The 144,179-nt window shown below is 36.9% G+C and overlaps 1 protein-coding gene across 4 annotated transcripts; it reads right to left on the minus strand.

Annotated features, from left to right (window-relative positions):
- Positions 1 to 57,618: 57,618 nt before the first annotated feature.
- On the minus strand, positions 57,619 to 112,599 carry LOC126838129 (protein tiptop-like). Of its 4 annotated transcripts, XM_050572280.1 has the most exons (5): positions 112,216 to 112,599; positions 111,991 to 112,146; positions 81,440 to 81,645; positions 63,945 to 64,134; positions 57,619 to 61,427 (listed from the first exon to the last, which is right to left on the minus strand). In XM_050572280.1, exon 5 carries the CDS (start codon positions 61,403 to 61,405, stop codon positions 58,355 to 58,357), a length of 3,051 nt encoding a protein of 1,016 aa, XP_050428237.1. In that variant the 5' UTR covers positions 61,406 to 61,427; positions 63,945 to 64,134; positions 81,440 to 81,645; positions 111,991 to 112,146; positions 112,216 to 112,599; the 3' UTR covers positions 57,619 to 58,354. The 4 variants fall into 4 exon arrangements, with proteins under 4 accessions (XP_050428237.1, XP_050428236.1, XP_050428238.1 ...); XM_050572279.1 differs by lacking the exon at positions 81,440 to 81,645; XM_050572281.1 differs by lacking the exons at positions 111,991 to 112,146; positions 112,216 to 112,599 and adding an exon at positions 101,667 to 102,180.
- Positions 112,600 to 144,179: the final 31,580 nt, after the last annotated feature.

Below are 144,179 nucleotides of genomic sequence, written 5' to 3' on the forward strand. Positions count from 1 at the left end.
AAAACTTGATTAGTTTAATATTATATCTAGCGCCGAATCGAAGCTGTACAAGCGGTTTCATATTATATTGACTGTACATGCGGTTAGCGGTAAAATTGGTTGACAATATGACAACTTTTTGGGGGGAAATCAAAATTTAACGAATTGTGTGATCTTTAGTTCAATACTTCTATAGCTTCTTAAAGAACAGCAGCAGCAGCAGCAGCTGTTGATAACCATAAATCAATCCAAAAACCCGTTACGGTTTAATTACTTGAGATGTCCATGAGAACCAGGTCCAACATTTTAGACTTATGCAAATATTTTTAATGCGTGTACATCAGTTGGCGTATACTTTGATAACAATTTTTATTATATACTTGCTCACATATGCAATTATATTATATTATATTTGAACCGAGAATTGTTAACGGTTTACCGGGTGTCACATCGGTATTATTGCTGAGGAATGCTCGAACTCGACTTATTTAATACATCCACTTCAGCGAAAAAAAACGTACAAATATATATTATCATTAATTATATCACATATACGTCGAGTAGTTTTAGTGATTTTTATAATTCCCGCGTGTGCATGGTAATGATGTATACCGAGAAAAGATTTCTCCAGTCAGATTAATAATTAACCCATCAATCTTGGACAATAATTTATTTCGTTTGACGACAGCGTCTTGTACACGGTTTTTATTAAAAATAAAAATACCGTACAACCACACACCGCCTTCGAGGGTTGCGTTAATAAACTTGTATTTTAGTTTATTTTTATATCCGATGCTGCAACGTTTGCTTTTTTCAATTCGTCAATTAACACACACACACTTCACAAACGTCATCGAATTATTTATTAGCTCGGCAAGTGGTAAAACAGAAAATAAAGAGAAGCGCCAGTAGTGTAAATCATACAGTGCGTTAAACAGAACATTTTAAAACGAACCGTGTTTTAAACCATTTCAAACGGTCAGTCTACTATGCCAATAATTGTCGAGCTGTTCGTATGATATCTTGTATTAAAAGCTAATTAAAAAAAAAAACGATAAATTTAAATCAGTCAGTCTACGATTCCTTAAGTCGTTGCTGGTAGAACAAAAGCAAGTGAGGTGAATAAAAAGATTGGCCTATCTATAGAAAACAATTTTTTAATAAAAACACATATACAAACAAATAATTGTCATAAAAAAATATATCTATAAAGATTAAAATAAGCTCGTTATGTTTAAATAACTAAATATCAATAGATCAGATTTTAAAAATTAACCGTCAGGCACATAATTACAAACAAATAAATATGTATATATATATATATATATATACAAGTATAGTTTAAATGAATGATAGCCACAGTTATGCAAAGGTTAATCATAGACCAAAATATTGTACGCCGTAATAAATAAAAATTATTTTCCTTATTATATAATATTATTTTAACCTATCGTTTATGTAAATTACTTTGTATTTATATTTACTCGTTGACGAAATACATTATTAATATTGAATAGAATGCGAACACACGTCTTATGAATAGTTCAACTATATTATATAACTTGTCCATTTGAATGATATATATATATATATATATATATTTATGTAATAATTTATGCGTATTATTATATAAATAATAGGCGCCTTTCGCAGATTTTATTTGTCAGATTTTATCGTGTGCGCTACTTAAAATATGTTGTCCTTTCTTCTTAATTCTCACGTGACACCTTACTGCGGCCATCAAGCGTTAAAAACCTCGTCAATAAACTGGCGTGCATAATCTAATCATATGGCCTTGCGTTTGGTGTCAACCAGTATAATATACACAAATTATTATTATAATGTAGTTAGACTTATGTTGACATTGATCGTTGTTTTGCATACCAACAGCTTTGTGTCATCCGGCGTCTGGCGGGGTTGGTATAACATCTTCGCAGAATCTGTCCCACCCGTCGACAGTAATTGGTCGACTCCATTACTGTAGTATTCGTGATGCCTTTTTTCTTGGTTTTTTACATTACAATATACAATAAAAAAATATATAATATACATATACCTACGAGACATACTGACCAGCAATATGGTCAGTGTTGTTGGTGATCTGAAAACAAAACCCAGCATAGGATACATAAAGTATAATATATACATTTTAATTTCTTGATTTTTAAAAGAATTAAGCGAGTATGGTAATCGAAATGAAAATAAAATCTATGTTGGTCACTTTGAGAGCTTGTTGGGAATAGGAGGGAAAATGTTACACATCAATAGCGAGAAGATAGATCTCTGTCTTAGTTTTATTGTAAGACAACGTACAGGTAGATAGGATTTTATACCAATGCGGCATATAATGATTTGCATTTGAAAAAATCCCGCGCGTTACATCTTATAAACGCTTAATTTTCAATTTTCTCTTTAGAAAAACAATAAGAAACTAAGTTAAAAGGATTGCCATTAGAAACTCTAAGGAACTGGGCCACATTTAATGACTGGTCAAGCTAGTGTGCGATAAAGAGGTTTAAGGTAGCAGACAGCTTGAATTCGGACGTTATGCGTTTTTAGGCTTTTAGGACATGAAGATTGGGACTCTTGGCGAAGGACAGATTGTAAAGCCGAGATCACAACGAACGGCTCCGTTAGTATGAGTAAACCTCGAATGGATTGAATATAAATAAAACCGTTTGGCGTTTTAGTGTCCATTGAATTCCGCTTGGTTTTTTGAAGAAAAAAAATTTACATGATTAAATATTATGTGTAACTGGATTCCGGAATGACTGCATTTAAGACTGCTGCAGTGTCTTACGCCGGTTTGGACGCGCCACAGACAAAATATACAACAATATAGTACGATAAATGTACACATAAACGTCAGAGGGTCTGGCGTTATTTATCTTCTTTCATTCTTTTTGTCTTCTCCAAAAAACATAATAATATTATTATCGGTGTGTGTGTGCGCGCAGAGTTGGCATTAGCGCGCCGGCACCGTGATCGTAAATCGAACTACGTCGTTCGAGGCGGATATATATAAAGTTTAAACAAAAAAAAAAAACACACACACACAACCGGTTGGTCAATCGTAATAGATCTGAACAACAATTTCCGTCGGTGTCGACTCCCATTCTCGGCCACGGATCCGTGTACAGACAGCCACAATAATAAACTACATAGACACGCTATGCATCCTGTATATTGATCCTCTAGAACATTAACTAGCCCTCGGGGCTTATTAAAAACAGTAATGATCAATCGTATTGAAATATTCTTACAGCAGTGCGTTACCACGGAGAAGGTTAGAGAGACATTTAGTCAACAAAATGCTCATATTTCCTCCACCTTTATACATCATTCGAGAGATACACATCAGCCTATATGAGCCGTTTGTCTTTTATTCAGAGTAAAAGAAAGAAAACGTCAACATTTTAACTTGATCGTATAATATTTAGAGGTCACTGAAAGCTGTATTGTCTTTTCCATTTGATTGACACGTGTGATGTCTTATTTTCTTTTAACTATATCTTTTTCAACTATTTTGTGACTACAATATTCGATGGGGGGGGGGGGCTCGTTGGAAAGACGATGAAGAAAACTTCAAAAGAGAATATATCATTGAGATTATTTGATTAAATTGAACTCGAGTTGATCGAAATGTAAAAGACAAAAAAGCTTCGAAAGACCCCTCTAAATATTATCAGATCAAGTTAAAAAGAATTTTCACTTACTCTATATTGAATTAAAGACAAAAAAACAAGTCCACATCCTTATGCTGTACCGTGGAAAACTCGCTGCTATACTCTGGCGGGTCAATAGAGAACTTATACATATTATATTCTAGTGTGTCATTGTCACATACGGCTGACTGTCAATTATTATTGTGGCCAGACGTTGATGCGAGGAGTCAGTCCGATATTCGGTCCGGAAAGAAGATTTTCTATATATTATATAAATATATATATTTTTTGCTTGTTAGTGCGACCGACGTGTGATGGGTCCGAGCAGTCACGACGAGGGACGAGAGCTACTTAAATACGGTTAGACCTCGCCTTATACATTCCGAGTCTTTACAATCCGAGCTTACTGTCAGGGATATATATATATATATTATTATTTGTAAAGGGACACGCGTACTCGGCCCTGACGTCAACGTACATCTCTCTCTCTCTCTCTCTATCTTTACCGTCCGCGTCTCGGTTGTCATAAAAACGACTCCGAATCATGAAAATTATATATTATGTGCCATACAGAACTGTCAGGATTTAGGACCGATCGTTACTGTTTATTACTTTGACGGACTGCTATTGTTTTTATCGTCTGAGAAACCTGTAGGTCCATTTCGTATCTGTATGACTTAAGGTATCGTATTTGTCTAGAAAAAGTTGAATATCCGTTTACCGTTTCCCGTACAAGGGTTTATTTGAATCGCCAGCTAGAAGGACGAGACGTGCCAGATTTCTCTCAAGTCTGATCTCGTGACAAAGCGTCCCGTGTCATCCGGGCTGTTAAGCTAATAGCTTTGATATTTTGTTATCCAGCACCACCTTATTGGTCTCTGTAAGTCCAGCACTTCCTACGTCTGCTGGAGTATTTCCTATGCTGTAAGGGATTCATTGAATAGGAATCATTAATTTGTCCTTCTAACCCATTCAGGGATTTCAGGGTGTTCTCTCTGTGAACGAGTTCTATACATTAAACACTAAGCGGTCATTTAACAAGATTCAACTGAGAGTCCTAGGTCAACACATACTGTACGGTATAAGCCAGACGATGGAGTTGACAACGTGCCGACGTCGTTAAGCGTTGTGCAATGCGCTTAAATACACAGACGGTATACGGGACGAGTATTGTTCTTAGAGAGAGAGTGAGAGAGAGAGAGACAGAGAGAGACAGCTCCCGTCCTTCGGTAGTCGCGCCGAGACACAACGACCGAGTTCAGGTGAGGAGGCGTTTGAAATCATAAAATATAATATAAAATAAAAACCGAAGAGGATGCGGCGTCGGCGGTCAATCTTTAACTCGAGATCTGTTGTGTGTACATATTATACTGCTGCAACCATCGGTTGTCAAACGGCTTGAACGAGTGCCAAGTATAAGTATAATATGTACACATGCATTGTGCGATATTTAAATATTGGATGCGGGAAAGGACTCAGCTCCGGCTGCGCTACCAGTGGCGATTGGTGGGTAGCGATAAAGACCTCATGGTCAAGATTGGTATGAGAACTCGCTTGACTCGTGCAACCGCGATTGACTGCCACATCGGTTCCAACTACTGTCTTACTACACACATACACACACACACATCATTGCATGTCAACCGATCCGGTATCCTCTATTTGGTCATACTGGGTGTACCTAGGACTTAATATTTGAACAACACGCAATCAACGTATATCCAACGACGTCTGAGTATCTTGTTATTAATACCTATAGTGCTTGAACTACCTATGCTTACAATCTGCGCCTAAATCTTCAATATTGTCGTTAAAAATTACATCTGCAGCCAACATATAAAAACGGACGTCACTCTAGGGAAATACACATGAGCACTAACCACAGGAAATCGCAGCACCTTCGACGACTGTCGGAGTCTCGGCACTGTGTTAGAGTGAAAGATGCAACACTAGATAAACCGACAAACGCCTACTTGATCCGCGCTCAAGTGTACCGATTATTATATTGACTAATGCGTTACAATGAGAAGTCTTTGGGGAACAATAAACTACATCAGTCACTATAATACATATGGTAAAATCATAGCTGTACTGGTGTCATTCGTACCGAGACAATCGAATGCATTAAATCGTCAAATGTAAAAGTATATACCTATATACGGCTAATACGATTTGCATTGATTTATCTTCATTTATCTTAAAGTGTATTCGATTGGCGTCTCCTACTCTGATGGTTCGTTACCGCTGGCCACATTATTCTTGTCAGCCTCGATTGTCGCGTTATAGTCTCAAATAATGTCTTTTGGCTTTTGCTGACTACAATAAAGACTGTTGCTTTAAGAATATCTTAATAGATTAGTAACACGCATTATATTTGTAAACAGGGCTTTAAAACGTTACCAAGCCAAAAGTTACCTTATTTGTAATAACTACAAGAAAGGGCGCCCGCGAGTGAAAATTCAGGGGGGGCGCCTATGATTTTGCAATAGATTTTACAAATTTAAGATATTGGGTGTACATATTTTTAACTTGCAGAGAAGCTAGGGGGGAGTTGCCCCTGCCCTTCCCTGTGGGCGCTCTTGACTACAAGAAATGTTGATTAAAATGATAAATAATATGATATACTAGTACTGTCCTAAACAAAATTCAACTGGAGTACAATTTGGCATGGACTATCTTATATAAAAAATACACAGACGGAAATTAATAATATTATAGAATATATATTAATAAAAAAGCGTACATGTGGATTAACATTGAGCGTAGGTTGTGTATTCAATCATCTATACAATCTATACTCAATGGTATTAAGTAGAGGTCCCTTTTACACGTGTATTCGGTTACACGTGAAACCCGTGTAGTTAACATACACGTGTAATTATAAATACACGTGTATTCAAAAAGAAATTATTTTTGTTATTAATTTTAGTTTTACGTTTAATATCACGTCTATTTAATTATACAAACTCAAACACAAGCATAATTGTGTAAATACGTTAACTCAAACTAAAATTTTTAACAAAATAATTTTTTTTAAATACACGTGTATGTTAATTACACGGGGTTCGTGTACACGTGTATTTAAATTACACGTTTAAAATCACAGGCACTAGTATTAAGTCATTATTTTTGGACTTGAAATTCTCCATTTTCGACATTTTTAAAAAAATTTAACGGGAGGCCTAACCTAACCTAACTTTTCTACTGGAACACCCTGCATTTCTCCTTGGAACAGTTAAATATGCGAGAGGCTGGTTTATCCACACCCTTATGGGGTAGGTTAGGTCTAATAGGTTGTTTTTAAATATCTTCTTCTTCTCACTTACACTTGACACGATCTCCCTCGTCGTCCTCGCATACATCTCTTTTTCGGTCTTCTGAGGTTGTAACAACGTCTTGTTTTAATTTTTTAAGGTAAGGAAAACCATCAATCACCCAAATTATGTGGTGCGTTTGTCAATATCCGTCGAACTGCGGACATTCACCATGACGTATGCTCATATATGCACACTATACAGTACATCACGGTCGATTACACTAATGTTATGCAGAAAAGTCTGGGTTTGCACACACGCGCATAACAATGGGACGTGTACATAACGAGAAGGGAGAAAGGTAAACTAGAAAAGAATAGTAATAAATATAAAAAAGAAAAAAAAAGCGTTTTTGATTTGTTGGTCACGACGGTATGTATGTGTGCATTCTATATCAGATATGTACGGGCAACAAGTAGCTTCACGCTATACGTCGGATAACCGCATTGTCCCGGACAGCGCGTGTATGTGTGTGTGTAATGTAATGAGAACCAACCGCCATTAACCGTAACAATACAACTGGCGGCGATCAAGTGCACAATACACAACACACATACACACAACATTAGAAACAGTGGCTGCGGCATAAGGAGCAGCACCGGGAGCAGAATAGGGAAACCTAACCTAGCGCGCGCGCGCGACTCTTCTCGGTCCGCGGCCAAACGACAGCAGCCATCGTCGCAGCCCGCGACCTTTCACCTCTTTTCAAACGTCACTTCCACGTTCTACATTTCTTATACTTCTCTTATGGCCGCGCCATAATAATAATATACATACCTACATTGCAGTGTACACACACACACACGGGTATTTCGCATTGTTCGTCGTGCGCGCCTTTTTTTATTTATTATAATAATATTTTAACCCAACGTCCACTGCCCTGCCGCCGCGTCATCTCTCCGGTCGTGTGTGCAGAGATACGCTGTTGCTGCTACCGGTGCCGGCTCGAGAACGGCAGCGACCGACCCAGGTCTACGGTATTAAAAAATAATAGTAATAATGCCTCTTCTTTACGACGATAATATAATAAGACACGGCAATATGTACTTGTGCTGCCGCGCGGTAGTGGCAGGCTATTGGTCGGGCGGTCGTCACGACCAATCGGTCCTATCCGGAGCGACCGCGGCCGCCGCTTCTTCTCGCCAACCACGACCGCAGAGATAATATTACAATATGATAATAATTACTATTGTCACCGCCGTTTAATGATAATAACGTAATCCCGACGTTCGTTATACGGTATTCGCCTTGTACACGAGAAGAAGAGCTACACTCTCTTAAGGATAACAATATAATAATCATTGTTCTATCGTGCGGCTGCTTCTCGGCCGCGATAACCATCGACTCTTTTCTTCAGCTCGTTTCTCGGCCGCTTCCATTATCTCTAGCCGAGCCCACACGTTAAAGCAGCACGGTCGTTGGTCGTCCCCTCAGCTCCGCCCTGAACTCCACTTGGAACATCGCTTCTACGACCTATGTTAAGCAAAGAAGATGCGATTAGAAGACGGATTCCAACGTCTTGGCTGACGAAAGTTTACCTCCAACCGATACGTCTTATCGGCTCTCAAAAACTAGTTCTAATTATTCATGTTAACACATGTAAATTGTTCACATAATAATATATTCGAAAATAATAACAATAGCCTGAAAAAACCGTAAAGCCATGAAATGCAAGACTTTATTTGAAAGTGTCATCTTAACTATAAAATCATTACTTTATTGCACCGTTGAAAAGGTTAACTCAAACAGTGCGACTTGTAAGCTTGATTTTTTTTTTAGTTTTAGTATTATCTGATTTTACTGTCTGTACTTTGGGTCTAGTACCGACCAATTACTTCACAGTTTTTATTTTCCATAAAGATTTGTTTACAAAAATCTTCATAACTTTTTTGTCGCAATGGTGCTTTTTTTATCCGGTTAAGGAAAAACTCAGACGGTAAGACCATATGTGCAATATGCATTAACCGTGCAATTGCCATTTAATTACGATTAGACTGGCACAAGCAATTTATATGTAATATGGGATTGTTGAATCTATTAGGTATTAAACCAATTGGTCGAGCTAAGACATTTTTGTGGATCCAATACAGTGGTACAAGTGTAAGATTCTACTGGCACTAGTTTATATTGGATACGGGCGTTTATAGTGACTTTCACTGCATTGTGTTAGCTTAGGCACCCTGCAAGTGTGTTTCGCCCCAAAGTCTTTTGCAGCTGGGACGCCCGTCAGCAATGAGATGTTATAGTAATCATAATAATAATAATTTTTGAAAAAAATTGCATACGTCGAAAATAATGAACTTAAAGCCGAAAAGTCGGCAAGCAGACAATACTATAATAATAAAGAATACATACATGTACCTACACGCATATACTGTGTGCTGGAAAATACAATAGGTAATACTACGGTATTGTGTTATTATAATAAAAATATGTCGGCACCGTGTAATTCCGATAATACACGGGGGTCTGATAAGTATAATATTTTTTCGAAGATTACAAAAACTCGGTCGTTCAGTCAAACAGACAGCTCTCGGTACGGGTCTCCCGCCGCCGTTTAATAATTTGTCAACGGGTTTTCGAAATGAGACTTGGCCGAGTACTTTTTTTCTCTTTCTTCCTGTAATATTCGTCTTTGTCATCATTGCCGCGCGTATATGTGCGTGTTGTAGAAGTTGAAGCGGAGAGGTTAAAGGGGGAGAAGGGAGGAGAAGTCGAGAGAGAAATTCAGTCAGGTGGAGGTGACGGCATAAAAAAAACCGTTGAAGTTTTGCGGCTCAGCCTATCAGTTATTACCATGTCTCTACACCTCCGGTAGGTAGGTAGGAGGGTGGGTGAGTACGTCAAAGGACCCGTGGATTACCGGAAGCGGTTTCTTATTCTTCCCGTCGGGTGAAAAATGGAAATGTATTAAACGTGTGACAAAACCCTGTAATGAGACAGACAATTCGGCCGCCGTCGTCGAAGAAATCCGTCATTACCGCCAACGCGCTATCGTTCATATTGTTTTGTACGATAATAATAAATACAATATTTCATTCGTTTTATTTCCCCCGCAATAACGTCGATGAGAACTTTTTTCGATAGTCGAATTGAAACGCAATGCATATACACACACACACACACACACAAACCATACGGGAGAAAAACGTTGTGCCGTTATATATGTACTTGTATATACTTAGGTCGACCAAGACGCGGCGTGACTTAAAGCGTCCAGGGTGACAGTATACAAACCCATCATCACAATATATATATATATATATATATATATATATATATATGTATATAATATATAGATTTTAATATGTAACGGGGAACAAAGGCGATAAACTGTTATATTTTTCTCATGCCCAATCAAATTGTGCAACAATGCCAACGGGCCCCACGTCTTCGCCCTCGTCCAAAGATATGAAGACGCGTCGCAAAACCAACTTAGTGTAAAGTGTACACTATATGCGAGATAGTAATACGGTTATAAACAATAGCTTAGCCTATTTCAATTCTGAATCCGGAACGGTTCGAGGAGACATTGTGTTTACTCTCGTGACAATAACATATTGTCAGGGGAACAATCGATAGAATTGACGATTTTTATAAAAACCACAGCAGCCGAGGGGGGGGGGGGGTAAATGCCAGTTATTTTTCTAGAAGTAATTAATACAAACAGCGCGTCATAGGGTGAAACCACTTTGCAGCACGAAAATCGAAACGTTCCGACGTTTTCAAACTTTAGACAAATCTTGTTCAATCGGTACAAGTTGTTTGTTTACAGGAAAATATATTTCATTGGTAAATAACATGTTTTACATGCATCGAAAAGCTTTTCTACCTACAATACTTGGTAAACCTATAATTTGATTGGAAAGGCAAAGTATAGCTCCAATTACAAGATTTCGCAGCTTGCCACCCATGATTCGTTCCTGGCTACTATATAGTTGGACAAACGATAACAAGAGCGCACTTTCTGGAGTTTTGTCTCCTTTTTTTTCAACGCCAAGACCTAACTACTTTAGCTAAGACGTATCTTGAGAAATATGTAATGATATAATAGAATTTATTAGCCATATTATTATTTACTATGCGTGTACAATATACATACATACAAAAAAGATAATAATTTTCACCGTATTATGGTACGGTGTTTACTGACTTATGACTGTTTGAAAGACTTGACTAGGTCGAAGGCATCTACCTCTAATATCATCCGAAACACTTGCTTCCTTAACGTCAAGACAATAAACAATGTTTTCAAAAGCGATTCGAAAAGCAGATTGAGCACGATCGCGGTGTACTTTGATCCGGTTAAACGTGTTTAATGACCACTCGGCCGTTAATGAATATCTCCATGGTGTGCAATATTGTGTGTATAAACCTTATTTATTTATTTGTACCTATGCAGCCTATCGTCTGAACGCGCCTGGCAAATTTATATAGTTTACATAATACAATGTGTATATGTATGTACATTAATACCGACGGGCTTTGTGAATAATATGGTAACTTTTTTTTAAATGTATCACAAACGCATTTCTCAAATTTATGGTCTATCTTGTCAAGCGTTAGAGTATATTATTATTGGCATACATTATGAACCTGGCATTATAATATTATTATAATGCATATAATAATAATAATAGTGACACGGTCGGCGGATAAATCAAACTGTCGTTTGGCGTACCATCGCCGTTTTTTGGTTATTGATAAAAAAAATTGTATTTCTCCGTTTGGCGCATTTTTCTGCGTACATTGACGATTGGTTATAGGCTACTATTTATTATTATATGTGTAATATTTTTTCATCCACTCCACGGGCTCGGCGACCTCAATTAAGTCGCGTTTCGGTGTTTACGACCCGGTCGTTAATATAATTCCCAACATTGTCGCACGCACTCATAAAGCAACCGTTGCTCTCGTACTGGACACAATAAATAAATAATGTGGATCAATCGGAAATGATTATTGCCATACACTATATACATAATAGTGTACAACACGAACGACCTCACTATAACCCCGTTGTGTTTTTTTGCCGATCGACTTGTGTTCGCCAATATAAACGTCGGATTTTGCAGCAGTGTTCTATGACTATAACAGTAATATATTGATATTTTGCAAGGTTCCAAAAGTTGGTCGGCTCGAACGACACAAAAATATTAAAAAATAATCATTATAAACATACATCCTATCGCTATTATAAGACCAACTCTCACGTAAATGGTTGCATGCTTAGACGACGACCGGAGAACCAGGAGATAAATAATATATTATACGGCACGATGGAGAAGAGAGAAGAGAGACTATTGGACTAACATTGGAATGGAAACCAGGCGGAAGAAGACCAAATGGAAGATTCAGGAATAGATCGATTGACGTGATCGAAGAAGATCTAAAAACCATAGGAGTCAAGACTGGAGAGAGACAATTCAAGATAGAGACAGGTGGTGGAGTGTAGTCATACCAACAGAAGATCATCATATCCTACCGACTGCGCCATGTTATGTCATTAGACGTGATAGGTGGCCACAGTATAGTTACAGTATATCACGGCTGTTAGTTAACTTAATTAAAGTAACGCAATTGCACACACCTTTGTAAAAATTTGTTTTACCCGCCAATAACACAAATACAAGTATACCGTGCCATAATATATTCTTATGAGGAAAATACATTTATTTATTTTAAACATATTTCGGCAACTTCAATTACTATTTTCTTTGTTGAATACTTATCATACGACATTATAGATAATGATTTATTGCATTATAATAATAATTTTATTCGGTAGTTTTGTCCTTGAATCGAAAGAGCTAGCCGTCTAATAGGTATAATAATATATTATTACTGTATAAACTACAATAATATAAAATATTGTAAACCCGGTACTATTGGATTATAGCTCTGGAAGTTATTATTTCTTTTTGTCCAATACTAAAATCTATAATAATAATAGTAATAATAATAATATATGCATATATTTTGTTGTCCGTCGTCGTTGATTTTTTACCATTTAAGTACCATGTCTTAAAATTTCAAACCGCGCGACACGACGACGACAACGGATGTGTATATTTTTTTAATGCTATTTTATATACCTATACATAATATTATTATATTTATAAACTACTACAGCGCTTCGTCGTGTCGTGTATATAATATAATAATATATGTACACGGTAGGATAATAATAATTATTACTTTACATTTTTTTTCCACCCAGAATAAACGGCTCTGCTATTCGTTATGTTAGTTTGTGTGTGTATGTGTGTGTGTGTGTGTGTGATGCCGAAGTCATATTTCAGGTGCTTCCAGTTAATTGGAAACCGTCAGCGCGGAGACAAGACAGAATCATAAAGATACCAGCTCTACTCCTCTTTCTTGGCCGCGCCAGGTTGTCACATCCGTTGATGATTTATCAGACTTTTTGGAATTCCGTGGCCCAACCTCGGCGGCCATATAATATAATATTACCTTCTTACGGTCGTCTTCGCTTGTACTTCTTCTACGGCTACTACACAGACAGCTAGGCAGCACTACAACAGATATCTTCTACTCTCTCGGTAAATATAGTGGAACTATAAATTATTCTTTACCCCCGGCCAGTCCGTCGCACATATCCTCGATGGTCATATAACAACCGCTTTTGACGGATTCGGAATCGTACTGGCTATATTATATTATTATTATATATATATATTATGCTGTGCGCTAGAAGTCCCGGATTGTTCGATTATAAACAGTGATAAAATACGCTCACACAGACACACACACACACAAGTCGGTAATAATATAATAATAAAAAATAATAATAATAATGACTAAGAAAACGATATAACGCCGAACAATTAATTGTGAATCCGAGTGATTTACTACGACGGGTCGTTGCCCCTCTAAGGTACATAATATGATCTACACACGCCCAAGACAATAATTCCCCAACAACGCAACGACTTCGGTCATCTTGTTTTCAAACGTCTTAACACGGTAATTATTTTATCGCTCCACTATACCCTATGTCTGTGTAGCACGTTAGAGTAACAAATGAAAACAGACGAACTTGCGCTTGTACGCCACAGTGAAGCACAAACAGAAGGACTAAAATCGGTCTTCGCTGTTATAAGCTGTTGGTACTCTATATGGCAAAATAAGTTTTTACCTCTTGACTTAAAATAGTATAGGTTTTTTTTTTCAACAACAACAAAATGCCATCACTGGCATCTCATCACCACCGCAGAGTAGATTAAATCAACTTGATCTTTTACCGGACCACCTACCAAAGAGCAAACTGAAAACCGCATCATAAACTTCAATATTATGTTTGTGTTTTGTCGGCTACTATGTTTGTATCTTGCGCTGTCTTTTTAATCTTGCAGAAGTTACAATACTTTTGTGCTCAAAACGCATAAAATGATACACATAAATATAAATATAAACTTCTTGACCAAGTCGACGAAGGTTTTTGTTTTAATAGCTCTGACTAGTTGTAATAATGAGTTTATCGTATAGGGTAAGCTTAAAAATGTCGTCAAAAGTTTCTTTTATGTTCACTGCTGTTAACTGATTTATTACAAATTAAAATCGTTCATTCGAAACCTTTGGCTTACACCCAATTAAACTGTTATCGCCTAATCACCTTACAACCAAGCCCATAGTCTTATTTCTAAATTAAGGATCTAAAAACTCAGTTACATTTAAGTGTTTGAATAATTTTTTTATAACTAACAATACATTTTTGGAATAATGGACTTTTACAAGCTTAGTTTGTTTTCCAGAGAACTTACCTTGTGGCTTGTATTATCTTATTATTATTATTATTACTACTTTGTTCTAACTGGTATTCGTGATTAGCTAATTTAGATTGACGGGCGCCCAAATTGGCATGTTATTTAAAAAAAGTACAAACAATATCGGATTTCCAACGGAATTCAGGCAGATCCAGCAATATTTGGACAGACTTCAAAATCCATTAGACGTATCTAATAACTCATGTCAATCGTTCGTTAGGCGAGTTGTTTGCAAAGCAGACATTATTTTTAATAATGTTCGGATGACAGATTAAGTCACTCGAGCGCAGTGTAGATGCATTTATACTTTAGGACGCTTTTACAGTAAAGAAAAACATGTAATAATCTAAAAATTTAGAAAACAAAAAATAAATATGAACGTGTAAAGTACGCATGTACAAGATGATTTAGGACGTGCTAATGGACTATATCAAATGTGTCTCTAAATTTCAAAATGATAATTCTGTATTTTGTTTTCTTCTGAAGGTTTAGCAGCCTTATAAAGTCTGTAATACACGATTTGAACACAACTTCCATTAACAATTCAAATGCAACAGTGCGACATTCGTATGAATCATTATAGACGGTATAGAAGACTGACTGTCAAATATAGATATGTTCTTTTAAACGTGACGTTACACAATCGGTTTAGAAAACATAATATTTTTTACTAGTTCGTGGTAACCATGGCCTCGTTAAACAGCAACTCATTCTATATGGTGATAGCTAGTGCGTTCTGTAAGAAAACAAAAGCTTGGTGCATTATCAATTTCAGTATCAGTTTCATGCTTACGGTTAGATACTTCATGCAACTTTACTCCAATCGGTCAGCCATTATTTTAGTACCCAGCCAAAAATGACCAGTGAATATACTTATAATGTGATAACTTGATTATAATAAACACAATCTAAACCTAGTACAGTGAATGAATCGGCACAGTATAAATCAGTACAGTATGAAGTAAAGAAAGGAAGATAAAGATAATTATTAAATCTGAAAGTGATTTCATATTTTCATCACAATCAAACGCTTCGATGGATAGTAAAAAACCAGTAAAGTGAAGTAAAAATCTAGTCCATTAAAACCCTTAACAGTAAATCCGAGCACACTCTTAACCATTACCATTAGCAGAGATTAGGGGGAGGGGAGCTTGGGATTCTATAAACCATACAATTTAAAATTAGTGCTACATTTATTTATTTTGGTTTCAATAAATCTTTCGATAAAAAAACTAAAACTACAAAAAAAATCAGGTTTGGTAAACTTGTCTAAAGTCTATTTTTTTCTGCAAATTTATCGACTGGATATTATTTCAAGAATTTATTTTTCAACCGAACATCAAAATTGTGACAAGTCTTCATAAAATTGAACACATATGATCATTATTATTATAACTGCGTTTACTGAAAACATACCCGAATAGTTTGTGGCGGGCGATAAAAACGTCAGATTTCCGTATAAATAGAGTTATGCAAGTTTACATATAGTTTAACAAACATTGTACACTGCACACCGCTGCTGCTGCTGCTGCTGTCCGGTTGTCGCTATTTACAATAAATTATCGTTACGAATTACAATACACGCGAACGGGCTGTGTTTTAAATCACAATAGGTTTTTTAAGCGACATACCTCTCTACTTCACATGGGAACGTGAACATAAAAAATAAAAAAACCGTATATTATCTCAATCAGATAACAATTTCACAGCAGATTAGTATAATAGTGATGTAGTCGTATTTCAGGTTCGTTACGTCGACCATTCACCGGCAAATATTCCGGTCATTAATTTGAATTTGCCGTCGTCTTTGGGACAGAAGTGTAAGTGATGCCGAGCACCTATCCGGTGCCTTGTAACTGATACCCCGGTACACACACATAATATTATTATATACAGCCGAATCAATCTAAGTACACCAATGGGTTGTGCGAACAATGCAATCAACCGGCCGGCGGCGTCGTCCGCATATACAATACCTACATATGATATTGTTGTGTTAAAATGATATTTTTTCCCCTTACTTTTTTTTTTTAAACAAATTTTTCCTTTTTTATTTCACATATTATTCGCGACATGTGTTAAAAGCGTATTGACACGAGCAATTCAATGGCGGACCACCATTAATAATACCGGTGACGAAAAATAATATCGCCAAACGCTCTCTAGCTAGGCATTGTTATTAATGTATAGGCCGAAGTGTTGCATTTCTGAATAATATTATGTTTAAGGCGACTCGTCTACCACCGCTTGTACATTTTACTTGCTTGATTTTTTACAAATCGAGTAAGTATGGTAATTGAGCTTGTAGTGATTGGATAAAAAACAAAATTCTACACACTAGGTAATAGTTATTTGTCTTGGCTTTAATATAAGATAATATACAAATGTAAACGGATTCCTTATCTTTCTTGTTAACGAATTCCTTAAAGATGTGTTACATCTTTTAAACGGTTAATTTTCAAATTTCTTTTAAACTATAAATGATAGAGAGTTGACTCTAAGCTCAAACAATCCACGAAATACAAAAATACCGCGTGCAAACCGCCTCGGTAATTTCGAAGATTATAATAAGGCACTTTTGCTTGTATAGGTATGATAATATAGATAAGAAGATAATATTATACAGAAAAGCGAACCGCCAAGAGTGACATCTTCCGTCCCACGAAACGACGTGAAGTTTATTGTGTCGCCACTTAGCCAAGTACATCACGCCTACTTACACTGACACTATAATATATCCTTGGGTGGGTCGATACATGATATATATATATATATATTTATTTGCATCGATAATAGCTTTTCACTGATTGCCGTTTGAAAGCCTCAAATCACCAAAAAAGCGCCAATATATATATATTTGTATGTATATAATAAGTAATCGGTGTGTGTTTTACGAACGACGTTTGAGGTTGAAATTTAAATTTATAATTTTCGGACGTCGGTGTTTATTACAAATTGCGTCACGTGCAAAACCTGCGAGACATGACCATCAAATTATAAAAGATGTTGGCAAAAAACGATTCGACCTCAATCGGTCCAGAACTTGATTATAATTAATATGCTGCTCGAATTGGAAATCTTATATCCGCTCTGCCGGTCACTAGACGATATTTTAATAGAAACAGGAGATACATATAATATGGAAGACTCAGCAAAACCGACGGTACGCGCCAAAAAGGCCGCCACAAAGGTAGGTGCGTGACCATCACAAAGGAGCGACGGGGAACAGCGCGAGTGGGAATAAATTTATAGGCTAATTATTTAGCAGAAAACGTTGGAAATATAATAATAATAATAATATATATTTCGTACGGCGTCAGATACTAAAAGGACAAACGGGTCATCGCAAGAGGCGGCGGAGAAAGAGAGAGGAGAGAGCAGCGGAGTAAGAGAGGGTCTCGCGGATAAGGGTCGTTGTATACGCTATAGAGTTGGTGGCTAATTACAAAAGAAGGCCGGACAGCAGTTTCGTAAATCATGAACATCACCCTTTGCCCGACCACCCTGCACTCCCCCCCCCCCGGGGGCGTCTGCCGGTGCCAAAAAACCGTGCCATAAACCCGGTTATCTTGCAGGCGCATATTGCGGCGTCCCATGCTTGTGCCCGTCCTCTTCCCTGTGAAATAATCCCTTTCGAACCCGTCAATAGTGTGTATTATATAATATATATATTATTATGCATACATACTATGTATATCTGCTTGCCGGCGTTGGTGTTGTTATTGGCGGTGGTCGGGCGGGCGGGCGGGCGGCATTTTTAATCGCGCATATATCTTTATGATAATTACCCAAAGGCCGGTGCCGTTGTTATACTGGCCGGCCGGCGGAGAGCTTTCCAGCAAGGTGATATACGGTTTCATAAATATTTTTTAATCACTTTTTATGAAAGTCGGCGCACCCGGGCAGAGAGCCTGCGAATGAGTCTGCAACGCCGGTTCTGCCGACCTCCGGCCAAATCGAGTTTTCCAACTTTACATCCCTTCCGCCCATCCTTTTTGTGCGGGCTGGTGGGACGGTTTTGTATATATATTTTTTTTTTTTTTTAAACCCGATAGTTTTAACGGTTTAATTATTATTACAAAAAACAATTCTACGTCGCTATTAACGTTATACGTCGTATTATAATATAAATCCCACATAAAATACTCCATCTACTCCACTGAAAAACATTGAATCATGGATAATGTTCTTGCGGTTTATTGTAGTACATATAACTCTTATATAATTTATCTGTTATCACTTATCGATTGTCTCTAATCTTTTATCACTCGTCTCTTAGCGTAGGTGACATGAAATTGCTTGTACCCAGTCGAATAACATATCCATGTTAATAATGAAAGCCGAACGCTGTTTAGAACAGTCGACAACACAAACATATCTACGAGCCTAGATCATGGGTATAATATAGCATAGAGTAATAATTTAAAGAGATGAACTAACATAATATAATAGCTTGTACGCGATAGTGAAGTAAACAGAAGGACTAAACCCAGTATGGCCACACAAAAGAAAAAAAAAGTCTTCTTTGTTGAGCGGTTGGATTTCTATAAATGATAAAATAAATCTAAAAATATTTTTTTTTTTTCAAAATAATATTATCATCGGTACTGTTGAACAAGCTCGCAAAATTATATTATTGAAATATTATTTTTGTATACTTTCAAAATAGAATTTCACATAGTCATATATACAAGTTATTTTATGGATATTAAAATTAATAAACGATTTAATATGTAATGAAATCTAGATATTTCAATAGTGTGTAATACTTCTGAAATGGATTTACTAAAAATTGTATTTTGTCTGAAATATTTTTTCCGCGTGTGGTCTTTTTGCATTAGAGTTTCTTACAACAATAATTATAGCAACAGCTTGAACACAATATAGTACATGCAGAAAATTGTAGATATTAACTAGATACTTAGATACTAACAGTAAGATAATTTTGAATAGAATCCGACACTGTGTGCCTGTGAACCACTTGTTATTAGGAACCAATTTAACGGTAGCCGTTATCATTGATGTGTTATTACAACAGTAGGTATATTGAACGGTAATTTTTGTTTTCTTCTAACCGAGTAGACTGACTTTGGTCTTTCTGTTTGCGTCACATTTGAACCACTTAAGCCACCCGCTGATGTATAGCGGTGATGGAAAATGTATCAGCTGCGCCTACGCTTTCTTTTTTTTTTTATTTGTAAATGACAGCTAAGGACACCGTATTAACACCGTACTACACGAGGAGAACGCCTGACACAGTATAATATAATATAGGTATCGCATCAATAAATAAAATAATATACCTACCTAATAAATTATGATAATAATAATAATTATGATTGCGGTTAGAACGCGTTAGCGATATCCGTTTTCCATTACACAATACCAACAATATAATAATAATTAACACCGCGGACTTGAGGTTGAGGTCGAGCTTACAGCAGCTGGCGGAAGAGCGGTTAAAAAAAATTCTTGAGATCCTTGAAAGACATTGGCGACGGTCGCTGTGCTTTGTAGGCCACCGACGGGACAGAATTCTCTGTGGGTACCTTACCTATGTGAAATATTATGGCGTCGATTGATTTAAAACCTTGTTCATTATGTAAATCATACAAGTCGGATGCCGGTGTATAGCTCAGTTCAAACGACAGACGTTCTACAACAAATGCCGCGCAGTTTGACGTTTCTATTTTGATTACGGCTGCTCGGCGTTTCCAAATAAGACATTTACAAGGTCTTTTGACGATATGTACCTACCTATATTTTATTCGAACGGCATTCAAAGACAGTGTTGTAAATCATAATTGTTGATCAATGTCGCCGCGCAAACAAACGACAACTGGATCGCCAACGTACAAAAATAAAAAATGCCATATTTTTTACTTACTCTTTTACAGATTTTTTCCAAGAGCCTACACTCAGAAATTGTACGACTAGGCCTATCACAACTTCTTAAGTAGTTACACACCTTTACTCTGGTATGGACACCGCACACGGTACACTTAAGTGCTTACACCTTGTTTACCAGCAACTCTTGGCAATAAGCGTTTTATAAGTAGTGCATTTTATAGACCTGGGAGACTAAATCTGTCAAAAGAAACGCGCCATTAATAGCTGCGGTTGTAATATATTATTCTTACCTGATCAAATATAGAGTACACCGAATTAAATATAACCGGTACAGCAATAACGCTATTTGTTTTATGCTATATTTATCATGTGTATAATGTTATATTGTTGCAATAGGTATAGGTTAAAACTCTTTCATCCGTGTGCACTACGCGTGGTGAACTCCTCTAACGCTCTACTATAATATGACATGTTATTAGAATATATATGTATGTATTTACCGGGTATTTTATAATATATGCACAGATGTACATTGCACATATGCACATATCATATAAGCACGTGGCACACCAACACACGTGGTACATCGTGTCGTTCACCGTCCATTGGCCGAGCCAGTGGTTTTTTTTTATACCTATATTTTTTATTTTTAGTGTATTGTATTCGGTTTTTTTTCTTTTTCTATTTGTTCTTATAGACTACCGTCGTCGAGGCGTACGCGAGTGTGCACCAGGTGTCTCACAAGAAACCTATCAATACAAATGGACAAAATGGACCGCCTGCTTGCAGGTGCGCACAAAGAACGTTGGTCGAGGCCGCCATGGTCTGCGAGTGATTGATTGAACGGTGATATCGGCGTGTCAGATGAGCCGGCCAATGATTTGCTGCCAACATATTGTATTGTACCATGTATAATACATAATAAATATTTCCCATACAGGCGAGTATGTGTGTACTGTGTGTACGGACCGTGTCGAATCCATAATAGGTTCCGCTTGCTTCAGTACACAGTTGTACACAGTTGTACACTATATTATATTGTTTAAACACTTCTCTTTCGCTCTTCCTCACTCATTGAACTTGGGGCGTTTACGTCCATTAGACGAGGTCAACGACAAATAGAACATGTCACGTTATAATATACATGTGTTCGGATTTACTAAAAAAAACAGCCCTCCTTCTCAAATAACTCATTAGAGGTAAAAAAACGCACACAATTTGATTTTTAAAACTAGCACACTCACGTGATCCCTAATCTCTCCCCCCCCCCCCAAATAATAAAATCGTTATACGGATATATACATGATATAAACGTCATAAATTTGTACAAATGTGTGTATTACATATAATCGTAAAATAATCGCAAATCATTACAATAGACTGTTTCGTGTGTACCTTTTACACGTACAAAGAATTCGATTCAGCAACCATACATACCTATACCTATATATTTCATTGGCCATTGTAGACCAAACATACAAGCCACATAATATGTATTCAAAAATCGATATATGTCCCAATTAAAAACCTTAACGACAGTGGCTTACATTAATATTTACACTTGATTCGTTTGAACGTTTAATGTGGAAATTAATTTAACTTGTTAGAAACAGTTGACGGAACTGTGTACTCACATTTAACCTACTTATCTATCCAAGTCGTTTTGAGTTTTATATGACCACAACGAAGTATGATTGTAAACTAATAAATTATAATGAAGAACCGCTAACGACGTGCGGCAGGCTGCTCAAAAAACTAACTACTGATAATGACTAATGACTACTATGTGTGTACTAACAAGTGTACGCTGAAGTTCTCGTTTTAAATTAATGATCCGTCAATAATTATACCTATATACCAAAACCATTTTATAAATAAAGCGTCTTTTTTAAATACAGGGTGTAAATTTTACTATAGAACGCATTCTGAAATTAACCGAAAAACATTTTAGTGATTGAATATTTTCTTATCAATTATACATTTACATTAATTAAGTCAACCGTTACCTGTGTATTGAATGTACAAAAAAAAAATAGATACCGCTGTATTAACAGTTTGAAAGTACTTATATTTTAATAAATCTTAAATACTTTTAAAAAGTATTCTCGACAAGAGGGCAAGTAATAGACATTAATTTTAATGGTCATCTATAAATATTGCTTTGAAACAATTGTTTTATTTTGTTAATTTTTTTGAAAATCAGTTGATACCCCAAGTATTTAATTACATAATTAGTTTTAAATTAAATTATAATTTAGCTGTTCTCTCAACTCCCTCTCCTTTGTTACTCCAATTCTGATAAATAAGTTTCTCATTTCCAATAAACAACTATTAATATGTTAATATCGCTTAAGTTTCAAAAGTTAGTATAAAAGTAATTAGCTTGGGAGGCTGATATTTTACCTGAGGAATTATATTCTAAAACATAATTTTGTAAAAATATAATATATAATATTATATTATATTTACAAAATACAAAAAACCATTAGGTATATTTAGGAAGACAATTTTTATTCATAGATAATGGTTCTAATAAGAATTTACACAACACTATATAAAACATCACCGCCCCCTCCCCCCCCCCTGAGATGAACTCTCAAATACGCCACTGTAATAAATACAAAACGATGACTTGTTTACATATTATATTGTGTATGATATTTTTAAGCTCGTATAAGATCTTTTATTATATGTATATATTTTTTTTTGCGTTTAATATTATTCAAACGAGCCATGCGAGGTGCACCGTCATCGTGGAGATGTGCGCTGTCGCCATCGATGAAGAAGACGGACGACATAAATCACATTAAGGCGAGTCTGCCCATTCGACTTGTGCGATGGTTATAAAAAAAAAAAACACTTGAAATTCTCGACGACGAGACAATATCTCAACCGCTTTGTGCGAAACGTGTTTATGGTCGGCAAATGCGTATAATATATTTAAATGTGTTCGTATGAAACCGAATTAAAAAAAAAAAATTAACAATAACGATCGAACAGCAAAAAGCAATCAGCAGGCCAACAGCTGAACCGAATTTTTTAAAAAAAAAATTGTTGTCAAAGGCTTGGTCGAGCAAAGATTATTTGCCAACTGTAAGATTGTTGATAATATTATTAATTATGATAACAGCTATTACTATAGTAATATTAAGCAAAGCGTTTTACCGTTTAAATTAGAATTATTTCAAAAGTACCAACACTCAGACAGTGGCAGGTGAACGTCTATGATGTTAATGTGAATAGCGTTAAAAGTATATTATAATAATAAATTATGCAATTATTCACACTTAATTCAATAGTTAACTCGAATAAAAAATGTACATTATACTTATAAATGAGAGACTTCACTCGATTATTGGGCCTTGAGATGTCGCCTGTAAGATTTTTGAGGCGACATTCGTTGCAATTATTTTAATATCATTCCAACAGCGATTTGTAGCGACTTCCCACAACTAAATTAATTACAAGGATATAGTATAATATTAACACATATTAGTAGGTATAAGTTATAACAAAACAAAAACAAAACTACCCGTTAAATACTCAAGAATTATAAACATGACATCGACATTATTACAACCAATAATTAGAATAGTAACTCAAACGAACATTAAAATTTGCCTTTTTTTAAAACCAAGAATTAAGCTAAGTAATAAATATACCTATATTGAAAACAGGATTGTCATAATCTCTTGAGGTTTTATCATATTTTGACTTGATATTATAATATATGTTTGTGTTCTAAGACCATCAACCGAATACAATCTCTGTGAAGCTATGTTTAGGTTAGAAAATTAGTTGACTTGTGCTAAAAAATGTATTTTTCATATTAAGGTTGATGATATAATATCGCAATTGATAATTAATACAAATATTTTCAAATATCTGTTGACTTAAACTAGAAATTTACTACGTTCAAAGTGTAACTTCTCCCCTTTTTGGGGGTTTTCCATGTAATATAGAACCATTTTAGATCTACTTTTGGCATAGTTCTCAGACCTTAAACCGTAAAACTTCACTTTAAAATCGAAATAAAGAAAAAGTTGCTACCCCTTCTGGGGTAAAGGGACTATAATATTTTTTTAGTTTGTCTATGTTTACTGATAGTAGTATGATTAAAGAAAATTCCATAACAATTTTGAACTAATTCTACCATTTTTGAAAAAGATATAGCTGTTTTAGTTTTATATTAAGATTTCGCTAAAAATAGTCAATATTCCTTAAATAAAGGGTAGGTACAATTTCCTCTAAAACCATCTTAAATGTGTTTTATCTTACAGATTTTATTAGAACCCAGACACAGATAAACAAATTTAGATATAAGGTGAAAAATTAGCATATACTATTTGGAAAAAAATATTTTATGCGAATTATCTTTATTTTCAGATTATAAATTTGTGTAACATAATATTTTATGACAACACACAAGTTACAAAGTATATGCGAACAAATGTGCAGCTGTATTAATACCCTATTAACTTCTTTGTAATACACAAATTCGGTTATTTCTGTAATTACCGCTTGTGATAACCTTGAACGCCGTAGTTACCAAATTACTGGTAGGTTACCATTAAACCAGTAATATGTTTTAATATTGAATATACCAAATTAAAATTTAAAAAAAAACCCTTCCCGCCCCAGTATTTTTTATACGCATATTATAGATATTATAATCATAATACCTACGTATAAATAATGCTACGGGACATAATAATCGTAAAATATTCTCAATTATTTTTTCTTTTTATGAACTGGCAGTTGGTGTTATTGCAATCGTAAAAGTCAACCAATACGAACCATAAGCACACAGCTGCTGCGCATTTTATTGGTCCGTCCGAATAAAATGAATACAACTACAGCAAAGAGCAGCTGATATAAACACTAAAATAGTCTCGACAGCAACTCGTCAATTACCTGAGACACGACAAACTGATTCAGTGGCTACCGACCTTCATTAAACAATTAAAAAAAAAAAAAATACATAAAACCGCTTCAACTTTTCTTAATGTTGTAGTCTAAAGTGTAATCACCACGGCAAGACTTGGGCGATAAACGCAGTCTTCGATGATGCAATTATTTTGAGGAATTATTTTTTTTTATAGCGCCTATACAATTTTGAAAAATTATTAGCTATACAAAAATGTTAAATAGGCTCATTTAACAGTTTTCTTAGCGGTTTTCTCAAAACATTAATTTTTGACTCGTGTCACTTTTTAGACACATGTTAGAGTGTAGGCCGGTAATGAGACAATTCCAAATTGATGACACAACAGGCATATTATCAAAAGGCGTTCACGTTTCCTCAAGATTTTCACATAGAGTCCTTGGCACGTTTAATAACAGCTAGGTACAATTTTGTATTAAGCACAACTAGCTTAATGATGCTAATATCCGCCAGTTCAATACAGTACATTTTGTTTGTGATAATGGTAATGGTGAAAAAGGGTGTACAGTGAACACACTATGAAACCGTTCGGCGAGAGACTTGAATGCAGAGACCCGTTCGATAAACAAGTTCACTAGATACAAAAATATCTATAAAGAGATAACTTGAGCCGGTGTGGGCTTAGTTCCTCACTCCTCAGGCCTGCACAACATCAAATTTCATAGTTAATTTGCTTTTGTACCGATTTAACATAACTAACAACACAATTCTTTTTAACCGAAACAAATAAAATTGCATTGAACGTGTACATGGTGGTTCTTTTAAAGGGAAAATACACTCATTTTCTCTTAAAAAATAATAAATTTTGTTGTTCTTGTTTTTTTGAAGACACTGTAAAAAACATGAACAAAAATCTTTTCAAAAAGTTACACTCCAAAAATTGCCAATATTTTAAGAGAGAATAAGTGTCTTACCGTTAATGAATCACCGTGTATATATGATATGAATTCTATACATTGTGTTTATGTGTGTTCAACTCTCAGGAAACGGAGACTTATTAGCTCCTGGAACCTAGTTCCGGATCGTCGATTCTCAAATACACAATATCATAAATATTTTGTTATACTCAACTACCCTACTATGATATTGCGGTCAATGCGCTTCTTGTACATGTATATCTAATAGTGTATGCACCTATTATAATATTATGTGTGTTTGTACCGCTCGAACGTGTTACACGACATTAGACATACTTATGTGTATATGTGTATACATATATTATAATATAATATATAATAACGTCAGCATATTATATATAAATATATATCTATGTATGTGTGTGTGAGAGATTTTTGTTCGCCTGACCGGGAAAAATCGACGACGATCCGACGGTTGTCTGTAAAAGGACATATCGTTCTACCGCGGTAATCAATTATTATTACCAACGTGTGTATGCGGACAAACACGCATATGTACACTTGAAGTACAGACCGACTTGAGATTATATTGAAAATAGGTACACCAATCGCACAATAATAATAATTCAAGGCGCGATCGACGTCCGATGTGTGTACAGCTTGTGGTGTAGGCCATTGAAGACACCGAGAACAGGTACCCAGCTCTCTCTCAAACGCACATCAGATAAAAGTAAGTACGGCTCGTGGGTGAAGTGTAAAGTATGAGCGGCCGTCCGACGCGTCCGCGTTACAATATGTACGGCTAAATATAAGAAGAGTAATAAAATATATATTATACGCATAATAGTATAAATAATAATAATATAATGGTAGGCTGTAGGCTAGAATCAAAACTCACACGGTCCCAAAAAAAAAAATTAGTTGGCAACACTGCCTTCGAGGGTGTTTTCGACCCTGAATCCAAATGTATTATCAGCTATTTTTGGAAACATATTGAGTTTTTCGGTTCAAACTACTTAAACATATTGTAGTACCTGTAGATTTTTTTGTTGTTTAGGAAAACCCTCTTCCAGTTTTTTGCGTTTTCTGGAAAATGTGATATTTGATTATTGTGAGTCATTCTAGCCATTATAACAATATATAGATATGGCGCGAGAGATAAGTCCGCAGCTGCTGTTTTCGGGCATTAAACGCGTTAAAGTCGTTTCGTTTTATTATTTTATATTGTGGTATTTTTACGACGCTTCGTTTTCTATCCAATTTACTCTAAGGTGGCATTGATTTGCATAAACACTCACACACAACGTAGTGACTATATCGGCGTAACGGTTTCGGCATATTTTATTTGTGCATAAAATAAAATTTCTCATACTTTATTAGTCCAGTGTTTTGGGAAAAGATAACTAAAATATTTTCTAGATAAAATAGCTAATAGTTTATTTTAAAAATGTATTAAATCAACAAATATTATAATGTCAAATTAAATTTACAAGTTACGAACACATCTATGTTAATTTTTTTTTTAATGTGGTTATAACAGTTATTCTCATACAACACAACATACAAAAACAAAATAAGCAAAATATATGAAATACCATAAACAATACTACAAATACAATAATAACAATTTCTATCTAGACAAATAGCCTCGGATAACCATTTTACTTACTTAGACAAGAAAATAAAATGGTTTAATATTTTTTTATCTAGACACAAGATAATAGTTTTAAAAAAATGTATGTAAATAATTCCCAACACTATTTTAATTACCCTCGGTTTTGGACAGCTTTCACGGGGAGACCATAAAGATGTTATAAAACATATTTTGAATATTAATCATAATCATTTTTTATTCGTCCGTATAATAGAAACGTTGAATACAAACTTGCTAACATACAAATAAAGACATGCAAGTACCTTATAGAGTACAATGCGTACCCATGTCCATGTCGATTCATTTTGCAAAATTGATCAATTTTATTCACAGACAACCAACTGTCCAAGTTTAATTTACCTATCACGTCGTACAATATTATATTATAAACATCTTAGTGTATGATGGAAAAACTAATATGTAAAGAAACTTGCTCGGGACTGCCAATGTTTCTATCGATTTTAACACCTAGAAGCTGTCAGGACGATAAGTAAGCTATTACTTATTGAAGTACCAAGTCAATACGAAATTGAATTAAGTAACACGAACATTGTTCGACGTGTATCTGTCTGGTTAGTAAAAATAAAACAATTACCTAAATCATCGACAAGAATAATTAAATTACATTTAGAACATCTGTGGCACCGAAACCACCATAGGTACATTATTATATAGGTCCTATAGAATACAATGACCCATTCGATAACACGGTTTAAGTAATATTAAATAAATAGTCTTAATAGTCGTTTACTCTTAAATAATTGATTGACATATTTTAAATCGATTTTCGTCAAATGTTGCCTATCCTTTCCGTTCTCGCCTGTTTATGTGCTCCGTAACTCTTCTTGTGGCGGTTCTCGGATAATTTCTTTCCTTTTTTTTTTTCATACCGATTAAAACAAACAACAATTAATGTCAATTAAAAAACAATCGTACCGGGCGCTTCTTTGGCGGTAAGCGCTGCAGATAATTATTATTGTATTGTGCCCAAGCCCTCGCCTGAACCCTATGGTATTTTTTTTTTTTTTTTTTTAATTCCACTTATCGACGCTGTCATTATTGTTTTCTTATTATTATCACCGTGTGAAGTTTAGAGCTGGAAAAGACATGGCACCGCAACTGCACACGTCTGCTGGTCCATTGTTTTTTTATTTATTTATTTATCCATTCGCCCCGTGAGCCCTAGCTTAGTTAAACGCGAAATTATTCACATGCGTAGCATTAAAAAAAAAAAAAGTCCCTAAGTAGACGACGGGGAAATGTCGTATTATGAGCAAAAACGTACACAGCCGAATGGTATGGCGACGAAACCGAGTGCAATATTTATGAGTCGGTCGGATAGAGGTGACGGGCACGTATATAATATGTACATACACACACAAACACGGCTTCCTTTCTTTTCTTTTCCAAAGATACACAAAGCTTCACACACACTCACACATGTATATATGCTTTATATAAAAAGAAAACAAAAAATTATACGCGCTTTCGAACGTCCCGATGAAAATTTAACAAACTCTCAGCTGCGCTATCCGCATTGCAAGCACAGCATCTAAATAATCGTCTAGATTTTCTATTCGAATAAGAACTTGCACAACTCTGCCTATCGGACCTTCTCAGGAAGACTGTAGACTGCGTTGACAATCGCTTATCAGTATCACTTCATTTCTTCTTCTTCATCGGTCCGTCTGTCAATCATTGACCATTGCTGTCGCCCCCAAGTCTCTCCAAGTCGCATACTGATCCAATCTTCTCATGTGTTTGGCAACTACATCAATCCACATAAATCACCCTTCAGATGTCGTCGCTTGTCTCGTAGGGTAGGTATGTTTTTGAGTAAAACACTGAGACGCGTGCAGGCCTTTGACCATTAATTAACCTCAAGCATAACCCGAGTTATAGTTCCCTGGCTGCAAAAGTGGTTACAGTAAATAAAAGTACTACAATTTACCATGTCTACAGAATTTTACCCAAATTGACTGATCTCGTATAAAATTGTTGTGTGAATTTACTTTGCTATGGTAATTGGCATTTGAGTTGGCACTTGGCCTTTAACTATACGTTACCTTTTGTATAGCATATTCAATTGTGACCGCCAAGGTCGGTGAAGTCTACTAGTCTTCATGGCTATACTATGACCTTTGGTTTGCGCACAACTGCAGTCCAGCATAGATTAACATCATCAGCATGATCGTTGCATCTGTCCCGGCATGTCACAAAGGCCACACAGCCTTAGCGATCCCTGTGTATACAACGTCACCGTGTACCCAAATAATGGATGGCCAAGTCGGCGAAAGGTCGCCGTTCCGTTAATGTTCTTTTAAACCAAATGCCCCACGTATATAAATTATAAACGTACAGGCAGGTAGGCATATGTGTCGCAGTATAATAATATCACGTGTATTAGTCGTATGCGGTTTTGCTCTCAAGTTGATCCATTTTATACTTATGTGTGTGTGTGTAGTTCTCTTACCTCTCACTCTCTCTCTCTCTTTCTCATGGGTTCAATCCATATTTTTTTGTTCACAAACACTCACACACACACACACACACAAACGGAGAGCGATAACATTACTCTCCATTGTGAACTGACAAGCAGCAACCGGTAACGGCGTTTGATTTATTAAAATAATTTTATGACTCCTCTCTCTCTCTTTCTCTCACTTTCTCTCTCTGTGTGTAGAGCCGTTTTATATTCGATGGTTGCTAAATTCTCGATTCTTTTTTACCCGCGGGAGAGGGTGAGAACTCTAAAGGGAGCGAACATCATAAATTCTGCTCGGGCCGTACACGCGAAACCCCGGAGACGAATAGCCGTCCGGCTTTATTTCATTTAATGTATTTTTACTATACAATATAGCAAACTTATATTTTTAATGTCTCTCTCCTATAGTACAGGATCGGATAGGAAAAACGGCCGTCCACATGTTCCTGACCAAGACCCGTGTCTCTGCTGTCTCGGTAGGTTAGGCTACAGGTCTATTGCAATCATTTTTATCCACAAAAAATGGTCTATACCGCCAAATGTGGTAGTTTACTTTTTTGAAAACCTATTGCTAAATCGGCATAACCTCAATTCCTGGTGTTGAGATTTAGCTAGGCAAGTTGCTTAAAATTAAAATAACAAGCATCGGATAACATGTATATTCATTGTTTTGGGAATATCTTGGTGGTCATTACTGTTTAATCTTAACTTTAATAGGCGTACAAAGCTAGTACACAGAAGTGGACACAAAGCTCGACAAACATTAGATATTTCTAAGCACATTAGATTGGATCAAATACCTATCCGAGATGTGGGCGTATCGACCGGTAAAATATTATATTATTCAAATGCATTGGAATTTTATGCTTGCTATGTTTTTTTGGAACGCACCCACGTGTAAGCAGCAAAGTGGTCAGTGACGGCGGGGCCATCACTCGAAGAAATGCTATAAAAATATGAGTTACGTCGAAAATATTCTGGGTTTTTCTTGTATAGCCACGTGAAGTAACTCATAAATTATAGTATTAAATTGCTTATATTTTAATAACTTGGTAAAAAAAATATTTTAACTGCACCGTTCATTCATTTTTTTTTTACCAGAGCTGTGTCCTTGTAAATTGCGACTAAAATACGGCGGCCGATAAATAATTAGACATTCTGATTTCATCAACCTGAGAATAGCTATTGCGCCGAGAAGAAACGCGTTCTTGCCCGTCTCGGACTTAAAAGGAACAATCATTGGTTTGGAACTTAAGTTAGGTAAGCGTTTGAGGTTCGAGGCTCTTTGTCAAGGGGCAAAGTATAGGCAATAAACGAGAAAAAACATATTTCACAGAATGATGAACAGATAAAATTGGTGTATTTAGTTTATTATGGTGTCATTTTTACAAGTTATAGAAATTGTAGGTATTATTAATGACTCAGCATAGTTATGAATGACATGAAGAATTTTAATAATTTGTTTCTTGTCTGGAAGATGGAGACTTCTTTAGGGCGTATATTCTGTTAGTACAATGCGCCTATTTTTCGGATTGTGTTTGGATAATTATTATTATTGTTATTGCCGGCTGGAGACGACCGGAGATAAAGTTGACCGTCGTCGGGCGAAAAGCCAAATCGGCAAAAGGGGTGAACCCAAGTGGATACGGAATGTTATGTATTGGTCGTTGTGAAGTGGACGTGACGCGCCCCGAAATTTGCAAATTCATATTTTCGACAACGCCAATTCATTTTGACAGCGCAACCCTTGTCCTCCTAAATCAACTTGCGATATTCGGGTCTTCTATACACCGATCATAACCATAACAATAAAATGCAATACCGCACACCGCAAGTCGTACACAGCTAATCAGAAACACCGAGCTTCAAATACTGAAAGGGCGCACTCGACCTACGATATTATCATAATACAATCCCTTGTATAAAATATATTATAACCGTGTGCCTCCAATATAGACTATTATAATGTACACCGCTGAAAATATAATCATTAAAAATCGCCCACCGGTCGCCTGTACTTGGCAAACAATAATAATAATTACTATACACGGCGTATCGTCTTAACGATATTGATATTAGATAGTAGATCCATATATTTGACTTAAAGGGAAAAGTGTTTTGACTGGGCGCATGCGTTGATATCGAGCAAGAGTTCTAGCTTTTAGTGTGCACATTTTAAAAACCAGCACAGTGTGAGCCAGTGCATTAAGAACTTAACAATGTGGAGACATGGCAAATGACCAGCACAGTACAAACCAGGGAGTCGCAATCAAATAGAATGAAGTAACTGAAAAGTCAAGGTGCAGTGTGACCAGATTAACGAAATTACATTTCTCTAGTATTTATTTAACATATGGTACTGCACAGATGAACGAACACACAAACACACATTAGGTATGTACCTATAAGGACGGAATGCCCGTGTTCGATCAGGACACATATTATGGTCTTGCGCTCATCTAAAGATTCGAAAAGCACATAATGATAAAATAAATTAAAACCTTCTCAGTTCCGCACCGAAGCTAAAATAATATTATGTCGAGCAAAATATGTGCCGAGCAAGGCGTTTGTTTATGGGCGGGCGTGCTGACGGTTGGTGTGTTAAATCAAGAACTAAATTTATGGCCATTTGCTACTGCGCACGCATATTATAATGTTTTTTACACTTGAGTACCTGATTTTAAATACAATTGCGTTTCTGTATAAGGTAAATAAGATTATACAAATTTGTAGCGTTTGAAACCCGAACACCAGACGGAACTTATTTGATATTCTATCAGCTATATAATAATAATGGTAGAATACTTTTACTGCGATTTCAAAAATACAGTAATTACTAATTACACTTTAACCGTACTACATTTCTAGTTTATTACCTATGTATGATGAATCAACTGTCAAGTTTTATTTGCCAATAATTATAATTTAAAATCTTCTCTTTATACTTTTGTTTTAAACATTTAACTCATTTTGAATATAAGTCTGAAGCTTACACTTGACAGTCAGTATATAATATGGAAATAAATTCAAAGCTTAAATGTATACCTTGTTCCCAGCTTTTCAAAACCAACTAACCGAAGAAGAAGTTGATAGCTGATTCATACGTGGATATGTGTAGAGCGAATACAAATGTTGTGATGGATGGAGATTAGTGGAGGGGGATGTTTCTAACGGCTTTTTTATGTAATAATATAAGTATTAACTTGACAAGAGGAATAGTTAGCGAATAAGGCAAAAAAAGGCAACAGAGTTCCTAGTGATAGTAAGTAGTATCTGATTCTTCTCAGATCAATTGACAATCTCCTTATCATATCAAGGTACAATAAATCTAAGGAAACTTGTTCGAATGGTTTCGATTTCGGGTGCAAATACTTTTTAGATGTCTATTTTCACAATAGACTTTAAATATGCGCGTGGTGTGGGAAATATCTTTCCTTTGGATAAGATAAAAGATATTGTACGAATTCCAATACTACAATATTATCACCTATATATATATATATACATTTCATCGTGCGAATAGTCACGAAAAGTAGTGTATTTTATTTTTATAATAATATTATTATGATGAATAACGAGACGGTTTCTTGGCACCTAAAGCTATATAGTACCGCACAAAAGGTGACGGCGCGGTATCAGTTTGGTCAGTGCGTTTTATTGGCGGCGGCGGAGGAGGAGGGGGGGGGTGGAAATGGATATTATACAAAAGAGAAAAAATGATAAAATATAAAAAAAAAGGGTCGGTGGACCATGTCCGGCCGAGGCGGCTTTGGTCCAAGAAACGGTCACGCGGATTACATACATATAATAATAATAATAATAATAATATAATGTACGTAAAAGCTAAAAAGTCTACAAAATGTGCCCGGGAGTAAATCATGAATAATCAGTAAATCTTATTAGGTCGACATAACGGCGGCGGTGGTCGTTCCTCGGGGGTCCGCTGTATGTGTCCACCGCCGTCGCTATTGTTATTCAACCGTTTTTGGGGGCTTCACGATTTATGGACGCAGATAACGGGTCCAAAACAGAATCCTTACATTACATCATTATGATAAATGTCGTTTTGCCAGCCAGCCGTGAGCCGGCCTTTCGGGGTGAATGTGTGTGTGTGTGTGTGTGTAGTCCGCCTTTCCCTAATTAAAAACTGCCGCCACCGTTAACTTTGCATATAATAATAATATATCCTTTGCGCCCAAACGCGGTGGTAGTAGCAGCGACCACGTCTCGTCCTCCGACTCTCCTTGTGTGTATGTATATGTATCCATATGTGGTGCCTTTGCTTTATGTATAAGTACACACACACAAACACAATACACTCGGATGTCCCTTTCGCGGATTCTATTGCTTGACCGCGTTCGTTTTAAATTTTAACCTGTGTAAGCCGTTTACCGTGTGCTCCTCCGGCCGCCACCGTGGACCGTACATATTATTATTGTTATACGCGTGCAGCCATTAACTCGAGTTTTATGACGTTGGATTTAATTAGAGCGTTTTTATGTCGCAAACTTAAAACGGCACACAAACGGCGGACGGACACGAAAAAACACCCGGAAAGTAATAAAAAAAAAAAAAACCTGATATTTTACCCTCGCGTATACGCTGCTTGGTTTCACTTGGTTACCCCCACTCCCCTCCCCAACTACCCTTCGAGATTTATTGTCGAGCAGATCTTGCTAGGTCACACCTACCCTCGGGCCGAGCCAAAGTATTACCATCGTCCGCCCTGACGATAACCGACAAAGAGAGCATATTTTCCAGTCTTAATAGAAAATTACTCTGTACAATATTAATAATTGATTCTCGCGTTTACCACTCTAGTTCTACTAATTTTTATACTTAACTTAAAAAACGGAGCTTTTCTTAGGGGGGGGGGGAGTTCGCAGACCTATAGGAATTATAATAACTAAAAGTGATAAAATCACTTTGGAACAAACGCTTAAGAATTTAGTTTGTCAAAGTATATTGATAGTACCTAAAAAATATTCCATAAAAAATAATAATTATAAAAATACAATACCTATCAGCTACGCGACGAAGCTAAACACAAATATATTTATGTAATAAAAATATTAAAAACACCTTACGCCAAATACTTTAACGGTGTATAACCACAAGTTTTGCTCAGATCAAAGTACACATTTGATGCTTTTTGAATTTTCTAAAAAATTTATATTTTATTTGGTATGACGTGCCAAACTTTTACACGCACTTGGTTAAATTTATTTATTTATGTAAACAGACAACTGAATCATGGTAAAACAAACACAATTCAGGAGTGCTATCTAGTACAATCATGTTGTACGAACCTGACAAATATCAATGTTAAAACTTTTACTTCTATACTTAAGTCTTAACAATTAAATAGCAAAAACGACAGTGTAAAACAGAGCAGTAGTTAAACACACTTTACACATCATCATGAATTTTGTTTAAATTTATGATTCACCTACCGAATAGTATGTATTATTATGGTACTATGGTAAATAACGGCGACCATGTCAACACTAAGACTGATTTCAATAGAATAGATAAATAAAAAATATAATTGATAATAAAAAGATCTGATATTGTCACTTGTACTATAATCCATACTCTCGGTGTGCGACTGAATATATTTATTCTTATAATTATTATACACACAAATATTCATACATATTACAATGTGTTCTTTACCAACATGATAGTAGTATGAAGTGCGGTATTCGTAATTCATATACCTATTAAATAATCACAGGACCTGGGTATAAATAACATGTGTCAATATTGTACTCAAGCTCAAGTCATGATATACAATTTTTAAAAATCCAAGAAGGGACTATGGTAACGCGAAAAATATAAGAATGTTTTCTTAACTTGTTGTGTTGTGAGAGTGTTGCGACTGGAAGCGGGGCTGGGGCAGGAAAAGGGGGTTGTGAACAGAACCGACATATTATTTACAAAGTTCAAGTACAATATCGGTCCCAACGGTGCGGCGGCACGTTGTTTTCTTTTTTGGCGACTACGACCAGCATAGGGACACCCTCCCAACCTTGGGGTAGGTGACATATACACTGTGTGTGTGTGTGTGTGTGTGTACATACGACGACACGAATAAAGCATATTATTGCCGGGGAGGAGGTGGCGGGGGCATCTCGAGAAAGGGTGGTTTCGCCTCGGGCGGCGCCGGTGCTGCGGTTCACCGCCTTAACTAATGATTCGACCATTAACCGACGCTTGTTGCTCGCCGCACGCCGTTTACCTTTCATCAGTCACACAATCAACTATATCATGACACGCCGACATGTATTTTATATATCTATACACAGAAGCAGCAAACGCCTCTGCGACCCCTTTTGTATTTAATAATATACACACTCGTGTGTAACACCTCTTCATAGGCAAACACAAGCACACTTATACTTATTTGCGTGTGTACATTCCTCGGCCCCCACGTGGATACAAAAAAAAAAACAGGCCAAAGACGAAAGTGTTTTTTATATAGGGCATTTTTTTTCTCAGCGTTTCAAAGGCTGAATGTTTAAAAAGCGCCCGTCGAAGTTTAGGTACCGGTTAAGTTCAACTACTATGCTTGGGATACTTAAGAAAACATTAGAACTTAAAGTCAGTGCTTTTCAACACAAGACATTTTAGTGAGAGAATCCCAAGCCCGTGTACCTATGTGTGCATTTAATCCACAACTATTCGGTAGATATTATTTATGAAATAATTGTGTCATCACACGAGTTTTACATTATAATAATCATAATATAATATTATGTACACATTCGGTGCGACCAATTATTGTGTACAATCGGTTACAATCATACAATTATTAGCCGGGATTATTACATATTAATTATTGTAATTGTTTTCGACGGGACATTTTTTTCCAACGTTACTTAAAAAAAAAATATATAATCTCTGACGAACAAACACACACACACACACACCTATATAGAATGTATTTTATACCCGTTGTACAAATAAAGGTCTTGGGTGTACTATATATTTTTTTTTTTATTTTCACGTGCGTCGGAAATGATTTATTCGATGCCTGTTGCCGCCGATGTGTAATACACAACTACTGTTATTTCAACCGGTTGAGCCGAAAAATCAAAACCGGTCCGAGCATATAATATTATAATATACCCCACGTGTGTGTGTGTGTATTTTTCGCACATATAAACTCATTAAAACGCATTTCGGATCGTGACTCGAGACTTTTTCCCACATTTTCCCGAGACGCGAGCGCCCTGTACTTAAAAAAAAACCGGAAGTCACGGGGGACCGCCAAAGGAAAAAAACCAATAAGAAACGGTATGATATTGTTATACAGCACAAAGGCTTGGATCGGTCGACCAGTGTCCGAATTGCGGTTGTCCGTCAAAGGTCGACGATAAATTATTATTACGATATATTATGCTCTGACAATGGCCGTTTCTGTTCTATTTCTTCTTCTTCTCCTTCTCCACGTGTCTATTTAAACTTATTAAAACGCGTGCATTACACTATTGCGCGGCAGTAACCGCCGAGCCGTGTGTATACTGCAGCTATGCCGCAATAATGATCTATTCGTGATTAGTTCCCCTGCCTGCTCCTCCGCCGGCACTTAGAACTCGGCAGAGATTAATACCGTCGATATGGCATAAACGAATAACACGGGTATACTATTATACACACATACTTTCACGACTTATCTCCACGTTGATTAGCCACGCGGAAAATCTGTACACGTTAATAAAAAAATATATAATAATATATGGAAACATTTGTTTGATCTCGGACCGATGTGGTCGACATAATAATGTATGATTAAATATAGTGGTAAAAACAAAAATAGAAAAATCATTAATTGGTATTTAAAAAAAAAATGTACAAAAAACCTAATGATCATAATATTACATAAAAATAGACCTACTGCACCAATTTTGTCTTATAAAAATGCTAATAAAACCATTTATTTAAACGATCTCTATATTTTAAGACATAGTTGTGGGTACGTTTAGGTTTATCGAGTCGCTGTGATTGTCTAAAAATGCAACCTGCAAATTTGCCACACTGACAAAAGTCCATAGCGTAAGACTCTATACTTGTATTTTTTAATTTCTATTTTTTTGACACTCGTTCAGAGATAGTTATTACTGTTTTCACTCGGCCATCACAACGTTGTCGATAAAAACATTGAAACAACAAGTTCGGGGATAGCAATAAATATGAGAGTAATAAAATAAAGAAAATCAAGTATAAAACACATATTATAGCGTGAGAAAACATTTACTTTAAACGGCGATAAAATCTTGCTCGTAAAACCATTTTGTGCATTTTTCGATTTTTCTAATTCTCAACACAGATTTTTTTCTGTTTAAAATAGCGGCGAGAACCGCTCAATTGTATACACATAAAAAATTACTCTGTTCTCTCGTTCGTTTTTTGGAATTTTTTTCACCCAAAGGATTAATCGTTAAATTTGTTTATATTGTAACCAAAAAAAAAAACGTTTTAAAAAAGTATTTAGTGTTTTTTTTTTTTTTTTTAATTTAGCTGTAGTTTTTTTTTTATAACGCCAATTAAAGCTTTTATGTTTGCAGTTACTATTTATGGACTACGTCAGGTTGTACACGGGTTGTTCGTTGAAAAATCATCCTGGTTGTAGTATACTTACGAGCACAAAAATACTTTTTTTTAAATTTATAAAAAAAAAAACCAACTGCTGTGTAATGACAATGTACAATATAGTGTGATAATCGTCACTATATATTTTTAATAGTAGTAAAATAAATCATTTTGAAAAAAAAAATACTCCAGTTTTGGTTATTTTGTATTTGTTTTAGTCACTAGGACGTGGTGTTTTTTACCTATTTTATTTTTTCAAGAAATATTTTCTTCTTTAATAGCTGCAAGAGCTGATGAAAAAAATACGGTATTTTTTCTGAACAAAAATATTTTTAACAATACACTGTTACACTGTGTGCTCTACTCGTGGAGAACAAGCCACTGATCATCTATCCGACGGTTAATTAATATGTAGATAACATTATTATTAACTACAGCAGTTTTGCACGAGTCCGCCGTCTTATCACAATAATTATTATTACCGACCTATCCACCTTGGTGGACAATTGGCAAGGAAACTAGACTTAAGAGACAGTCGGGTCACTTTGAAGACCGTCGCGGTCACCGAGTATTTCTGATGTTTCTTTTGTGGTTACCTCTACGCTCCTTAGGGATTCGTTTGCGGCGTTTAAACAGGACCGCCGCCGATTCCTTTGATTTGATTGTAAATAGTGGGCCCTTTGGGGAAACTAATAATCTCACCTCTTCCCTGAGTGAGAGTCAGCACTCGGTAGAACACACGAATTGACGGGTTGCGATGCCTTTTCAAACCGACACTTACATTAATAGTGTAACTGTTATATGTATAAGGGTAAGACGGTATGAGTACTAAGAGCATACAATATAATATGTACAGGTAGAGGTGTACTTGGGCGTCGCGATACCGAAACTATACGTTTATGGGCACGCCGACCTAAACGACCGACCGCGATAAGCTTTGCTTTTTGTAAAACGGCTCAGCGAGAAGCTGTTATCAGATTGTCTTGGCTTGCTATATAACCGTAATGGTGATGTTGATAACACGCCAACACGATACAGCGGATAAACTTGTTTGTCACATCTTTTTAACGAAAAAAAAAATAAATCCCTCTGGCCGTATAATTACAGTAAAGAATATTTTATTCACAGTCAAAAATTCGGTTATAAAATATATGGCAAGGGAACATTATCTCAATCGCGTGTATTCTCAAGCGTTATCTTCCATAAAGTACCCGTCCATTTTAATATTTTGCCACTTTTGTGAACTATACCTATTATTTTACATGACAACTATATTATATAATTGACAAAATGTGTACATATCAATAGTCGTTCTGGAAGTAATTTGAACGGAAAGGTTTAACATTGGTTTAGCATTAGTTTCGAAATAAAATCATCAATAAATAAAATAATATGTTTTTGATTTTGATAAAATTCCACTGACTGTGTAAACGATGGTAAAGTTAAAAAATATGTGACGGCATTTGCGCATTATTTTAGAAAAACTCGGGTTTTTTCAAAATAATTTTTAACAAACGTAAGGTACGTCAAGGGAATAACTTATTTACAGTTATAAACAGCCTAACGCGGGTTTTTTACCTACTCGAAATTTACACGATCAATAAATCTACACTATTTGAATTCGTCTTTTTTACCTTAAACATGAATATATATAATTGTTTGGTAAGAGGATATCACAGGTGCAATTTGACTTTATAAAAACACGGGTATAAGCTTCATGCACACAACAACGTACCACATAGTTTACATGAAAATGACTTATTATATGCTTCTCGAAAAGTGTTATTTGATTCCATATTTTTTGAATACGCACGTAATATATTTTGTATAGAAACAAACACAAATTTTAGCTGAAATTCTTGAGTACCTAAACAAAAAAACCCCAAAAAAGCTGAATCAATTAATCTCTTTAATCAAAATAATTGTGGTCTATATACAGTATGTACCTATTACACAAAAAAGCGTTGGCTTTAGGTAAATCAGAAATTGCCTATAGCTCATCTTAAAAAAAATAACATTCAAGGTTTTTGTTAAATAATATAATATTATACAATTACACAACTTTTCGGTTACATTAGATAGGATCTATAATGGATCAATAGTTGGTTGATTAATCTGTGCAGGGACTTCGCGATAAGTGAGATCCATTGTCTTAGGGCCCTAACTAGAATGTTCTCTGCAAGTAAAATATATTGTAATTTGAACATATACCCTATGGATTAAAGTACCTATATTTACAATAATTTTTTGTAGGTCAATATATTATTATCGTGTATGTTAGATACAAACTTCTAGAGATGATATCGATATTGATTTACCTAGGCCACAAACAAAGGTCACCTCTTTTATTGCAGCGCACCAAGACGGTCCGGTATTGTTCCATTTCAAGCACTAGCTTTTACAATATTATTACTCAAGCTGCGTACAGATTAATAGTATTATTATTATTATATTTTGTAAGTAATTCGACACAACTGCTAACCGTGGTGCGCTGGACATCCTTACAGTATATGTATGTATGTATATACCTACACAAACCGGACACCCTTGTACCGCACCTATATCAAAGCCTACAAGGGTCGGGTGCTATAGTATTGGGAAGGGCAAGTCCCCCTGTCCGTACACCACGGCGGCGGTATTAAGCTCATTGTAGTCACGGTTATGATTTAAAGGGATTTATGCCGACCGGGCTGCATGGCCGTAATGAAATAACTTTAAGATAATAATTATTGCACGACGGCCCCGTTTCGGTAGATTTCGATTTTGATTTACTACTATTGTGTTTTTTAGGCAATATTATTATAACGACGACGTTTGCCGTTTTATTAAAACCCGGCACCGTGTATACACATGCATATGTCATGATTTATAAGCGCACATTAAATCAATGCGGCAATAACCGTATTTATGGGTTTTATTCCACGCATATTGCTGCTGTGGCCATCCTCCCAAAACAATAATAACATAATAACAAAACGGTATTAAATAAATATATACAAACATGCATGTATATAGGTATATTACAGTCACCCGTTGGGAAGTAATTAAAATTTTAGAATAACGCCTGGCCAAGTTTCAGCGCACAAGCACCGTCAACGCTATTGAATTTCTTGCTATTTGAAACGGTAAACTGCCACAAAAACCAAAAATATGGCAGTTTACTCGATCAAGGTTTTATCAATATAATGAATATTCATGTTTTATACATATATTTTATTGATATTCGAAGGAAACGCACGTACGTAGTAAAATTATAGCTTAAGTGATTAATGGGCGGCAATCATTGGCCGGGAAATTGCAGAATGTTACAACAATAACGGATAATAAGAGTTTAATAATATTCGGTCATAGCTAGGACAGCCATCTATTATAATAATATGTATAATATAGATTTTATTATTTTATGTTGTGTAATGTATTGTATTTTAAAACGCCGAAATACCGTATATGGTATTTAATATTATGATAAACGATTATCGCCGGAAAGTCACAAGAGTTTTGTATAGTCCGGTGCCGGCGAAATACGGCCCTATTATCATTCTATATATTATTATTATTACATCCGTATATATAAATATATGTAATAAATATGGATATTATTGTAAATATTATAATTTTATCGATCCGATTCATAAAAAAAAAACCGAAATTTTGAAATCTTCGAAACCGAATTTTATAAAAAATAAACCAACGTTCGACCAAATTAACTTCTCGGCTTTTTTTTTTTTTTGATATACGACCTAGTGGATGATGGTTTTTTTATTATAATATTGTCAACTGTAATCGCGCGCGAGAAAAAAATATATAAATAATATACATAAATAAAACGATATTACAAAAATAAAAATCATGAATTATCGGTGAAAGAGTCGGGTAGGTATGTGCCTGTATATTATATTATTCTTATTAGGTATATTATATTATGTGTATTATTGTTGTTTTGTTATACCCGCGTGATGGCTGCGGGAGAGATGGACCTTGTCAGTCCGAAGACGTTAAATCATCGCCGGCGGTGTTGGTGAGAAGAAGAAGAAGAAGAAGCGCAAACCGAGAGAAGAAGAATAACTTGAACCAATGGCCAATGCACACACATGTACGATAAATTATTATTATTACAGGACAGATAAAGAGAACGGTTCGTCTGCCCCGGAAAAGTTCATTAAACGGGCGAACATAATAAAAACCAAAAACGATTTTCTCATGTAAATGTTTGTCACACACACACGGCCGGACGCCGGGTGCCCAATAACTTACACACACGGTTGACAAGGCCGAAGCGGTTTCCTCCTACCGCTGTGTATAGGTAATAATATGACATACGGAAGTTTTATTATGATTTTTTTATATACATATGCACCTATCCAGTCTCGGTGTGGTGTTTATTATATTATTATACCTAATAATAATACTTATATATATATACTTGGGGACTCGGACCGGCCGCCGCAGTACGGTTTGTGTGTATGTGTATAAATCGTACCTATACCTATAAAATGTATTAAAAAACGACCGGATTATTGTCTGGACAGCGGTCGCCTTTCCCCGCCGACCAACCCTCCCCCCCAAATTCTCACCCGTTGAACACTTAACCGGCCAGTCCGGTAGTGCTCACGCATAATACGATCTGACGATACTGTATTATATTATTATAGCTGCTGTATCGAACCGATTATAGTTTTCGTCACTCATTTTCATTATGCTTGTCCACTTTTAATTATTATAAAATAATGTCTCCTTGTTTTGGTTTTTTTTTCCAAAACGTTTAAATATTAAAATTACACCCGTCCCGGATAGCGAATCCGCCTAGCAAGTTGACTGGCTTGAGTATAATATTATTCAACATCTTTTAAAAGCTCAAAGCTCTCATGATATGCTAGTCGACTAGCTAGAAACCATCTCACGATGGCAGTCAGTTGGTCCTTAGAGACTTATTAATTAGCTACATGATGATGATTTTCATCAAAGCTATAGTACAACATAAAATATACAAAGGGTGCTGCATTAAGGATAAGACACAAAATAATTTTTTCTTTTTACAAACAATTTAGTCTGTATTATTTTACGAATTTAGACATTATCATTGATCTTTTCATTATTTCCATTGATCTTTTTCACTCAAGTTTAGCCAGGTAAAACATTTGTATGAGTTTTCCTATATTTTGTGTATTATACAAGTAGGTACTGTTTTAAACTTTAACAACATTAAAAGTGATTATCCAAAACCGGTTGTCAACAAGTCAAAATGTTTAGAAAATTATTTTATTTTCAACGAGTTAATTAAATATTATATACGTCCCCATTTAAGTTTCAAAAGTCGCTAGACCTCTGGAAAAAAAAATACTAAAAATAGTAAATATTATTAAGTGATTTTTTAATATTTGTAAAATAACAAAAACAATTTTTAAAAGAAAAAACTATAAAATTGCAATTATTTTAGTAGAGAAGTAGTGTCTTGTCCTTAACAAATCATCCTGTATATAATATAAATATTTTTAAAAAACGACGTTCATAATATATTATATATACAATTATAAGTGTGGTATGTGTGCAAAGAGGTTCGCGACCCATGCACGTGTCGAATTTGTCACAACCATATACAAAGTTTATTGTTTACAAGAAGTACACAAGCATAATGTTATTTTCGATAAGTCTTTGATTTATATTGATATTAAAACAATTAAAATATTTCACTGTTTTCCTGTATTTATCTATATTATTTAGTGACATTTTATGTAGAAATTAATAAAATTCAAAAATTAACCGAGAGTACTTAATTTGTTTAAAATATGTCCTAGTCGATAAATAAAATTTTTGCAAAATTACTTATCGAGACTGGCACTTGATATTTTACGAGGAAATGATGAAGTAAGATCTGATAAAGTTCTTAAGAAAAAAAACACTTTTATAAAAGAAATTGTGGTTACTTTTAATAAATAAAGTAATGCTTTTATAAAATACAAGTATTTCTTTTTTTTTAATAATTAATTAATTTTAAGTACTTATATTTTATGTATTAAATAGAGTACATAATAGTTATTTGGTATTAAAATCTTCATTTAATTTACAAGGTCATACACATCAAATTCTGACAGAAGTTAAATTCAATAAAAATGTGTTAATAGATAAGGGTAATAATAGTTTACTTATCGCATAACATATAAATGTTTAAGTAATTTAGATATTTTTTCAATATAAAGTAATACTAAATAATAAATGGTATGAGATATTTACTGTTAAATAACCTAGTTTGTATTTAAAAAAATGTAAATCGATACAATTTTGAAAACTATAAACAGTCAACTCAGAAATAAAACATCAATGATTTATAATATTCAGTAAGCAACACATTTTCTGGGCACAAACAGCTATAGTACTCAAAATAACTCGGTAACCAAACACTATGTAAATGTGCATATAAGACATCAAGCTAGCTATTGATAGTCTACTTTTTAAATTCTATGTAATACATTTGTTAATATGTAATACTCAAAAATATAATAGCCATTTGTCTACGACTAACACAATTTAGTAAAACGAAAAAAGTCATGTGCATTTTATTTTGATATATTTAGAAAACTACTTTTTTTTTTAATTTTAATTGCAGAAAAAAAAAGATTATTCATATCTACTCACGGAACAAACAACAAATATTTATATTTTTAAATATAGATGTAGTTTTTTTTTTTTTGCTGTCTGAGTTAATTATATTAAATTATTTAAGACATTCCAATAAAAAATATATATATGTACATATACATATTATAAGACATATTACAAACACCTAATATTGTGTACCTAATATGTCAGTAACAAAACGGCACATTTTTACATTAACGATTATTTGTTAAGTAATGTACTACAAAATATGAAGCGTGTGGGTTTTGAAAATAGATGTATGGTTCTGCATACTTTTCGCTGTTTACATACAACACACATATATACACATTTATACATACATACATAAATGTTAAATGTTACACATTCGTATGATAATTAGTAAAAAAATTTAATAGAAACTTACTTTTGTGCTTCATCTATCTAGTCATGTTGATGAATTGCATAAAATCGTTTACTTATAACTTCATTTAAGGTTAAGTTAGGTTAGGTTAGAAATCATCTTCGTTACATAATAATGATTTTTAAGGAAAAAAACATTTCCTTCTAATGAATGTTTTACAATTGAATGTTAAATATTTATTATACCACTTTTAGGGCAAATTATATACATGTAGATTACACATTACTATACTAGGGGATTTAGTACAGTCCATATACAGTCTTAGTAGAGACAAAAATAGGCACTAAGGCACTTGTACTGTATTTTTTTCTTTTAACGGGTTTCATTTGAAAATGATTTAGCTTGTCTAATATAAAAGATGATTTTGCGGGAAAAGCAGGAAAATAAGTACAAAAAATACATAAAATGTAACAGGTCCGTATTAATGTCAGCTTTCCTATGTACTATTAATACAAACGTGTTATGTAACACTAGGCGATCCAGTGAGGTATTTTTTAAGTCGGCCCATTCTAAAACTATAATTTATATATTTTGAACATACAGTATACCTACCTTAATTTCGGTAAATACCGCTAATACCGCGGTTATTATTATCGTTATACATTTTTGGACATAACTGTTATTCCATAAACATTACATGAAAGTATAAATTTAATTTACTCGAATCAAAAAAAAAAAAGGCTTTGTGATTTCCGACTTGTGTGTCGATTAATTTTTATTCCTCTTTCACCGTTAAAACCTTATAGTATTTTTTTTTTAATTCCAACGCGTTTTTTTTTTAATATTATACCGACAATACGTTTAAAGCCAAAGAGATAAATTCCAGTGACGAGTGTTGGCTTATAACTAACCAACACACAAAGACCCATTTAGAATAGCCACGGGCTGGCGGGTTGAAAGCCCATAAAGAGCAGCCGGCGATAGTGACGTCATTAAGTGTTGTATAACTTTTGCAAAAGCCGGCACCGGCTGACGGCGGTATAACAGGCGCCCCGTTGACGTCTTGTTCAAACACGGCCAATTGACTACCCCTTATCCCCACCCCCACCCTTTCACAGCCCTTTCGCCGGTTATACCAGACCTGTCGGTCAAAAATCTCTTACCGCCAACATCCAATACCTGTGTACGACCCGAATGTGTAAGTAAAAGATAATAATAACATATTATTATCTCACATAATCGCTCTCGTCCCCGACTTAAGTTGATCGTCATCAACCTAAACTGAAAAAAAAAAATTAAAAAATATGTTGAAAAACGCAAACAAAATAAAAGCCCAAACAAAAGCGGTGTTTGCCCGGATGAGTCAAAGTAAACGCATGTGCAAATCTGAGACGGCAGGAGACTTCTCCCAGTCACACACGATTAGATTGTCTTCAAGCGATCTTCCAGACTGAACCGATAAGAAACGTTTCTGTTGGCACGTGTACATACGTTTTAGTCAAGGTTTTAGTTTTTAACCGACTTCAAAAAAAGGAGGAGCTTTTTTCTTCGGTTTTATTTTAGTAACGGTTTAATTAATTTGCAAGAAATTGACCGACGACAATTTAAATTATTGTTTTAAGTCGGCATTTATATTGTAAAGCAAGAATTTCTTTGGCCCTATGATTTTTTTCATTGGGATTTTACATACATTATACATTATTTATCCCAACAATTATACGGACGAATTAAATTTAGCCCTATATGATAATAGGTACGTTATTGTTGACAAGACAAATTTAGAATTGATTTTTAAGTAGGCCGAAGCGCCTGTATCTACAAGTGTTCCGTGAAATTAAATACGCCGTCGAAAAGGCTTATGCCTATTTTGAATTGTGTACCTATTTGGTTTTAGATAGCATGTGCGTCAGATAGATGCGTAACACTTACCAGTCCAATAACATATCTACATCAGTTATATTAAGTAAGTATATATTTGCTTGCTTGTACGGTGTATAATGTTGTGTGCCCGTGTTAAAAACATTTTATAAGCTCATTGTTATAACCTGTTTTTATATAAAAGTAAATGTTTACAGTTCGCCTCACATATGCACAGCGTTTATAATTACTGAGAACCTAGTGTTGTGTAAGAATTGTGCTTGCTAAACTGAAGAAAAAAAACATCAGAACGTCACTGTCGACTATTAAGCTCAATTAACTTGAATACGGTTTTAATTGATTTAATGGAAAAATAAAGGGCATCCTATTAAATAAACAACAAAATATGATCAATAGTGCCATGTAGTATATATATAATATATCAAATGAGTTATTCTATAAAAACGAGTAACCAACCAAAAAACTATTAGGTATCCGACATTTTATTTTTTTTGTTCCTTTGAGTTTTCTACAACACTGATGGAATAACTTATACAAAATAGTTAACATATTATAAAATAGGCCAAGGAAGAAACCTCATGGCTACACCTAAAACGCAGAATTTACAATTAGTTACATTTTAATTTAAAATAATTTGCTTAATTTAACAAAACTATAGTAGTAATTGACTAGTACAAGTAATGGTAGAATATTTACAAGTATACTTTTTCTAAATACCTGGACTGATATGCATTTATTTTGAAATTAACGGCATAAAGGCTCAACTACAGTACTACTTATTTCTAAAATGTTAACAAGAATAATAAATGAACTTTACCAAAACATAATAAATGTATACACAACACGATACAAACCATTGTGATAATGACAGTTCAACATTTAATAGACAATATACCATAGAAAATAAAATAAAATTAGTTATAAATCTGAACATTGGCTTTTTACAGCTGATAGACTTGTATTAAAGAAATCTAGTTTGGACGAGTTACCTTGTTAAAAAAGAATTCTATCTAAAAGATGTTTTTGACCATAATATTAGTGTGATGGGGTCCATTATAAAAAGTCAGGCATGGGTTGGGAATTATTATACTACAGTTATATTGTTTTCATATTTTGAAATATACATCATTTATGTGTCTTGTATTTTTTATTTGGGTACCCAGTGTGCCTATCGTGTCGTGCACAGAGATAGGGTTTGTTGTGACATTATAACCCTGTAACTAGTAAGACGTACAGGGTACATATTGTTTGTTGGCCCGAAAGTCTTGAGAAATTCGTCGACGTATTTAGTCACACGAAAAAGAGCACGAGAAAGAACTTACATAAATAATAATATTTTAATTCCAAAATCTCTGTTATAATAATATGCTTACTTACTGGTGTGTGTGTGTGTGATCAACGATGGGCAAGGTGCTGTGCTGCGGCGGTAAGGGTAAAGCAGGGTAATAATATAATAATAATATTGTTGCTGAAAGGAGGAGAAACCGGGAACGACTTGAGACGTTGTCGTGACGTTTGTTTTTCGACCTGTCAAAAACCGCTGCCGGGTGATGCGAGCCTAATTCCTCGGTGGAAACCGGCGGAAAGTGGATGTGAAGAAAGAAAGAAAAAATAGTCTTATATACATATATACTTAGAAAAAGGGGCGAAAAACCAACTCATTCCGTTTTCCAGACGGCGAACGAGCACAATTTCCGGCATACAAAGCGCTTAGAAGAAACTTATTCATTACCAAAGTGAACACAGAGCAACGTTGTTTTGTTGGACGTCACTTACAAGATTAAAACATAATTTACTGTGTAATGATGGCTTTTCCGTTTTGTAATGTAAATGTGTTTTCGCTTATTAAATTATGCGATTGCGGCGCGCACAGCAGCGTTGGAAAAAGGGAGCAAAAAATAAATAAATAAAAAGCTTAAAAAATTTGTCTTCGCCCAAAACTCTGTATATTATGTTATAATACGCCGCTTCTTCTTATTTATAATACCCGTCGTCCGTCTCTTATCTCGCGCATACACCGAGATATCTTTAACTTTCCCCGGCGTCTTGTTTATATTTACTATTTTATTATTTTTTTTTTTTCCCCCATCAAGAACTGGTTTAAATCAGTGGACTTTGAGTGATTTAAAACTGCCCGTGTCTGACACACGGCCGCCGTCGCGCTGATTAACATCTTTTCATTCCGCAGTCGGCGCTCCCGCAGTCTGCTCCACGGACCGTGTCCTTAATTAAAGTAAAAGTTTAGTACGCATTACGAAACAAAAAAAAATAAATTTAAATTAAATAACAATAAATAAATAACTATAAAAAAAAGCAACAAAAAATCCCTCTAAAAAAAAAAAAGAAGGAAATTAACGATTACTAAACAACAAATGTACCTACAAACGTTTGGTCGCGTCGTCACGGTCTTATGCATTATAAAAAATACTTGTGTACTTGAAACAAGTTTTTTGACACATACGTGAAATATACAAGTATTTCAGTCAAACCGATGTATAATAATTATTACAGATTTATTAGGTTTACCTACTATAATATAGCTGCTATATATAGGTTCAGTGAGATACTTAAAGTTCAGTTTTTATAGCCGTTTAGCCCAAAGGTAGGTGTCCACTGGAAACGATGGAACTAATGTTACAACAGTGTTTAGATTCTATTTTCTTTTTTCTAACAACCTATACACGGCATCAGACATGTGTAAATGATAATTCTATTTATAAAAAGTCCAAATATTTAAATTATTATTATAAAATTAAATATAAACGACATATATTATGCTAGATTGAACACTATTGTTATTACCCGAATTATTGCACGAAATCTTTAATATTTTTACTCGTCCAAGACGCAATTGGGGGGGGGGCTTAAGGGGTATTAGCGTCCCCAATTTTGAAATAAGCACCCTCTAATATTTTTCGTGTTTATGTATTAATACCTCTGCTTATGAAAATGTTTAATATAAAAAAAAGGCAAAAACATTTTGCAGAGCAGTTGTCAACGGTGTTTTTTATTCAGTATTGTTTATCAATTTCAGAGGGCTGTCCTGTCACACTTCCCGTTGGTTCTTCTGCATCTTGTGAACTTACGTTTTATGCTTCAAGACAAATAAAGGCTTGACAATGGGTCAGGACAGAATTGTCACAGATTCGTCAATATTATATAAAGAAAAAGATAAAGCAAATTTAATTAACATAAACAAAGTTATAGACACATTTGCAGAGCGCACAACTCTTATAGAAAATACCTGTAAATTTTTTTATTGTACTATTTTTTTTTTTGTTATAAAATTTAAATGTCAATAAACTTAAGTATTAAATTTAAAATTGTCATACAACATCTTTGCTCAAAAACCCATTGACCTCATTAATAAATTTAAATACCCGGAAAATGCAGTTTAAACACTAGCACTCTCAATTAACACAATATTAAAGTTTGCCCTATACATTTTCAGGGTAAATAAAATGTAAATAATTTAGTAGCCCACGGGTAAACCATAATTTTACCAAATTATCTTAAATATATTATTTTTAGCCGCCTAGCTACAATTTCAATATGATAAAAACGTCAGACTGATATAACGTTTTAGTATTATAGAAGTCTGTGATTTTATGCAAAACAATGTTTTTAGCTGTGTTTTGACGTTTGAGTAGAGTTTTCTCGCGTTGGGACGGCGTGCCTAATTTTAATATGTTGGACAGAAGGTATTATTGTTTTTATTGTCCGGTGTTTACAGTGTCAGTTTTGATAAGCAGTTTTTTTTTGGGGGGGGGGTGAACAATAGTTCTTGACCGTAACCGATCGTGGACTTCCGGTCGACGGTTTCTTAAGTGAACCGATTTTTTACGGTTTTCATAAGGTCTTGGCTTCATACAACAATATTGCGTGACAATAAAAAACAAAAAAAACAGTAATGGTTTTTTGTTTTCGTTCAAAAACATCAAATAGTTGGTTGTGCTCGGCGATTTGAGAAAAAATAAATTTTGTTTTTACATACAAATATCATATACCTACCTACATATTATATATTATAATAAATTATGTTCAATAAGTAAACAAAGATTGGAAGCATTCAATAGTTTTGCGTGAAGTCGTATCATGTGTATGGTAAATTGTTTTCGTTACCGCACGTTAAAGCTGTTGTACAAATATGTATTCTCTCAGACTAACGTCGAAATAATTTTGGATAAAAACTTTATTCGAAAACCAAAAAGTCTTTAAATGCGCATTTCAACATATTCGGTTTGGGTTTCCAACGAGGACGAGTCAATGTCCTCTTATAAAACGTTTTACATTGTACAGCTTAATATACTATATGTTTATTTAAATTCATAGATCAGACAGATCTAGATGTATAGATTAGATCCATAAATTTAATGCCGGTTTCCATTGACAAAAACGTGTAGACTTTCTTGGTTTTTAATTTGTGGAGAATTAGTGAAAATATATCTTTTATTAATGAGCAATTAATTCAAAAAGTATGAATACAAATTAAAGGATGAAAATTTTTTGTTTTTACGATATACAACTTTTTAAGTTCTGTAGTGAATGAAATTTATGAGATGGAAGTTCTGAAACTCTTCACTGCACTTCTACATGCCAAAGTATGAACTAATAAGGCCCTAAATAACAAAATCCGTTTATAGGTTTGAGAGATATGTTTGCCTAAACATTTTTTTTTTAAGTTCTTTCTGACGAGTTTAGAACCATTTTTATCGCTTCTTTGTGTTTAGGAGAAAATTGAAAATTAAGCACTTATAAGATGTAACACACAGACTTTTTTTCAAATAATTTCATCGCATTGGTAAGAAATCCTATTGACGACAAGCTCTTAAAGCTATATCAACATAGCATTTTTTTTTCATTTCAATTACCATACATTTCATACTATTGCCTACTTGATTTTTTAAAAACCAAGAAAGAAAAAAAAATGTTTAATGCTCAAACACAATTAAACAGATTATCAGACTGCACAAATAGAGTATTTTATGTAATATCTGCAATCATATAGTTTAAACTATGAATATACATATCTGTGCCTTTTTTAGTGTATACCAGATACCTAATGATTTTTTTTTTTTTTTTTACTAAGACGTTCCAAATGTTTGTTTTTTAATAGACCTTGTGTATAGACGTACACACACGACTGTAACGACAATAGTAAACAGAAAATCCGGCCACGACAGCCAAAGGAGTGTAAATTATTCGAATTGCACATATATAACGCTGCTCGCGCGGAGGACCTTGGATCTGTTCCTGCGCGAGAGAGGTGGATACGGACGGAGGTGTATAAATAATCGAGAGACAAAGAACAAGAGGGGCGGCCGAGGAGAGAGAAAGAGAATCAAATAAATTAACCACGAGATCCGACCAGAGACGTTTTATAGGCGGAGTGAGCCGGTGCCGGTTCCGATCAGATAGGACGGCAGAAATTTGGCACGTCCGGCACAAAACTATACCCCTGTCGCATCCCCATCCCTTAATCCTGTACGCTACTGTTGTGCTGTGTTACATCCCTTATAAGCACACCCCCTCCCCCCCACACACACACACCATCTCGTCCGTGTCGGTCATTCCAAAAACGTCGTCTTGGAAAACGCTGCGGCCGCTTCTACGCTGTCTGTGTGTGTATACTCACAACGTGCAGGGGGGGGGGTGGTGGTTTAAGAGTTACAACGACAAGATTTGTCGAAGAAAACGGACAAACGGATTTACGCGGGTCGCCCGCTTGACGGCAGGACAGTGTTTGTTTGTTTTTTTTTTTTTTTTGGCCCAGAGTGAAGAACCGTATAAATAAATGTATATCCTTGAGACGCCTACCGGTTAGGGCAGAGACGGAGGGAACGATGCGGATTTTGGCTGATATGCAATTTGCCAGCGGTAGTTGATAGCGGACCTATCCTCGTTTTGTTTTCTTTATTGTGGCGACGGTCTCTCTCTCCTCTACGGCAGTGCCGGGGGACTCGGCTGCAGCCTTTGCCCGCCCCTTGTAAATCCCATCGGCAAAGACGTTGTGGGCCCCCGCATTAAACCTCCTTAACGGCGTGGCAATCGTGCGTTTCTAATCAAAAACGTTTGTAACCGCACCGGTGGTGGTATCGGTGCCATAAAAAAAAAAAGCAAAAAAAAAACAATGACGGCCTGGTAAAGAACATTTTTGTTCTTTTCTTAAAGATTTATCTCGCGAAAAAATAGCTAGCTTTTGGATAAAAAAAATAAGCTCTCCCAAAGACCAGCGTCAACCTCTATTAATATTCATATATATATATATAGTTCTATATTCTGTGCATTAGCCAAGTAACTAAAATGCCCATAACGTACAAGCGAAACCGGAAACGATGCGCTTGATCGAACATCAGAAATCACTAAAACTCTAAAGCAAACTTTACAATATGTTGTGACCAATCTGATTATAGGCATACCATATCAACAAGGGAGTTGCACGTTTTTTTCTCCTTTTTCTTATAATAGCGTGACACACTAATAGGTCAGAAATTCTCGCAACACGCGACATCTTACGTTATGTCACACGAACAAAATATTTTTCCAGATGCTTTCTAGTCGTTCGAATTTAAGTACAGTAATAATGTTCACGCAGGCTCCTCCAATAGGCAATATAATCGAGATCAGGACCAGATGGTTAGGTTGTTATTCTATGCTGTACAAGTAGGTACTTGCACTGTTTACCTATAACAAATTGTCTCAAACGGCTAACGGGTGATTGTGGAAAACAAGCAAGCACAAATAAAAAAAAAAAGAAGTAATGGCCATAATCAGGAGACCTTATCGGTAAGTTAACGACAATAATTTAAATAGCTCGCCGAGGTATTAAAATACCAACAATCTTGCGGATTTGATTTGTACTAAATAAGAACGTGGTGGTCTCTATACAAGGCCTATAATTCCAAAAAGAAACCACCTGTAGGGTGTGTATAATATTGGGATTTAAAACGCAGTGACTGGCGTTTTTTTTTTATAATATTATAATGACAAACGGACGTGTTGTACAAATTAAACGAGTAAATACCAATTTTTAATATGCTCGTGTGAGGTCCAAAACGTTTCAATCGACTTACAAGTGCAGTATACACATTCCGCCAGCGCGCGATAAACGTGCGGTGAATACCTTATTAACGGCTCAATGAAATTATCGTCTGATAATGATATTATTCCCGTGGTCTTGGAACGAATATTAGAGTTGCAGTTAATAAGTATATAATATGGTGCAATTGAAAAGGAGAAATGGGTCGACAGAAATTGAGAGAAGCCGCAAACCACCATCTGAGTATCGATCAAAATGTTAGCTTTTGAGTTTCAAGTGTTTTAAAGGTGACTAAAAATCGTCCAGAAAAGAGCAGGGGGTTAGCAGAGTATGGCATAGGCCAAGAGTAAGTTCTAAGCTAAGTAAGTACGATTATTTTCTTAAAACTGGTAACTTGGAATAGCCATTCGCTTAGATTTGCGTTAATCGTCGTTAATATAATATTTAAAAAAAAAAAACATAATATAGAATAATTTATAATTTAAACCATCACCACCAACGTCACTGTATATACAGACAACATTTGACTATAATAATAATAATTATGTGCAGTACGTGTCTGATAATGAATAATGATTTGTTTAGCCTTTACTGTATTATTATAGTATTGCGTTGTTGGGATTATTATACTATTATTTTGCGACGGGTCAAAAATATAGTTCAAGGTTAACAGTTATAACAATATGGGGACGACAACAGTAGTGTAATAGTATGCGACCAATTACAATGAGCTCTGTTGGATAACTTTAGCCGTTTCTGAAGCACTTAGACTTGGTAGCGCACTATTATCTGGACTGGGACAGTGAATTTTTTTTTAACGATCATCGTTAACCCAATTGTTGTACGAGCACAACATAATTTATTTTATCAACAATAATATTATTATTCACTGATAACACTGCTAATCACTGTTGTACACCGTATTGCATACCAATACAGTTAGACCATAACACGGTTAGGTAAACCGGTGCGGGATACTCATAATAATATAAAAACTGTACTTGTGTGGCATTGCCACACAAAACAGGAAGGATTTCAACGCAGGATAGTTTTAATATAAAGAAGAAGAAAAAAAAACAGCGCATCGATTTCGAATTGAAAATTTTCTTTTATTATTTGTTAAAATAATTAAAACAAATATTGCCTACATCGTTATAAATAAATAAATAAGTACATTTATATTACATGACACGACATTTGTGTGTATTTTCCTATTTAAAAAATAATAATATTCAATAAAGTATTTACAACAAATTTAAGGAATTTTTTTTTTTTAATTTTTTTTTTTTGCTTCAATGACGTCGATAAAAACTAAAAATAAAAACAAATAAAAAAAATATACATAGTAATAGTAACACACGTTGTAAACAAAATCATAATAATAGTATCACTATTATCGTTATTATAATTATTAAATTATTATTCATGGATTGATTACACGTTTTATATAATAAACATTTTTATTCGTATACATAAATAGGACATTTTTGTTTTCGTTATACATTTAATTAACGCAATATTGTTTTTTTTTTTTAGTTATACCATTTCAATGTAATTATATAATATTATAAATAAAAAAGATGTTAAACAAAAACAAATACTATCATATTTTAATGATGATAACTATGGCGAAATTAATTGGGCGGTAGCAAAATACCTAGCCGTATACTTTTTTACTAACGTTTGTATGTTTTACACTAAATGTATTATGATCAATGAACGTTATTTGATTTGATGATTTTCGAAAAGAAAACAGACAGAAAATCACGTGCGCGGTTGTATGGGAAGTATATATTTTATATTATTAAAAAAATGCTTTAAAAAAAAAAACATTCCCCTTAAATTAAATAACCAACAAAACAAAAATAAAGTTAATTATTTTTCAAATGGTAACTATTACGCTTACTGGCTGGTTTAAAAACTACTTCTACAAAAAAAAAAAAAGTTGAATCTTGAGGGGAGGTAAACGTATACATACATGTGTTGAGCTTCGACTTACCGGATAAGTACTATATATATACGTCGAATACGAAAAATGAAAAAACCAATCCGTTTTACATCTTCAAATAATAATAATAATATTTGTATTATTATTATTTCTAATATTATATATAATCAAATTTTACACATCCATAGGAACACGACGTACTGAATATATTTTTTTTTTTTCAAAGAACAAATAGTGTTTTTTTATTTTTCTTAAATATATTATCGAATAGCTTAAAAATTGGAATGGTTTTTTTATGTCGCAAGACGAATAACAAAAAATACATACATATTTATATTATATAATAATTAATTAATATATATAAGTATACATTATCTAAAAGAGGGAGGGAGGGAATAAAAATAATGATGATGCGCATTATTATTGTTTAAAATATTATCTTTAAAAACTATCGTTGTCGATTAAAAATAATTAACTCTACTATATTATATATAATAAATCTTAAGCGTTAATCGTTATACATAAGTTGACGTAAACAGCCTTTTTAATTAAAAAAAAAAAAAATTAAGGTTAACACCCGAATTTTTTTTTTTACAACATATTTTCTTCAACATCCGTTTAAAAAACTAGTATAATAATAGTTTATAAGGTATACAGAACGTAATATTTTATGTAAATGTATATATATAGATAATATTATAATATCTCGAATATTATTTTTATAGATGAGCAGAAATTAATGTACGAACAACAACAATAATAAAAAATTTTGTGTAAAAAAAAAACAATCGTACATATTATTTTAAAAAATGTTTATAATAATCATATTGTATTTTTCATCACTAGCGCATTAATTATATTATGTTGTATTGAACAATTTGTATACGTTTGTCGTTATTATTATTATTGGTTATTTAAATTATTTAAATATAATTGAACGATTAATTTCGTAACACTAATTGCGTATACATGCGTATGTGTGATTGTAGAATATTAACCGAAAATTCGCGCGGTTTCCTCTTCGTATAATGTGTAGGTTCATTTAACATATTATATATTGTGTATATAGATATATATATATATATGTATACTCTATAGTTTTAGACGATAAATGTTTTTTAAATTTTTGTTTAAAAGTCACTCCGGGCTCCATCGGATCTTATAATAAAATTGTATTTCTTTAAATAATAGTATATATATATATTCTTGTCTGAGGGTCCGAAGTTAAAGAAACCTTTGTGTCCGGTTCGGTTAAAGCTGGGCGGCAATTGTGTGAGATATAGATATAGATAAGGTACGACAAAAATTAGGTTGGGGGGATATATAATTAGTAAATATAATAATAATTAATTAAAATAATAATAATAATAATAATATAATATAATATTATTGAGAAACGATGACTAGACGTATTTACTCGACAGCTGTTTGGCCAGTTCGGTGTATTTGAGGAATTTGGAATGAGGACTCTCGTCGTAACTGTTGTTGAGGGCCGCCTTGTCCGGGCTTTTGGCGCCGGACGATGCCAGTCCGGACGACGACGCCGGCGAACCGTTGTTGTTGATGTTGTTGTTGTTGTTGTGATGGTTGTTGTTGTTGTGGTGGTGATGGTGGTTGGGCGATTTGTGCGCGGACGACGACGGCGACGGCGCCGACGATGACGACCCGCCGCCACCGGACTGTTGTTGTCCACCGGACGACGAACCGTTACCGGCGTGCGGTTGTTTCAACATGATCGGTTCGGGCGTGATGCCTTCTTTGACGAAGTGTACTTTGGACAAATGGTGCCTGTACGCGCCTTTTGAGATAAACGGAGTGTCGCAGAACGCGCACTTCATTATCGAGTCGGCGGTCATGACGGCGTCGTTGCACGCCCAGCTAAACGCGAGGATGGCCCCGGGTGCAGTTCCGCCGGCGCCAGACGCCGGTGGTGACATCGACTGCCCTGGTCCGCCACCGTTAGTGGCCGAAGCGTTGGAAGACGATCGGCTGCTGGGCCGGTGATGGTGTTGATGGTGATTTTCCGTCTTGTCGCACAGTTTCTGGAGCGCGGCCAACGGATGACTGCTGGTTTTGCCGCCACCGCCGCCCTCGCCGGAACCACCGCCGTTGGCTGCCGCCGAAGGGCCGTTAGTCAAGCTTTCGAACATCGACGATAGCGCGCCCAGGCTGGACGAGCTTCCCGATTGTTTGGGCCTGTCCGACTTGTCGCTGCCAGCGGGGCTGGCCGGACTTTTGATTCCGGTGGGGGTAGGCCCCCTACTCGATCCTCCGCCATTCACATCTTCGCCTGCCGCTTCGGCCGACTCCCGGCTGACTCTGGCGTCCGACGGGCTCTTGACGACGTCGTCGTCGTCGTCCACGTACTCTTTTTTCACCTCGAACTCGTCGTCGGCAGCCTCGCTCTTCACGTCGGCGGCCGTGTCGCTCTTGGCCGCCGTCGACTTGGCGGACGGCGAGTGCCGGTCGGCCGCCGATTTGGGCGTGACGGATCGCATGCGCTGGTAGTCGGACGACGGGTCGTACGATGATTTCCTGTCCGGCGTGGTCGAATCGCTGCGCATGGCAGCCAACTCGGGCGACATGGAACTGGACTCGCTGCCGCTGCGTTCGTGACGGCCGCCGCCCATCGACTGGTAGCTTCTCAACAGGTTCATGGCTTGCGCGTCCATTATCGGTTTGGTGGCGTCCACGCTCTCGTCGATGCCCAATCGTTTCAGTATGCTTTCGCCAATGGACGTGCCGGAGGCCGACGTGCCGTAACGCAGTCGCGAGTCGAAGCTCTTCTCGATGAGTTTCTCGATGGCGTTCAGAACGGACGGCGAAGACGTGCCGCCGCCCGATTTGGTGGACAAGTCGGCTATCGGACCGGACCCATGAGATCTGTCCTCTTTCTTTGGTCTCTTTTCGCCGCCGCCCCTGGACAACAGTTCCGGGGACAGCGCGGCGTTTTGCGACATCAACGCCGTCTTGAGTAGATTTTTTTGGTCCGGCGTCATAGTGACGCACACCCGCAAGTGTTCCATGAACCCGGCCACGTCCACCTTTTCGCCGCACTTCTCGCATATGATACGGCCCAACCTGTGATTGCTGTCGGTGGCCGCCGATTTGAATCCGCCGGTGGTCGCATAACCGCCGCCGCCGTCTCCGTTCTTGACTTCGTGTTGGGCCCGTTCGAGTTCCAATAGTTTGCGCACCGGCAACGACTTCTTGCGTTTCTCCCGGGTCTGCCGGCGCCTGTTGCTGCCCTCCGTGATCGACCGCATCATGTGCTCTTTGTAATGCGAGTTCTTCACCATGTGCACGCTGAGCTCCTTGAGCGAATTGAACGCCTGGTCGCACACTTTACAGGTCAACACGGCGCTCACGTGATTGGCCGACGAACCGGCCGAACCGGTCAGCGACGAACTGGCGGCGGCCGCCGCGGCCGAAGTGTTCCCGCCGCCCGAAGACGACTTGTTCTCATCGGCAGACTTCCACGATATGATCTGCTCCTGCGAGATGATGTTCGTATAATGTTGAGTCTGTTGCATGTGTGTGGTCATTTCTTGCAACGACCTAAAACTCTGGCCGCACCACATGCACTTGAGTATCTGTCTGGTTTGTTCGGCGCCCTTGCCCAGCCAAACGTCTTGGCCGCGGACGAGTTTCCTCGGCAACGGCATGGTCTCCTTCATCAGCATGTTGAGATCGTTTTTGTGCGAGGACGACGAAGACGAGGACACGGGCACCGGCGGCGGCGGGGGTGGCGGTTGCAGGCCTTGCGACGCAGCGGCGGCGGCGGTCCCGTGTTTTGTCTCGGCCATGTGCGCCGACATGGCTTGCAACGTGGGAAAGCTCATCTTACACCACACGCACTTAAGCACGTCTTTGGTCTGGTCCGCGCCCTTGTTGAGCCAGTGCGACTGCCACGCGCTGTGCCGACCCGAGCTGGGCGCCAACACGGTCCGCGCGGGCTCGTCCTGGAGCTTGCTCAGCTCGCACATCTTCTCCAGCGCCTTGGTCGCGTCGCTGGTGGCCGCCGACGGGAACGCGCCGCCGTAAGACAGTTTGGTGCCGTGTTTGCCGCCGTTCCACATGTGCACGGCCGGAGATTCGTTGGGCGGCGTCATCATGTCGGCCCTGGACATGGGCCGCGCGACCGGCGTCGTGTACTGCGCCCATGGACGGCTCATCCTGGCGTAAATGTCGTTGTTGGACGTCGACGAGTCGAGACGCATTTTTTTATTTCTGGTGGTCAGGTCGATGGGCGTGTCGTCGTTACCGCCAGCGTCGCCACTGAGGTTCATGGCCGACGACGGCGGAGACACCGGACTGGCGGGCCTCTTGGTGCTGAAATCCAGCGCGTCGGCGGCGGCGAAACCGGGTGGCGAACGGCCCGGCGATACAGTGGCCAACAGGGGCACTTCGTACGGCGGCAGACTCGATTCGCTCCTGGGAGATCCCCTGCTCATTTTTGATGGACTGTTCGTTTCTCTGTAAGCAAAAAAAAAAAACCAAAATGCTTAAGTATATACAATTTTTTCAAAAAATCGGTCAATTTTTTTATTTTTATTAAGGAAACCCCCCAAAAAAGGGAGGGGGGATTACACTTTGACCATATTCAATTGCTATATTTTCATTATATTATATTGTTAATTAAATATACATGGGTAATAAATGGCAACAAACCATTATAGACAATCAACCCCGGCCGGAGGGTGGACATCCCTAATACTAAAAATACATATTTTCTAACACATTATTGTCCTTTCAACGCTTTCGCCGGTAGTCGTATTTCTAGACCTGTGACCTCCCCCGTGTTCCTCCAACATGCCCCTGTAGGTACCGGTTTTGTTTTTTGCCAATATTTTTTTTCGCCAGACTTTTGTCGTTTGATCGACCGTTAATGGATTCGTCGAGTCCTTGATTTAATACAGAGGCGATTATCATAAAAAAATAATAATAATATCGTATCGTGGACGGTAATTTTTTTTTTGTATATTCTCTTCATTAATTAATTACACAGTTTGTGTTTATTTAAAAATTTTTTTGTTACACAAACACTGCGTGCCATCTGCCAACTACACCGTTTTTTTTTTTTTTATAGTGTCGACCGCCGTCGTCACAGCCGCACGTTACATTTATATATATATATAGGATTTTTTTTCGGTTTAATTAATGGAAACAATTAGCATAACCCGACGTGGAGTTGGCGACACGGTTTCGATCGGCAAATGATTAGCAGCAGCACTCACACACAAGAGAGCGTCGGCCATTTTTGTTGGCCCGGTGCCTATATACGTAGACACAGCAGCAGATGTATAATATATATATATTAATAAGGGAGAGCGAGTCCTGCTGTTTTTTCGGGCAACTCCGGGAGAAGATCAGGGGGGGGGGTGGTCGGGATGATTTTCTCAAGTCTCCGGAACTGGATCCTCTCCGTCGGCGCAATAATTTCCGGCTAACAAGACAGATTAATGAACGATATTTCATATTGGCAAGACTTTTGCGCGCAAAAACAACAAACTCCGGCCACATTAAAACCAATTTATGGCGCGCAGCAGCGTTTCTTCGTTGGAATAATAATAATAATAATAATTGTAATATAATGCCGTCACGAATGCGAGTTGACAAGGTGTGTGTCTTTTTCAGAACCCCCCGCCACCGCCGCCACCTTGGCAGGCAAAAAGGGGGAAACGACTCGAGAGGCGGCAGCAGCAGCAAAGCGCCCGAGGAGAGATATATAATATTTTAAAAATTATCGAATCCAAGTAGTGCACAAAGTTGACGTTCCCAGCGGGGAGGAGGTCATAACGGTTTTTTCGGCATCTCTCCCTCGCAGCAGCAGCAGCGCCACTAACTTCCTTTGGCTCGGCGTAGGCGAAACAAACGGGGAAAAAAAATAAGAAGAAGAAATTATCCTCCTATACATATACACGGGACGGAGAGGGGCGGTACCCGGGGGCCATTATCGTAAATCAGTCGAAGAGTTGCCCGCCCGACCCGGGGGGGGGAGAGAGACTAAATGAAAATTCAAATGAACGACAGTAGCTGTGGCAAAACCGACCTCATCTCCAGTAGTGAACACCACATTACCGCTAGGCGACGACACTGTCTTGCCTGTCTGTGTGAAGTAGAAATTAGACCTACACAATATGTTGTAACAATACAACTGAGAAATGATAGATACAAAACAGATATTTTCAATAATTGGGAAAGACATTAATAATTGTTGTTTCTATGCTGCGTAATTTTTTCTATTCGATTTTTGGTTTTCGTCACTACCGAGAAATAATATTTTTTTTAATTTTGTACTGCCGACGTTTAATATTTTTTAATTACCACTAATACTGTGGTTACCCTGAACGGATAGGACAGATAGATAACACACGCTCTAAACCGGATTGATCGACGACAGACGCAAACCGTCTCTTGCCGGCAACGGTATATAAATGTCAAGGTCTCAAACAGCTTACACAAATCGTGTAAAATATAGAACGCGTTGGCAACATAAATCTTAACGTTATATAATTGTGTAGGTATGTTAATAATACTATATTATCTTCGACCGAAATTAAAAATTACAATAATAAAATATAGGACGCCGCCATTAGTGAACGTTAATGAAACGATAATTTAATTTAAAAAAAATATATATATAAATAGATAATATAATTAACATAACACACTATGAAGGTTTCGACAAACCATTAAGTTATTAATATAGTTGAACTGTTCAATTTAGTTGTACTATTCTTCTTTGTTATGTTACTTATATTGAGCTTGATTTTTACTGTGTTAGCATTTTCACTATCTTTAACATAAAGTTGGCGACCCTACTATTTTGACTTCATTAAAATTAATTTATAGCTGTATGCAAAATCAAACTATATTATTATCTATTACATGTAGACATTAAACATAATAAATGAATAACCACACATTCTAGGACACGCTATATTATACTCTACTAAAGTATACTAGATGATTTTATTAAGGAACACTCACCTTAAGGGTAAGTTGGCCGCGTCTTGGTCCGCGTCCGTGCTGGACGGGATTGGAGATCTGGGCGGCGAACCGGAAGAGCCGCCGGATACGCCTTCTTCTTCTTCTTCTTCCTCGTCCTCGTCGTCTTCCGGACAACCGCCGTCGTCCTCTTGGTAACCCGCGGGCGGTTCTTCGCCTTCACCTCCTTCCCCTGCGATAACACAAAACCGACAACAAACATTAGTATAGGTGCATAATAATAATAATTACTGTACTACTACACGTGTAAATCTTGCAGCAGCCAACACATACTATAACTTAGAAGTTTACACGGTAAAAGCACACACGGACGTGTACAAAATAGTCGAGGGGAGGGGAGGGGGGGCCCGTGTCAGCGTAGCCCATGGCCGTGTTAAGATCGGTCTAATTTGAAATAATGGGTTACGCCGTCAAGTCGTGACGTTTAGATTAACTATGCGTCGTCAAATTGCCACCGAACGACGGGTCGTTTGTACTTATTATTTGCCGGGGCTGTCAATGATTTTAAGAGCGAACGAGTGTGTCAGAGCAACCAACACAGAGAGAGAGAGAGAGATAGATAAGAACCTCTCTTCCTCCTTAAACACATTTATTTTGTATCCACGGACGAAGCTATACCAACTAAACTAACGCCAATATACATTGTACACTGGTGTGAATGTACAACACACACATTTATATATATATATATATATATATACGGTTTTTAACTGCTAGTTACTGCGCTGCGAACGAGTCTCTATATTGTCGTTCGGACGAAACAAAAAAGGGACTAAAAAGACGCGAAAAGGAAGGGAGGAGAAGGGGGACGAAGACGTCGACGACCGAGTTTGTTATGTTATCTCACCAGACGCGCGTAAGTCTTTTTTATCAAAACGAGCGTTTTAAAAATACAAAAATAAAACGTCGTCGTCAATGCCAAAAAGACGAAGAAGAAGGAGAGAACAAAACGTTTGAAGAAGAGATCCGGTGGTGGAATTCATTATATTATAATATTATTTGTGTGTGTGTGTGTGTGCGAGTACAAGAGTATATTTAGTAAGGCCCTTGTCTTAAGAGCACCACAGCGTGGAGACGACAGACAATGGGGGTCGCGAATTTTCCGGACCGACAAACCCTCAAGATCCCGGGCCGTAGATAGCGTGGGCGCGCACGTTGTAAAAACAATAAAAATAAAAAAAAACCGTGGAGAGCCGGCCAAAAGAAGCGAGGGGGGGGGGGTGCGTCTCTCGAACCTGTCTCCGAAGTCGTCACGACCCAAAGCCTATTGTCTTAACGCCTCGCAGATCGGTCGGCCGATAATAAAAACGCCAAAGAGCACAGCAGCAAATGGGTTTACATTTATGAAAACTTAAAAACAACCACCACCACCACCACCACCACCACCGACGGCTGCTTCCCCGCCGGCACGACCCGTTGCTTGTGTGAAGTTTTTACAAAGTTTTGAGTGTGTTTTGAACATCAGCTGCAATTACCAACGTGGCACATAGTGTAACGTGTACCTACACAGCAATAGTTTGTGTGTGTGTGTGAGGAATGTTGAAAATAACAAATGTACAAAAGAACATTGCGCTCATATGTGTTTAATTGGTCTGATTTATCGTCTATTGTGTTGCCAAGTACACGGCCATACGATAATAGTGTACGGTAATTGCCGATAATGCTTTGGGGTCGTGATGGTCACAAGCTTCTTTTAATTGTTTTCCTTCTACCGTCTAGCGCCAACGTTACACCGCGCTAAGTAACACCGACTTAGCAGCTATCGGAGGATATTAGCTTGTCCGTTTTATTCACAGATATATTTACGTATGATAAACTAGATTGCTAGATCAGCTTAGCTTTTAATTGTTCTAAGCAGTGATAACAGTTATAAGCACCTGATAAGGTTCTAATTCCCACAGAGATGACAGGGTAACTTCAATTATCCCTATTGGCGGCGTGTACACTTGGCAATAAAACATATCTGTGGTTTTATTTGTAAAATTATCAGACCTAGTTCGTTGGTTGTGTTGGTCTTTCTCTCTCTCTCTGTCCATCAAGATAGTTGCCAAGGAGAATGCGATGCTATGTCTGTGATGTACATAAAAACAGTTACAATATGATGTTGTTTGGAGGTTTAAATTGGGCGACACGCCGTCACACGGCCCAAAGCAAACAAACAGACTGGTAAATTAATTGTCAACGTTTGGGTGGTAACCGCACACCAATTAACGTGATGTCATTAAACATTAAGTTACCGCCGGCGGTGCCTGCATAACGCCGTTTCCCCTTTGCCCGAGTCACCCGGCTCCCCCCTTACGGCATAGCCCCTCGCCCATACTCACACAACCGCTTGTGTTTAATACACACGTTTGTCGGCCAACCCATCACAGCACAGCCGACCCTTTACCGTCGTCGACAATCCGTCAACGGCGGGGCAAATTAATTCCGCTAATAATCGCGCTATAACAATATTATAAGAGGGCTGTAACACAAACACACACACACACACAGTCCACAGAGGTGGTATATTTAAGACAGTAGCGCACGAGAACACACTGTGAGTCAATTAGCGGGTATAAAGTATAATAGTCCTATACCAGAGACTATATATATGCATGTAAACAAAAACCATGACGTCATGAGTCATGTACTGAATCGGTGCGCTAGCTCTGGTTTTTTAACCTTTGTCATTTTTAAGCTGTGAATTTTCTTGATTTTTTTTTTGAAATTACAACACGGTTGGTCTGATATTATTATAGTGTGTGTGTGTAACTAACGACGACGACGCTGACCGGCGGATAAAGGTATGACAGGACAGGGTCTAGGAGGCGCGTCGCAAATCTTACATACTATTATATTTATGGCCGACCGGTGGCCGATTGATTAATAACGTCCGTGATCTACACCCGTAAATCATTATGTGTGTGTGTGTGTGATATATATATATATAAATATGTTACATTATTCGACGGACGATTGAAACACGGCGTATATAATATAGCTTAAAGATAATAAATGATGATGGGTGCGTTCGGATCAACAGGGGCGCGCATATTGTGCAATTCCACGATCTGCCCGGCCATTGTCTGCCAACGTGTATCGAGAGGTGTCGATGATTTATGGAAGCGGGGGCGTGGAGGACCCGGGACCAAGGAACTGGTTGACAAAAGAACGGAATAAGGTATATATTATTATTATATAGGGATTTTTTTTTGCCACTATTGACGCGCACCAACAAGCTTGTGGAATTCGGTCGGCTCTTTGTCAATCAGACACCGAACACACGGTGGTGGTGGTGGTGGTGGTGGTAATAACACGTGATATTATACATTTAAAAAAAGAAACCGGGACGCGCAAAATAATTTATCTCCGGTCGACGTGGTCGGTTATATTATAATATATTACCTACCTTATATACAACGACGACGGTCCGTCATTAGGACATAATATTACTTTTGGCCGTTTCAAGTCAAAGGCTGACCGCGAAAACGGATCACGGCCATCTGACAATACAAATAGATAATAGCAGCTATATAGGTATGTAAGAAAAAAAATGGCAGCAAAGATCGGACGCGGTGGCGATAAATCGATTAAATCTGCATCTCGAGAACAAAAACAATAAGTGCACGGTTTGTGAATATAATAATAATATAAACCTCTGCTATGCGCACCTCATTACCTATGCAAACGCCGCACAGCAAGTACAACACACATTGTCCAGGCAAAGTGAACGTGTATTATATATACATATATACATATAATATAGGCCGGTTAGGTACACACACACACACACATAGTAGTGTTATAATGTATCCTTTCACGACCACGCCCCAATGGACGGACCGATTCCGGCCAATCGGCTATCGTTGTGCACGTATAGGTGTACAGGTATTGTGTGTGTACATTGACAGTGAAAAAACCCGTCCAGAGCTGCTACTGCTACCTTAGCCGACTGGTATAAAATATCATATCTACACAAGCGCTGTCTTCGGAGGAGATGCGCTAAAGTCAACACAAGACGGCTCGTCAAATATTCCATAAGCGTCCGCGTAGAATACAAGAAGAAACAGCCCGGTTGGCGTTAAAATAACAAGAGCGACATAATGATATGTGTTTCCTGTGGCGCAATTCCTATATGCCGGACATAATGAAATTACCGGATGTAGGTTTTTTTTTGCTCGTTGAGCGTTTTCTTCGAGAAAATCATGTCAAATGTGTGACCACACACACGCTGGTCGACCGGTGTAATTCAATTATTATACAACAACCGTTGGACGTTAATTATTGAACGCGCGTCGTACAGTAAAAAAAAACCGTAGATATTAAAAACAATCAATACTTTTATTATCTATGGAAAACCCCAAGACTGAAAACGAAATCTGTGTGACCACCACGGGTTCAACGAGATAAAATGTCATAAAAACGGCCAATTAGATAGTTTATTTTTAAAAATATCAATATTATTATTATTATCATCATCATCAGAGATTCGTCTTGTTATTTTTACATATACCTACCTAATATTAAAAATATGAAAAGCCTGCGGGTCCGGATCGTCGCGGCCAGCAACTGTGTTGTTTTAAGATTTAACGTATTGGAGTTTTTGATTGAATTTCGCAACGTCGGTTTCTATTTCGGGTCGACCTCGGCGACGGCGGCATCCGCGAAATATACATAAATATAGATATTATTTTTTTTTTTTTTCATTATTATTATTCGCCAGAATAGCGCGGTACCGTTTGATTTATCGCCACGATATGCTGCGACGGTTTACTCTGTATATAAATTTACCGACTTACAGACAGATCAAAAAGTGTGTGTAACGTGTATGTCTCGAAAAACTTGGGAACCGATCAAATCGCGTTTTGTGAGTTCAACTCTGCTCTAGTTGTGCGCGTCGGTGTCTCTGCGCTCAGTCATTGACCGCACGTGTTTAATTCAATTCACACTTAATTATAATAATATATATATATTCATATATTGTAGCCGGTATTGGTAAGGGGCACAACAATATGTGTGTTTTTATAATAAGATTCTACCAAAGACAACAGTTGATAAACCTTTCTTCGTGGATGAATTCTAATGTATCGAGGGTAGGTGGTGAGGGGGTTGGTCGGGCACGAGGGGCATTATTACTACAACGCATTTTCGCACCGGTGGTTGATGGAGACTGACGAATTACACACACACACATAACCAGGGGGGTGGGGGGGAGCCGGGGGAGAAAAAAATTCCGTAATTTATGTGCTTTCTGTCGGGTTGACATCAAAAGATTGTACACTATACTGTGTACGTGGGGTGAACGTTATTTGTGTAATTAATAATGTTAATGGCCGTTTTTGGGGGTTGACGGACTGCCGCTATAGTGCCCGCACGTTGATCGGCAGCCGCCGTTGCCGTCGAAAATATCCTCTGACTGATTTATGTCTTTTTGGAACGGAACAAAAAAAAAAAAAAAATTACATCCATATAATATCATATAAATAAACGGCCCCCCTCCCTACCTCGCCACCCTGTCCATCCCCCGACGACGACGTTCGACGGGCAAAAGCTGAGGCAATAAAAGATCAGCTGTCAACCCCACTTCCTCCCCCTTGTCGGTGCGGCCAGATCCGTGCAAAATCCATCGCGGCGCGTGTATATACACATTAAGCATTATACATTATTATTATTATAAAGCGTGATAATACATAGATATATATGGATAAAAATATATTATGTTATATATATGGGGATGGATACACGACCAACCGATGCACATGGCGGTCGAAAAAAATCGTTAGATGTAATAAATCTTTACCGTTGTTGTTCGATGTTCGGTCTCCTCCTGTAGTACATATGGCCTCTAGCTCGACACTGTCGTTCTACATTTTTCCCCTGACTCCCGTGCCTAATTCTCGGCCAATATGATAGATTTATATATTGTATAGAATATTTTTCATATTTGTACATGGCGACACGACCACGACGCGATTTAGGATGGTACAAAATATTTTCTCTCTAATATTTTACAAAAAGAAAAAAAGCACTCCACAAGCGTCTGTTGCAGTGTTGAGAATTATCATACCATACGATATTATTACCATATATATAACTAAATCGTCCACCCGTTATCTTATCTATGATAATTGCGTTTGGTTATCTTTTCCCTCAACACCGGAGAGACTCTGGAGACGGAGAATCCTTGGCGTGGACCGCCGTTGTGTTAGGTATTATTATAATTACCGAAGAAATAAATAAGAAATGTATTTTTATTATGGTTATAAAAAACACACACACATAGTATCACCGCAGTGCCACCGGAACGCGCCATTATATACACATTACACACACACACAAAAACGACATCTGCCTCTCTTTTTTTTAATTAACCGACGTCGATCGCGGTCGCTTCTATAAATCAAGAAGTTGACACGCGCACACACACATACACATACTGGGATACACGTGGGATTGAGTTTTTCATTTATTCCATTTCACATGTACACGGATAAAAATTCTAAACGTTTTTTTCTAAACAGTTTCGACGGTTGTAGTAGGTAGGTACACCTATTAATTTCTATAATATCTCAAAAAATGAACACGGGCCAATTACTACACTTTTTAACGATGGTCAAACAATTTCAAACCGGATACAGCTTTTACCGACCTTTTCTTTTTTGTTACAGAACACTGGGTTAATCTAATATCGTTTGAAATGGCCCACGATTTACCTTCATCGCGTCTATCTTCTCTATAATAATATTATCTTCCATTTCTGGACTTAAAATTTTTGTCAACCATGCTGTCCGCCGCCGGTCGACTGTGCTTGTATGTTGACAGATTTAAAACTAATGCTAAATTAGGAGACGACGCTTTGGGGTTTATATTAGAAGCTTTTTATTTAAAACAAAATATCTGATCCCCGATTTTCTAAAAACTGTTGTACAATAATAATTACCATTGGCCGAGTAGTAACCGTAGTCGCACAACGCCGGGCACATTTGAAAATATTTACCTTACACTGAAAAGGCCGCAAAGGGTAGGTTTAACCGGGTTGAAATATTATATTTAAAAACGCGTCACCGTCGTCACACTCACACATTTGGAAAACTAATAATCATCAACGGCGATGCGATTATAGGTATAATAATATTATATATACCTAACACATGTTTGCCGAATTATCATTATCATTATTATAAATGGAAGCGTACATACACACATACACATACAATAGCTGTCGACATTTATCATCGTGCAGATGTTTTCCTCTGTCGTCGACACACACACACACTCACTCACATACATTAACTCTGGCTATAGCTGTTTACCGCCGACCAATGTTGTTGGATCACAATATAGACGTGTACACGGCAAAAGTTTTCAAAACGAAACCACAAAAATGGGTTATGAAATATGTGCATAGAAAAAATAATAATAGTTGTAACATATTTAAGTAAGTGTAATGTGTATTATATAGTTTTATACGCTTTAATTTCTAAATATTTCGGTATGATTTGTTTTTGTAAATTGCAATATTAAGTACTACCAGTAATGCTTAGAGCTTTCGGAGACAAACCATTTCTTTTTAATGTACTTAACGTTAAAACTGATATTTTTATGAAATAATTAATAATATATTTATATATGGACGGGTTTGGTGAGAAAGGATTCGAGTCAAATTATACATTTTTTAGCCGACAAAAAAACTTAATTATTTATGCTAAGAAGTAAACATATTATGAAAAGTAATTTTTATAATTTATACTTAGACTTCTTCACTTATAAAATTACATTTTTGAACAAACAAATGTAAACAGGCGATTAAAAAAAAAAGCGATGAAAAAAAATTATCCAGTTTCTAATAAAAAAAGTTATATATTATACCGTTTTGTCAGTTTTTTTTATACCAATAGGTTAGGTATAATAACAACGTTATTCGAGTGGGGCTTGAGATTGTACTAAAAAAAAACCTAAAACATAAAATTATCGCAACATTTATTTTTATTTCAATAAATTAATGTAGGTATTTTGAAAAGCAGTAATTTTAAGTTTTAATGTTTATTAGTGTATGACTAACGTCATTTTAATAATTATGTAGCAAACAACATCATCGGACAGGACAACAGTGTTTTATATTAAATGTACAAACTATTGACGACAATGTTTTTGTCTTAATACTGTAGGTACTACTCGAAAGAAGTGTGTTCACTGCGTACACAATGTTATCATATTGTTAAAATATTATTATAAACACAAGCAGCAGACAGCGGTCGCGTGCCTCGGACCCCGCAAACAACCTCCTTCTCTCCTCTCGATTTCTGTATACCAAAATAATAATAACAACAATATTATTATAACCTCGGCAGCCCGCTTAACCCGACCCTCGGGGTAGTGTATTATACACACACACACAACGGCGGTCGGGAGCGGACTGTTGTCGGCTAATTTGTCAAGAAACCCCTAAACGCCGGCTCAGCCGCCACCACAACAAAACAAACACGGCGACATGATCATCTTGATGATGATGATGATGATGATGATGAGCTACCCCCCGAAATCTCGTTAACGCTTTATTTTACAACGTTGTCTCTCCGCTCTCGTGTAAATATTATCATACACAAATATAAATAGGTAGAGGTAGAGGTATAGGTATACCTGCGTTAATTTTTTTTTATAATAAAAAAAAACTACTCGGCGTGCACTTTGGCCACGACCCCGCTGCGCGAACACGTTCTCCGTTAGGTAGGAGAGGGATGGGAAAAGTAAAAAAAAAAATAAAAGTAAATGAAAAACGCTTCGGGAAAACTCGGTGCACTTGTTTTCGCACACAGAGGGTGGTCGACGGACGCTGTCGATCAACCGCCGCCGCCCCCGGGGGGTAGACGGACCGAAATTACCGTACATCAGTCTCTGTACAGCTGTACGGTTGGTTTATTATCTCACCTCGACGGCCACAACAGCGAGTGGTAATTACGGGAGGTTTTTTATGAAGGGGGGAGGGGATTATTTCATTCGCTCACAAATATATCCCCCCCCCCCCGTGGAACGTATCGTGATGACGTCGTAGATTAGATAATATACTGTGCAGCAGCTCAACGACTAGTGATATCAACAAGCACATTTTTTACCAGAATATTGTGGTGTCAAATAAAATTCAGCGTGGCTCAATTCTGAAACATTCATTGCTCATAAAGAATTGTTGTTTTTTTTTTGTCTATCGGGACGATGGTTTTGGTGTATTTATATTTTTTAGCAAATGTATTGCTTTAATTAGAGATGGCATCGTCTGGTTGTATCTAGCACACCGCGGAGACACTGATAGATTAAGACAAAAGCATAATAATGAATCTGCATGGACGCTACTATTTGAAAAAGTTCTATTCGCACAAACAGATCAATATAATACGATATTGTGTGAATCTAGTGTGATTCAATGTAATGTATACATTATTATACTCCCTCCCTCTCTCCCTGTAATCGCCGCAATTCTCAATGCCAGCAGCGGCATAGAAACCGGGTCGAGTACATTGTATACATATAATATTATAATAGTATGCGAATATAAACGTAATGATTGATGAGCTCTAGCAAAATAATAATTATTATTTACTACTGGCGGAGTGATGACTTTTTTACGAGCCGACCGGCCGCCGATTATTATTGGGCGCGTTTTCGGTTTTGGCACATAATATTGTCATCTTGAGTGTATTATGTTCAAGGTTTGCCGCCTGAAGCGGTAATAAAGCAACCGAAAATCATAAATTGCCATCGCTGCATACCTCATCGACCGATGCCAACAACAACCGACGACGTACGATATTTAAATATAATATAATATACATTATAAAAAAAACTTTAAGGAAAAACCCGGACACACACACTCACTCACACGCTAACCATCTGTCCGTCTCGCGTGTGGCTTAATCGTTTAAGGATAAACCCGAAGACGGCAGAGACGCCAGAAAGAGAGGGAGGGGTGCTTCCCACGTGGCTTATGCACTCACTACGTGCCGCCACTCTCACCTAGTGTTGGGAAAAGGCCATTTTAGTCACTTTGTCAAAGCAAACATATTATTATACGATTCTGTGATTTTATGGGGGTTATTTAATTTTTTTAAATACAGTGACTTAGGTCCATGGCGTCACGTGACTGAAAATGAAATCAGTGTGACCACCACAGATTCGAGCATAACATTTCATAATAACATCATAGATCAGGTTAAAAAGAAATTATATCTAATCTGCCACAGTAATAATAAAGTCAGTTACCATTTAAATCTCGTTCGATTGACAAGGAATTTTTTTACAACAATATTGGTCTAAAATATCTGCACAATATTGTTCATGCACTGATATCGTCGCGACTGATTAGGGAGTCTATTTTTAAAAAACATTTTGAAACATTTCTTTTGTTTTCCGCCGAGTGAGCTATCCGTTCTCATAGATACTGTGATAATAATAATACACATATAGTTCAACCGATTTCTGTGTTATAGAAAATAAAAATAAAACCTAATAAACGCGAAGGAATATCAACGTTTTCCGTTTTGAAAAAAAGGTTTTAACTTGGTGTGACTGACAGCTATCTGTATATATATATATATATGTGCTGCTGTTTATCTGGTACGGTAAATATAATATATATATATATATATATATATATATGTGTGTGTGAGTGTCCGGTCGTCTTGGCGGAGTTACACAACGCAGTTGACAGGGTTGTTTTATATTTTCTCCGCTGCTGTTTCTTACCGTCATCCCTCTCCTCTCCCACATCCCCACTCGTATATGTAATAGGAGTTGTAAGTGACGTTGAAGCCTCAGCGTGGCGGCAACGACGACCTGTTCACGTCACCGACAGATCACCCGGCGGCAGAAAACGTCGTCGTCGTCGTTGTTGAGGAAATTGCTTGTGGACGTCGTCCTCCGGAAAATTGGAAAAACCAGGATTGCCCGTTGGCCGAACACACAGACACACACACTATGAGTGACAGTCTTGTCATGTGGCTGGCTTTCTTCTCTCTACTTTCTATCTTCTTCTTGCTATTTTTTTTCCCCTTTTCCGCATACTAGAGGCTGTCTCCGCTCTACCACACTCTGCAAGGGCAAACGGACAGCTGTCCGTTTCTCGGACGTAAACACAAAAGAATATCATGCCCCCCCTCTCCCCCCCTTGTATAGTATATACACGGCAAAACGGTCCTTGGTCTTTAGGCCCGAGGGAAGCGGGTAGGGGGCACGGTAAAAATCTATAAACCACCGCACATCGGGGTTGATCGATGACGAATAATAATGTCGGCCGACGGGGTGTGTGTAACACCGCGTTGTGTATGTTCACTGCGATTCATATGGGCGGCGACAAAACGTATACATATACACACGCAAGTACGCAGAGCTTTGGCGATATGATTGAGTCGGAGGCGAGACGGCCGGAAGAGGGGAAGGGGCAAAAAGCCGCGGGGATACTTAAGCGGGAGGGGTGGTGTTGATGTACGGCATGCAATCAGCGTTACAGATGGACGTCGGCCGCGTTTATTTACCGCGATGCTCGGCCTTCAATCAACGTCCGCAGTCATAATATCTTCTCGCGCCAAACCGCCTTCCCCTTCTCTCGTTGGCCGGCCCGAGACTTATGGGACCCCATCAAACAGTGACGGGCCCTCGGCTTTTTCGCCAAAAACCTTAAGGGCTGATACGACCCCCCCCCCCGCCGCCGCCAACAGTTGTGCTTAGACGTGTATCACACACACGCACACAAGTCGAGTTGCTGCGTGCTAAGACGGACAAAATAAAAACAATATATTTTCTCGGGCCTTTTTTTTTGGTTGTTTCTCAGCTAGTGTCGTTTTATTTTAACGAGCTCGTATACACTCTAATCTCGTCCGCTTGTCACCTCTCGGCGGCGGTATAGGTCGTGTCAATATGTATGTGCATGTACATATTATATATTGCAGCAGCCTTTGGAGAGCTATTGTTTGTAGCTGGCGTGTGTGTGTGTATTCTTCGGACACACGACACGTCACAAACCGTCTGCCGAGACGTTATTGGGTTTGTTCTTTTGGAAATCGAGACCCAGCGGCGGCGAAGACGCTCATTGAATATGCAACGGCCGTGATCCGCATACATACCCTTTGCGCGAAATGACAACGCCACAGCGACAGGCCATACCCTTCACACGTCCACCACCCTCGCCTTTAAAATATCCTCTGGTGGTGTGTCCGTGACGTCTCCGAGAGTGAGGATTTCTTCCGACAACAACATTGGTGTTATAATATATAATACAAAGGCCACGGGACACTGTGTATAGTAAGACCTTAGCACGGCTTTAGTCCACTTTTCCACAATTCGGCGAGTCGACGACGGTTTTGCCGAGTTTTATTATTATTACTATTACTATACATGCAATCTATATGTAACGACGACCGGGGTAAGATCGGACAAACGAGCAAACCGTGTCTACTTGTTATGCATGAGCCCGTGCGTATAGTGGTGCCGTGCAAACGTCCCCTCGCCGTAACAACCATTGCATTTAAACACCTCATTGCCGAGCCTCGTGGGTGTGTTTGTCCCGGACAAAAATTATTGCACCCCCGTAAATAGTAATGACAATTTTCTTCTTCTTTCTCGCCCCCGGGCGTATATAAAAACAGCAAAGGGGCGCATACACCTAAGGGTCGGGGCCGGCAGTGTTTTACTTACAGTTACCGACGGCGGCGGCGGCTGGCTATTCATCAAAAGTCAACCACCCAGGGTTGGTTGACCACCACCACCACCGGCCCAGAGCTGCTGCTGCTGCCAGTGACATACAACGAGCCCGGCCGTTTTTGACGAGAGACCCGGCCGGAGAGACGTGCCGCCGTCGCCACGTCCGCGCCAGATTAATTAAGATCCGCCGGCAGCTTTGTTCGTGCGGTCGCCGGCAGACGTGGCCGAGTGTAAAATATGATTGACGGCTGCGCGGCCGAACGATAAGTAGGCAACGCGCGAGGGGAGGGGGGTAAAAGTTAGGACAAGGCTAAGGGGGGGGGGAGGTTGATTGATATTCCTGCGGGCAAACGCGCGACGGTCTTTCGAAGAACCGAAGACGGGGGAGGGGGGTGGGAATAAAGGGTTGACGACGATTGTGTACCCCGAGTGGAGTTGCACTGCACCGCCGTCGTGGAGGAGGACGTCCAGCCTTTGATGTCAAATCCAGAACCACCGACTTCCTTTCGTTCGCCTTTTGCCCGTTTCTCGATTATTATTATTATTATTATTATTATTATGCTCGCCGCCGTTTTAAATGCGTTACAGAAAACAAACAAAAATCATATACCGCTCGCGGCCGCCGCCGATTTATAGTAAAAATATAATAACATAATGTTCGTACTTGTACATTATTACCTTAGCAAAATAACGCGTCAGCCTCGAGGTCTGAGTATGTTCTTCTCGTACCACACACACACACACATTCGATTAGCATTAATAACATTAACGTGTACAACGGAGGAGACTTCTCTTTTGATCTTTTCGAAGGAAATCCGTCGACTGACAAGCGCACGCATAACAAAGCGCGTGTACGGTTGTTTTCTCTATCAGCCTTTTTCTTATTGTTCCCGATTTTGACTTAACCGATATACACATACACGGCAATTGTAATTATTATTATACGTTAATAGCAGTGTTGAAACGCGGTGCGGGTGTTGCCCGACCTTTGACATGTCTCGAAAACCGATTCGATTGCGAGCGCTGAAAATGTATTTTCTTAAGAAAACTAAAACCCCGACTTGGGTTTAGCGTACAAGCATTTAGATGGCGTTTTGTTTACTCGACTGACGCTCTGACTAAATGCCTCTGTTAAAAGCCTCGTCGAGAGTAGATCTAATGAGAAAAATCGACACCGCATAGCGGACGGTAACTCCTTCTTATTCTTATTCTTCTGTTGTTGTTTCCGGCTTAACTGACACACCTTTGTGTGCTGTGGTGCAGTAGACCGTGTTCTTTTCTTATTGATATTCTGAGATCGCACACACCGGCAAAAGTACTTACACGAATAGACGCAATTATCATTTTTGTAACGCGATTAAGTGCATAAACATAGCTTAATCGCTTCGTGCAAAAAGGCCGCCCTTAGTCCGTGAAAACTTGAAAGTTTTGGTAAAACGAAAACAGATTTTTGATAGTAGGTAAAATTAAATTCCAAAAGACAATTTTTAGTCTTTATATTAGTATTTAAGGGAGGATTTAGACCCTTTTTACAAAAATCAACTATTATATGTAATTAATACCTACTTAACGTTTTTTTAGTGCATGGCTATAAAAAATAATAAAAACCAAATGTCATGTATTATTTTAATTGTTAAACAACAAATATTACCTTCTTATTGTCAACCATTATTTTTTTTTTTTTAAACAATATAAGAATAATTAACTAGCATATTTTTTTTTGATAATATTATTATTGTCAACAGTTGCACGAAGCGATTCAATCAACTGTTACAGTATAGTAATAATTAATATTACCTATTTTATTATTATTGTGAACTCTCCGATTTCGTTATACTTTTTTAGAATAATATATACATTTTATTTTTTAAATAATATAATAAACGAGAAACGACGCGCATAATATAATATTTTAATAGGTTTTCCATAAAAAAATTCAGCCATCGGCGCATACTGGACACAAGATATACACCAAATGTATACATATATACATATATTATACAATCTCTCTGGGGCAGTGTCTTGTTGTCTGATATGTCAGTCTTATGTCAGTCCGACGTCGACGGCGGCGTTATAATAACACGCGTCTTGGATCAGTGTCAGTCAAGTGTGTCAAGTGAATGACGGAACACACGGGCCCCGGGGCGGCAAGGTGCTATTTGTCAGTTGTAAAAAAAAAAAAACCGTAAGCCCTAAGACAAAAAAAAAAAAAAAAGAACTCTCCAAATAAAATACCCGAATCCTGACGTCTACAACACCACACAGTAACAGACAAACTAACATACATAATATAAAGTTGAGATGTGAATTGTTTTCTTTTTTCCTTTGACCTTATTATTATGTTTGACTGCTAAATATAATATTTCTACTTAACAAGCGAGATATACTCGGCCCCCAAACATGTTTTCATCAAACAACAAGTAATTGAACGGTTTAATTAAAGTGCAATAATCGTATCATGCGCAAGTCGACATTAATCTCGAAATCATGTTCTTGTTATTATTATTCCCGTTGTATTTTTTCAGTAAGCGCCTCCTTTTGCGCATATTACTACAATTATACTTAACGACTGCAGCAACAACGGTGGCGGTAATACGTTAAGTTTTTTTTTTTTTATATATTATTCTTCCAATATCGTGTGCCAGCAGAGCAACCATCGCGCCACCACGTTTCTCGTCATGCAATGTGCATAATTTATACACACGGTATTATATTATACAAAATAAACTGGCTGGCGACGATTGCAGCAGTGTGCGGCGGCCGAGAGAGCCGTTAAGTGATTTATGTACGACAACCGGTATTGTCAGTCAGTAGAGTTATTGCTTGAATTCAAATGTCAACGGTGCGCGTGTGTGTGTGTGTTGCGGTTGTCACGGGTTTTTTATATACGTATGTGTGTCTTTTTTTAATTCCTACATGCGACGATTCACATTGCTAGAACAACGATAATAATATGGCGTCGACCGTGCACATATAGCTGTTGCTGTATTGGTAAACGCGCGAGGAAACGACACTGGCGACGGGTAAAAAAAAAATAAAAAATAATAATACTTATCCACCATCACAAGTCACTCGGCCCAGTTTTGTGAAAATTTGAATTTTGTCCGTACAACTCTTGTGCGGGGGAGGAATATAAATTCCGAGAAGAAGAAGGAAAAAATAATATCACAATATATTACAACATAAGCGACCGATAATGGCCGGTTTTTTCGGCCGTAATTTACTCTCCGCTCGTCTCCTAAATTCCGAACCGTTGTTGTAATTTCATTCTATCTCTTCTTCCCTTTTACCTTCGGCAATCGTAAAAACTCCACCGGGCCCTTCCCCCGCGGTGCACAGCAACAGTTCTTATCGACCGACTGATTTATATTATTATATATACACCGTACGAGGAACTGCGCGCCTAGGTCGTTCAAGGGCGGCGAGGAGACCCTCTGGACGCGCGGAGGAGCTGATTCACGAGACGGATCGACACACCGAGAGAGAGCGTGGGGGGTGGAGGGTATAGGATATTTATTTAATACATCTGTTCGTCTTGACATAATGTCCCTCTATATATCGTTCACGTATAGTCGCGGTGCCCTCTCCTCCCATATATCGACTTGTGCCGTTTTCCTCCCCCACCCCCGGGTCGGACCATAACCATTCACGGTTTTATGTGCAACACACGACGTGCACGGCACACGGCCGGGGGTGTGTGCGAGGGTGCAAGTCCAAAAGTTTTCGCCCATCCAAGGTAGGTGGTATATATAGCGAAGCTCTAATGGTACCCGAGGCCATTCCGGATGAGATATACGACCGTTGCCCGCCACCGTCACCGCTGCGCGCCAAGCAGTTTGGCCAGCCGTGAATGACAAACTCAACCATAACTCTTTGGCACGGCCCTCCCCTTGGCCGGCTCTCGCTCTCTCCCTCTCTGTCACTTCCCCTTGGCACAAAAACAGCGGCCGCTTCAATTAAGCGCGACTCTTATCGACGGCGTACTTTTAAAATTTATTATTATTACTATTATAGCCCAAATCCCGCACCCCACCCCACCCCTCCCCCCACTTCTCCTTCTCCACCGACGGACGAATTCTCGGCCAGTTTTCGCCCCAAACAAAACGCATTTGGACTAATCGATTTCTCATGGTCGGAAGTAGTAGTTCATTCCGGAAAGTTTGACGGGTCGCGTGACAACAACATTTTCCTACGTGTGTATGTGTGTGTGCGAAGGGGCGAGAAAGGGGAGGTATATATATATATAACATAATTAGGGGCACCCGGGCCTTTTGTCAACGTCGTTCAAACTCTCTCGAAGGCGGTCCGACGGACGACGGTTTTGAATTAATTGCGTTTTATATAATGTGACGTGTAAAGGACGACGGAAAGTGACTAAATGCCGGCACAACACAGAAAACGGGTATAGGTATACAATATGTACGCGTATTATACATGTATATATATATAGCTGCGGCTGCCGCGGCGAATAACAAACGAGACCCCATCAATTAGCCGACCGAAAGTTCGTCATTATATATCGGACGGACCGGTGGATATAGGGGTGGGGGAGAGAGAAGGGTAAAGGGGTAAAGGGGTCGGTCAAAATATATATACACACACTCGAGCGTATATTCCCGTTAAAGGTAAGAGGCAAAAGGCTGATGAATTGTCCTAATGACCGGGATACCGTGTGTCCTGTATGTATGTGTGTATGTATGTATATACATAGGTATAAAGCGCCGACCTCCAAGGCGGCGGCGGCGGCCATTTGTTTGCAACGGCTGGCGGCTAATATGCGGCGAGTATATACGCGGCGCACTTACTATACAACGTAGGTAGGTACAGCACGCGTGCAGATGGACTTTTGACACGTCCTGCCCGGGACCCGTAATGAACGACCGGCTTGGGGATTGCCCCGTTTTGAGTTTTCAAAACTCAATTCGTCTTTTACGGGTCGATACGTCCGGTCCCCGTCCGTTAGCCTTTACTGTTCGACACATATATGTATACATATAATATAGTTACTCACCTGCAACACAAAAAAAAAAACAAAAGACATTAGTATTAGATACAAAGGCTATTATATATTTATATATAAATATCCCTGACGTCAACGAGTCGTATGTCAATATTTATAAAGTCTTGTAACAATTATTGTTATCTCTTTTGCGCGGCACACAGAAGAGAGAGGACGACACATGTCGTGCGCACGAAGAGTCATTAAAAGGCTGATGGGCAGGGAAGTGAGGAGGGTAGGAAACAAATAAATATAATATAGAAAAAAAAAATGTTACACAAGAAGAAAACTCGACACAGTGAATTGGATGGACGACGACGACGCCGTTGCCGCCGACAATGGGCCATCACGCAGATGGGATGAACGAAGGAGGGATGCGTGACAAAGAGAGAACCGGGTGAATTATATGGCAGCGGCCCACCCTCAGGGACCATATCTCACCCGTTATAGCCGTCACAGGACAATCCCGGCCGCCGCCTACTCAAGGTCTTTGCGCGTGTATATACATATATATACACCCAAGACTTTTGACTGATTTATGTCAAACCGGCCGGCCGTAGCCACGAGGACGAAGCGGTGTAACGGAGAAACAGGCACGGCTATATACGGGGACGTGGATCAGATTTATGGGCCACGCGGATCTCCTCCGCCGCCTGTAGCTTTTCGATTATTGCCATCGTCCCCCATCCCCTATCTACCCGCCGTCCACCCTCCTCGGGCCACTATTTCACCGTGTACATATATATATAACACACCAAATGGTCGATTTTCCTGGGGAAACGCGGGAGTTATTTTATGTCGACACGCGGAGATGCACATTAGGCGGCGGTGGTGGTGGTGGCGAAGGGGTGAAAAAACCTATAAAAACGCAAACCGAAGAGGGAAAAAATGTTAATTTGTTACTACTACGGTATAGCATATAGTGTAGCTGTTGTAGTAGAGTATAGTCGAGTAGTAGTAACACCGGTAAAGTATAGAGGCCGGCCCAACGTATTTTTGTTTTACTGCCCTCGGATATCTTAAACCTGAATTAAGCGTTTAAATTCATTACAGGTACATAACGAACCGTGTAAATTAGGTACATCAAAATCGTCCAAAAAGAGAGCGACCTATAGAAAGTTGGGTCGGATCCAACAGAAGCTTCGGTTCACTTTGGATGAAACCTTGTTCGCGGTGCCGGGGTGTTTATTGAAACACGAATAAAAAAAAAAACGTTTCTTCAAATATCGAAGCATATTCGTCAGAGGACATAAAGAAAAACCGACTGGAAAAAAAGTTTTTTATTCTCCCCTCCATAAAAGCTTCGCGCCAGAGAGTTCATATCAAAAGCAATTGCCATATTTTCACACAAAGCGTCCGGGGCTTTTCTCATTGATTTCTTTTCTTTCCGGTTATTCCTTTTTATACACACACACAAGTACAAACATAGTGACAGACGGAAACTGCTTTCTGCGCTTGTGTGCGTGCGTGGAGCGGCGCGCTTTACACGAGTTTATATAGCCACGAGTGACGTTATTTGTCAGTTGTCAGTCAAACCCTGTACTGTACCCAGGAAATGACAACACGGGGGCGCAGGAAGCGATATAATCAATATCGGAGACAAACCGCCTTGTGTCTTAAGACCGCATCATCCCGTCGTCGTCGCACACCCCCCGTGTCGTCGCGTCTACCCTCCCCACCTCCCACCGTCCGGCTCTCTGACCATTTACCACCGCCGCCGTTTTGTGTAATCTCTCCCCCCCTTCCCGTCATCTTGTGTGTCGTTTGGTTTTTCTCTTTCTTTTTACACAGCAACGGCCAAACGCAACTATTACAAACGAACAATAGCAACGGTAACGACAATAATAATAATAAAAAAAAAAAAACCCTGTAAGACCGTGATAGTAGTGTGTGTGTCTTTGGATAGGTGGACTCGGTGGCGGGTGTGTGCGTGTAATAGGACCATTTGGATTCCGGATCCGACGTGGCAGTTTTCTTAGGCAATTACCGAAAGGCCGTTTTCAAGTCGACCTTTGTGTGTAATATGCGTTGGTATTATTGTCGTATATATATATATATTCTAGCGGCAAACCGATCGGGGGGCCCGAATTAGTTTAATGGCAGTCGTCGTTTCCGAATTAACGCCACACCGGCTATACATACATAAATATACACAGCTGCCCCTCCCCCTCCCCCACTCAGTTTCCATTAAGTTTTATTGATATTGCGTTTTTCGGGCAACGGCATTTTTACGAGTAGGATGGAGCTGGCAGTCCATATACAGGGATCTTCGGTTTCTCCGGTGGAGGGGGTAGGGATGGGCGCAGACGACCGCCGCACGGCGACAAACATTATTAAGAAACGACGAGTTATTGAATGGAAAAGCTGTAAAACGCCTCCTTTGCCGAACATTGCCCGCGTTTTTCCAAAGTCGGTCCCAGCCCTTTCCCGGACCGGCACGAACCGAACGCGCTTGTGAATTTTAAATCCCCCTCCCCCTCTCTGCCCCCTCACCTCGGTGGAAGCCCGTGGAACGTGCAGAGTTTGTGTTAGTGACCTTTAAGCGACGTTTTCGAAAAAAAAGTAAAAACAAATTAAACACCTTCGGCAACGACCTAATTTGTTTTTATTTTCTATACAATATAATACGTCCAACCTCTGTGTTTCTTGGAACAATAAAAAAAAAATACATACATACAAACCGATATTATTATGTAAATGGCGCTTTATTTTTCAAAACGTAATAAACAACAGCACACGACCGATTAACAACAACGTTCGACGCTTTTGCATACATTTTTTAATAATAATTTATAAAATGCCCGCCGTCGTCCTCTTAATGTGTGTATACAAGTTGTTTTCGGACTTGACCGAACAGCTTGCCATAAAGCATATACGATAATGTAATGGGCCGTGGGCCAAGCAGTAAGTAAACCAAACCAAACCAAAGCCTAAAGGATTACACAACATACTTAAGATATACATACACACACACACACACACTGACAAAGACTAGAGCGACAGCGGTTGTGGAATTATGATGGACACCGACTTCGGGTTCCTACATATTATCAAGTATAAAAAATCAAGTAACGCACATTGATTGGCATCGTAGCCGTCGGATATTATATTAGGTACTATATATTTTTTTTTTATTGGAGAAATCCGTCGAACGGACGAAATATAAACACACACACGACAAGACGCATTAAATAAGGTATCGACGTTGGCCGGAATAAAAGCAAAATCCACTTAACGTGTACAAAAAGAGAGAGACGTGGGCGCGTCAACGTTAGTTAGGTGACAATATTTATTATATATTTACCCATTTAAACCGAATAAACGAGTTTCTTACCCGGGAGGGAAGGAGAGAGAGATTGATGGATAGGCAGCAAAAGCAGGCAGGCGTACCACACGGGTTCTGGTCGTACATATAACTGGTTTCCATGTTTATCACATAATACAAACAACCGTCGCACTGGTATAGCTGAGCCGCGGTTGTGTTTTAAATAATAATATTGTGAAATCTTTAATGAGCAAAGACCGAGGCGCCGCAGCCCAGAGAGAGCCGCCTCAAAGGAAATTCTCGGCCGGGTTAGTCATCACAATATCGTTATTGTCATAACAATAATAATTATTATACTTAGCATTTTTTTAAATTATTATCAAGCAGCGTATGCCACCCGGTCAGAAATAAAAATAAATAAAAAGTGTGCTCTGTGTAACATTATTCCATTATATATTTATATATATATATATTGTGACGTAACGTCGGTCGCCGATATGTGTTGTCTCCCTGATCGATGGATGGGCTGCCGTCGGGCCGGAGACAAATTAAATTTAATTGACATATTGATGGAGTACGGGTTCGGAGTAGTAACGACGGTCAATTGATTGATCCCGGGGATACCCGAACACAGGCGTCGCCCCCGGGTCGTGTGCTCTGCAAGCCTTCGGGACGTCCGTATAAGATAAAAACTTTTATAAAAAAAAAACAAAACAAATCGAATCGAAATTGTATTTTTTCGAGAAGATAAAACTCCTCGACCGGCAAAAAACCGGTTAACGCACCACACGTTGTTAATATTGTTTGTTGAGCCTGGTCGCCGTTTAAATTTCATCTAGTCGCACATATTTTATGTAAAATCGAATTACAACAGTTATTAATATTTGCCAGCCTTCTTACGGTTTATTATTTTTCTTTCTCCACCTCCCCTCTGGGGCCCGCCGGTCGATAAAGCGCGAATTTTCTCATATACCGCGAAGCGTGTGGAAATGAAAACTGAGCCAATATAGGTACTGCACACACACACATATCTACACTCACCCGCTTGTATATATATATATTATATTTTTATACGATGGTATTTCCCGAGTATGCACGTTTTCCAGTCATAAGTCAAAAGGCTTCTCGCCGGCCAGGCGATATGTAGAGGAAAGGGGCGGGGGCGCACGAAGATGGAAGCATCAGTCAAACGTCTTGGGTCTCTTGACGGCTGTCGATATATATATATATATAAACATGAACGTGTAATGTGTGAACGGGCGACGGCGAGGGGCGGTGAATGTGTGTATAATGTTCACTGCGTTCGTGCTACTATTTCATATACACCTTACCTCGAACCGAGAAATAATAATATCTCGGGCAAAAGGGACCAAGGGCCGGGAGCAGGAGGGATGGGGGAGGGGTGGTTTCATCCCCGTCAGAAACGCCACGGCGTCATATCTCTCCCGGGCTCGCTCGCGCCGTTTAGATTTATAGCGTTAATATTTATTTTGGACGCGTTGTGTAACCGCTATGCCTACACTCCCCGGTAGTGGGTCCGGGGTAAGGGGGAGTGTCGGTCGGTTACAACAAATTTGGCGTGTTGGCAACGGAACAAGTTATCAAAGACCCGCTCACTGATATACACCGGCGGCGGCGGCGGCGGTCGGACCGTTATCTATCAAAAAGTTCACAACGACTAGACGCCGGAAGATTTGATTTGTGAGCGCGTCCGGCGGTGTTGCCCCTTTTTTAAGTACAGTCGGTGGGGGGGGGGGGTAAATTACCAGACCGGTAGTCGTTTTTCGGTCATATACAAGCTCGGATCCTTATAAATTCACCCAATGACGTCCGTCGCGCGCGCGCTCGAGGGAAATCAAAGACTATTTTAAAAAATACCAACACCTGTCCATCTCGAGTGCCGTACATATTGTGCCTGTGTTATACATAGGTATATGAGGTGGTTTATAATTGATCGGACCGCCGTCGTTTATCGGATGCATTTTATCCGCGCAAATATTACATTATAATACACAACAACATAGTATAGTGAATTACTGGCGGATATGCGTCGAGCGCCCGGCTAATTTTTACACACACCGGCAGGAAGTCATAAATTCGCTGTAGAAGCATATATATATATATATATATATTATATATGTACATTATGGTTTGTGTGTGCGTACAAAGTTCTTTTCGGTATCGCCGAGGTTATATGCAAATGGGAATACGCCGAGGGGCGGTAGAGCCAGTGTATATGTATATATACATATATATACCGTTTGTACGGTTGGCCGAGTGATATATTGTTGACGTGTGTCAACCGGTGATGTATTGGACCCGTCACATAAACAACGGATAGTGTGCTGGGCTGGCAAAGGGATGGAAAGAAACGTCGGACGGACGGACGTCGTCTCTCGCACCTCTTCTTCCTTTTGGCCGACCCCGCCCCCCCCCCGTGCCCGTGCTCCCGTACACACACATATATATGTATATATATATATAACGTAAATAAAACTTTAGTTGTGCCGGCAAATCCCACAGGCGTGCGGACGGTAGAGCCGGGAGAGCGGCGGCGAGGAGAGTAGCCAGTCAGCCTCCTCTGGAAATACCTAGGTGCCGGGGAAAAACAAAACATTGCATGAACTCGTGGCCGCTTGATCTGCCACCCCTTACCCTTGTATAGTACACAGTAGTGTACCTCCAACCTGGACAGCAGCGAGGGTCCAATGATTTACGTTTTTTTGCCACACGTCTACGGATCCGCCATTCTCTTCTTGCCGATCCCCCTGTCCATCTCCTATCCGTTATCGTCGCTCCAGAGTACAGCCGAAAAGCTCCCGGGTCCGATAAAAATGTATACTTATCTCTTCCCCTCCCCCGCAGCAGCACCGTGCGACACTTTAAGCCGGACACGCGTGTCAAACGGCAGAAGAAAAAAATTATACATAAACCGCATTTTCGTTAATATTATTATTATTACGGCCAATCCGACCGGTTTAAAAATTATATTTAAAAAGAAGTCGACAGTTTCCGTCTTGTTTTATTAGTGAAATAGAAGAAAAAAACCAACAACGGATCAATCACTATATCGTATTTCAGAAACCGGACCGAGGCCGAAGGAAGTGTAACCGGTTTGGCCTATGTATGGTGGAAGTGGGGGGGGGGGGGTGACCGCGCCGACACCGCGTGATGGACAAGATACTTTATTTACAACTCATGCAAACATTTTAAGTATGTCGTACTCGGCACGGGTATAAATATTAAATATACATAGTTTAAACGTTCGTCGTGCGCAAGCTAATACATCCTGTTATTTTTTAAACGACCGTACAATAATATTATGTTAAATCCGGCGTCGGGGACAAGGTTTGATAAAAAACTATCAGGCTACAAAATGAGTAATAATATGCATAAAAGGATGTATGACTGACAACGGCGGCACTCGTTTTATACACCCATAATTATTATTACAATATTACAAACGTTTTCTAATGCGAAAAAAAACCTTTCAAACGCACATATATACAGTCGGTTGACAAACTTTCAATAAAAAAACAGTAATTTCGGAGTTATCTTCTTTCACAGCTACCCTCCACCGTCCGATACCGACCAATGTGTAGGTATATATACACATAACAAACGCGTAACCCGGTGCAGATGAACACATGTAACCCGTACACGCGCTCCTCCTTTTTTTACATGCAGAGCTATTGTGTGAATATAAATGATGATATTATTAGGTATTATCATTTTTGTTGGTCGATTCGTGCGCGGTGTTTACTACTACTACTACTACTACTACTACTACTACTACTACTACTATTAATGCTGGCATGTTCGTTTTCACCGACATTAATTACATACAATAATAACTAGACCAAATGATAAATAATAGCGGGCGACCGTGTCTATCTATTTATACACACACACATGAAATAACGACGATGGCGTAAGTATATAACCTGCGGACTCGTGTGAGTGGTGCACCAAACAAAGGGACCCGGCCGGGATTAGTTGTTGTCCGACAGGATGATGTCTGGAACGTGTCAGCTGATAATGGCACCCATCAATCACTCCTCGCCCGTTGCGCCCTTTGCCGTTCCACCTATTCCACCGCGTATATACACCGACGTTGCATGCATACCGTGACCGTATTTCAATCACTCGGTGACTCAGGCTCATCAATGTCTCTCTCTTTCTACCCTCCCCTCCGACCATCCCTCTCGACAACCCCTCCCTTCGCCGTATTTCCATCGCAACACATTACACACACACACACACATCCGGCGGCCTCGACTAACCACGGTAATCGATTCCTCCTCCTCCTCCATGTCGGCAAGACCACTCGGTAAAACATTTATATAATATATAAACTCCTCTGCCCATGTGTGTGTGTGTGTGTATTGTTCGCCATTAATAACTTTTTGGGTTTACACACTTTCCGTGTGATCCTTCTTTTCCCGGACATGCGATTGCTATATTTTAAATGGTCCGCATTCTTCCGCATTAATTCCCCAACCTCCAAACCCGGCATGATTATTATTAACCCCGCGTTCCGGCCGAATCGCATTCATTCCCTTTTGTTTTATGCCACTAGTGTGTACAAATCGGACGTAGTAATATGTACGTTATTTCAGACAACTCCTCGCAGGCTAATACTTGCCGAAAAACACACATTAAGCGACGGTGTACACATATACAATAATATAGCTTAAAAGTATACGAGAGTACGAGCGCCGAACGAGATAAAGGCAATAAGCCAATTACGGCCTCGGGGGGGGGGGGGGGGGGGGCGCGCGCTGACGGTTTTTCTTCGCCGTAAGTATAAGTACAAAGGTTATACTTACACTCAAATCAATTACTCAAATCCATAACGAGACGCCCGTAACGATGAACGCGCGTTCCTGATCAAAGAATATGCTCGCAGGCCTGTCGACTTTCGAGTTCAGTGTGTGTGTGTGTTATTCTTGCACGGTTCACCCCCTACCCTCATCCCTTCTCGATAGCACCCCCTCTCCCCCCTCATCCTCGTCCAATCAAAAGCTCTCGAAGCGAAACGTACACATATCGCGTACACGTCGTCGTCGTCGTTTAGTACAAGAAGCCAAGCCCCGAAGGAAGGTAATTTATTTGCCAAAAACGCGTTTTTGTTAAAACATCAAAAAACCATTTCGTCCAAAACCCGTCCGTATATGTATACACTCGGTACAGCTTATATATATATATATAATATTATGATATGTGTAGCTATGCTTGTGTACGCGTTATGTGTGCTGTCAAATTAACGAGCGGTTGTCAGAGAAAATGATTTACAAAAAAATAAAAATCAACGGCAAAATACAGGTGATTTCGATTTTCAAAGTCACTCGTCACGTTGACCTTATACAGCATAAACAAACGATGTATATATATAATACAGGATTATTCATTAAATGTAAAACGCTCATTAATATCTTATGATTAATGAATAATTGCAAATTTGTAGTTTTACTTTATTGACACTTTTTAGTTTATTTATTTGCTTTTACAACATTTTAAAATTATCAAATATTTACACCTTTTTGTGGTATTTTCTAGAGCTCTATCGACGACTAACTATAACTTTTTCATCATCAATTAAGAATATTTGTTTTAATTTTAACTTGTCGGTTACCAGTTTTGGATAATCACTCAAGTTAAAAATTTAGGACGGGGGAAATATATTGTGCAGCAAAATGATAACTGTTTGTGTCTCCGAAAAGAACAACTAAGAAAATTGCAATCGTCTTATCCTTAATGAATCACCCTGCGTATGTAATGTAACGGACGAGCGGTGACAAGACATTTTTGACTCATCGCCCACTCGGTGAATCACACGTCGTTTTAATTTAAATTATTAACAGTTCAAGATTTGTGTGTGCGGGTTTTCAACGTTTTTCCCCGGTTTTTTCCACATACATAAATTATATTATACACATATGATACACAAGTCGGGTCGGATGCATTGGCGGAGATCAGTGTATTCAGGTTAGAATCGGTGCTTTTCAAAATCTTAAATTTATTTAACCCTATACCGCTATGTTGTCAGACCCCGTCCTGGGGCTCAGAAACTTGCGGTGAGGGCCAGGGGGGGATCAAGGAGGAGGGGGGACGAGTATTAGTGCAAATCAAAAGCCGACGACGACGGGATGATGACACGACAGACTTTGATGTAAGGCCAAAAAAAAAAACAGAAATGTATACGATGAAGTAATTTCGACAGAGCCAGCGTTGTCGGTTGACGACTAATCTAGTCACGTGGAAGGGGTTGGGGGGGAGGGGGCAATAAAAACTCCAAAAATAAATATCGACCAAAAATCGTCGAGTAACGCTTAAATCCGGCCACGGCCAGCCAGCCAGCCAGTACAATGAGAGGGGAGATGACAAAAGGCGAGAGGTACAGCTCTAATGTACATGCTAATCGCGGACAAACAACATAATATTTTTATTATATATATAGGTATACATGTAGATGTGATTTATTGCGTTCATAAAGACACTGGACCCGGATTAACGTCTCGGGCGCACACGCGCGACCGCGTTTTAGTCCTTAGCTCGAAGCTCGTCCACAAAGAATCTTAATAATAATAATATAATATAATATATACATATTATTATCATACCTATACAATAAATAACGGGCTGACAAAACTAGAGCGTTGCAAACACATACACAAAAAATAATAAATTCGCACTAACCTCTCGTATACAGATAGTTGCGTTATTTGCAAGACGGTGGTCCACCGAGGGCGAAGGGGGATTAAGGCGATGGGAACACTTTTGTAAATCGACAACGGCTAATTGTACATATAGTATAATAAGTTCTTTATATATATCAAATGATCACACGCAGCACTACGGTTTGTAGAGTAGCTCGGGGGCAGTGTGTGGGCATTCAAATTTTATCAGGCAGAAAATTAGTCATACCCCGCGTACAATGCACGCATGTGTACTTACTTATGTATACAAAAAAAAAAAAAAAAAAGCGGCACAAAAAAGAACTAGAACAACAACAATAGTTGACAATCTGTCAACCGGTGTGTGTGTCTCCTCAAAATACCTGTTATGCGCACGTCAAGCTCACGTCAAAAAGCAGTTTATAAGTATTTAACGACCGGTTATGTGTGTGTGTGTGTATTTTGGATTTTTTTTTTTTTTTACCAACACAATTAGACGACATAACCCGTTCTCGGTGTGCGCGCCGGACGAGTGCGCATTGTACAATAATGTATAATAATAATAACACCATACATAGGTATAGCTGCTGTACACGTTTATATTATGTATACAAGACAGTCGGAGGCCTAATGGAGATTTATGAACCGTGAAAATGATCGCAATGACTATTTCACAACGCCCAAGGCGAAGGGACACAGGTTTTTTTTTTTTGTTATATGTATACATTTTATATCCTGTGACGAAACTCTTACACACACACACAGCTTAAGCGCACACTGCGCCACTATACACTCTGTACAATATATACAGGCATGTGTAATATTATCATGCAAAATAATCTCGGGAGTTCAGCCTCTATACCCGCCGCGAAAATGACCCACAAAAGTAACAGTGAAGTAACTCAGTAAAAAAAAAAAAAATTCAAGTTCATTTAATAGTTTTGGTTTAATTTTCCACTTTTCGACCAGCACGAATTTGGAGGTAAATATTACACAAAACCAACGCGGTTCGTTCGTCCGGTGTGCATAACGCCTAAGTGTGTTTGTAACACATAATAATAATAACAATATAAATATACACACAGACACACACCGTAGGTTATAATATTATAACCCTCGGGCTGGGCTCGTGTAAAAAGAAGAGACGCCAACGACGGGCCGGACCAATAAATCCATCAGTCGCGACTAGTTGCAGATAAACTCTTCAGCATCCTTACTTAACGTTTTAAACCCATCACACGCACACACGCGGCCATGCATCATTGTGTCACACGTCCCGCACATGTACCCAACACCGAGTCAGTGGTATTCAAATTTAACAGAGTATAAATTATACTTTACTACAGTAATAATAATTATAATAATAATGTGAAACACGTTATGAAGAAAATATACCACTCTTAACAAAAGTTTGCGCCCGTTTTGGGTAGGCATCGCCTCTGTCGTTTTGTCACACCAAGTTTTGATTGTGTTTGGACGGACAAACAAACTTTGTTGGGGGTGAGGGGGGGGGGTGGAGGCGAGGTCAAAACTTAATCCGGTGTGCAATGTTTTTTTTTTATTATTATACTAAATTATTACAATAATCGAAACTCGTCGACTAGGAGAATCGGTCATACGGTGAATGATATAATGTATATATATATATACCTAATCCGTGACGACCATCATCGTGCCGGATACACCACCACACGAACGCGCATTAAGAATTCCCGCAGTGTTCCGAAGGAATCCGAAGGTTTTTCGTTTTCTTAGGTTTAGCAGTTAGTGCTACTGTGGACACCGGGATATAGTTGTAAATCATTATATTATTATGTATGTCGCCTTACAACAGCACACACCAACGCAACGCCGCCCAACTCTGCGCGAGTACGCTGCTATAGGTATATGTATAAGCCAAGCAAAACAAAAAAAATGTACGATTATCGTTATAATTATAATTTTTTAAGGCAAGTCAATAAGACGAGACAAAACCGAACAGACGACGCAAAACCAGCGGATCGTCACTAAATAGTTTTATAGAAAACCTTCGCCACCGGTTAGTATGTGTGTGTATGTGTGAGCGTCTTAGGTATATGTAATTCAATCTGGAATTCAAATTTCGTATATACATATATATATATATATATATATATATATATATATATATATATGATAATATTAAGCGCGTATTAGACGTGACAAGGAGTGACGGTTGACGTGGAGTTTTCCACCTGAAACAACGGATTTAATTTCAAAATTGAAATCGTGTAAAGGTATATACATAGGAGATGATTTTTTTATTATTATTTTACTCTGTTCTACACACGTCGGTCGACCTATAACTGGTTTTCGCCTTAGAGGCCGGCACACCGTACACGGGGTTTAAACATTATAATCTATGTCCATTTCGCCAGTATAAGAGTTGTCAAAGGTCGCAAAGGTCAGAGGCGCCAACCGATAGTGATATTATTGTAAAGGCACACAACGGTCTGAGGGGGTGGCGCGAGAAGGAAAGTACGATTGGGGTAAAGGTACCCTTCTTATAGGTGGGCTTATGTGTACCGGAATTGGATTGAAAATTCTGGAAAAACACAGCAGCTGCCGGTTGTGTGTATTTTTATTTCTCAAATGAGGCAATCGTCCACGTCTATCCAATTGAACAGCAGCAGCAGCAGTGTCCTTAGGGATAATACCTCGGCCTTTGCCCAACAACACATAGTCGAATAACATAATAATAATATACATTCGACATGGCCTCGACGGTTTGAAGAAAATATTATGCATTTTTATTCAAGTTCGCGGTACGTTGTCTTCTACGCATTGGTTTTTTTTGTTTACACTTTGTTCGTTTTTCTTACGTAAATTTTTTTTTCACGGTCAAGAAAAAGATAACATACCTAATAATATGTAAGTATTGGCACTAACCCTCGTAGGTGAAATGGATAGCCGTAATAATATTGTTATGTCTACACGGAGGACGAGAATGTAACTAAATCATTTTAGGTAAAAATAGCTGATAAAAAAGGGAAACTGTTAAATACAACAATTGTATCATATATTTTTATTTGTTTAGTTCCTCCCCCCGCCACAGACTGAATTATTACCCAACGTTTTTTTTTTTATAAGACCACCTCTGAAGAATAAAAAAAAAGGTCAATAATGATCTTGTATAAAATATAATAGAGCAACCTTGTCTATGTACTGTGTGTGTGTGTTAAACAAGTATATTATATTATGAATAACGGTTGCCACACGGTTGATGTGTGTAGTCCAATAAATCTCACCCCCGAAAGATAGGCATACCGCATTGGCCGAATACGTATGCGCTTTTTTTATGTAATAATATGTCCTTTAAGGATAGAATTTTTTTTTATTCACCAAAACTCTGGAATACCCGAAAGAAACGTGTTTTTCGAGTCCATTAATTTAACGAGAGACGACACCGCCGCGGTGCCTTGGCGGGCATACGTCAAACATAATATATATTATTATCATATTATAATATACAAAACGCACGACACCGCAAGAGTAGGTACACAGCTGTGCATAGTAGAATATTATGGACGTTTCTATGTGTATTTTTTATTTTTTTTTGTAAATATCCTCTCGGTTTGTCAATAAATTAACATATTATTCCGTAGCGCCCAGGCTGTAGAGAGTGACGGAGACGCGGACACTGTGATCAGCATATAAGAGAGAGAGCAAAATAAACCAGTTTGGGTTTTAATTTTTTTTTTTTTTAATGTTTTATTATATTTTATACGCCTACGGATTTATGACATATTTTCTGCCAGCCGAAGACAATAATTATTATTATTACTGTTAGATACGGCATGTCGAAGACATTTACAATATATTGATGGACGGCGAAATAATAATTATTATTTTGTAAAAATGCGCCAACTGTTGTGTAATTTTTCACGTTCTAATAATAATTATTACATTATTTCAACGGCGACGCCATATACCTACACACACACACGCGTTAACCGTCAACTGTACACGGTCTGTAATCCGATTAATTTGTATATTTTGTATAGAGGTATATAGGTGTACACATCACATTATGGATAACCGTTCGAAAATTATTGGAAATGTCTGCCGGCACGTCAAACCGCCGTCTTAACACCGGTGATTTATTTTACAGGCGCTTTGTTTGCTTAGACGCTATTACATTACAACGCAGCCGACCTCGGATAGGTGCATACTTTGTACTATTTAATGTTTTATGCGCTGGTGTTGTGCAACCATCACTCGTAATTTTTACCTAGATCATCCGTGCATTGAAAATATGTACCAAATAATAGAAATCCCGTACCCATAGGACACGCCGTCCTATGGGTCACAATATCTAGGAACCTGTTCCTTTGAGTCCTTGCTAGACAGCAAAAAACATTAATGTAAAAAAAAAAACCAAAAATTTGTTAATAATTTAATGGTGTTTAAAAAAATGATTTAAAAATGTTGTATTATGAAAATGTTTCATTTATACTTTAAACGATGATAAAATAGTAGTTTCTATGTTTTGCTAAAATTTTAGTAACATTTTTGGAAATATTAAAAATTGGGTTTCTCTTGTCTTATTTGGAACAATCCGGAAAAAAAATTAACTTGTAGCTCAATTTCCCCCCCCCCCCAATAATCAAAGGCGTTTCTGGTGGAAAATTACAAGCGGTCTTACAACAACCGACTATGGCGCCCACCGGGGCACGGTCTATTATTTAAAGCAATAAAAATCCGGCCGTTAAATATACGGTTATTATGGTCTTGACTGAAAAAAAAGAAAAAAAAAATAGCGCATACCCGTAATATACTTGCACAGACCTAATAATAATAATAATAATACAAGTATAATAACAACCGCCTAGTACACAATTATTGGGACTTTGTTCGTTTAAATATAGTATAGTGGACCAGACTCGGGCGGTTAGGCCTTTATATCGATTTAATGGAAATATATAATCGGAGCACCAAAACTATGGGAGGGGGGTGTGTAAAACAAGGTACAGGTCAAATACACGGGGCGGAAGAGCAATAAAAATTAATGAAAACCCAATTTTCTTCCTCGACGACGACAAAATACGTAATATAAATCGTTATCTAATATATATATATATATATATAATAATTACATTATGTTGTATCCATACGAGAAGATAATACTACTGGGGGGGGAGGTTACACTGTTGCTGCTGCTGCTGCTGCTACACTGTAGTTGTATGTGAACTGTATTTTTTTTTCTTCAGTAGACTAGACCAATAAAAAATAATAATAACCGATGAAATTTTGTAAAAAAAAAAAAAATGTGCGCAACGAAGGGTAGACCAATCTGTCTGTCGGTTGTTTCTCTCTGGCGCAACACAATAATTTATGGCGCCCGCCAAACATTAAGCGGCGCTGTTTGTCAGACTTGTAATATATGAAAATCGATAAATTGACTACACACATTTGACGGTGGAGCCACACAAACAGCAGTCACGATGATGATGATGATGATTATTGATAAATTTACTAATGCGACTCATTAGAATTTATAACACACTACACTGTGTAGGTACACGGTTCACGATAGGTAGTGTTTTTTTTTTTGTAATCAAGTATACAGGGCGAATAACATTAAGTAGGTACCGGAGTGATTTTTTCTATTTGAATTTTGGATTTTTTTTGTAATTTTCCTACTATCCATTGTCTTTACAATAACCCCCCCCCCCCATAACAAGGTGGTGTCTCGGGACATCCACACTATTATTTATATAATGGATCTGTTTTCTGGGGACGAACATCTGTCACCGTCGAGGACATAACATATAATAATAGTATACTATATATATATATATATATATATATATACACTCGACGCGCTAAGGTTTATATAAATATACCTATAATAGAGAACAAAAAAAAAGCCCCTCGGTTTCTCCAAAACAACGTGTACTCTATATCTTACATTTTTTTTTTTGCTATTTACCGGTCTCAAAAAATATAGTCCAGCATCGTTTCGAGGGGTCACATACATTATTTATATGGAACAGTAGTTATTATTGAAGTTTACTCTGTTACTTTGTAATTTGAAAATGTTTTAAATGCATGCTCTATTTACCTAGTGTGTGTTATAACCGCATACGTCGCCGCGTAGACGTTTCAATGGCAAATTGGTTGACTGAAGTTTTTAATTATTTACACAGAAAAAAAACGACCGATTATATTTCAAAGTGACACCACCGCGACGCAATAAGACAGTCAACAAAATGAGACAGCTGAAATGACTGGTTCAGCTGAAAAAATATTGCAAACCTAAATATACCACGGCACATGCTTCGAGGAGGTATCCCCTATGCTCGATTACTTCTTTCAATTATATTTCTTAACACCTAGGTATAATATTTTTATAGGACCGCGACAGCAGCAACGGCGACGACTACTGGCCACGATAATATAATATTTTTTTTAATTTAAACCTAAAAAAACAGTCGTCGCCAGCAATCTAGAGGCAATCCGAAGACGGAGACTGGTCACAATAAACTAAGAGAAACTTAATGTGTATTTCCTAAAAAAAAGGGAGAGGAAGAATTAGCCGATGGCTATCGCTAAGTGATTGAATCGGATGGATTGGACTTAGTTGTGGTTTACATCAGCTACGATTGTATAAATAATTATCATCCGTGGCGGATGATGATAATCTATTTCAAAATCAATGGAGTGCATTTTTTTTTCTTCTTTTCTTACCCTTAGACCGGCGGCGTGACCTTGTAAAAGCAAGCTCCTATAACCGCCGGCGGGGTCAATACACACATATAGTACACAAACACTATATAATATTATATATTATATATATATATTTAGCTACATATTATTATTATAGGTAGGTAAAGCCGCCGGTGCGAGGGGCGAATATTTTTGAATGAAACGAGGAAGTGAATGAGACCGGCAGCGGAGGAGGCATACGACGGCCGTAGTACCCCCGCAACCGTCGTGAATGGAGTTCCCCGCACACACACACACTGGCAAAGCGCCGGTATCGCGGTGAAAGGGGAGAGAGAGAGTGAGATAGAGGAGAGGGCAAGGAGAAGGATCCACCGGTGGCGGTGACCAAAAATCCCATCGGTATATTATATTCTACTATACTACGTGCAAATACATGTGTCTGTATACTATATACTATATATCGACAACACCACACACACACACACCGGCAGTTTGTAAGCCACCCGAGCACACTTAAATAATGGTGGCTTACACCCGCCGCCTGTCTATAGACATACCTACATATACTTGTGGCTACATCGGCGTTAATAGGCTATGGCGATAAAAAACCTAAGTAGGTGAGAACAATGAGGTTCTTTATATTTTGTATCTCGACGTGACTAATTCGACAACTCTACATATTTTGTTCATTCATAATATTTGTTCGCAACAGATATAATACACAGAACGCTGTTTTTTTTTTATAATTTTTACAGGATTGTCGTTGGAGGGTATTTAAAAAAAAATGTTGTACAACGATAATACATCAGACTGTAATAATTACAATTATTGAAGTTCCGCATTATTCGGCTTCTACTAAGAATATTTTTAGAATTAAATAAGGTATTGAATTCAATTGAGCTATACAGCCATCGGCTAGCTTTTACCTTATTTCGCTGCTACCACAAAAACCAACTCACTGCGGTAACACATTTTACCTATATTATATCAGTTTTAAAAGTGAATAAAAAATAATTACACTAGGGTAGTAATCGATGACATATCCGGGGTTTGTGCGTGTGTGTATAAGGGAGAACTGACTACAGACTCCGGCGGGTCTCCCCTAGTCTCGTCTATAGACATGTCAAAATCATTACTTGTCTCTCCAAAAAGAGATGTGTCCCCGGTTTGTGACACAGACACACAATGATAATGCGCATCGGTCTGCCTGCCACGGTTATCTAATCTGTGTGTGCGTGTGTAGTATAAGGTGTATATATATATATATAAAGGTAAATGGCGCATCAATCAAACGGTAGGGCAAACGTGAAGGGGAGGAAAACCGGGCGCGAGCTACGACTCTATCGTACACCCGACACACAACGACGAGTGTGTATACAGAGTGAGCGGCGGTGGCGCTTTCTTATTATATATAAATCGCTGTCAATCAACGTCGCCGTTCCTTTTTGTCTAAACTGTCATATACCGCCGTGGAAAAACACATCTCTACTTGTCTTTTTCTCCCTCCCCTCCCCTCTCTCTCTCTCACTCTCTATCATATACAGACACAGACAGACTATATACACGCAAACCGACGTTGTCATCCCAAAAGCGACACAACACGGGCACGGCCCTATAATATGTAGGTACAATAGCGGAATTTCGCACAAACAATAATACACTACACAACGGTATTTAATACTATATTATTTTACTCTCCATTTATCGTGTACCCACTGATCGTGCACTAACGAATTTGGTCTATTGGACTATTATTATTTTTGGTTTTTTCTTAGGCGTATTAGATAATAATAATAATATTATACTATATTAGATTCATTTATATATACCTATTTTTTTTTAACGTTTTTTTTTTACAATATAAAAACGACTGCATTGAAAATGTTTACACGAACGTGTGATGCGAGGGACGTTTTTAGATAAGAACAACGTCACTGTTAAAAAAAAAACAGGAAAGGACAAATTCGCGTTATACTTGAGAAGAAACCTCGAAATATCAACAGGGCCGTCTTAGGAGTTTGAGGGCCCTTTATGAAAACCAAAAGTAAATTGTGTTATTCGAGGACCTGGGTGTAGATATTCAAATAAAGGTGACTCGAACGACAAGAATCATAGTATTATTGTTATTGTGTACATATTAAAAATATGGGTACAGGCTATAAGATTTTTTGTCTGAGCAAAAATTTCCCTATACAAGAATGCGACGACAAGACCAGCAGAGCTAATACGTCCAAAAAAAAAAGGCTAGACTTTAGCCGATCGGAGACGGTTTTTTTGCTGGAGGGGAAGGCAAAACCCATATATATATATATATATATATATATACTTATAAGTACAGGACAAAAACGATACACTTGTTGATTTAGGCATCCGGAAAAAAGGAACGATAATCAACCTACTCGTTTTGGTGTTGTGTTTGTATATACGGTGTATAAAAGTAAGTATATATATATGTATATACAGCACACACACAAACTGCACCGACGACGGCGTGCGCCCGTTTCATTTATCAGTGACAAGGATGCGGCGGCTCCCTCGGCTGGCGGTTCGCCCCTGCACGCCTCGTCCGCCGGCGGCCTTTGAACACCGGGGAAACACGCCGGCCAAAAGCACTGCCGCCGCCGCCGCCTAACCCATCAACAGGTCTCGACACGACCGTTGAGCGCGACAACAAAATATATAATAAGAGAAAACAGTTAGGACAAATTATGGAGAAAAAAAAACAATTTTAAAAGCTTACCAAAATATTATATCGAAAGAAGGGGATGAAAATAAATATTGTTATAGTTTTCGCGTTTTTATTTTTTATTTTTGCAAAAACACCGCGTGAAGACATCAAACGGACACCGACTTTGTTGTTGTTCTTGTCGTCGTCGATGCGATCAAAGGCCAAAGGTCATTAATAACGACCGCAAAAGCATTGTGTTTATCCGTTTGCAAGTCACGTTGTGGCCGTTTAACCCCGCGAGGGCGTCGGTTTCGTATACGATCCGTTTGAAGTATGATTTTATAATTTTTTTTTTTTGTCATCCCTTGTATACCTATGTTGTGTATTTCCACGTTTCAACCCCCAACCGAGTGTGTGTGTGAGAGGTGCAATATATAGAGCATAAAAATCCGCAGGTGAGAGCCGTATAAAATCGGACGGGTTTGCGGATGACTATTTTTTTTTTTTTTTATTAATTTAATTAATGTCAAATAAGATAAAAAGAAGAAAGGTAGGGGTCGAAAATCTTACTTCCTGTTGGCAACTTTCAGATTTCGAAGCTCAAGCCATTGTAAACGTCAGGAACGTTCGGACTTGGGGGGGGGGGATTGTACAAAAGCTCGAGTGGATGAGTGCGGCTATCATAGGGGAAAATTTTTTTTTAAAAAATGCAAATAATATTTTTAAAAAAACTCACATTTCATTCGCTTGGGACAATGCTGCTTCCTCCTGGTCATGTTTTCTTCGAGATCGCTACGACGACGGCAAACGCACAAGACGCACGTCGATTGTAATTTTTTTTTAAGTAATTGTAATTTTTAAATCCGTACTGAAGTCTTGTCAGGGCCTATGTGTTTCGACAATAGCCATCGCGTGACGAGAGAGAACAAAAAAAAGAAACCAAAAAAAAAAAACAGTTATCGAAAACAAAAATCCGCACACACCAATAAAAAAAAACAAAAAAAAAATGCAATTATTTTTGGAAAAAAATTTCGGGTTTCTAGCGCGAATCCAACGGCGAGCGAACAATAAATGGGTATTGTGTTTAAAACAAAATATATTTTTTTATATATATATAGATATATGTTTTTGTGTGTATTATATCAAATAAAATAAAATAACAATATTAACAGGCAGTGGTTTTAAACGGAACCCTTGTACAGCACGAAGACCACGGACACGGGCACGGCCATCACTGACTGACGGGTGTCAACAACGCGGCGGTGGTGGCAACGGCGGCGGCGGCAGCAACAGCGACAACGGCGGCGGCGGCAGCGTTGGCCGCGGTAAACGCCGGAGCGCTGGGCGACGGCGGTCGACCGCGGCCGACGATGACGTCACGGGCGGCCCGGGCGTGGCCTGGGCGGCGGCGGGCCACGCCTATCGCGGGCCTCGTTCGCATAACTCATCCCCGCCCGCCGGCCGCCCCAAAAGAAAAAAACGCGGTACGATGATAATATTTTTTTACCGGCAAATTTTTCGTCTTAGCTTCGTCTACCGTTTTTTTTTTTTATGTTTTCTTTCACCTAGAAAATTTCAAAACAATAATTCAACGGCTTCTGCCTATAATATAGGTGCGAGTATAGCCGCATAACGCACGTTATACACAAGGTACAAATGCGGTAAACGACATAATAAAATGACGGAAAAAAAAAACCGGTTTAGTCTCTTATAGGTAGATGTTAGTTTTTTTGTCGAATCGCACAAAGCTCGGATGTCTATGACTTTGCATATACATTTTTATTTTCAGTGAAAACAGAAGTTTACACAATGATTTCAAATCGACAGAATCATATTGCCTATATTCGCCTTATAATGGTTGTTATCTAGTTTTTGTGGCACGTTTGTAGGTATAACTATTTGAAAATGTTCCATTTTATTATATTTTCATCTTTAATCGTGTTTACCAGCTAAAGAATATGTGCAGGTGTGCAAGCCAAAGAAAGTTAACGAAAATTATGCCCAAATTGTCTAAAACAATCGTCGTTGTTCTTTTAAGTATGAAAACATCATCAAAATATAATTATTATTGTAATTCAATGTTATCCTGATACTATTTTTAATGATTAACCTATGTATAATGTTTATTTATATTATGTCAAGTCGGCTAACATTTTTTAGCCCAATTTAATAAAGACATATTATGTAATTGTATAGTTTGACATTAACTTCCGAGCTCTAATCTTGACTAGAATATAAATAGCCATGATGGCTAGATTACTAACTTTTTCTATCTTATAGCATTTGCACGGGTTTTGCCCAAGTCGTGGGAGATGATGGGGAACTATTATAATGAGAAATTATAACACGATAAACGTTTACTATTAACGTGACCATTTCAACACACCAAAACTGATTGTATGGAATTTATATAAATAATTTTAAAAAAACAGTTATCGATAAAGACGTGTGATATTCGCTTGTACTATCTAAAAATACTCAGCAAGCCGCGTATATGGTATCACACAAATATACATTTTATTCTTGTAAAATTATACACATAATTATGCAAAAAAAGAAAATGTGTTCTTTATTTACGAAAATGTGTACAAGTATGGTTCATCGTGATATTGATAAAAAACAACCACTCGTATACCAGCTTATATAAGTAATCCCCTATAGGACCGTGCATGTTATTTTGAGCGTTTTGATTCGGTGACATTTCACCAGTCAGATATAGTTCTTAATAAATTTAATGGAAATAAATGTACATAATATAACACAAATATGGTCTAGTACAATATTATTATTATCGTCCCGCGTTATCGTTATTTTCGTTGTTTAAAATGAAATATTATTATATATTTTATTTGGTGGATTTTTCCAAAAAACTATGATCCAACCGACGATAAGACTTGTATTATTATACCGGTTGACGTCAGCGACATGTTCAGTTTTGACAACGATGACGATTTATGTGTTGGATACCTATTCGGGGGACTCGTAAATTTCAACCATTCCTTCAACGGCAAAGGCAATAAATAGAAGGAAAAAACACACTGGCCGAGACGTGACACACACACAGTCGACTGAAATGAACCGTGATTAATATGTTTTGCGTGGATGATAATAATAATAAAATAGGTATGCCCTATGAAAGTAATTCTTGTGAAAAAAAAATTGGAAAAAATCTATAGACGGCCAATATATTACTGTTTATTTATAATTATTTTAGTTGCAACAATTCGTTCAGGGCTTTGTGGCCTCCCCCTCCCCCCCAGCTGTATGTTCCGTCACCTCTTAGCCCTACCCTACTGTACTGGCGTTTATTTTTTAGTTACCCGGGGTACAAATTTATTAAATCCTTGCCAATCATAAATACCGTAAAAAGCTCTCAAAGTGATTTAATTAAAAATCATCTTAATCCAATTCAACCTTTATGAACTGTTGAAGTAGAGCGTTCGTTGTAATAATAAATAATAATATTGCTATTATATTTAAACTTCAAGTAGCCAACATAATAAACAAATTTTCTTCTCGTTCAGATAGTCTTCAGAGCTCTAAGAAGAAATCGACATAAAAGATAGGTTGGTACTACATATTAGTAAGATTTCTTGCACCTATCGTCTATACATAATATCTGTCATGATAATAATAATCTGTATTCTGTGTACGATAATAAGAAGAAATAATTTTACTATCTACTTTTTTCAGTCGTATGAAAAAAAAACAAATTATAGCAGTTTGTTGACTAAGCTGTTGCAATATTGTTGGTCAATGACTAATGGAGCTGTTATCCGAATACAGGGTGATTCGTTAAGACACTCGTTTTCTCTAAAAAATTGAACTCTGAAATTCGATTTCAAAAATCTTACCTATACGTTACGACGGTTTTAACGATTTTGTACATTTTTATAAACAGAAATAGATACAATATACCATAATTATTGATTATGATAATAATTGATAGCTGTCGTGACGCGTCAAGCCATCACTGTTCAATAAACATGTCATTGTTATCAAAGGCGGATTTATGTTTCTTCGATTTCGGACAATCGCCCAAGGTCGTTTGAAAACTTAAACGTAGGTACACAATACATTGTGATCGGTTGGAAAATAGGTTTCGATTGCGCACACTATGTAGCAGAATACAGATGGACTATTATATAATATATAGTACATAGTGACGTATTATGTATAGTAGGTAGAGATGTAAATATAAACTATATTACAATAGTCATCTAGTCATCTATAAGGTCTATATTATGTTCTTGTATGATTTCACTTGTCCTCCTGCAGCAGCAGCAGCAGCAGCAGCAGCCCTTATTTCCTGCTATACCTACCTAAGAAAAAAAAAAGAGTAGGAGACACTAGGTACAATGTAATTGAACATATCATCGACAGTGTTATACAGAAAGGTCGCGGCCGTACGTCAACGTGGCCAAGGACAACGTTAGGCAATCGCATAATATACAATATTATGTAGAATACATTTTTTTGAAACACATTTTTTTTGTCTATATAATATACCACTCAAAAGTAATAATATAATAATATGTAACGTATCATTATTTAGACACGAGTGACGCCACGGATCCTTAGGTTCGGACGTGTACAAATACTATTATGATGTATGTACATCTTATGTGTGTGTGTTTGTGTGTGTATGGTATTGCAGGTACTGGAGCTGTGTCGTAACACAGTGTCTTAAGATGCAGTGTCCCGTTTTTCGGTACCGTCCCTATATACAATATGTAAATACACAACACGGTTGAATAAGGACTAAGGTCAGGCGTATCGTAGGGTATATGAATGCACAGATAATAGGTGTATAAAGAAATATCGGTTAATGTTTTTTTTTTTTAATATTTGTTATAATCATCAATATAATATAAAACGTGATATTTTACAATTTTGTTAAAATTTATTTTTTAAATAAATATGTTCTTTGGCTATATTCGTTTATACTCTTGAAAGGAGTCAATAATTCGTTTGATAGTTCATTTTATAATGGCGATTCAAACATTTAGTTTAATTGAATTAAAGTCGAGAAAAAAGTTCCTATTGATGAATTATAATATAATATTTTAAAAGTCATAGTAAATGAATATATTGGTAAAGGAGTTTTGGTTTACATCATTATTATATTACAATCACGTTTATGTTTTAGTAATTTTATTTATAAATGAAAAGAGTTGAGTGTGTAATAAATTTGTTAATCAAATTCGCTCATACTGTTGGTTAAAAAAAAAATTTGAAAACTAGGCGTTTACCAATTTAAATAATTATAGTGCATAAGTGTAAACAATTTTTTTTATAATTGTCTCCAAGTAAAATTGTGTGTGAAAAACAGTTACAAATAAATGTAACAATTGTTTTTAATTTCACGAAAGTCTAACTTTTTGGACTTAACCCCTTTAAAAAAATCATAAATAAATAATCGATTCAGCTATATAGGTACATATAATATATAAACCGATCAATATAGATTGAAGATTGTTTTTTTTTACTTGAACCGCATAAGGTAATGCGATTTCTATGTCCGGGCCATCACGTCAAACGACAAAGGATTATAAAAGGATGAATAAAATGATAATATAATATAGAAATGTATTAGTTTGGTTTTTTTAAATGCTTTGAAATGTAATAATTTATTTAAAAAAAGATACACTAGTAAGACGTATATATGCATACACCCAAGGTCACGACAGATGGGTACCTACTTTATTAGATGTATATATGATACAAGTACACAAACACACACACACAAGAGTATATTATAATATCCTTATCCGACGGCAAGTTGATTTATCGGGCACGTATCGAATTAAAATTTAATTGACACCATTATAAGACGGACCGTGTGCTTAGACAAAGAAGCGCCCACCTGAATTGATGAGAGAGAGATAGAACTGCCGCCACGGTATAAAAAAAAAAATGTATTTTACTGTTAAACACACACACGTGAACTCGGTCGTAAAAATCTACTTAGCCAAGTTTAGCACCAACGAGTTTTTATTACGTTTATTTTTGTATCTATCTGCTATCCTATTATAATAATATATTCCGCGATTCCCAACCGGGTTCGCGTTTTTTATGAGCCCAACAACACTGTACCTATATATATATATATACATGCATAAAGATACACTGTACGTAGACACCTAATAATGTATGGAAATTAATAACATGTTATAGTGTATCTATATAAATATATTTTCATATCGCTAAATAGTCAACACTAATGTACAGTGTGTTAAGTTGCCACCTCTAAGCGCGAACACAAGGGGGGGGGGAGGTTATGGGGGCTGAAGCCCTTCTTTTATGTACTTAAATTGTACGCATTAAAAGTGTGGTTTTTTTTATAAACGTTATAATATAAGTACTTTTTTTACCGTGTTAACTTTAACTTTAATATGACTATTGCTTGTATTTTAAGAGAATTTTTATTTCTAGTCCTTCCCCGTTTTTTTTTTCATTCCTAGATCCACCCCAGGACTTACACGTACATATATTTGTGCTTAAACCACCCTTTATCGTTAGTGAAGTGTAGTCGAAAAAAAATTTACCAGATTTGATTTCTATTTCATTTTACCAAAACATTACAAATTTATAGGATCATACTGGAACGCTACATAGAATTATGTGTTGCCAATTGAAAATACTTTTAGAACCAAGTAGGACTTAAGTGAGTTGATAATTTATGTATACATATGTCGTTACATTGTGAGAATTCTTTTACTACATAAACGGTTTTAACATATCAATGTGTTTTGATACTTTAATTTATACTTATACTTTAATGTTATAAGAAGTATTTATTCTGTAAGCGATTTTTTTTTTAAATTCTAGTTTGAACTACACAAAACATTTTTGCACTGAGTCAGTATTGTTTTTAAGGTAAAAAAAAACAGAAAATATAATATATACCTATTAATGCGCTCACATCATATTATTGTAATAGTTTGGAAAAGTGGGGGACACAAAACAGGTATAACTTGACACGCGGGTCGGATCCAGCCATCATCATTGACCGTAGCATCCCTAGACCCTAAGCAACGGATGACGGTGGAAAGATCAAGACATTTAGTCGGATTAAAAATTATTTAACCCTAACACGGCGAACAATAATAAAGAAGGCAGTGTCAAAAGCACATAACTCTAGGTGTATCAATGACCGCACGGCGGACTTGAAACCGAGCAAGTACGGAGGGACCGACTCAGAGAACCTAAAAGCGGCGGTCGAGTGGAAACCGACGGGAAAGAGACTCCGCAAGAGGACGTCCAAAGAAGGAGTTGTGATGCCAAGAAGAAGAAGAAGACACGGCAGAGCACACATAGCGTTTAAACGACATTGACTGTCTCTATATAACTGTGATCGGACGTGCAGCGCGGTGTATAATATAGATAGTGCGATGAGTGTGAGGTGTATATAGTGCCTACCTACCTCTATATACGCATATCCCAAACAGCAACCGCGCTGGGGAAAGAGAAAAGTAATAAAAAAAAAAAAGAAACACACATTTCTTTTACAATACTATATCGAACAGAAACATCTCGTCACGAAATCCTTATTACCCCGCCCCCCCCTCCCCGACGCCCCTCGATTTTACACAATCAATTCCGTGTAACCCTCGTCGGTGGCGATGACTTCTTGTGTTCTTCTCTTCTCGCTCGCACGCGTGTCTTCTGTCCTTGTCCGTCCTCCCTCCCACGTCGACTATATAGGCTATAACAGCTATACGGTCGTTGGGCTACATATGTGACTGCGTGTGTGTGTATGTGCGCGCGTTTATGGGCTTCTATCCCCGCCGGGGTCCGGTTATAAATCTGTCAAAAACTGACTGAGTTACGCGGGCCTTGGGTCTCTTTCAAAAAATCTACACGGTGCCCCTCCTCCCCCTTGTGCCCTGTCTTTGCCGCCGACAAGAATCGTCAAAAACTCGCCGAATATTATAAATCAAACGGGCACCACCACCGCCGCCATCGCTCTGCCGCCCGCCCTGTATATACATACCTATACATTATACACACATACACCGCACCCATCGAAACGACGAATTCCAATTTCTGCTCATTATAATTTACTGCAACACTCCCGATTGTTGTTATAATATGTATGTTGTACACAACAAACGCATATCCTTATAGCGTATATACACACACACACACACAGAGAGAGAGAACGTCAAAGCCAAGATATTACATTCGACTGACGCGCCTTATAAGTATTATTATTATTTGTTGTATAAAGATTTATCGACGGTCGATACGGTCGAGCGATAATTAAAAAAAATCCGAAAAAGTAAACGCGGCAATAACGATAAATTAAAAAAAAAAAAAAACCGTTTTAAAACGCGCACCGGACGGCGCAAAACCGAAAAAAATAGTACCTATAGCGTCGTTCAATCATTACATAAATTTATAGCCTTAATTATTTCAAGGTCAAGTTAATGTAATTTTGTTACACATAATATATAGGTTGCCTGTGTTCAGGAGCTTGACATAATTAAGCAACTGTAATTACAATAGGTGTATGTATGTATGTGTATCGTCTTGTTTATGACAATAGGTACTTTCAAGTTAGAAAATTCGCGGTCGATCGTTTGTCTATAATTAACACATGCATTTCGGGAAAAAAAGCATAAAACCGTGGACATGTTTTCTCTCTCCCATCCCCTTCGTTGCTATCCTCTCTCATCCATCCGATAGTATTGCCCTTGCTCTTGACCTAAACCCAGCCTTACCTATTGAATCCAAATCTGAAGTAGTAAATGCTTAACTGATCTCTTATCAGCATCAGTAATCAGCTGTTTCTTATCACTAAAGGAAATCTACCCCCCATTCCTAATGGGTCGACGCTACTTATGGAATGACACTCAGCCCAAAACCATAATTATCAATGGTTAATGTTGGAAAATGGTTTGCTGTACAATAAGACGGCATAGACCGCAACGTTGTGCAAACAAAATACATACCTACATATATTCTTAGGCGAACGCACGATAAGCGCCAGCACGTGTACACCGTAACCGTAACTTTGCATTCAAATCCGTCCCCCGAGCTTTTTTCGTCATTAAAAAATAAATACATTCCGTGCAAGTGCATTGTACGAATAAGCCGTGTTTTCTAAGTTATAAGCAGAATAAAACAAATATAAATGTGTTTACCTTAAATGTATATGCCTACTAAAAATTGAAATTGAACATTGTAAATAAATAATTGTATTAAAAAATAAACGAACGATACCACGGACTACATCTCAAGATCAAAGACTCAGCTGAGCTCTTTGTGTAAACGGCTCCAAATTTAGGTAAAATCGTTTTTAATTGAACATTTGTCTCGGTACTTAATTCAAAAATTCTAGGCATGTTCATACATAGGTTCAAGTACATTTAAATACTATTAGATTTTATTTTATAACTTAAATAAATTCCGTCATATTTCTAAATAAAGGCTAATAAAAAAAACTTGAATCTAGTTTTTACATATGATAATTAATAAACTATTTATTAATTATTTTTCACTACCTATTTATTCAAATTATTTTACTAAAACAATTGTAATTATTACTGTTTAAATACATAACATTTATACAAGTTTTACTAATAAAAACTATTTAAAAAATACATTTTTCTCAAGTATAAGAACGTTAAAAAAAAAAACCGAAACTTGAATTGATTTATATACATATTCGATATTTTACACTACTAGTATATTTTTCAACAATGCACTTTGTTGAACAACTTCGTTAAATATGTCTTCAAATGAGATAGATTATAAAATATCTTTGTTAGGGGGATTGGATAACCGGGCAGTTTTTAAGGAGTTTTATGTGGGCAATGTTTAAGGAAACCTTGTCAATTCATTTTCCAGTTAATTCGTAATATCTTCAAGGTATTATTTTTAGTTTTAATAATTGTTTTTAAGAGTAAAAGCCATTTTGGTCAGACTATTTGCATTCTGACCAGATTCGTCTTATCAAAAGCCTTAGACTCGGATTCCATCCGTGAAAATCCCCCAAGACGTGTCAAAGCTGTTGGCGCAGCGACCTTAAATTTCAATACTTAAAAAAAAAAGATGACCCAAGCTTATCTTACTTAATTCTTGTTAAAAAATGGTAGTGTGATTTCTTTTATCTGTTCTATAACAGATAGGTACAACAAAAATACATGGATTCCTTTAAATTCGTGTGTTTTTGTTGTACCTATATATTATAGTCGTACATGTGCTTATTGTATTTCATTTACATAATATTGTATATTTTTCTAAAATAATAAAAAGATACTTAAAATCTCGAGCAACCGGCAACAAATAAAATATATGTGCGATATAATGTTATACAACGCTTTACTCCGATTTTATGGGAAAACAAATATAGTATTTGTATTAAAAACAGGAACAATATTTTATACATTTTTGTATTGTTTATATGTAAACCGTAGTCGAATTTCTTTAAAACTGTGTATGAAAAAAAGTAAAAACTGTAAAAATATTATTTTCTACAAAACACATGTTGGCTTTGTTAAAATCAATAAGTTGCAAGTCAGTCGTTTGTAAGTGGGGCAAATTTAATTAAAGAGTTAATTTCCTTTGAAAATTGAGAAAAAATGTACACATTTTCTCAACTTAAAATTACGGCGCGCTAAGCCTTTTTTTTTTACAATTATAACCGAATTAATTCCAAATTTGTACGAAATATTATTAAGATAATATAATACTAACATTGTATTAAAATTGTTTTACTCTAAAAATGATAGAACTTTTTTCTTTTGGAGTCTGATAATTAGAGTGAAGGTAGAGTACAATTTTCAAAAATCTCTATGGCCAAGCTATTTTGTTTGGGAGAAAAAACCGATAAAGTCACACTAAAAAGTGATTTCAATAATTTATTACAGGTATGTATATACTCAATACAAATGTCATTTGTAAAACTTAATTTTAGCTAAAACGATAACTTATTAGTTTTTAGAAAAAATTGTCGTTTAAGATATGGTTCTTATCAAACCGTATGACCATGTCATAATTTGTAACGCACTATATAATATATCAACGTTATTAAACAATTATTAAAATCTTACCTATCTGGTGAAGATTTCAACCGATATAGTATGTCTTCTAGAGAATATTTTTTTTTATCGACCGCGTTTCAATCTCGCTGTGAAACACTGTGTCCTACTTATAGGAAACTTTTTTTTTGTTATTTCACTGGCGGCCAAATCTGATTATCTGAACAGCTGATGCAAAAAAACATTTAAATTAAAAAAGTACCGTAGATGCGGTATTTCTGCAGTAATCAATACTACTTGCCGTTTATACCGGAAATAAATCCAAATCCTTTTTGTATAGGCTGCTGATAGAAACAGAGGACTAATTATCACTCTCTAAACACAGTATAGTAGTGTATACGGGGACTACCCCACTTGATCCGCTGTTGTGGTGTCAGGTGTGAAATACACAAAGCTAACGAATTAACCGCCCTACACAATATTATTATTATAAACACTATATGTTAGGAAAACCAACACTGTACTAATAAAGCGTATAATAAACGGTATAACGGCAACATTTTTTGACAAGACCGCGACAACGACTGGCACACATAAATTATATAGTAGAATCCATTGCCGGTGTTTTTGCTATTGTTCCACGACCGATAACACAGTGATTGATCATAATGATAAAATATAATAAGATTGGGCCATTTTTTTTTCTAGTCTATATCGGTCGGACATAGCTTTTGTACACGTCGGACTAGCGTGTTCGGAAACAGCTATCCGTACCTACCTACGACAACACTATTTCCCTATACCTAATGTTTACATAAACGTGTACATACAGTGGATGTGTGTAAACAAAAATAATACACAGCGTAATATCATCAATATATTGGCCGACAATAATTTCCCCCGAAGTTTAAATATAAACGCCGGAAGACCGCAAAAAAGCACAGCGCAAAAGCACAATATTAAACGGTTGAATTCAAATTACATTATTTTTTAGGGATATTTGTATATAAATGTTAAAATGGCAAAACCATGAATTCATATTCATCTCGCCGGTTTTAAAAACACAATAAACAGGTGTTTACATCTACAAAAAAATTGTACCCGTAACCTGTGCAAAATTCTCCCATTAAAAGAGGGATCACATGATTTTCAGCCCCTTTCGGCTGAATTTTACTTTACATAACGCCTATGCAAGTTGGCTAAATGTATGACATGTATGACACAGAGTTAAAAATAACTGTTATACTGGTTTTTAAAAGCATACAGATTGTACTAATCAATCATCATCATTAACCGGTAACAGTTATTATTGCAATAGTCAATACCTACGTTCGAGTAATAATAACCTTTATTCGGTACTTACTTAGTGTACCGAATTGAACTTGAATTTTATTTTTAATTTATTTTTTATGAACTTGGGGGGGGGAGGTTAAGTCTGTGATTTTTGAGATAACCAAAAACGGACAACGGAAGGCTTTTTTACTGCACTCAACTGATGCCCCTCCCCCCTTATATGTGTGTGGTTCTATGCTTGAACACCCTGTATATAACTTAGTTGGGTGGAGTTAGGAGATGTTAAGACGTTTCCTATTTGCGTAAAACAACTTAATCAATTTTTAGAGAATAGGGTATAGAAAACACCGTGTGCTACTTAGAATAGGAACCTTAGAACGGTAATAGTGTACAGGGTAAGCATGGCCGGTTGAAACTGAGTTGGAGTGGATTTTTTTTACGGTTTAGCAATGAAGCAAACATTTTCGAATAAGTCGAAAATAACGGACACTCTAGTATATGGTAAAGTTATTAAAATTTAAAGTTAAAGTTTAGGACAGGACTCAGGAGTTATGGTGGAGTGTAGTATTATTTTTATAACCACTCTTCTGTTATCAATTTAAGTTTCAAAAGTTGACTTCAAAAATAATTTTGGTTGGGGGGAAAAACAAAAAAAATTGTGAAAAATTGATATCACATTTTGATTATCACAAATTGATACATAGATGTTATTATTTTTTAATTTCAAAAGTTGATAGCTACTAAAAAATATGAATACTTGGTTATCTCATGACATTCAATACAAATGTACAAGTAAAAATATTTAAAAAAAACTACAAAATGGCAATTATTTTAAAAATAATTAGCGTCTTACGATAAATCAATCATTCTGTATATGCATATTATATCCGCGTGTGTTGTACTTTGCAGATATTGGCTAGTCGTTTATGTTGGGTTTGGAATTTGAAAATTACAAATCGAGCCACAATTCAAATAGGTAATCCTAATTAAGCTTACAAACATTACTCTGCGACTGTACAAATGAATTGCTCAAAGTCGGAAATCTTAAGGACGATAAATGCCAGAAGTGTGTTAACAAACGGAAATTGAAAATTTTTTTTTCGTTTCTCAGTTATTATTTTTGTTGATTTATTGCATTTAGAAATATCTACGATTCGTCGAAATTGTGGCAGGTAAACCCGTTAATGGGGTTTGTATCAAATTATAGTCCAGTTGTGTTTAAAAATAAATCCCATTATCGATTTCTGCCAAAACGGATGGGCCGCCCTCGACACGTGCGTCTACATATAATATTATAGATTGACGGTATATTATAAATGATTACATTTTTGTGTATAAATAATTTAGATCAAACTACACCCATCGACCAAAATAAATACACCACACACAAATATGGAACCCGTTATCGCTATTGGAACGCTGAAAGGCGCATAATGATATGGAATTGAAAAAAAAAACAGAATTTTAATTAAGTGTTTATAGAAATTCATTTTTTTTACATTCTCCAATTTTTCTTTTTTTTATAAGGAGCTCAATAGTATCAAATTTAGTTCCGAAAAATTAGGAAATTAAACTTCTCTAAATGTAACTACAAAAAGTTTGATGATTTTCCTTTTACAAAAGACCAAACCGTTGTAATATAACCTAATTGAAAAAATAGATAAATAAAGGTGTTAAAATTGAAGTTAATAAACGTGTACATTTCATTTTTTTGTTAAATAGTTTTTAGTTGAACAGTTATAAAAATAGTTAGAAAGAATGAAAGTGTTAGACTAAATTACACATTTTAGCAAAAAATTACAGCTGCAGTTGATGAATGTGTGTTGAGCTTAAAAATTACAAAAAGTTCCAAGCATATATTTTTCAGCTCAACCACAAAAAACTAAAAGGGGATCTAAAATGTGTCTCACAAATAACGCTGTATGCAAAATTAAACGTACTAATTGTCAAATACATAAATTAGGTATAGGTATAGTTTAAAGGTATACAGGGTGATCCACTTATCGTGAACCACTCAATATCTCATAGCGTTTTAATAAGAAATTAAATTTTTTTTTTTCATATTGTTTTTATACAATGTGATCTCAATTTTTTTTGTTTTTACGCTTCTCCCAACTTAGTTTTTTGATAGCAACTTTTGAAACTTAAACAGTAACGTATATATATGATTACCTTTTTAAATTGAGAATAATGTACTTAAAATTTTGACTGGTCGATAACCAGTTTCGGATAACTATTTTTAAAGTTATAAGAGTTTTAAAGTTAGGATGAGAGGGGAGTGCGGTTAGGCAATGCGCGCAGATTAAAAAAATACTACACTCCACCTTTCCTCGTGCCCTAAACTTGAAACTTCAATAACTTCAAAAACAGTTATCCGAAACTGGTTATCGACCAGTCAACATTTTAAGTACATTATTCTCAATTTAAAAATGTAATAAAATATATACGTTACCGTTTAAGTTTCAAAAAATGCTATCAAAAAACTAAGTTGGGAGAAGCGTAAAAACAAAAAAAATTGAGATTACATTTTATAAACACAATATGAAAAAAAAAAATTAATTTTTTATTAAACGCTATGAGATATTGAGTGGTTCACGATAAGTGGATCACCTTGTATAATATACCTACTAGGTAGAACATGCCATATACTCTTTCGGCAGCCCCATTTTGCACACAACTCTATGTAGGTAGGTTCAACAACCGAATGGTTTATAGTGTACACAATCGACTACTATAGTATAACCAACAGTTAAAAACTTCTTTTATACAATGTAAAACGAACGTTTTGGTTAAGTTAGCTGGTGTCCCCTAAAAATAATTATCTTGTGGTCTGGCGGTAGTTGTTTTCGGATGTCTTGTTAATTGGAAAGTACCAGAAACCAGATTACAAATAATTATTAATAAATAAGATTGTAACATAATATAGTTGTGCTTGGATGTTTGACCGTGTTGGCATCGACGTTTATTTCTAAATCTTATGACGACAGATTAAACAAATAATCGATAACAATGTTCAGTTCAAACGTGTGAATATTCATGTAGCATTTTTACATGGCAATTTTATTAGGTAATCTACAATGAAAAAACATACTCATGTCGTGATATAATAAACACTTGTTTTTCTAACTATAATAAAATATAATAATTTAGAGTTTGATTTTTTGTCTACAGAAATTGTAATGTAAGTCTGTTTTCTGTTTTGTTTACACAGTCAACGATTGCAATGCTTTGATCATTTATTACTACTAAATAAAAATGTGAACGCCATCAATCATCAATTTTTACTTGAATATAAAAAAAAAACAAATAGGAGAAAAAAAATGGGAGTGTAAAAACAATTTAGTGTATGTTGAAAATAAATAAATACTACTAAATAAAAATGTGAACGCCATCAGTCATCAATTTTTACTTGAATACACAAAAAAAAAAAACAAATAGGAGAAAAAAAATGGGAGTATAAAAACAACTTAGTGTATGTTGAAAATAATTTAAATATTATTTAAACATGATAATAATGTATATGTTGCTGAAAAATATAATAGTTAATCCATCGACAATTATTGAATTATAATTTTTATCGCTTAGATTTTGAACTCCTGGAGAATGGCTGATGATCAAGAAAAACAACTTGTCTCGGTTATATATTACACAAAAATAATTTATTTTGCGGATTCACAACCATTAATACGGTCGTTACACGAACAATAAACGCACGTGTCTACAAAATTACAAAGATGACAATGTGAATAAAATAAACAAAAAACGAATTTGTGTTTTTCAAAAGGCTAGAAAATTTTTAAAAACAACCAAAATGATTTATATTATACTCAATGCGACTTATCAAAACGCGCATTGTGACTACGGTAACAATAAAAAAATGTATAATATATTATTCGAAAAACCGGAAAAAATATTATCATAAATAAAAATGTACGTGTTCGATTCCAAAAAAAAATCTAGTAGAGTTATGTCAACTGCACTTTTAACATTTCCAACTGCACAAATACCTAGGCGTTTCACTGCACTGCTACTTGCAATAAATCCCAAGACGCATTTAAAACGAATTGGCATTAAAAAAAAAACCTATAATATAATAACACAATAGTTGTGGAAAAACAAAAAATCTAAAACGGCTCAAAACAATCTTAAATAATGGCATAAATCTGTAGCCTAATTCCAAACTTTTTTTTATTAAGAGGCATGAGTACGTGTATATTTTATTAAGGGGTAAAGTATAGGCAAAACTTAACAAATTTTTCTATGATAAATTTTTAATTTTGTTAAAATTTGATTTCTTTATTAGCTTCGGGAAACACAACTTGGTACCAATAATTCTGTAATTTTTTTTTAGAATGTCGGTTTTTTTCTTTTTGAGCCAGTACAATATTATGGCTGGAAGAGGATTATAGTGGACTATAGAGCATATTAATTTTGATGTGTAACAAATTTATAATTGTGTCTGCTAATAGTTGTGTTCTTTTAAAACATATTATTATAATAGGAGATTAGTGTTTCTACATCAGCGCCGTAAGTGATAGAGTGTTGGTAAAAGCTAAATTCGTCTTACACTTCTGTGTCCTACAACACATATACGCAGAAATAGACCCTGATATCTAGTGTAGACTATACAGAGTGTTTTTTTTCTCCTGTCGAGCTACCACTATGGGGTTCTAAGTTCTAAGATAATTCAAGGATTTCAACGTCGTGCACCGTTTAAGAGCTGATGCGTTCCGCGCTGTGATAACGGAAAGCCACGAAAGCGGTTGTTTCCGGCGATTTGGATTCGGCGACCGGATGTTTTTGGGTGAATATTACAAGCGGACACGACCGGACATCGGCATCGTGCCTTCCCTTCCCCCCCCCCCCGACTTTGTACCCCCGACTCTGTCGTCACGGTCCTTTAAACGATCACACACGGCTTTGGTCCAGACGATCCCCCGCCATCTGTGCGTGGTGTAAAAGAGCCAGCCCGGGCAAACCGTTTAGTTCCGATTGATATTTTGGCATACCTACTCTTTACACGGCCCGGCCACGGTCCAACGGGTTTTCCAGCCGTCGCCCCAGCCCCTTTACCTCGGTGCAATCTTCTTAAACAAGAGAAAAGGTTTCTTTTGCAGTAGTAGTAGTAGTTTGCCTATTATATAGCGCGCTTTATGTACCTATGTTTATACATATATACCGTACAGCTAAAGTTTGTAAGTGTGTACAAAAGGTGTAGTAGTACACTCGGTAGTGTAACGTCGTTTGAAAGAACAAGAAAAATAACATAGACTGCCAAGCGACAGAAAACGACGGCGATAGGGTGTCCGCCGAGCCGGCGAATCAATGTGTTTGCGCCACACGGATCGCGGCCGAGAGCCCATTACGCACCTTAATAACCGGCAACCCTGTGTATGTATATGTATAATATGCGATGCGTACCGACCAGGGCGCGTCTCTTGAGTAAAAAGGGATCGAAGACCTAACGAGATGGGGTGGGCGGCACAGGGGGAATGACGGACGAAACCCAAGCCAAGCATAGCTAACTCTATCAAACGTTCGGTTATCCGTTGGAAATTTGAAATATTAATTCATTTTATTTTTTTTGTTTTGTTCATTTTTTTAGATGTATACTTTTTTACTAAATTCCTGATGATTTAATCTACATGGAAAACTTGTCGTTTAAGGATTAAAATTATCCGGGGTTGGTGTTTTGATCGATGAAAATCTTTCATAGACAATTGACCGAACTTTGTCCAGTCAATTGACATTGTGCCAACACTAAAATTGACCGACATAAGTCATATTGAACGTTTTTTTTTTTTACTGACACCCGGCGACAGTCTATATACAAGCTGCTAAATTATGTAATTAAAATAAACAAAAAAAAAAGCTAGACAAGTTCCTTTCTTAAAATAATATAATATTATTGTCTCGAGTTCGCGCTCTATTGACATAGTTTGATCTTTGCCGAAATTGCACAAAACAGTGTAAATCAATACACTATTAATTAGGACAAAGGATTACCATATGCCATATATTATGTATCTTTTTATATGGCCAATATAATATATATTATGAAAATTGTTGACATTTTTGTGTAAAGCGCAGAATAAAGCATGTTCCATGTTTTATGATTTGGCCTTTAAGTGGACTGTAACTATTTTTTGACGAACGATGGCGAAAATTTGAAAGCTTTATCGACAATTTATATGCAAAGCTCGCACAACGCGTTCTTCTTCATTCATATTAGACTCAATTACTATTACCGTTTATTGTGCAAGTACATTGTGCAGAGTCCCTCGGTTGCAATAATGACACGTGGAAAACATCATATAGAACTCTGCACAGCAACGGTCCCCCGGATCATAATATACATATTTAATATTACCACCGTTTGTACGCATTTAATGGATCCCTCTTGTTGTAAAAGTAAGTACACTCTTCTCGGTTAGGTATTAGGTCTGCTGTTTATACGGCTTACCTATATATATATATATATATCGGTTGTGCGGAAAGACGGTGATTAATGATTTATGTAATAAAATGCTATTACACATTTTATACCTAGAAGAAGATTGCTGCTCGTACACGGCCTGTATTATTGTATAATGTTGCCAGAAAAAAAAACAGGACTACCGTATTATAATATATATACATACTGTGTGTACTACAACCGTGTCTCGGTGCCGTGGCTTTTCGGGAAGACCCTATCAACGGGACAAAAGGAACCTGCGCAAACTGGACGTGTCCTTTTGTTGGCAGCTGTACATCACACGGTTGGAGTTGAACCAATGTGCGTTATGCGTTTTCTCAAGACGAACCGCTGTCTTGGTCAATGGTCTATCGTGCACACGTTACAATATATGCTATATTTGTTATTATTACAATATTGTTGCGTTGACCATAACAAATGTTCTGCAATCCCCGCGGCGTTCCTAATCCGTCGTACAAGCGTTTATTCAGAAAAAAAAAAACCAAACCTACCCGGGTGGGTAATGTTAAATTCGGGAGTGATGTTGCTCCCAAAAAAAATGTCAAAAATCACAAAAATAGGATCCATTCCACGGTGCCTGTTTGCAATCTATAACGTTGGATTATACACGGTCAAAAACCAATGTGTTTTGTAACGGTTTGCCGGCACCGTGGACATTTTTCTTTCACACCGTTTGGCCGTCTTTTACACGGTGTACAGCCATTTTCTGCTACATCATTCTAAAAATTAAAATATATAACAATCAACGATTGTCATAGATATATTATGTGACATGTGTGTATACTCGTATATGTGTACATATTTTATATGTTTACATTATAACGCCCTAATCAAACAAATAAGAGCTTTACTAAAGAGGGATATAAATATTTTCTTACAGTATATAAGGGATTTTGACTCAGGTGTCAATCATTGAGTTGCAAAAACCACTGTTTCTAGTATTTTCACAGTATGTTAGACGATTGAATAATTTTTTAACATTTAGCTCAAATTGAGTTCCTTATTCTGGATTTCCTATTTATATGGTCTTTTTTTTTAACTCGGAACGTGGCGTTAGATGAAATATATAAATTTCAAACGCCAAAATTGAACGGAAACGTAAATTATACACTATAATATTTACAATACTTATGTTTAGTGTTAATACAATTTTTAATTTAGTACAGCAGGTGGAGTGCAGTTGAGCTTTCCTATCGTTTTAAACTTGAATATCTCTAAATATAATTATCCAAAACTGATTATCGACCAGTCGGTTTTCAGAAATTATCCTCAATTTATACAAAGTATATTTAATATAATATTATACGTGGAGAATACTGAAAAATATTTTTTTAAAAAATCGAATATCGTCTAATATAGTAAATAATAATAACATATTAAACAACATTGATTTTAAAGAGAAAAACTAATAAAAATATGCAGTTATTTCAAAAGCAAATCAGCGTTACGACTTACGGGACGTTGAAAGGATCGCCCGGTATAAAAACAGATATTATAGTTTTTTTTGGTATTTTGTAATTTGCATTATAACATTTGTCTCATTCGTTAAAACATAAAGGTTAGGTATTGTAGGGAAATTTTGTCCTGTGCTAAAAAAATAATGTTTCATTGCTGTCCACTCCACACAGCTGTACGTGTAGATATAGTCAGTAGTACCTATACTATGTATTATAATTATACAGCGGAACCTTATAAAGTTGTCACTGGTACAGAGTTAATAAACATAATAATCGATGCGTTTCTCAACTCTTGACAACAGCTACAGCGTACACATATTATAACGGCAGCCGTTGGCGTTAGGTAATTATATTGTGGATTACAAAATCTCCATGAACATTGTAAATTGAGATACGGCTAAGGAATTTTATGACGCTTCTTTTGTGTGTACTGTGCACTGTGTGTAAGTGTGTTTATTTACGATGAGCCCGCAGAAGCAGTAACAATGAAAATGAATTATTTATATTGGCGTCGTTGTTCATGTATGTAGGATATACATAATGGAGAATCCTTTAGACATTAAGAATTATGCCGACCAATAACTCCTTCCGCGTTTGTTTTCTCCATAACGCACGTCATGATGCTACAATTATATTTATAGGTTATACGACCTTTGGCCAGTTGCGCAACTGAGATATATTTTCTTTGGGCAGGATAAAATACGAACCGCAGATTTCCAGAAAAAAAGATAACCAAATTTTCCAATTGGCTTATCCCAAGGAAAGAACTAGGAAATTTCCTGATAATAGGGTGTCTTAGGCTTATTCTCGCAGACCTGTAAGTAAGTAATTGGGCCTAAAGCTTAGAGATGTTAAACGAAAAACACAAGACAGAAAAGAATGGAGATGAGTCGTCGTACACACTACACATACACAGGAAGGCAATACCAGTCGGAAGACCGAAAAACCTAAAGAAGAAGATAGTGACTTGGCGCCTGTTTCCATGTAGAGTGTAAAATGCCACGTCATGTCAACTACCTAATAAAATTTGTAGATACAATAAGAATAAGTTAATATGCTTACACACGGGAAAAAATACATAGTTGGTCCAACTAATAAATTATGGTTAATAAAGGGACACAGTACATTTTTATTCGGAATAACTAAATAAATAGTTGGCCCAACTAAATGTACAGTTGCTTTAACTAAAAACTAAACTATTTATTTAGTTATTCTAACTAGAAATGTATTGTGTCCATAATTAACCGTAATTTTAGTCGGATCTACAATGAATTTTTTTCTGTGGAATCACTGTAAGTGAAGTTATTTCTATAAAATTTAAATCCCAATTATGCAGGTTTAAGATTTTTATTAATTTTAAAATACCTGTCAAATTCAAACAAGTGTAAAAATTCAGAAAAAATTTGCTTGTACGAAGATGGAAATGTAGAAATGCTTCTCGCCCACTCCAAGGGATGAAGTATAAGCAAGCGCCCCTGCTCGTGGATTAAATATTTCCTATCCAACCTATGTATCCCGTCGGGACGTTTAATATTTTGCCTGGCCTCGCTCAAGCCCCTATCGCCTTTAAATCCCGTGTTGGCTTTTGCGTTGGCGGAAGGAAAAAAAAATCAGCGACCGATCGGGCCTTGATTTCGGGCGGAGTTAAAGTTTTAACAACGTCTTATGGCCACGTTTCCGGACCTCTCACTCTCTCTCTCTCTGTCTCTCTATCTGTCTTAAAGCGGCCTCGACAATCGCGTGCCGAACAACAAAAGGGGTTTTTGGCCGAGCAGATGACGAGATAAAATCGCATTTGGCGTGCGATAAATCTGTATTATTCGCCGGCACCGGCAAACGAGTTAATCCGCGGGGCGCTTTGAAGTGTCCGACGTCTGGAATCCGCAAAACTTCACCCGAGACCAGTGTCGCGAGCCTCGTCCCAAGAAAAGTTGACCCCAATAAATAATTCCCCCGGCCCCTCCGGAGACGTGTCGCCCTACCCCCTTGCTGTCCTAGCGAAAGTCCAAGGAATATACCACACCGCAGACTTACACCGACATCGTGCGTTTGTCTGTAAGTATAGAAGTGTGCGACCAAAAATTTCACCGGACTTGCGGAAAATACACGACGTCACGACCACCACCACCACCACCGTGGCCGTAATGATAAATGGTTTTTTACCGTAGACACCTAACCGCGTTTTCATTACCGGACTTTGTCATGCAAATCCGTCTATATGCTATTATAATACATAACCTACCTACACTCACCGCGACTGTCCGCAAGAAACAAAAATTATTATTGTCATTTCCAAGGGAGACGGCAGATATAATAATATATATTTAAGTATAGGCAAGGGAAACCGTTACACGTACAAGTAGGTATAGGTATGACGGTAACCTGTAGTGGCGATCATTCATTAAAAAACTCATATACATATTATTATATAATGGCTCCTTCGCCGTTACCATTATTATTATTACATTATTGTTCGCACAATATAGCCGGGGACGGGTCTTCTGAATAATATATATACCTATAGTTTTTTTTTTATTGTAATCGAACGGTTTATTATAGTTTAATTATTATAAGTCGCGGGGAGTAGTTCACTCGAGTGGTCGATGCGCGCCCAGAAAAAAAAAATAGGGACGACACTCCTCTTAATGTTATTCTTCTTCTCAGACATAAATCCATCGTGTAATCCTCTTCTCGTGGCACATACTATTACAATGATAATAATAATTATAATATATTTAAAAGTAGGTAACGCAGGTCTCTCAGGCACCGCGCGACCGCACATCACACCCCTCGTCGAAATTAGTTCTTGCGCTTACAAGTTTTCGGCCCCGTTAACTGGTTTTCCCGGGCGTCGTTTTGTTTTTGAAAAAAAAAATAAATACAATTAAAAAAACGACAGCCAAAAATATTATTCTCATCGTCGGCCAATTGTACTTGGGGTTTTGTTTTTATTATATATATTATATGCTTTGTAACAACTCTGATGTGTGTGTCTTTGGCAACCGGTTTCCGCGCCTATTCGGCATTGTATAATATTATTTGACTTGTGCTAGTGCAATATTGTCAACGGTAATCTTTTTTGTCTCCTCCATCACATTTGTATACCATTAATTGTAGATTATAAACGTTCATACACACACACGCGTGATACACATGTGTGTTTGAGTTACACAGAAAAGAAAAATACATAGTTGTCTGTAGTTAACTAAAATATATTATATAGATACATATCTAGTTGGAATAACTAAAATAAATAGTTGGGCCAGCTAAATGTTTAGTCGGGCCAACTGTATTTATTTAGATATTTCAACTAGAGATTTATGTTGACCATAATTTTTTAGTTGGACAGGTATGACGCATATTTCTTAAAATCAACCTCAGCTTATGAATATTATATTACCTAATCTGTCGTTGATATCTGATTATCAAGTATTATATTATAATATTCTTTTTTTCACAAAATCGAGAAAAACTGAAAACTTTTTTTCCGATTTTCAATATTTCACATATTAATATGAAGCATATTAAGTAAATCTCTAACTAAAAATAGACTAAAATCGAATTTCTCCAAACCCCCTCTGTTTTAAAGAGTTTTTCGTTTAAATGTAGTCACAATTTGTTTAACTCGAATAATAAAACAATAGGATTTAAATATTTATTAGTCAATGTTTATCGTAGGTTCAGTGACACGAAATAATTACAAAAATGACTAATTGTTAACGTTAAAATTCTTAACTCCATATCCTCATATAATGTTCTCGCCAAGTAAAATATAATATCAATTTCGGGTAAGATTTTCAGTTCACTTAACTTGGCATATGCAGTACGACACCATAACTTTATAGCCCTAAAATAATATATATATATATATATATTTTTTTTTTTGTTTTACTTAGCCTAAGCCAAGTTTTTATTTTGCTTAAAGCAGATAACGAACGTTCGTAAGATGCAGAACTATTGGAAAGTGCGATAGCAACCTGAAATTGATAAATAATACTGAATAATAAATACTGTTAAAAGTTGTTGGTTCTTTTTTGTATTAAATATTTTTTTGAAGCAGAGGTTTTACCACACATAAACACGAACAATATTAGAGGGGGCTCATTTTAAAATTGGCGGGGGGGGGGGGTTGTGCTAGTACACAATATTATAGGTACAACTACCCCTACGGACTTACGATTAATTATCGCTATAGCTAGGTCATAATATGCACACAATAATATTATGTAATACAACAATTATTGTTTTTTTTTCTTTCTCGACGTCGAAAACTACACATTACTATTGTGCAACACACGGCGGACTCGAATAACGTTCATTATAACCGGAGATGAGCTAAGATTATACTTATTATAGTTTTGGCCGGCAACATTTATAATATTGGATTATCGGTTGCGTGATTGAGCACAAGTGTTCCGGATTTGCCGGTAATTAACGTGTACATATATATAGAGAACTGACAAAACAACGGCCGTGTATGACAGATAGACGGTAATAGATTTGTTCGTCCCGTCTGTCAAAATAGTTACCGAAACTCTGTGTGTGTGTGCAACCCGCGGATTAAACACACACACTATATGTGTGTATGTACAAGTACAATGCTTTAAGTATAGCTTGGAAACGGCGGAGATGGGGAGGTGGTGGCATCGAGACGACGGCTAACAGTGGAAACCATCTATATATATATATATAATATATCTTATATATTATTGTATAGTGCGAGATGAGGAAAGTAGGCTATTTCGATGAAATATCATTTTTCTTCCTGCACGGCGGCGGCGCTCAAAACGATTGATCGGCCTTTGGAATTATAGCTAATCATTATTTTTCCTCTTTCTCTGTCTCTCTGTCGAGTTTTTATATTACAAGGGGACGAACGAAACAAATGTCATTCATCTTTCAACTTAATCCATTATATTATTATATATATACGTCTCTCGCGGGCGAGCACACCGGAACAATGTTTATGGGCGAAAACAGTGAGCAATTTTTTTCTATTAGTCTCTATTATTGAATAATACTCTATACGCATCGACGTTTCTCCACTACACTATATACTGTTATACACACATACATTGGTATTGGATATAATAAATGATTACATCCTCGACGACAATGCATGCATTGAGTTCCGGTGAGTTTACAAACGCCCTGTCCGTCCGCCAACGGATACACGCTACATTGTGTCTTCATCTACATAATATTATACAAATGAGTATGTAAAACTCTTCTACATACACTGAGAGATATCTATGTTTGTCGAGCTCTTTCACTATTTCACACTGTCAACGGTTGTGTTCTACAAGACCTGAGTGACTGACTTACACCACGGACTTGTGTCACATTATTATAGCCAACAATTATCGAGTGAATAAATTCGCTTTTAACTCGGGTCAGTGCTATTTTAAAGAGTTATCAAAATAAAAAACTACTGTTAAGTATACTTTTATCCGTTGATTTTATCATTTAGTCTAGCCCCAAAGTCTAACCTAACCTAACGATAGGGGTTTGGGTAAATTTAAAAGGCAAGCAATGCTATTATAAGTATCGAAGAAAGGAAAACAAAAAATATATATAAAAGTATTTATAATGGTTTTACTTTTACAAACTCTGGCAACATAAGTGATTATATTATAACCAATTATATTTGAAACATTAACCCATGTAAATGTGTACTACTAACATTAAATAATAATTTATCTCATTATAGACGGATACGGAATTAAAGGATAATGGTCCAAAAAGTGTAGATGAACTAAAAAATGATTTAAGGTCATCTTTATCAAACAAAAAACTGACAGATCTTTCAAATCCATTTATTGGTCAGAAATATTATTTTACAAAAAATTGGCGTTATAAAATCAAGAAAAAAGAGCATATTATAAAATATTAATTTTTAACACCATGCTTTTTTAAATTGTATTATTATATAATTAATGTAATTCGATAATATATTGTTATTTTTTATTGGTATTTAATTGCGTCCAACTGCCCACATAAACATATTTGTTGGAGGCAATTGTTGAAAAAAAAAAATTATAAATTTACAATCACGTCAAAATGTAATATAAACAAAAAATATATAATTCTTAGGGGCGGCAATTTTCTTTTGACCAGGGAAGGGGTGACATTGGTATCAAGTAGCAAAGTAGTAAGTACATCACAAATAAAAGTAGTTTGCCATCACGACGGTATTTGCAAATATATAACCAGCCGTTGGTCCGTAAACATAAAATCCAACTCTCCAGGTCGGGAACAGGTGAGAGATTCCTTCGCTATGGTCGGACAAACATATACAATGGTATATATAAGTATGCCGCATACGTTAAGTCCACGGCCATCATTAACGTCTTGATGTCTCCGGAATGATTAAACTCTCGTGTGTGTGTGTCTAAATACGGCGGCCGTTTTTAATTTATTGGTCTTCTTTTTGAAATCATCGGGTCGGCGGCGCTGGAAAAAAAAAATGCAATTAAATTAGTCGGTATGTTATATTATATACCGTACGTTATTAGGTACATATAATAGCCATTAAATCACACTGCAGGAGCCGGTATCGACGGACCGACGGCTCGGCCAAGACGTGTACCGTCGCCGCTTCTTCTGCGGCCGACCTTTTCTCAAGTGTAATACCAAAATTTAAAACCGGTACGTATTGCGTATACGAAAACCGTAGTCCGGTCTTTGGTCTAAGTCGATAAATTTTCAAAAAAAAAAAAATCAGGGCGACCAACGCCAAAAAAAAAAAAAAAACTATAAGCGTTGTGAGCTGGATGGTGGCTTTGAGGCGGCGCGGGGGACCATAACAAATATAATTATTAGAATTTTATTATTATTATTACACCACCGTAATACAGCGACTTGACATGCCGTGAATTATATATATTATATATAATACCTGCACAAGGGCTGCTACCGTCTACTATAAGGCCAAATGTATCGCGGTTATCTCTGTCGTCCATCCGGCGTGGGTACACGTTATTATAACAACACCTTTTAACGGATACGGCAATAAATTCATTGGCAACGACGACGACGCCCTCGCCGGGCCAAAGGGATGGTGGCGAGGACGGTCATAATAGTGGTAGTAGTAGGTTACATAGGTACTAGCGGTAGGGGAGGGGGTGGGGCGCTAGGGGTAACAGAAACACCGGCAGTTGAAATTGCACGACTTGGGTACCTGAATTTTGTAAAAAAAAAAAAAATATCCAAAATCCAAACAATACCGCTAAAAATAAGTGTTATAAATCCTGTGCCGCTGGACGCACGCTTGTATAAAAATATATGAGATTGACGTTTCTTTGTTCAACTCGTTCGGTGTAGAGCGAAAAGTATACCTAAAATATTATGAAGTCAGCAAAAAGGCGAGAAACAGTGTGACCAGAATGGCGAAATTGCATATTTTTAAGTCGTTTAACTACTGCGACCATAATATTATATCACGTTATCATTCGGAATTTGAATTTATCTATTGATCCATATGTTTGCTAAAGATTATACCGTGCAGAGTATTGACATCTTAAATACGAATAATAATAATATAAAAAAGGATTTATTTCTATTTAAAGTGGTCACACTGTCGCTGCGGCCTTCTGGATTACTTCTGAATAGGCACATGACTTTATATTACACCTCTATATTATATTTTTAATCTAAGGTGTATGATGTTCCAAACGTTCAGTGTTGAACACACATAGTATGCATAAATCACAAAGCACAGCATAGTGTAGGCAATCAACAAGATTGCTATAACTGTGCAATGAAGGATAGCAAGCCACTCGGTGCCGCTGTGATTGTCATCTTTGTAACAACTACATAATAATATGTAATATAAATAATACAATATTATGTTAATCATGACCAGTAGTAATAATATTTTTACAAACATTTGATTGCTTCACCATTAACAGCTATTGACCTGTATATTTATTAACGGTGCGTCGAGAGGAAAGACAAAAGTAAAAATTAACATAATGTTACATTTGCCCTTTGTTATCTTAATTTTTGAAATTACACACGTTATTGTTTCCTCCACAAAAACTCTTAAGTAATTTCCTACTCTCCCATCATAGTATGTCCCAATTCCAGTACAACATTGATAAGGGTACTTGAAACTTGTTGTTCTTAATATGAACAGTATATAGATTAAGAACTTGGCGTTGATTCTTTATGGAATAAAATGTTTTACAAATATGACTGGAAGCCAAAGGTATAATTATCTTAACGTAACAGCTTGAAAAATGTACATATTTTATAATTATTATTGTGAGCAAAACCAACAGGGTCAAAAGAGTATATAGCGTTTCGTTTATAGTGTTTTCTTTTCATAACTCAATTATTGAATTTGGTTTTTTATAATTAAAAAAAAATAAAACCTGATAGTAGATGGTGGAGGCTCTTAAAAACTAAACTATGAAAAATTAATAATTTAAGGTTAGCTTCGATTCGAAGTTGAGGTGATATTGATTTTACAATTGTGTGTTTTTTTTCTTGAAAGCACATTTAGTGATATCAGTTTAACATTAATTTACAAAATGGTTTATAAAAATTATATTTTATATTCATTCATCAATAGTTTAATCGCGTTAACTTAAAATACTTAAGAAGACTTACTATTTGCGTTTATTTATTTAAAAGATAGGTATATATAGGCAATGTTCCTAAAAATTGAACTTACAAGTTACACAAGAACGGGCTTTTTAAATTATCCAAGTTTGCTCATAATGCCTTTTTTCAAACTAAGCTCTGATCTGTTGAAATGGCACGGATATGTTTCTTTGGACAGTGATTTTAACTAGGTGTAACTGTATACTATGTATTACCTTAAACGTGACCTACCTCCGCCCTTCGGTCATAATTGTTTGAGATGCTTTGGCCGGGCTACCGCGTATAGATTTTTGTCCTGAATTTAAGATATAATAATATATTATATACAATGATAAAAAGTCCAAAACAACAACTATCGTTTGTGCCCATGCACAAACCAACGTTTCCATCCGGTCGAATACAAAAAAAAAAAACATTCAGGGTTGAAATCCGACTGAGACAAGTGTAATAATATCAGTATATATATATATATCAATTATCAATATATGTATACATAATATTGTTTTTTTGGGCGACAGTCGGCAATAAATACGAGACGTTGGTCCCGGCGTAAGGTCGAAAATCTTATATACGACATTTATTACCATTTCTTCGTCTCCCACGCAACTTTAAAAGACGTCTTGGCCGTATTTTCGGAGGCCATTATTCCGATCCATCGGGATAGGACGACACAAATCACAAAACGGTCGACCGACCGGACTCGTTCTTTTGCCTTGGTCTCTCCGTATTTGTCATGTGTTTGTGTGTGTGTGTGTGTGTATTATATTATATACTTACTCTTCTATGTATACCCACACGCGAGACGGCACTTTACACAGCGAGTCACTTTAATCGTCCGTTATCTGCGTATGTACCGCCAAGACGGCAGCCACATACATACTACTATACGACTTACCGAAGTCCCCTACGTACTACGACCACCATTATGTGTTCATATATACACATGTATACACTGTGCAGTGGCGAATTATTGTGTTTTCTGTAAATTAGGTACCGACCACGGTGCAGAGGCGCTGGCCGTGTCAATAATTTGTCTGTCCCGGAATCGGATTCCGATTAAGCGACCCGCTTTTAAGGTTAACTTCCGACTTGAGCAAGTCGGAAATACACTCCTCTCCGCCCCGCCCGTTGTACCGTTGTGGTCGGGTGTGTGTATACAAGACAAGAATGACCGGAGGACCGTCTCGAACCACCGCCCGGCTCTTCCCGTGCCACGTCCCAGCACAAGTCAGACAATAGTCAAACGTCCACTATAGTAAAAGTTATTGATAAGAGTTCAGAAATGCGAGAATTATGATGACGACTTGTTCGGTTTCTAACGCATTTGTAGTCAGAGTTGTGCAAATTCTTATTCGAATAATAATTTATTTGAATAATTTTTTTTTCAATTTATTCGAATAAAAAATTGTTTTTCTATATATACGGGTTTTATATATTTTCTAAATGTAGTATATATTAGATTTATACAAAATAATGTTTTTAAAATATAATTCCTTAAATGAAACACTTACAAACTATTTAAATACAATTTTTTAAAGTTATTCGAATAATGTGTTATCTAGATAATTATTTTAATAACATTTCATTAACTTTGTAGTGTAGTTTAGCAGTTTCAGTCACAGTAGAAATTTTTAGGTCTTTTCGATTGAAATGATTAGCACTTTGGATTGGATTATCTGCATACGGTTAGCGTTGGAGATTTTAGCAGCTCCCCTCGACTGTATGACCTGTTGGGTCTTAACAGTGATTTGTAGAGTAACCGGTTGCGAAGAAATCTATCGTCACAAGTAACGTTATTTTACTAGTTGTGCGAGACAGTCAAGTAAGTCGACGATCTATGATGACGATGATGCCGAGATGGCAAAGAGAACAAAATAGTTTTTTTTGTGCATTTTTTTCGATGGCCGGGTCGGATCATGACCGTCTGACCTCCTCGTGCGCGCGTTTCTTCCGTCCGAAATATACAGAAGAAGAAAAAACATAACACAATACTGTAAATCATTAGGTATGGACCGACGGACCGATGACGGGGAAATCTCATGCACGAGGGGGTAACACTATGTAAGTATATCGTAAAATATCGACCGGATCAATAAAATTTAACGTGCCGCTAGTTGATTTATCGACCGACGTTTACGGCTGATTATAATTTCTTGACGGTATGTATTTATTATAATGCTACGATGCCGTGTCATTGAACCGGTCTTGACAACCAAAGTCCCTTATGTACATACTATATACACACACACTGGCGGGTGTATATTAACGTCTGAAAATCGTTCGGTTAAATTTCATATATTATAAATAAAATGTCGCTTGGCGACGCACTGTCATGTTGGTACGCTTGGACCAGTTTCAACACCACTCAATAAAATTGCTATCATAACATTATACCTATAAATATATATATATATACACGGATTTACATTACATTATTTACTCCATAGCTTTTCATCTTTCGTTCCCCTATGCGTATGTATAAACACCGTCGCGAATTTGATACATAATAATGTCTTATATTATGTCTTATGGGCGTAGGTACCTACATAAAATACCCGTCAACGGGAAAACGGCTGTCGTCATAAATAAATACAAAATCATAAATATGACCGTCTATGACAAACATATAAGTGGGTCGTACGATTGGGGGGGGGGGGTAGGAGGAGCCAAAGGATAAAATATTTTATACAAAATATATATTTCTCTTAATAGAGTGAAGACACTAGTTGATCAAGTTAACTAAGAAAGAAGATACTAGTTATTTCTCAACTCAATCCAGCCCAATAACATGTTCATGTTGAAATATATGACTCTTCGTAGAGTGGAGACACTAGCTGCTGGGCTAATTAATGCGAGTAAACGAATGGGGCTCTCAGCTAGTTAAGAAAAGACCAAATACATGTTTATGTCGAGGAAGACGAAAAACGCATGAAGGCTTGTAAGCTGACAGTCTGTCTTTTCAACAAGTTAGCTGGTCTCATTATGTTTTAGTCTAGATTTACTATCCAGAAATACCAAAGCGAAACTGTACACGACTTGTCCAAGGCCAATCGCTACGTATGGCTGCAATACACGGGCCACAACAGGAGAGAACTACAATAAACTTATTGTTTTTAAGAGAATAATGTTAAGAAAAATCTATGGTCCTGTATTCGATGACAGTGAGCAAAAATGGAAGAGGAGATCAAATCCGGAACTAAACAATTTGTATGCAAAAGAAGACGTAGTGCAGTTTGTAAGGAGTTCAAGATTTGCTTGGACTGGTCATGCATGGAGAGCAGATGGCTTTCTTATTAAGATCGTATTGGTAAATCAAATAGACTACGGGTAAGTGGTCAAGCAAGGAAAAAATGACTTGATGTAGTTAGAAAAGACCTGAATGTGTTAAAACAGGATTAGAACGGAAACTTGGACCTAGCTTACACACTAGAAGTATGGGGTGGATTGGTTTCAGGATCAAATAATCACAATTAAGTAGTAGTTGTAGGTACATATAGGTACTATATTATAGCTACCGTATAGGCTAATAAGAAAACGACACGCTAAGGACCAACGAGGACATTCCAGGGTGGTTATGCTGGTGAGGCGAGGTATACAAACGGGCTTTTAAACGCTATGTGATTTCAATCGCCAAAGAGTCATAGCAGATCAAGAGTGAAAACGTTTTGCACGGTAACAAAAATATCATAAATTACCTTCGAGAATCGACCATAGTAACCCCAAAGAGACATGACATATCTTTGTAGATGATATTTATGTATTGTTGTACAATAATATGGACAACGTCCGTCATCGCAACGGCACCATTCAATATAATGATACTTCTACTAGTTCTAGGTCAGAATAGGCCCGAATTTCGCCGGTTTTGGTTTTTTTGCCCAGAGACAATACATACTTACCTGCAGTTGCGCATTCGTTCTTGCACTATATATTTTATTTAGACGTTTAAGGTTCTTATTATTGTATTGAATTTTTTTTGCTGTCCTCGCATAATACACAATCGGATATCGCAATATCGTTATTATTCTCGGATGGGTTTTGCCATTCATTTTTTTCCCTCCCCCCGAATTTGACACGTCTCGTGATAATGTTAATAATGATACATTATAATATTATTATATAATATACCGACCAGCGACGGTCGTCCGACCTTAAGGACCTCGGCCGGTCCAGGCTCACCGCGTGAGTTCCGGTCTTCGGGTGCTTCGTCGTCATTGCAGCGGGATACGGATTTTCCCTATTTGAAAAGACAAAAACCAAGACGATAAAATATTACATGTTTACATACTGTTCACGATCAACACATATATGTATGTATGTATATCAAAAGTGACACGTCCGCTTGCGCGCAATATATGGTTTTGCACAAAAACACAATTTTCTCTATATTACATATATTACACTCGGTACAACCGTAATGATAATAACAATGAAGTTTTCAGTGAATTTCGTTTGTCTAAACGCAAAAAAAAAGTTTCATTTTTCAATATACTTGAATGATATTATACTAATACACTATAATTATCTTGAATGAGACACGTGGCTGTCTCTTCCAACGAGTTATTACTGAATGTGTGTAGGCATGAGAAAAATCTATATTTTTAAAAATTACTTAACACTATAAATGTTTGAGAAAAGACGATTAATTTCGGAATGGTGTGGTGGTATATTCTTGAGGTATAGCACCAGGTTATAAAGTGAAACACTAAGGAAATATCATTAACCGTTTTACTTTAAAAGGGGTGGAAAGTGGAAACGTTTTGTATTTATTTCGCTTTCTTTTGTGTACTTGGGCTTAGGGTCTAAACACTTGATTCAAGTTAGATGTAATGTGACCGTAAACATATAAAAAGTTTAGTATTAAATTAATTTTGTATTTTTTTTAGAAAAAACTGAAAATAAACACTTAAAAACAAAATGACTATTATTATACAATGTAGTAATAATAATGTTACCGGTTGATATCATATTTGCAATTTTTGTTGACATTTCATATTTGTAATCAAGTGATTTAAATCAAGTACAATACTCATTTAATTTCAAGCGAAACGTCATACGTGGATAAATTAGTAAAACAGATATATTAACTAGATAAATTATTAGTACACATATCTTTAATCTTATATCTACTATAGTTATATATGGGCTATTAGGTATATATATATGTACACAACTTCATTGAAATACCTACATTTTTGGAAGGACTCGCTTTAATTAACTGTAAAATGTCGAGACTCAATAGTTATTGAATAATCTAGGATCCAATAAAATAACAAAGTTCTCTTTACCGTGTAGTAAGTACGTATGACACCACCAGGTAACCAATCAAAAGTTTTAAAATGTATAAATTAATTAAAGTCTATTATGTATAAACAGTAAACAGTTAATCACCGACAACGACCTCCGCATTGCGGGACAACCGAGTGCAACAAGAGAATATTTTTAACTATAAACACGCTTTCAAATTTTCATTCTTAATGAACTCGCGAGAGTCCTGTGTGGGTCGCGAGCCGTTTAATTGGATAAGAAGCTGACGGGTTAAATTTACTATAACACCGTCTAAAGCATCTAGATTCTAGCCTAGATACATATATTATGGCAAAGTTACAGCTCGGGTAAAATAAGAGGCAGCAGTAAGTATATTATGATCTATTTGCATTGTGCTGAAATCCATAAAACAAACCATCTATTATTATACCACGACTATTAAAATAGTTGTATAATTAACATGCATATGGCATAAAAGTGCTAAAAATTAAAAAAAACATTTTTTCATTAAGGCTCCAATATATAAGTAATCATCATGCAAATTTGGTGTACAGCATTAATTTTATAAGTTTTAATAGGTAGTGCAGTATGTAGAAGCACTTTTTTCCACATCTCTGATTATTCGCCATAAGAACATTATAGGAAACGTCAAGGAACCCATTTGTTCTTAAATGAATACAAATCAATGAGCAACACTGCTCTTTTATTTGTATTGCCTAACACTTTGCCAGTTTCTGAATGAAGCATAAAACATAATTATCAAATGTACTCACTTAGAAGTTACGTGGGTGATAGGAAGGAGATAACTCAGGAGAAAAGAAAAAAAGGTTCAGATCCCCTCCCAAAAAAGTTGGCCAATCAAAATAGTGGTATCTAAATTGTGGCTAAGTCTGTTTTAGGCCTCATTCAGAAAGGTCATGTTTCATTCAGAAACTGGCCAAGTGTTAAGCAATACAAATAAAAGATCAGTCGTGAAAGTAGGAGTAAAGTGAGGGTTTGAACTAAAGAAATAGCAGACTTGGCCACAATGTAGATATCACTACTTTGATAGGCTGACTTTTTTGGGTGAGGGTCTAGAACTTGGCCCTTTTTCACTGTTAGGTTTTTGTTGGAGATGATTTGTTTATTTATTGCAGCTCGCATAGACATATTATCAAAACGTACTCCGTTCGGTTATTATATCCTATAAACGTCTCGAGGATATGGGGGGTGGGGGGGGGAAGAAATTTGAAAGGTGTTCGGTTAATCGAAACACGATTTGATAGGATACCGATAAATAACGACGGTGGAAATAAAACAATTATTATTATTATTATCCTATATGTGTGTATCATACGTTTGTGAGGTGTACATGTACTATGCATGTACAACGTCGTCTTGGGGGTACGGTGTTTTTTGAGAAACGCACACTTGGATATTTTATATTATGTACATATAGAGGCGGTTGTATTGTCAGTCATACTATACTAGAGACGGCGGTGTATCATTTGCCGTTGTGTGTTCTTGACTGGTTTCGTCGTTGTCGGCTGGCTCAGACTCAAAATTTATAATACTAGCTAGCTGTATATACAGGTATTATAGGTACCAGGTATAATATATCTTCGAATCAAGCCCCGGACCACTTGTTCGTCATAAACAAATCAAACTCGGCACGCCAACACACACACACACACAGATTACCATTCACCACGGTATGGATAAAAAAAAATAAATGTATATTCAAAGAAGTATATTATATATACACACACACACACAAACAAACACCCGACTTATGGTCGTTATATTTTATCCGTACAAGTTATTGTATAATGAACGCAAACGACGTGGCTATATTATAGCTATAGGTATGAGGTAGTATATAGGTAAATACGACTTGTAATTTACCGCGCAATTCAATTTCTTATCAGACCTGAAACGTCTTGAAACGTTGTACGCCGCTAATGCAGTGCCGTCAAGCCGTAATTCAGCTTCAAAGCCAAGACGAGAAGGTATTTTTTTTTTTTTTTACTATAATATCGTGTCCGTCCCTCAGGACTTCGGTAAAAATTAATATTATAAACCTTACTTGGCGGCTGTGCTTGATTGAAAAATTTGAACACCCCTAGCCCCCCGGCCCCCTCCCTCTAGATGCGCCAATGTATATTATTGAGAAAAAAAAGTTTTAAATTCGTTCAAAGCGACCGTCATATGTAACAAGCGCCGTAACATAAAATTAAACGTAAATTAATACAATATTTAAACGCTTCTTAGCTGTTATATTCTTGTCGAATGCCGCCTATATTTTGCCTAATAAAAAAATATGACCTTACTATTCAAATCGAGGCTATCGAGGCTTCTATAGCTTTAAAATTGTATGTTATTAATGGGTAAATCGCATTTTACAAAATCGTTTACAACCCCTAGATGGCGTTATGTGATCCTGTTTGACCGTTTAACCATACAATAATATATGTACATATATTGTGTATATAACATTATATTGTTAATAATAAAAACCAATACGTATAAATTATAATGTAAAAACCAAATAAATGTTTACAGTCGTCAGTCTCGCTGACTATAAAATCACATTTTATTAAATAAAAACGCAATATCTATAACATCATATTATAATTATAAATTAACCACGGTTTTGTACGGTGTGGCTTATTTATTAATACTTAAATAAAACAAGGATCTCTGTGGTCGCTTCGGGCGACCGACGCAAATCATAAATCCTATTAAAATCCTATTAAATTTTTGATTTCAAAGTATAATTAACAGTGTCGGAGATATTTTACCCGTAATGCTTGGCAACATCTTAAATCAGCGGCCACGTTGACAGCTGAAGGTATTCGTTTCTGTTTGACAGTAGGCGTAAAGTAGTCTCGTAGCAGATGTATTACCTATATGTATATAACACTGCAACAGTGGACATAAGAAAATATTAATTTTTTTTTTTTTTAACAATAATAGCGACAGTAGGACGGCCAGTAAGTACTGGCGAAATTGACGGCAAACAACTTTTGTCGATGATGAACACACAACAGCTGCCTTGCGGATCAACCATTGTAAATCATACAGATATAGCTACACAAAAACAGCGGGAATTTTGATAACCATCAAACTGGTCGAAAGAAGCGTTGGGTGGTAGAATACAACAACTCAAATAATAAAAATACAACGAAAACTTGTCGTTATAATACGTTTAGTTAGGTATATTTGTCTGTGCATAAATAAAAGTAAAGGAAAGAAATTAACATGTGGGTACTTCAAAGACAAACCACAGAGTAGACGAAATTTATTCTATTCAGCTTGAACTCCGTTTAGATAAATAAAGTCAGAAATCGGTTTCATACATTCGTCTTATGTAATGTCTGTTTGCTTGCCACATACTTAAGACTGAACCCATCAAGTTTTGTAGCTCAGGAATAGTCAGGTACAGGTCGATTCATAATTTTGAAGATCCAGACAATATGCGACAAATGTAATTATTATTTGTTTTGGTGTTCAAGAATCTGAACCAAACGCCTTGCTTATGAATTCCAAACCAATCATTTGCAAGTTCCCATTTGGTCGTTGAGTCGTTATAATTGCTAGTGAAAGCCTTAGCCTTTAGGTATACTCGACATAATATGTATATGATACATTGTGATTTGTAGTCTATATTTAGTAGGCCGCACGACTGTCGATGGGTAGGTACATAAAATAATATATTATATACCTACTTATAAAGCGTTTTTCATTCATAATCCACAAGTGGATTTTTCATCAACATCTTAAGCGGAATTGAAACAATATCATATATTTGTGTGGCCTATCTACACGGTGAAATCGTTGATAAGTCCCACTGGAACTACACAAAAACCTAGTTAATTTTCCCTATCAAAAAAATGTGTTTTTTTTGTCCACTAGTCGTTTATAATTAATACGGTGATGTGTGGTCAGTGTAGTGGCGCCATGAGGAAGGCGACAGGCGCAAGGCCGAAGGCATACTCATTATATTATGATGGTATCTCACGATAAACATAGTCGTTACACGGTATATGTTGACCCGCGACAAAATTTAAGACCATAAGATATTTTACTTATAGCCGAGGAATTAACGCGTTAATAGATGTTTTCCATAAAACGACAGGATTTTTTTGTTACAACATTTAGTACAATAGCGATAGCACTAGGTACTTTTTCCATGCCGATTTCAAGTCGGTATCACAAGCGGTTGGGCAGCCACATTATCTTAAACCGTGCTTCAGAGTTCAGATAGATAGTAATAACATCTTAACTGTAAACGGCTGAAACTGACCGAAACCGTGTACAAATGAGCCGGACATTATACGCATATTCCTATTGATAGCGGCATAACTTATACCGTTTAAGTTAAACGACACAGCTGTTTGAAACCAAGTAGGTTCAGCCAAGTGTATAGCGGTGAATTGGTTTATCGGTTTTATCGATACCGCCGACGGTAATGTGTGAATTTAAAATGATAATAACGCAATACTCAAAGGTCCGTCGGTGCGCTGTATATTTTATTCCCTTATTTTTTTTTATCTTCGTTTTTATTGTCTCTGCACGTCGAAAATATAATATACCGTTTATTATTCGACACAGTGACATGCGAATGTGTGCCCGGAGCTATTGAAAAACTCGCATGCAGTTCGTCAATCGTTAACAATGTGTATGTGATGAAGCCCGTTCGGATATAATATGTAAGCGTTTATATATAATATGCATCATTTTTTTTTTATCCTACAAAATAAATACGGTTACGTCGAGGGATGTGCCCGCGACTATTGTGGGAAACCGATAAGTACAATTTATGTGCATACCTTTTAGCGCACGTCATTGATTCACCGACACTTCCCCTTCGGGGTGCAGCGCCGTCAGGTATTCTTCCGTTTTTTTTTATTTCTAAGGGCAATCAATACCACGTGACATTTGTAACATTTTATGAGTCTACACCGTCCGTGGGGTGCATCCGGTTTGTGTACAAAATCAGTATCCGTATCAACGCTGTGTATGGCGAGGACGATTTAGAGTTTTGATTCAGCCAGTCGAATGGCAATTCCTGGTTTGAGGTAATGCTTTAAGGTCAATGAATGACGCCTAACGTTTCGGGGTATACAAATATTAACCCCGTCCACAAATTGTGCCACCCTAATAGCCATAATGGCTAATTTTCCAGAAGAATCTACTTAGCACGGTGGTCTTCAATCATCGATTGGTGGTCTAGGTGTAACAAAAGTGGTGACGAAATCGGACTTCACTTCTTCTTTGCGAACATTTAGAGGTTCAAAAACCATTAACGATTAAATCGTAGCTGATCGGTTTCTCAAGATACCTCAAACTTCCATTTTTGGTTTTCAAGAATTTTAATAGGGCAACCTTATCCGTGCATTATTATACATTACATTACTGATGTGTAGCGAGGAGAATTCGACAACTCCCTTTCTCAACCTAATTGAGAATGTTAAGTTTTCAATAAAGCTTATTTTATACCTAATCAACAATTTTAAGAATATCTTTGAATTGATTCACCTGCTTGCTCTGACCACAGGTCCAGCTCAATTTTTTCCTTGAAGAAAATGTTTAATACATTTGAGTACTAAGGGAGAGAGAATACTACTGTCAGCGGTGATGCAGAGAGTTTGAACACTACAAATGAATGAGAGATACGAGTGGGAATTTAAAAAAATGACTATGACAGTTTTTGTTTTATGAGCAAAAATAAGATGAATGTCAAGGAATGTCATAGCACAGTAAATCTCCCTCTTTTCAATGAGGGTGATAGAACTTAAGTAATGGAAAAATGTATTATTCCAGCACTTCATATTTTACAAGAATTTGTCAACCGTTTATTTTGGAAGGGCTTACACCCTCTTGTTGTCAGAGAGAGAGAGAGCACTAGTCTGTCCGAAGAAATTGAAAGCAATTCCAAAATATTGGATATGATCTAGATAGATATTAATGAGTTGCATAAAACTGTAAGGACTTCAGAGGTTTCAGAGACTTTAAAAATGCACTTGGCTCTAAAGAACACCTTAAAAATTGTTTTCACTTTTGGCTGGGACTATGGTCAGAGCAAGCAGGTGAATCAATTCACAGAGAATTCTTAAAATTTTGGAAACTGTATAAAATAAACTTAATTGATGACTTGACATACCCTATCAGATTGAAAAGGGCAGTTGTCGAATACTCTAAGCAAATCATCTAAAGTAGAAATGATATAATGTACGATTAACGTACTAAAATTCTTGAAAACCAAAGAATGTAAATTTGAGATATCTTGAGAAACCGAATGAACTAAGTGTTAATGGGTTTTGAACCTCTAAATTTCACAAATAAAGTAGTGAAGTCCGATTTTGTCACCACTTTTGTTATACCCATCGATGATTGTAGACCAATAATTTTTAAGACTCTCGCAAAATGGGTCATTCACAGTTAATTTTTTGATCCAGGAAACATTTATATTGACATTTTCTTTTATGAGGACAATGAAAATAGTTTAGACATGGCTCATGACTTATAGTTGTAGTTTTGCCTACGCTATGATTTGCATGAAATAATTTATCGTTTCGTTCCGTAACGAGGACGGATGATCCGAGATGTTTTCCATTCGAGCAACAGCATAAGTCGTAGTGATGGCAGAACAAATGTCTTACATACATAAATGTACCTAATGTATATCATAAATCGTCATTGATAAAAGTATGAATGGTGAACGGGAACCGAAGAATGCTGCCCGTGTAGTGTTAAAATTGAAAGCGACGGGAAAGGTGGTGAAAAGGGTAGATTAAACACTCATCAATAAACGTTGGCACTGAGAGAGGCCGTATGATGTGTGTTATGACCATATTGTAGACGCCACCGTAGTATAGTCTCCCCATGTGTTCGCCGGGTTATCCACGTGCCATCACCGTCATTCGTCACTGTCCATCATCAGCATAATAATATCCTCACAGCGCTAGGTGCGCATATATTATATTGTGTTATAGTGTTAATAAAATACCCTCCAGATAATAACATAATTGAGTTGTTTTGTAATGATAATTTGACACTCATTTTTCAAAACAAACTGTGCCCCCAACAACATATTATTATGAATATTAATTACATGTAAAACGGTCGTTACTTGTTGCATTCATTAAGTATTATAGTCGTTAAATTAGCGGTTTTAGGAAAATTAATGATGACGTAACGCGTGTATTTATACTGCGCTAAAATTGTCCTTACTGTGTTCGTGTTAATTTTCAAAAGGCCAGTGACCCTTTGTCCAGATATACCTTTGTATAGTGTTCATTATCAACATTTACACCTACAGGATTTTTGATAGCGTTATTGTAGGAATTGAAGGATTTTCTAAATAGAAGGAGGCTAGACAAATTCACAAATAATGAATAATATATAATACATTTATATTTTTACAGGGTTGTATACAGGTTTTAACTCAGCTATTTTTACTTGAAAGGCAATTTCCAGATTAGTGATTACAAAATGTCTTCTCTAAACGTGAATTTTTCAAAGACGAATTTAAAGATTTCTCGCTTCAAGAAAAATTATACTTGCCGTCTTATCATCATAAATTAATTTTTCAAAAAAACGTTTTCCAAGTACGTAAACCTTCTTGATTTTTAATATGTTTGAGCATTATTTTTATAGGTATATCTTTTTATATTGAGCAGTTAATTTAAAAAAGTATGAAAATTGAATGGGAAAAAATGCGTTTTTGTGATATATAACTTTAAAGCTCTGTAGTAAATAAACTATATCAAATGAAAGTTTTGAAACTGTTCACTGCACTTCTACATGCCAAAGTAATTTCATCAATGAGACTCTTAATAACAAAATCCGTTCATCGGTTTTACAGATATTTTAAATAAAAAACATAAAAACGTCAACTGTTTTTCCTATCGCCTGTCCATGAATTAGACATGAATGAATAATCATCGGCGACACACAAATCTCTTCGCTTAGGTAGTTTAGACAACTTAAAAAAATCTCTGAAAGTGTGTGATTTTTGCTGACATTATTTTTAGAGCCTGAACAAGTTTAGAAGGATTTTAACTTTCTTAGCCCCCTTCTAGTTGCGCCAATGGTTATAGTGTGGGAAATAGTCATGATGAATATCCAAAAATCGGAAGGACGTGGAAATATTGTACGTTTTATTTTTGTTTATATTTTATTTACCAAACGGTACATCCTATCCGTCCTCTTCTAACCGTCGATGCACTAATATATTAAACCAATAAAATAATATAATATGGTACCTATCGTAAACGGCGGGGTGGGTACATTGATCACCCGTGTTTAATCCTCTTCAACAAATTGTGATTGCAAACGCACAACAAAAGGAATTTGTATGGTAAAATATTATGTACAAACACACGTGACACGCACATACACACAACCGTATGAGATCTGATCGGAGACGAATTAGCCGGAAAACACGCCTATGGCGATTTATAATTTCCATGGTGTGCCTCTGTATGATATGTTTAACGCACAATATTTTATATACCTTCTATTCTGCCGTCGTACCACGCTAATGGGGGGGTTGACATCATAAAACCCGTGTAAACGGCCTGCGGCACGTTATTCGGCTTTTTGATTAATTCATATGTTTACAGTGTCGTGTACTCTTCTTATTACTAGACCTTTGAGATTTATTTGTTCTCATATTTTTGCTTGGCTTTCTTATTTAAAGAAAATTATACAAATAATTGTTATTTTTCAACAAAATCCTATTGTAGCGTTGTGTAACGACTTTGGATAATAATATTCTGAATGATTTTAAATGTTAACTTAGGGTGTCTATAAAAAAAAAACAATATACGGATATATAGTAAACAACAGCATGTTTAAATTAATAAAACCAAATGCGGAAAGGGTTGTTTTAACAGGGACGTGAGTTCTGTGAGTCCATTTGCCTTAAACCGTACTAGCTTTCAAGTGATATGAACGAAAGCACAAAGGTATCACATTGAACATACTGACACAATTATGTTTAACATATATATATATTTACACGATTGGCAATATTTTTATTGTAGAATTGAGTACTTCAACAACGCAACGTGTATAAATTATAACTTTTTTTTTATTATTAAAAAATTATACAATCTGTACAAGTAAATTCGTTCAATAAGTACATGATATGTTTACAATAAGAATGTATAAAC

This window comes from Adelges cooleyi, unplaced genomic scaffold, assembly GCF_023614345.1.
Source record: "Adelges cooleyi isolate 19-005CV unplaced genomic scaffold, UGA_ACOO_1.1 ACOO_flye_CR_arks_rails_tigmint_CR_PRNA_30, whole genome shotgun sequence".
In the NCBI taxonomy this organism is placed as follows: Eukaryota; Metazoa; Arthropoda; class Insecta; order Hemiptera; family Adelgidae; genus Adelges; species Adelges cooleyi.

Coding starts and splice junctions, on each gene's coding strand:
- LOC126838129 (XM_050572278.1), bottom strand. CDS start 101,706: ATGACCAGGAGGAAGCAGCATTGTCCCAAGCGAATGAAAT. Junction 64,135..101,666: donor TTGTCCCAAGCGAATGAAAT/GTGAGTTTTTTT, acceptor GTGTTATCGCAG/GGGAAGGAGGTGAAGGCGAA. Junction 61,428..63,944: donor GCGGCCAACTTACCCTTAAG/GTGAGTGTTCCT, acceptor TTTTGCTTACAG/AGAAACGAACAGTCCATCAA.